At 34.2% G+C, this 111,695-nt stretch overlaps 11 protein-coding genes, 2 long non-coding RNA genes and 4 pseudogenes across 22 annotated transcripts; 8 read left to right on the top strand and 9 right to left on the bottom strand.

Annotated features, from left to right (window-relative positions):
- Positions 1-980: 980 nt before the first annotated feature.
- LOC111311362 (WUSCHEL-related homeobox 4-like) lies at positions 981-2,497 on the bottom strand. Its single transcript, XM_022910736.2, has 3 exons — positions 2,217-2,497; positions 1,448-1,729; positions 981-1,346 (listed from the first exon to the last, which is right to left on the bottom strand). The coding sequence occupies exons 1-3, from the start codon at positions 2,427-2,429 to the stop codon at positions 1,194-1,196; spliced, it is 648 nt and encodes a 215-aa protein (XP_022766471.2). The 5' UTR covers positions 2,430-2,497; the 3' UTR covers positions 981-1,193.
- Positions 2,498-15,332: 12,835 nt separating this feature from the next.
- On the top strand, positions 15,333-18,017 carry LOC149520580 (uncharacterized). Its single transcript, XR_016345978.1, has 2 exons — positions 15,333-15,587; positions 17,007-18,017. It is a non-coding gene; the product is annotated as an uncharacterized LOC149520580 (long non-coding RNA).
- A 1,107-nt stretch (positions 18,018-19,124) lies between these two features.
- On the bottom strand, positions 19,125-20,806 carry LOC111312592 (ethylene-responsive transcription factor RAP2-1 pseudogene; annotated as a pseudogene). Its single transcript, XR_016345977.1, has one exon. The product of XR_016345977.1 is annotated as an ethylene-responsive transcription factor RAP2-1 pseudogene (transcript).
- A 2,070-nt stretch (positions 20,807-22,876) lies between these two features.
- On the top strand, positions 22,877-24,770 carry LOC149520579 (uncharacterized). The gene is made up of 2 exons (XR_016345980.1): positions 22,877-24,126; positions 24,207-24,770. It is a non-coding gene; the product is annotated as an uncharacterized LOC149520579 (long non-coding RNA).
- A 1,125-nt stretch (positions 24,771-25,895) lies between these two features.
- LOC111310831 (uncharacterized) lies at positions 25,896-32,204 on the bottom strand (annotated as a pseudogene).
- LOC111312591 (uncharacterized) lies at positions 31,980-34,874 on the top strand. Its single transcript, XM_022912993.2, has 2 exons — positions 31,980-33,203; positions 34,023-34,874. Exons 1-2 carry the CDS (start codon positions 32,294-32,296, stop codon positions 34,517-34,519), a joined length of 1,407 nt encoding a protein of 468 aa, XP_022768728.2. The 5' UTR covers positions 31,980-32,293; the 3' UTR covers positions 34,520-34,874.
- A 1,513-nt stretch (positions 34,875-36,387) lies between these two features.
- Positions 36,388-39,237, top strand: LOC111311361 (scopoletin glucosyltransferase-like). Its single transcript, XM_022910735.2, has 2 exons — positions 36,388-37,135; positions 37,639-39,237. The coding sequence occupies exon 2, from the start codon at positions 37,675-37,677 to the stop codon at positions 39,235-39,237; it is 1,563 nt and encodes a 520-aa protein (XP_022766470.2). The 5' UTR covers positions 36,388-37,135; positions 37,639-37,674.
- An 8,850-nt stretch (positions 39,238-48,087) lies between these two features.
- LOC111312588 (kinesin-like protein KIN-4A) lies at positions 48,088-58,758 on the top strand. Of its 4 annotated transcripts, none has more exons than XM_089767290.1 (26): positions 48,088-48,545; positions 49,274-49,420; positions 49,501-49,650; positions 50,067-50,320; positions 50,921-51,105; positions 51,196-51,320; positions 51,890-51,926; positions 52,079-52,170; positions 52,303-52,404; positions 53,000-53,113; positions 53,239-53,332; positions 53,491-53,603; positions 53,802-53,897; positions 53,987-54,100; positions 54,198-54,314; positions 54,449-54,529; positions 54,749-54,820; positions 54,908-55,001; positions 55,222-55,253; positions 55,342-55,439; positions 55,532-55,630; positions 55,941-56,162; positions 56,282-56,444; positions 57,314-57,469; positions 57,555-57,870; positions 58,297-58,758. In XM_089767290.1, exons 1-25 carry the CDS (start codon positions 48,420-48,422, stop codon positions 57,771-57,773), a joined length of 3,102 nt encoding a protein of 1,033 aa, XP_089623416.1. In that variant the 5' UTR covers positions 48,088-48,419; the 3' UTR covers positions 57,774-57,870; positions 58,297-58,758. The 4 variants fall into 4 exon arrangements, with proteins under 4 accessions (XP_089623416.1, XP_022768724.1, XP_089623414.1 ...); XM_022912989.2 differs by having other exon boundaries at positions 58,288-58,758; XM_089767288.1 differs by having other exon boundaries at positions 53,488-53,603.
- A 221-nt stretch (positions 58,759-58,979) lies between these two features.
- Positions 58,980-61,588, bottom strand: LOC111312589 (uncharacterized). 2 transcript variants are annotated; one of them, XM_022912991.2, is made up of 3 exons: positions 61,271-61,410; positions 60,232-60,293; positions 59,167-59,732 (listed from the first exon to the last, which is right to left on the bottom strand). In XM_022912991.2, exon 3 carries the CDS (start codon positions 59,724-59,726, stop codon positions 59,367-59,369), a length of 360 nt encoding a protein of 119 aa, XP_022768726.1. In that variant the 5' UTR covers positions 59,727-59,732; positions 60,232-60,293; positions 61,271-61,410; the 3' UTR covers positions 59,167-59,366. The 2 variants fall into 2 exon arrangements, with proteins under 2 accessions (XP_022768725.1, XP_022768726.1); XM_022912990.2 differs by lacking the exon at positions 60,232-60,293 and having other exon boundaries at positions 58,980-59,732; positions 61,271-61,588.
- Positions 61,589-62,005: 417 nt separating this feature from the next.
- Positions 62,006-64,889, bottom strand: LOC111312590 (Leucine-rich repeat protein kinase family protein). The gene is made up of 2 exons (XM_022912992.2): positions 63,365-64,889; positions 62,006-62,717 (listed from the first exon to the last, which is right to left on the bottom strand). Exons 1-2 carry the CDS (start codon positions 64,755-64,757, stop codon positions 62,149-62,151), a joined length of 1,962 nt encoding a protein of 653 aa, XP_022768727.2. The 5' UTR covers positions 64,758-64,889; the 3' UTR covers positions 62,006-62,148.
- A 3,989-nt stretch (positions 64,890-68,878) lies between these two features.
- On the bottom strand, positions 68,879-71,283 carry LOC111311359 (uncharacterized protein At4g06744-like). The gene is made up of 2 exons (XM_089767282.1): positions 69,572-71,283; positions 68,879-69,159 (listed from the first exon to the last, which is right to left on the bottom strand). Exon 1 carries the CDS (start codon positions 71,028-71,030, stop codon positions 69,591-69,593), a length of 1,440 nt encoding a protein of 479 aa, XP_089623408.1. The 5' UTR covers positions 71,031-71,283; the 3' UTR covers positions 68,879-69,159; positions 69,572-69,590.
- Positions 71,284-72,441: 1,158 nt separating this feature from the next.
- LOC111311358 (uncharacterized protein At4g06744 pseudogene) lies at positions 72,442-74,142 on the bottom strand (annotated as a pseudogene). The gene has a single exon (XR_016345959.1). The product of XR_016345959.1 is annotated as an uncharacterized protein At4g06744 pseudogene (transcript).
- A 5,114-nt stretch (positions 74,143-79,256) lies between these two features.
- Positions 79,257-81,661, bottom strand: LOC111312587 (putative WRKY transcription factor 7). The gene is made up of 3 exons (XM_022912983.2): positions 80,449-81,661; positions 80,209-80,334; positions 79,257-79,859 (listed from the first exon to the last, which is right to left on the bottom strand). The coding sequence occupies exons 1-3, from the start codon at positions 81,237-81,239 to the stop codon at positions 79,697-79,699; spliced, it is 1,080 nt and encodes a 359-aa protein (XP_022768718.1). The 5' UTR covers positions 81,240-81,661; the 3' UTR covers positions 79,257-79,696.
- A 7,573-nt stretch (positions 81,662-89,234) lies between these two features.
- Positions 89,235-92,954, top strand: LOC111312585 (cysteine proteinase mucunain-like). Of its 2 annotated transcripts, XM_022912982.2 has the most exons (6): positions 89,235-89,439; positions 89,576-90,055; positions 90,989-91,224; positions 91,332-91,472; positions 91,874-92,326; positions 92,553-92,954. In XM_022912982.2, exons 2-6 carry the CDS (start codon positions 89,581-89,583, stop codon positions 92,646-92,648), a joined length of 1,401 nt encoding a protein of 466 aa, XP_022768717.2. In that variant the 5' UTR covers positions 89,235-89,439; positions 89,576-89,580; the 3' UTR covers positions 92,649-92,954. The 2 variants fall into 2 exon arrangements, with proteins under 2 accessions (XP_022768717.2, XP_089623400.1); XM_089767274.1 differs by lacking the exon at positions 89,235-89,439 and having other exon boundaries at positions 89,539-90,055.
- A 2,782-nt stretch (positions 92,955-95,736) lies between these two features.
- LOC111311357 (uncharacterized) lies at positions 95,737-97,779 on the bottom strand. 2 transcript variants are annotated; one of them, XM_022910732.2, is made up of 7 exons: positions 97,567-97,779; positions 97,356-97,409; positions 97,140-97,271; positions 96,938-97,046; positions 96,787-96,828; positions 96,623-96,679; positions 95,737-96,526 (listed from the first exon to the last, which is right to left on the bottom strand). In XM_022910732.2, exons 1-7 carry the CDS (start codon positions 97,713-97,715, stop codon positions 95,918-95,920), a joined length of 1,152 nt encoding a protein of 383 aa, XP_022766467.1. In that variant the 5' UTR covers positions 97,716-97,779; the 3' UTR covers positions 95,737-95,917. The 2 variants fall into 2 exon arrangements, with proteins under 2 accessions (XP_022766467.1, XP_089623041.1); XM_089766915.1 differs by having other exon boundaries at positions 97,356-97,429; positions 97,567-97,778.
- Positions 97,780-103,537: 5,758 nt separating this feature from the next.
- LOC111311356 (elicitor-responsive protein 3-like) lies at positions 103,538-105,548 on the top strand (annotated as a pseudogene). The gene is made up of 7 exons (XR_016345785.1): positions 103,538-104,016; positions 104,099-104,203; positions 104,316-104,442; positions 104,529-104,600; positions 104,690-104,735; positions 104,830-105,115; positions 105,262-105,548. The product of XR_016345785.1 is annotated as an elicitor-responsive protein 3-like (transcript).
- An 850-nt stretch (positions 105,549-106,398) lies between these two features.
- LOC111312584 (Mannose-P-dolichol utilization defect 1 protein) lies at positions 106,399-110,159 on the top strand. The gene is made up of 8 exons (XM_022912979.2): positions 106,399-106,660; positions 106,991-107,144; positions 107,895-107,967; positions 108,097-108,163; positions 108,408-108,467; positions 109,181-109,241; positions 109,362-109,403; positions 109,749-110,159. The coding sequence occupies exons 1-8, from the start codon at positions 106,514-106,516 to the stop codon at positions 109,850-109,852; spliced, it is 708 nt and encodes a 235-aa protein (XP_022768714.1). The 5' UTR covers positions 106,399-106,513; the 3' UTR covers positions 109,853-110,159.
- The last annotated feature ends 1,536 nt before the right edge of the window (positions 110,160-111,695 follow it).

The following is a 111,695-nucleotide window of genomic DNA, read 5'->3' as shown; positions in this document are numbered from 1 at the left end:
TCCTCGGCAACCTAATTATTTTGTTTTTACTAGTTGGATTTTATGGAAAATGATACTGATTAACTGTATCGTTCTGAAAGCATTATATATGGCCTCCAACAGTTACGTACATATAAGAAGATTGGGTTGACGATTTTTGGTCGAATTGGTGCAGTCGTTAACCCTGTTGGTGCATCAAAGACAATGACTTTTTTGCTTTCTTGGTTCTCTTCCAAAAGGTTGGGATGGATACATATCAATGTTGAATTGTTGATGGCTCGGTTTTTGGGGTGTCACTGGATAGCTTGCACCTGGAGGATTGTCCAAGGCCTAAGGGAAGGATAGAATTGAGAAACAACCAAATTGATCATAGTGAATTTGACTTATATATATTATAGTTTTCCTATGTCACAGGCTTTTGAAAAATATCAGTAATTCACTCTCGGTTTCCAAGATTTCCAAGAGAAACCCTCCATTTCCATTTGAAAATATATTCTCTGAGATACTGCAGCCATGAATTTCCCTCCCAACTCCCAAACCATGGTTGGGTATGTCATATATGGCCCACAAAGCACTATCAACTTTTGTTTTTAAATGCTTAAATAAATGCACGTCAATTAACTCACCAGTAGAGAAGTAGATAGATATAGTTGTAACTTTACAGAAGTCTTCCAAGCAACAGAATCATAACAATGATAGATCATGCATTTTGATTTACCCACGATCCACCTACTTTTGTTTCTGGCATCGAGGGGGATGAGGACAGATTTCTTATTCAATTTTGAAAAAACTTGATTAAAATATCCAAGAATTCAAGAGGGTAGGCAGGCTTAAGGTGATAAATGATAGAAGTAGGTGCGTGGACTTCAGTGTCCTAGGGTGACTGCTTTTAACCTAAAAGCTTCATTTCAACAAGTTTCTCCCCTATAGTCAAAAGGATCACACACCCAAAAACAATTCATTCACCAGCTGATCAGTGGAGAGAGATCGAATAAAGAGAGTGGCACAAACCCGCTTTGGTTTTAAGTCAGGAATAAATAAGCAGTAGAGTACAAGAAGACAACTTTGTCTTTCTTCTTTCCCGAAACAAAAGAAGAAAAAAAAAGGAAAAAGCTATAGCACATCGTCATCATCTTCATCATCAAAGCAGATCATAATGGGAACAGAGTTTTGGTTTTCTAGCAGGTTTTTTCGCTTTTTTTTTTCAAACCCTTTTATCTGCTTTCCGGGTGCAATGGGAATAGCTCCAGAGTTCTGTTTTCCTCCTCTTTACATGACGATCTGCTTTCTTCTTCCAAGTACTCAAATGACCAGCTTCTGCACTTCCTCTTATATGGACTATCATCCTCTCTTTCCATTAGTTCCACCTATAAGAAAATGCAAGATAATTTGATAAGCTTCATGTTTATAAAGGAAAAAAAAAAAGAGGGAAAACTAACCGTAATATAATTAAATCATGGGGACGTACCCTAGTATCCAAAGTTATGGTAGCAATCGGAGCTGAGATTCTCGGACAATGGCTAAGGCCAAGGCTGTTTCGCTTCTGCTTTTGTCTCTCGCGTGCTTTGTGGTTTTGGAACCAGTAGAAAACGTTTTTGCCTTCGATCTTGCCGTACTTTCCTAGCTGCGCTGTGATTTGTTCTATTTGTTGTGCATTTGGGGTTCGCATCCCACCTTTATACAGCATCTCCAAAATCCCTATCTGCTCTTGCGTTGGATTCCACCGCGTACCTCCTGGGTGCGTTTCCACCTACATGATAAAGTTTCTGGTTCACAAAGTTCTTCCAATATATTCTTTACTTGATTAAGTTTCCATTATTAATAGTGATGAAACATAGCTTAAAGCCTTAAACTCATGATTACGCTTCATCCTGAAAAGATCAGGAGATCTAAGTTATAAGTTCAAAATCTCATCCTTCTCCAGTTCTCCTCAAATTACCAAGGAAAAAAAAGGGCTGCATCAGGCCATTCCATTGTTATACATAATTAGTAAATATATATTTATTTAGCTACTCGGATGTAGCCTGTAGGTCACTGACAGGATGGTTTATTTTTAGAATAGTTTGCAAAAATAAGGTTGTTGGATGGAAACCAGGCAAGAGCTGCTGGAGTCATATTGAGCAGCCAAGTTGACAGTGATGAAAGATGGAAGGGTACATGAAATAATGTTAAAAAATTGTGAAGTAAGACATAACCGTGCAGGTACAGGCAATTAATAGAGGGGGGGTGTAGTGTACCTGAGGAGAATCTCGCTTCTCGTCAGAGGGGACAACTTTTCTAGGGCCGCTTTCGGGTCTAATGAAGCTCTTAAGGTCGAAAGAGGAGACGGTATCAGTAGAGTTGGCCTGCAGCTTAGGAGCAAGAGGGCGTAAGCGCTTGCAGCCAAGGGAGAGGGATGGTTCGTGCTCCCAGAATCCACGTGCCAACTGATGCACCTTCATGTTTCCCATGGTGAAGGAGTGAATGATAGAGAGTGGTGAATTATATAGAAGATTGAGAGAAAGCAAAAAAAACTTAAAGCAAACAAAAAATAAATAGAAGAAAGTGGGATATGAGGTGGTGCTTTGAAGAACCAAAGACCAAATGATGAGGTGAGGTTGACTTGTGACTTCCCATACTTTAAAAACCCAAAGCAAAAAAAAAAAAAAAAAGAAAAAAAGAAGAAGAAACAGAGAGAAAAAGAGAAGTGTTGAATTAGGGGAAGAGAGGGAAAAAAAAAAAAGAAGAAAAAAGTTTTGTGGGTATGAGCGTGTGGGTAAATGAGTGCGTGTAATGCAATGTTTGAGTATGTAAATGCGTGTGGGTTGGCCAGTCTAATCGGGTGGGTTTCAATTTTCTTGCTTTCATGATAAGGTGTTCTTGCTTTTCGGTGCCCTCTTCTTTTTGTTTCTCTACCGCTCTCAAAACTGTTTATCTTTTTTTTTTCCTTATTTTTTAAGCTATAAAGTGATTGTGGGAGAGGAATGAAAAAAGATTCCTCCAATCCCAAAACTTGAAAATGGAAGTCTTTCTTAGCTTTCCAAGATACGGATATGGTGAGAGATATAGAAAGGGATAGTGAAGGCCGTCGTCTCTCTATCTTTAACGGGTAGAGAATGTTGAAAAAACCAAACCAACAAAAACTCATAAATAAAAGAAAAAAATATTCTATTTTTGAGTGCATGACAAGTTAAACTCAATTTCCCAAATTCTATATTCTAATCTTCAAAAACCAACAAACCCCACTTTTGTTTTTGTGTATTTTTGGAAATATCTGTTGGGTTTAGTACCTACCATGCAACCATACATGCAATTCTTGATATATTAAAGAAATCCAAATGCTTATACGTATAAATTTGAGTGTGGTAAATAATAATTGCATGTTCCACTTTGTATGATGAGGGTTTGAATATGGAACTGGATTTTATGACCATAATCACAAGATAATTTGAAAGCAATCGACTGGGTTCAGCTATGTATAATTGATCATCGAACTTAAACCACATATGTTACAAAACTTACACGAAATTATTTACATTAAATTATTTAGGTGAAGTTTTTATTTTTAAAGTGATTTAATAAAACTTTAATAAAAAATATAATTCAATAGATTGATAAAATTCAATGTGAAAATCAATAATATGTACAAAAATATTATTAAAAATATTTTTATAATTCAAATTTGATAAATACTTATTTGGAAGTAAAAATTTTACCAATAATTTTATAGTTTTGATTTTTTATTTTAATTTTTATTTACTTATTTCTAATAAAAAATTTTACAAATTTCATTTATGAAATTTTATATAAGTTTTTTCCACCACACATGTGCTTCAATTATACAAACATTTCTCTACTAAAAAGATGATAAAAAGCATATAGGGTAAAAATTTTCTTAACTTCTCCTTTCTCTTAATTGGTTTCTAAAGGTAAAATTTTTCTTCTTAATTTGTCCTCGATTGAGCTAAGTTGTTCATGTCGTTGTCTCAAACCACTTTGATTGAGGGAAGGGTTCTTAGGGGCACCCTAATTAAGTAGGTCTCTTTTGTTTCACTATAATAAAATTATAAACTTCACCATCAAAATGTTTTAAAAAAAAAGTTGGTTAATATTTTCTATATCAGAGTCATAATAAATAACACATTTTTGCATTGTTGATTTTTTACAAATATTTTATTTTTTGAATAATTGAAATCTTTCATTCAAATATCCAAAGTTGTTACTCATTGTTATTAAGGGGTTTTCTAAATATAACATGTATAGCAAAATAAGTTGTCTTTATTATATATTGCCACAAAACTTTTCCATATTGTTAAATATAGAGTTTAATATTGTAAGGATCTTCCAAATGGAGCATTAATTTTTTACAATTGTCCTCATTTTAGAGGTTCATATGATCTAGGAGTACTACCAAAACTATAAATTAATTGCTTAAGGCTGTTTAAAAGTGAAATTAAAAAATAATGAAAGAAATATGGGTGGTGCCATTATTCGTTAGTGGTCACTCTCATGCTTTTTACAAGAAAATTTTGCTTGTTAGTTCGTGCTCGCTTAAGGCCAATTTTGCAAAGTCAATAATCATGCATACAATTCCGAATTTCCCCTTCTTTAATTTCTTTTTTCAAACTTATGGGTAATATTAACAAAAACCAAAAATAAATGCAACTTCAATAAAATCAAGCACCATAAAATGCATGTTTTGCTAACTTTTCACTGAAATTTAATAGATAAGTTTTTGTTTTTTTTTTTTTTTTTAAATTTAAGGTTGCCAAAAATGAACTCCTAAAACTAATAAGATTGAATGTTGGCATTTTATGGATAAAGTTGATAAGTATATATCATTGCACTGATTTTGCGGGGTTGAAAATAGGAAGGGCTCAAACCAATAATATTTTCTCTTGAATCGAAATATATTTTTTATAATAATTTTTCTAGAAGAAGTTAGAAAAAAAAGGCCACAAGTTAAACGTTGATAGGGAAGGAAGAAATAATTGGATTGGGAATGTCATTTTCTTAAAAAAGAAGAAAGCAGAAACTTCAAATGTGAAATGTATCCCAAAATTCTAACAAAAATTGCTGTGTTACACTGGCATGCATGTGTACTGCCATAGATACCTCTTCAATCGTCAAATAAGGATTCAACAATGGAGATTTTGTTGCCGGGCTGATGTGACCTGATCTCCTTCTCTTCCGACCTTGGACTTGCCATGCACTGCCAAGAGGATCCTGATATTTGACAAATTTGCCTGCAACTATTTCAAATGTTGATTTTGCTGAACAGCTCATTCTAAGCTCTTCACATGGCCATTTTCACCATAAATATAAACATATAGAGGAGCAAAACAAAGATGGGATGATACTATGTATTTGAATTGATTTTATCACTTGGACTCATTCTATATATCTTAATTTACTACAACTTTTTCCTTGTACCTTAGTTGTCTCGTATAAACCAAACTGCCTTGATCTTTTTACATTAATTTGAAAACTACTAAAAACTTGAACAGAAATCTTTGTCACTTGAAGAACTAATTACTTTCTGTTTGCTTCATGAATATGTTTTGGATTATCTAAGCAACAAAAACCATTAATTTGAAACCCGTGAAGGAAATTTCAGATTTTTCATTTTTTTTTTTCAATTTTTAACTATTTTGACTCAATATAATGCTAGAAGGCTTTAAAAACAGATTTGAAAATTGCTTTTTTGGTCAGATTTTTTCTAAATTTTATTTTACTAAAAGTTAAATTTTGCAGCAAGAATTGGGCTGTGTGAGATACAACAAATATAGTCAAAATTTTAAGGTCAAAATCTACCATAATCATCTTCTTTGGTAATACTCATGACTAAACATACCTGCAAGACAAGAGAAGAAACCGTTAAACCCTTTATCAATAGTTAGTAATATAATGTAAGAGTTTATGGAATTAAAAAATTTTATTATCAATATCATAACAATTTTAGGATCGCTAAATGATTTTTAAAAAGCATAAGAAGTCATTATCAATATTTTTTAATTAGGTATAATTGGTTACCTAAGAAAATTTACTTTTTTTAACAAAACTTAAAATTAATTAAAACTTATCAAAAAGATAACTGATAGGTTTGTGAAAATAATTTGGGTTTGAGAATATAATTATGCATGAAAAAAATTAAAAATAGTACCAATTAGTCATGCATTATCTTTTACTTTTGATAAAAATGGTCTTACTTTCAATAATTAATTTCTTTTATTCTTTTATTTATCATAATTTTGATTTGATTAATTTTATTCAAAAAAAAGAATTTTTTCCTTAAATAAAAAATTTTATTTTATTTTTATTTGAAAAATAAATTGGAACCTTGTTGTTAAAATTTTTCAAAATCTTTTAGTATGTTAGTAACATTATGAGAAAATTTTCACCTTAGGATTTTTTAGGAATCACCACTTAGATTTCTTTAAAATCCTATCTTTAGAGGCTTGTATTTTTAATTTTTAAAAAATTAATTAATTAATGCAAATTTTATTCCTGAAAAAACTTAATTTTTTAGTTTTATTTTATTTTTTATTTAAAAAATAATAAGTAAACGAAAATTTTTGTATTGAATATTCTTCAAAATATTTCAGTACTTTAATAACATTTTTAAAAAAATATTCTTATCTAAAGATTTTTAAGAAATCACTATTCGAATTTTTTTAATATCTTGTCATTGAAAAAGATTTTATTTTTAAAATTTTAAAAAAAATCAACACTTTTTTAAACATATATTCATTTTAAAAATTATAAAAATTAAATATACATCGATAAACAAATTAAAAACTTAACAAAAAAATATAAAAAATAAAAAATTACCTAAAAAGGTCGATCAAACCTAATCAATGATCGCAAATCTAGCCAGCGGTTTGGTCAATCAGTTTGGTGTGATTTTAGCCAATTCATCTGGTGGTTTGGAACGGTTCGGTCATTTTTTTTTTATCAATTCAACATTAATATCCAGCTGAGAAACGGTTTTGCCAGTTTAACAAATGATTTGATTGGATTTGTCCAGGGCTGATTTGCAACAGCCTAAACAGTTCAGGTGTGCGAGATCCGAATTGGGTCCACACGGATCTTTCTAATAAGAATTTTTTTTTAAAACATTTCACTTCTTCTTCTATAAAACCTTTTAACTTTCTTTAAATATTCTCCAACAGTTAGCGTAAAGTCTAGAAATCAGCCAAAAAAATCCTTAAAATTCTCTAAAAATTCTTCTCGACCTCTTCTTTCACCCTATAGGCTTAGATTTTTTTCGAAAACCTCTAAAAAAACTTAAATCTATTTCCTAACCCCATAGTTTTAAGCACCCATAAAAAGATTGTCCTGCATACCAAAAGCCATTGTTTTCGACTATGCCTTTCTCCCTTCCATAACCTTTCCCCTCATTGAAAATTCAAGCTTAAAACACCCTCAAACTCCCCAAATCGCCTACACTGAAAATCGTCATGCGATTTTTTTTTTTTTTTGAATTGTTGGTGCTGTGGTTCCCCTCCTCATTGGGTGTGTTTAATTTTTGGTTTTTGGTTATTTGTTATGTTAGAAATTTTCGTTACTAGGCTACCATTAATTAACGATTTTAATAATTTAATAAAACTAACTAATGAATTTAGTCCTAATACAAAACTCGCATGAGAATTTAATTAATTTAATATGATCATTTAAGTATAAGCTTTACACATTTTATTAAATTAGTGTAATTTGACGGTTGTATAGGCTTTTGGCCTAATATATCCTTAATAGGTTGGCTTTGAAGGTTATTTGATTAATTAAACTTAAGTCCCTTCTTCACTTTTACGAAATATGGTAACTATCCATTGAGTGTTGACGGTAAAAGAAGAGTGAAGAAAAAGACCTAATCACTTTAGGGATCATTTTACTTCTAAGAATATACAATGATTGTCCAAACAGGTTTATTGAATCTTTTTAATTAATATATGTTGTTTTAATTTTCATACAATGATTTTGGGTTAGTGCTTATATGTTGCTGTTGCTTGGATTTGTTTTTTTTTTGGGTTAGAATATTTTTTGGACTTGCAATGTGGTTGGTTGTGATTTTTTTTTTTTGGATATGTTGGTGATGATTCGCAATGGTTGTGGAGGTCGAGGTTGGCTTACTAGTGGTTTGGGGGGCCTGTGTGTTATGGTGGAAATAGTAGTGATAGGAAGTGGTAACTCACAGTAGTTTTGTAGGGTGCTGATGGATGTGCTGCTCAGCGGTTTCGAGTTGCAAAGTGGTTGTGGTTTTGATACGTGGGTGGTTCGACTATGATGGAGGCGGGGGGAAATTTTACAGAGTGTTCTTTCTAAAAATTGGCCTTCTCCTTCTATTTGAAAAGCAACGCAGTTCCAGGTTTTCTGGGATTTGGCTACTACTAGTAACGTGAGGGAAAGGAAAAACATGGGGAAGGGGAGATTGGAGTATAGGCAGATGGTGGCAGCCGGGTAGGGTGGCTGGACAGTGATGGGAGCTAGTGCCGTGCTCGGCACCAGACTCTAGTTTCTGTCTTTCTTTTCTTCTTTTATTTTTTGTAAAACTGATTAAAAATTAACAAATTTAGATTTAAAAAAAGCTTCAGGCTTAAACAATACAATTACAATAAGATTAAGTCCAAAAAGACCCAATTGAAATATTTAAATGGGATTCAATTGTGCCAGTCAAAACCCTAAACAAAAATTGATATCTACAATCAATGTATCAAAAATAAATTTAAACAATATAATACAATAGCAGTTAAAATAATGAAAATTAAGAGGTTCTTTGTTGGAGAAAAACTTACTATATATATATATATATATTCTATATAAGAGTAGTGAAATTATCAAAAACTGCCCTTAATTGGAGTAGTTTTCACACGTAACACTTAAGTTCAAGAATTATTTAATCATCATTTGCCACTCATCTTCCTGCAACATATATCAATTGGTTCTAAGTGAAGATTAATCTGGTTGTGCTATAGCATAGTCCTTCCATAGAAGCAACAGAGTGGAGGCCTCATTTGGCATGTTAAGACATAAAGTAAATAAATTTAAAGAATATTGATCAAAATCATCGGTACGTTGTAAAAAAAAAAAAAGAACAGCTTCTTTAAGGGTTTTACCGGTTAACAGTAGTTAAGGTGTCGAATGAAAAGATGCTTGGTTAAAAATGCTTCTATGATCTGCCTGATTCTTGAAAAGAGAAAGGTTACTTGGAAAAGGTTATCTATTTCGAGGTTAACTACGATTGGCCAAGGGGTCATTTCTAGCTTGACGACAATGCGTGGGATAATCATATCAGTGTTGACATTTCAGATTATGAGTTGAGCCCATTTTTTTGGCCTCACGTAAGCTTGATCCCACAACTGATTACACCGTTTCCTTCAATCACGACAAACATTATAAACAATTAGTTCTTCCCGCATTAATCTTTCCCTTCTCAGTTCTCCCCCCTACTTACATAGGCAGCCATGATTTTGTACCTAATCTTATTCTGTTTTTCAATATAAATCACATGACAAGCTGATTACTTTGCTTTTAATTTCTTGTTTGTTTACTTTTTCTTTTTCTTCTTTACGGGCAAATTAAGCTTTTCTTAAGTACTCCTCGTACGATTACTATTTATTATTGAAAGCAGCTAACAAATGTTAACTTGAGTTTTTTTTTTCTTTTGTACAAAAAATTTGTAGTGAACTAAATCTAGGGAAGCAAACCCTAAAAATATCATTATCAAGTAAATTCCAAATGTTATTGAACAAATTCTAAAATTCAAGCAATCCAAGAAAGGCTATTCAGAAATGATGAAAAGCCATTCAATCTATACAAAAATTAGTTTCGACTTGACCATGTTGAATATGATAATTCTGTTAGCAATCATATGATTTGTTAATAAAATATTAATCTGTTATTAATTTCAATAATTATGATTTAATTTTTGATAATTTTAATTATAAAAATAGCTGACAATTCTAATTTCTTTGAATAATACCTTTGCGTGAAGTTATTAATCATCTATGAGGTTCAAAAAGAAAAGAAAAATTAAATACTTTTAAATCTGCAGCTTCGAAATCAGATTCAAGATTACAAACCGAAAGCCCTGATCCCAAACTTTGTGTTATCCTTGTTAATACACACAAACTTGAATTTTCACTACTCTCTCTCATTTTTTTTTCTTTAAATAATACATACAAACATGGTGGATATATCTATTTATCCTAAAACATAGATTTCTATACTATTAATTTTTATTATATCTGTTCCTATTTGGAAATTGGAAACGTATTCTTATTAATTTCAGAAAAAACTACTAAACTTAGTTTAAAAAGGGTATCAATAACTTTAATTTAGACCCCTATGATCAAGCAGTAAAAATGGAGCAAAAATATATAGTAATATATTCTTCAACAATGATAACGAAAGACGTAAATAAGTATAAGTATGATTGCGAATCCCAGTTCTATTTTGTCTGCATATCATTAATCATGTCATTCAAATGCTCGAGGGTAAAATGAGATTACTGAATTTGTTTAGTGCAATCGGTTAAGCATCAGATAGTATGCTAAATTAATGGTTGAGAATGAATTGGTGAGGAAGTAGAAAAATGAAAGTGGGGCCTTTTGCAATGATTCAACAAAAGCAGCAATGAATCAGGTGCCTAGAATTTCACATTTTGAATCACAATCCACCGAACAAAGACCAAGCAATTGCAGGCTCCAAATGAAGAAATATTTGATTGTCTTATTCGAGAATAAGTGTTGGATGACCCAATCACCAAGTGACATCCAAGCTGATGAAAACCAAACATGTAGGACACTTGTTGTGAAATGAATGGACAGTCAAAATAGATCATGGGGAATGTCCATAGTTACAAACAATTTTTCTTCCTGAGCTATGAAAATTGGGTTTGTGTCAAGCTTTTTTTTCTTGTTGGAAATTCATAAAATGGGTGGGGATTTTATGTGTGTGTCGGTCAAAGAAAAAGAGGACTCTGTGAAGGAGAATTTTGCATGATAGGAGTGGATCCCACACAGTGGAAGAAACGGTGGGAATCCATCATTAGAAAGACAATGTCATCATTTGCACGTGTCTATGGACCACACTCACCCAATTCCATCATCATAAAAAGTTAAGGCATATCATACTCATACATTAACAAAAACATACTGTGGATTTACAAACCCTAACATACACCCCTCCTCTTCTCTGCATATGATCGAGTCCTTGACAGGGAACTAAACTCTTTACAAACTTGCATCTAATACTAAATATAAAACATTTTTGTGATTATAAAAAAAAAGGGTTTAGATGAAAGATGAAGAATTAATAAAAAGCACAAGATTAATCAAGGATTTAGCTGTTGGATTATATATTATCCAATTATGAAATTGATCGTTAATCGAGATTGCTATTATAGAGAATTGATCACATATTAAAAGATATGTTATATCTCAAATGATCGATCAGTTTCTTTAATTGGATTTTCTATACATTATGCAACGTGTTACAGTATCATCTTTATATAAAAGTTAAAAACCAAAACCTGACATTGTGCTTGTTACTTCCATTATATAATTAGTAAGGTTAGGGTCGCAAACTGAATCCCTCTTTTTCTTTTTCTTAAATTTCTTCATATTTACAACAAGAAAATTCAATGATTAAAATAATAAGAAAGACTCTAAACCTTTTTATTTTGTTTAAATAAATTTTTATATTTTTATTGTTTTGAAATAAGCTCTTAATTTTTAATTTGTATCCAAAATAAATCTTTTGTCTTTAATTTATACCTAAATAAACCCTTAATATAAATCAATTTTTTATTTGAAGTATTGAAACAAAAACTTATATAAATATAAATGAAAGCACAAAGATTAATTTAGATACAATAAAAAAAATAAAAATTTATAAATAAAATTTAATAATTCAAGAGTTTTTTTTAATATTTTAACCAAAGTTAATAATATTATCAAACTTTATGTACACGTATCTAATTAAGTTGTTTAGAGAAATCATTATGGCCTCCTTGATGGAATTTGAGTAAGACCATTTGTTTTACTAGAAGTAATAGTAGCATTATTATTGTTATATAATGATATATAATGATTCTAGATTATTACAGGCATTAATTTGTGTCAATTTTAAACAATTTGGCTCGCATATATATTTTTTTTGTAAATTAATTATTTTGCCATCATCATCATCAAGATTCTATATTAGAAGGGGAAAGGGTCGTTTAATTTTCTAATTTTTTTTAAGCATTCAACTTTACTTACCTTTTAGGCTTTTAGCCCACTGATGTTATGGGTTCTCTCAAAGCCCACTTTAAGCACTATAACCTTATGATTTTGTCCTTTTGAGTACATACTATTAACAAGGAAAAAAAAAAATCAATGCATGGGATGGTCTTACCCTTTCGTTGCTTAGACTAATTTAGCATTGCTCTTGTCCGTTGAAAAAAAATTTAAATTGAAATTTTTTTTTTTATAATGTATGTTTAGAAATTTAAGTGTTTGGTATTGGTGTGAAAAAAAATGTTATGAATAACTGAAATGTTTAAAAATATATATAATAATAAAATATTTAAAATAGAAGCATATTTTAAGAAAATTCAAATTTTGAAACCCTATATATTGATTCTGATCACTCTCTCCATAAGAAAATATAGTAGAGTACTTAAGACAATCAAACATAAAGCTAAAATTCTAGCATTTGCATAGATATCTACGTATAGGAGAGAAGAAGACTAGGAAAATTGTTTATTTTGTGCTTGGGAAGCTCATAATCGATCTAAAGGGGCGGTCCATAGCCTAATTGTAGGTAGGAGGAAAAGTCATGCAATGTGGCAACAATTGTGTCACAAAAAAATTGAAATGTAGAAGGGAAGAAGGGTCATCTTTACCCACCTTTTGCAAATGACTTTACATTTCTATACTCTTAGTTTTCGTTTTGCTTGGAAACCTTTTCAGCTTGGAAATTGATTGAAAGGGATGGATTGACACTGTTTATTTTACAGACCTGACCCTCTATATCATGCTAAATAAAGCGAACATGTGGGCAGCAGCAGAGCATCATTGTCTAGATTGAAGTATAATATTCCCAACTAGAGATTTGGATGGGGTATATATGATCTCTTTATATAAACTCATGGCTCATGACTTTATGGTTCTACAGTGTAATTCTCATTGCTTTTTCTCGAGAAAGAGTAGTGAAAGAAAGGGAAAATAAAAAATAATAGATGAGGAACATGATTGGATGGTGAGAAAATTGTCATGTCGTGTAAGGGAAAGTGGGTGCAAATATGCATGGAATGGGATTTGGATTTGGTTCCAAAGAGAGTAGTAAATGGATGACAGTCCAAGCACAATTAATTTGAATTGATGGCACTGAAAGATCCTCACTATACAAACTTTTTCCCCTTCCCCTTTTTACTTTCCTTTGCTTTTGCTTCCTCTCCCAAACCCCTTTTTCTTCTCTTACGTTTTTTAACCTCTTTGTGGAGTTTGCACAAACTCAAAAGTGTTAAAATCTTGACCTCCCACACTCTTAAAAGTCTAAACGTCTCTTTCCCATATCTTCTTTCTTCTTTTAACTTATGTGTGTGTACATATATCTATATATATATATATATATTATAAAGTTATTGCATTACTATTGTTACTACCCCTTTTTGTTTGTAGTGTTTAAAATCACTCTCCCAGTAGCATTGGTTCAAGTGCCAAAAAAAAATGTCCCCCACCCATTTCTTGTCTGAAATCTACCTGAATATGGCCCGTGAACTTCACAGCATTGATCCCATTTTCCCGCCAAACCCCATGGACAGATGGGGAAGAGAGAGAGAGACCCCAGTTTCAAGTCACAAATCAGGGGGAGAGTGGTTTTTTGCTTTTTTCAACCTTTTTTTCTTTTTGGTATTAATGGATATTGGATTTCTTTGTCTGCTGGTGGAGATATTTGAGGGTTGTGATCCTTGGTTTTTTGGTTTTGTTTGTTTTGTCTTGGTCATCCCAAGACTGACTTTTCTTCTTTGAAGTAATGAAAAAATGTAAATCTCTGAAGTTCAGTTGAGGATGAAAGTCAATAGCATAAAGAAGCTATCAATCAATAAATAAGGAAGTGGATAAGCAGTTCCTCACAAAAGGTTGTGGGGAAGAAAGAAAAAGAAAGTCTTAGTCCTAGTGATAGACTAATGTATACATTTAGTAGCAATTATCATATTCATGGTAAGCAGTTCCTCACCTGCTTTGGTAAGTGATTTTTTTTTTCTTTTTTTTATGAAAGGTAGGAGATTTATTAAATGATGGTGGCATTCCAAATACATTCTACACCATTAGGAGAGTTAATCATAAATGAGACCAAAAATCAATATTATTGTTCTTTGGTTACTAATGAACTAATAACTCGATAATATTGAAACTGATTTTAAAATTGAGATTTTTGAATTTAAATTTTAATCATAATTTAGAAAAAATATATATATTTTTAGATTTAGAATTTAGGGTTTAAGCTAATTCATCTTCCTTTCTTTGTATTGAAAAAAAAAAAAAAGGTAATTCAAGCTAATAAACTAAAGAGAATACAAATAGAAAAAGATTGAATTTTTTATATGGTTCATACAAAAGTTAACCATTTTCCATGAAAGGCAAAGGGATAATATTTGTTGTTTTGCCATGAAAAATTCCATTATTGGAAATGTTTGAGGTGCTAAGATCATTGATTTTATATATATATTTGGGCTTATATACCATAAAGAAGATGAGTGGGTTACATTTGAGTTTGAATTCAGACAAGTGAAATTGAGTAAGGAGATTAAAGTTGACTAATTATTTAGCATATCAAGATAATTAAAAAAGGCTGATAAGAATTCATATCCATTCTAAATATTTAGATGTTAGTACCATATGAAATAAACTTGCTTTATCATTTATTCATTCATTCATTCATAAATTTGAGTGACATCACTACAATTAATTATACAAAATTTGGGCAATCTTCAACATAGTATATTCCTCTATTAATCTGTAATCTATGCTTTGTTAACTTATAAGTTGTTTCATTCCATGAGTGTTTGATGTGATATACCATGTATGCCTTGATTTTAATTAAAAGAGTTTGATTTTGAACTCATGACTTGATTTAATTTAAGTTATTTATGTAATTATTTTTAGGAGTTAAAATTTAATAGAGTTGAGTTCAAATCTTAATATTTATAATAAATTTTTTATTTTGCAATATATTTTTTAAAAATTTAATTTTTTTCCCTAAATTACCTTTTTATTTTGCCCTTTTTTTTTTTTTTTTAAGAAATTCAAATGTTAACCGTCGAGTAAGCCAATCCTGCCAAATTTTAAATACAAAAATAAAAAAGCGTAAAAGGGGCGAAAGAAAGACAGGCCGAAGCGAGCAGTCAAAAAGTGTAGTTTTTGGGCTAGGCACGCAATTTTCAATCAAAAAGATCTGAAAAGGCCCAAAACTAAGAGTATTCAGATTGGATCTTCTTCTTCTGGATTGGCCTCTCAAATTTCTGTAAATGAAACCCAATCACTAGGTCATTTTCAGTAGTTGGTTACTCTTCCAGGATCGCTTGCTGTTCTTCACCAGAATCACCACCGTTCCATCGTCGCTGTTCCCGCCTCGTTGCTCCGGTTTTTCTCTAACTTCACTCCTTTACCTCACCTCTTCTTTTTCCCCTTTCGTCACGCAATTTCTTTTTCTCGTTTAATTACAGTTTAATCCACCAATTTTTGTTTTTTTTTTTTATTTCATGAACTTTCAATAATTGATTAAATCCTAATTCCTATTTCAGTTGAATGAATATTTGGATTGGGGAACATATTTTTATTATGTAGCTTAAAATTCAGCAATTTTATTTTATTTTCTTGTAATAATTGCTTTTATTGGTTTTTGTTTAAGTCATTTCTTAATTGATCATTGCTTGTATATGGAGGAAGATAATGACATGTCGAATTGCTGATGAATTATTGCTTGAGGGTTATCATTTTTTATGTTGATATTCTACTAAATTTTGAAACTTTTGTGTACTTTTTCTCTCTCTCTCTCTCTCAAAAAAAAAAAAAGAACTTATTTTTAGGTTGCTGGTGTGGGGAAAGAGGTGAAATTATGTTTAATTTTTGATAAGTTAAACTTTATTATGATAAAAAAAAGGTGAAGCAACAAACAAGAAGCAGTGATTAAACCAATTCAAACAACTAACAGAAAGATGAATAAGTTGCATCGAAAATCGTAACTAAATATCTTGTTTACTAAAGGATGAATTTGTTTAGCTGTCTATCTAAGATTTGTAAATCTTAGTGCTGATGATTTGTTGATGTTTTCTGTCTATATGGGGAGATGATTAGGACAGATAATGACTGCTGATAAATGGTGTAGTTTAATATGATAGTGTGGTCCGGTGGTCCATAAGCATACACCTTGGTAGGGACAGACGAGGTTTTGACAAAAATTTACCGCTATAGAATGAGTGTACCCAGCATGTGGCCTTTAAATGGCCTTGGTAGATTTTGATTGGGACTTGCTTTTGAACTGTATATAGCCTTTCTCTTGGTTATGACAACATTGGAAAGCTAGTAGAAGAGAAATTCCTTTCTTGATTAATCGGCTTCTCATACACGTGGTTTGATCTTGATATATTGTCCCTTACATCGACATTTCCTTGTGAAAGATTTGATGGGTTGCTACTAATATATCTACTTCAGAAGATTTATGTGTCCTTTACCCCAAATACTTCGAGATTAGGTCTGGTGAATTGCACTCTTGTTTTCTATACTCAGGTCATTGTGAACTCATTGTTTTCACTTTCAAACACAAGTAGAACCACGTTATTCCCTTCTTTTTCCTATTACAGATTGTTATTTTTTTACTGCATTAGGTCTTTTCAAAGTGCTAAATTGATGCTTGCTTTTATACCAATATTTGAAGTATTGAAAGATTGTGGGTTCACATTAGAACAATGATGTGTATAGCATGCCTGCCATTTCTATAGTTTTTTCTTGAGTAAATTTTGCCTTCACGTCATTGGTGTGATTTTTGCATTCTTCTAACAGGGAAACAAATAATCAAATGCTTCTTTTAATTGGTCTGTTATAGCCTCCCAACCCTCCCCCCCTTCGCTTTGAACTGTGTAAGTCATCCTCCTTTTATCAGATTTCTGAGTTAACCAAGAGGGAACAGGTTACATATCTCTGTCTCTAACTCTGCCTGTGGCTGTGTGTGCAGAAAAAAAGGTGAAGTGAGAGTGGGTGGAAAGAAGTAATTATTTTTTAATAAGTTTCTGATAAGAATTAAAATCTTTCTGAGACTTGATAGATGCTAGCAAACTAAGATTCTTAACTCAACTTACATAAATTCAATCAATTTGACTATTGCTGTTCTTACTCCTTCTGGCTCCTCTTCTATGACTGGTGTTCCATGATTCCGAAGTTGTCTAATATTTAAACACATTTTATCTTCATAGGTATTTTATGCAAGAATGTCATTTATCATCTGTTGATATCTCTTAAAAAGGGAGAAAAACCGAAAAACTTGAATTACTAATGGGAAAAGTGTTACATTTGTAAAAACACTATCCTGAATGGTTTGTTTTTGTTGCGTACTTTACATGTTACTATCTCCCATTACAATGTGTATAGTCCTTTTGATTGGACTGAAAGCTCATGAAACCTGACATCTCTGTTTGATTCCATTTGCTTTGTGGTGTATATCCATCCTCGTATGGTTTCTGTCATTTTCTTGAGAATGTCCTCTACTGTAAATTTTCATCTCATGCTACATTGCCACTAATCAGTTGCTGCAGCATTTCATTACGAAGAAGCAAGTATACTAGAATGCCTCGTGCATTTCAGGTGAAAGAAAATGTTTTGTACGTTTCTGTTGAACATGACAAGCTTTGACAAAAGCTGTCTTGTGCTGCATGTGGGGTGAAGCAATGTAAATTTTCCTCATGTAATTTGTTTCAATACTAACAGCAACTTATGTCTATCAACGTTGCACACTCTGTAAAACTATGAATTTTATACTAAATTTGTGTAGTCCCATTGGACCGACATAATATTTTATCCCTTTCCTTAAATATTAAACTAAACTATTTTGATATCTATTGCAAATACTGTTGAAGCTACAGTCTTCATATGAATTACAAAGCATTTTCTGTATAGCATCATATCATACAGGTGAAGAATTGTTCTTCTTATGATGTGAACATTTGTTGGTGGGGATGCACTATCTGCCTTGAGTTCATTGGTGAATAATTTTAAAAAGGGTTCTCCACTTCTTCTGGATATTGGTGGGTGAAGGGTAGCATTTGAAGTTGGTTTGTACCAGGATGACAACCTGGTTATGGTGGCGTCACATGTGTATCTTTCCTGCCTTTAGTTTAAGAGCAATTCCTACAGCAATATTATTTCAAGAGAATAGAAATAATCATGGCTCATAGAATAACCTTTTTCTTCCCCCTGGAGTACCGAAATATGTAAAGTGGCCATTGGCCCATTTTCTGGAGCCAAAACAATAATGAAAAAGTAAAAGAGAAGTATGCTAGAGACTAAACAAAGTGGGCAGGCCATACAATCGGGCAGGTTTTTTTTTTCTTTTTTCGGCCTTTACATCTTTTAAATGTTAAGGTAGGGATGACCTTATTAAAGTCTGCCCCATTTTTCTTTTGTTTGGTTTGGGGTTTCCTTTTCATTCAAAAGTCAAGATTCTGATTGGATGACAGTTGGACAAACAACAGCGGCAGATTTTCACAAATAAGAACAGATGGAAATCAGCCGTCCATCACAATTTTAAGCAACATCCAAAAAAAAAAAATAGGTTAATTTTTTTACTTATGAAAAACTTAAAAAATAAATTTATAATAAAATAATTTTATATTTTTTTAAAATTAAATGTTAAGTACTAAATTTTTTATAAAAAGAAAAGATGATTTTATAAGGATTTTATATCAATAAAAATTAAAAGAAAATAATAAATGATTCAAAGAAAAAAATATTATTGTAATTAAATAAAAATTTTAAGTAACTTTTAGTTATTTAAAGATTCTCAATATTTTATTTAAAAAAAAAAAATACTCAATATTTTTTTATTGAAAATTTTTCATTAAGTGACTTTTAGAATTAAATTATCATCATTAAAAATTAAATCAAATAAACTCTAAGTGCTTCTCGTTGAACTTAAGAAATTAAATATATAATATGTTTTTCAGTAATATTTTTATTAGTAATAATACATCTTAAATCATTCACATGTAAAGAGGAAAGACTAATATTATATAAAAAAGAAAAAAGAAAGAAAAAGAAAAAGAAAAACCCACTCACCGCTCACCTTTCATCACCTATCAACTTCCACCAAACAGACCCTTTCGTAAGCCACCACCATTCGTGACGGTGACATCCTCCCTCTCTGCTGATCCTAAGCACCACTCTCTCTCTCTTTGTGAGGTTTCTCTTTAATTTGGCTGTGTTTTTGTGGTGTCCACAAGCAAAGTCGTAAGTACACGTACTTGGTTTTCTCAAACCCAAAGATGTCTCAACCCTTATCTCCTTATCGACTTGGTTTGGTTTGAGCAACTAAAATATGGAGACACAAGAAGCTGGGAGGCCATCGCCATTGTTTTTCTTTTCCATATCTATCCTCTCTGATCTCACATCTCTCCAATTTCCAAATCTTTTTTCATCATAATTCTTATAAAATATACAGATATACATATATATAAGGAAATATATAGTATAAAATAACCAAAACAAAGGGCAAAGCTGATGAAGAAATTAGAGTAATCACTAACTCAGCTAAACTCTCGGTTTCATCACTATCCATGTTACAAGCCATAAACTAAACTTGTATTCCCAACTAAAAACATGACCTTATCAAACAGAATCAATCCATTTTTTATTGATTCTACTCTTGGGGCACTTGCTATTCGATGAGAGAATCAAAAGACATAAGAAAAAAAGGGGTGGTACCTATGAACAGTTGTTGATTTTCGATTTTTTTTTTGGGGGGGGGGGGTTTAAGATCATCATCACTTTTATATCGTTTCAATCTTCATCAGAACTTTCAGGGTACTTGTTTAAATCAGGCTTCGAGAAAACTCGACCAGGGTTTGATGATTCTGATGAAGAAGCCTGATGAACCGAGGTTTGTAAAGCGTCGACTTTGGCCCCAACCTCGGTTGCTTTCTTGCGTATGGAAGCGGCTGAGATGTCCCTAAGGTCGTCTTCTTGTAATATGAGGTCAGGGAAGTTGAGCCTGGCGGAAGGTCCACGCAAGTAGAAAACAGCGGTGTCATAGGCACGAGCAGCAGCTATAGGGGTGGTGTAAGAACCGAGCCAAATCCTAGACCTCTTGTTTGGTTCTCTGATTTCAGCAACCCACTTCCCCCACTTCCTCATCCTTATCCCTCGGAATGGTTTCTCTTTTTGCTGTTGCCTTTTCACCTTTCGCTTCTCCCCGCTTGTTGAACTTGAAGTTGAACAACAATCACCTTCCATCATACAAAAAAGAAATCCTAAAACCCAAATTAATAAGTATCCTAAAGGAACTAAACTTATAAACCCTTTTGTGACAATTTTGTCCCCTTGTTTCTTGAGACTATAACTTGTAAGCCATAACAAAAACAAGAAGAAGAAGAAAAAGAAAAGATTCTAGCTATGTTTAATCAAAGAATACCCTTTCCTTCAAAAGCTATTCTCTCTATTATATAAATAGAAAAAGGATGTATAGTTCTGGTATATATGAAGTGGCAAGAAGCATTTAGTTTCCCACTTGGCTGCTAGTCTGTCGTCTGGGCACGGCCGCCACGTTGATCTTCCTTAAAGATAAATCCAAACTTGGCCGACATAATCCATCAGCTCCATCTCTCTTTCTACGGACCCTAAAAAATATATAGGTAAAACTTTGTATACACCCTTATAATTTGCGATTTTTTATTTTTATTTTTTAATTTATTTTATATAATTTTATAATTCATTTTCGTTGTTAAAAATGATAAAAAGACTAAAAATTAAGCAAATTTTAATAAAATCATAAATTATTTTCACTTATTTTTTTTAATGTTGGTATTCTTTCTGCTAACCGAAGTGAATATTATAAATAAAAAATTTTATAAAAAATATAAATAAGAAAATTGTAAATTATAAAAAGTGTACGGAAAATTTACCCAATAACTATATAAAGTAGTAGTAATGCAATATAGACAAGCACGATCTTTTTCTGTTGGTGAGTAATGAGTATGAAAGGGTGTTTGGTAATTTCACTAAACCAAAAAACTCACGTAGCGGCTTGTAAGCATGTGACCCGCCGACGTGGTTATGCTCCCAGCACGCAAAGTAACTTCCAAGTTTATTTCTAGGTAATTTCATTTTTTTTTTTGTCTTTTTTTAATAAAATTGATTAAATAATAATTAAATTTTAAAAAATCAAATTAATTTATTATAAATTTATGTGAAAATTTTGAAAAATCTTTAATAAATTTTGATATTTTAGATGGATATTTTTGTTTAAAAGTTTAATAAAATTTTTATTATCAAATAAATATTAATCAAATTTAAATCATAAATAAAGTTTTTAATATTTTAATATTTTAATAATTTTTTATTAAACTCTATTAATTTATCAATTTAAAATTTTATTTAATTATTTTTAATAAAAATTTCATGAATTTCATAAAAAAATTTTTATCTATGTCCGAATATATTTTAAGGAAACATTAATAAATATTTAGAGTGTGGATTCAATGGTCATAAAAAAAAAAAAAACTATATATTGAACACCCAAAATAATTTAGCACTAGTTCATTAAACTCTATATATAAGCTATAAGGTTGTTAATTAATATCATTTATAAAGGAAAATTAAAAAAAAAAGAGAGAGAGAGAGAGAGAGTGAAAGAAAGCTGCTTTTTGTCTAACTGAAATAACTGGCTGTTACATTGTTGGTCATGAGGATAATAACGGGTCGAGCTTTGTAGCTAGTTAGGCAAGTGGGATCCGAGTTGAGAAGAGAAAGAAAGAAAGAAAGAGAAAATGATAACAAATCTAAGTTGGAGAAGAGAAGAGAAAGATGAGGGAAGTGGGTGGTGGATGGGTGGATGGGGATTGAGAGTGACTTTCCGTCCACGCAATGAAGATCAATACCTTCCCAAGCAGTTGAAGATTGAAACACCAAATTGATTAATTATTATTTGTGGCATTAAGTAACTATAATATCTCCTGTATGGTTCAAACTTATTGAAACTGACTTTTTTTTTTTTTTTGGTCCAACTTCAATCATCATCATCTGATTATAAATTTAGACTTTTTTTTTCCCTTGAAGATTGGTGTCATTTCCGCATTAATTCTCAGTGCTTAATGCATGATTTTCATGTTGTAGAGTTTCTTCGATGGTTCCTTGAGTTTTACTTTGTATTAAAAGGCCTACTTACCCAGTCATTTCTATTATTGATTATTACTTCAAATGTATGGTCGATGCGAAAGAATTTTTACTTAGTATCCTTTCTTCATTTCTATTTTTAGATGACACTCTAATATCAAATTAAAGAATATAGATTTGCTTGATTAAATTAAAACTTTATTCATTATTTTGGAGCTTGATTGGTTTTATATCAAATATCATCATTTTGAAAAAAAATTTTATTTTTTTTAATTTATATTTACATAAGCTTTCTCTTTTTTTTTTTTTTTTAAATGTTATCCTTTTGTTTTTAAGTTTTTTAGGGTATTTACTTTATTTGGTTTTTTAAATTAATATAGTTAAATTATTTTATTAGTATTTTCAGAGATTGAGTTTGAAGTCTGAATTTTAAATTTATTATATACTTTTTAAATATAAATTTTTTTCACACTTATTATATTGTATTATATATTTTAATTTTTTAAATATAAAATTTTATTATATATCATATAATAGATTAAATTTTACAAATATTTATATTTTTAAATATTTTTATTAATTTAACAATTGATCCGATTGATCCAATAATTTAATCAATAATCTAATGATCTAACATCTTGAATGATTTATTACTCGATTCGATTCTGATAATTATGATAAAATCGCTTTTTAATTAGCTTGAAATGAAGTATATGATAACATACATTGGGCTGCAAATTCGCACCGTCTTGAATTACAATAACAAAAACGAATTAAACTATAAGAAACAAAGAATGGAATCAGCTAGATTGGGACCAAACTCAAAATTTTCTGCTAAAGGTCGGCACCGTTAGCTTCTTCTAATTGGCTTCTACTACCCTTTTCGCCGTTGAATCTCACATAATCAAAGAGTGCTGCTGCTACCTTCATCCTTTTTAATAGATTTTATTACCAAAGATAGGATTACAGATTAAGCTTCCATATAAAACATATTTTTTAATTAAAAAGAAAATACGTAGCCACTTTTAGTCTTTCACCGAAAGGAGAATGTTTTATATATTTAGTCGGCCAACAATTTAAATACCTTTCTTTGGATGTTGCAATGCAATACTAATATGGAGAATTCTTTTTCTTTTTCTTTTTCTTTTTTTTTTGTTGCCAAATTTAATATATAATAGCAGTCCAAACAAATCTCATCAATGTAGCATTTGTATTTGTGCATCATTATCTTATAAAAAGAACAAGTGATTTGTTGAAAATTGGCTAGTTGTTTGTGTATCAACCTTTCTTATTGCTTTCAAATTATTTTAACTCTAAAAAATTATCTTATCATTCATATAATTATAGAATGTTTAATACTAGTAGCAGTTGATTTTGTTCTAAAAATCTATCAAAACAATAAATTGTGGAGTGAAAAAAAATCAATGATTTTTTTTTTTTTTTTGGGATTACTAAAAATTGAACCTTGATGATTTTGTTAAACCAATGTAAACATACTATTTCAAAATTGAATTTAATCATCTCCTATTCCTCTTCTTTCGATATTCTCTTCTGTTAATCTTAACACCCTGTAAGCCATGAATAAAAGGCATAGCCTCATAGGCTTTGTCAATAGCTCATACCAAAAAATGAAAAAATTTTCCTAATCATACCACACAAACGACATCGACCTGTCACTTGAAAATTAAAAAAGAAATAATAATAATAATAATAATAATAATAATAATAATAATATATTCAACATGACAGATGACCTTTTATTCTTTAATCTAGTAGTAGGATAACCACAATCAATCTTTAGGTATTGATCCCAATCTTATCCTTAAATTCTATTATATTAAAAACCACCCTAACAGCTTCTACTTTTTGGTTCTGATATAGAGAGCAAAGCAGAGCAGAGCAGCAACCTTTGGCAGCTGTGTTGGTCCTACAAAAAGACAGCTCTTCGGGCAAATCTGTCTAAAGACTGACTTCCATCATGGAGTTTACAAGAATAAGAACTATATTCAGAGAGGACAACCTTGATCTTGAAACAGAACCAGAGATCAATCTCAGAATAATTCAGCCTGACTGCCTGAAGAATCATGCTAGAAGACAAATCTTGACAGCCAGGTTCTTCTATTGGTAGTTGATCAGTAGAAGTCTGAGGCCTAATCCTATAGCTTCATGGTAAAGGAGGCTGGGGAGATTCCATGATAATGTCCCACTTTGCTATGATATTACACTCTATGATTGGGCACTAGACCAACCATTAAGCATGTTAATCCTTCAAAGCTCGTATTGATGCCCACAACAAAGCCGTCAAATCAAGATTATATATCAAGAATATTAGAATTAAACGTTCTTAACTTGTGCTGCTTTAAATAAAAAGTTGCTAGGTTTATTTTATGTTCTGTTTGATTTTAAGTATCGAAGGGAACGAAGCACCTAAAAAGTTTTCCAATCCCCAGTTGTTTCAACCAATCTTAACCGCATACTAATCTTATTACAGGCCTTAATCCTCTCAAAATTTATCATCCTTATGATCTCAATTGATACAATAATAGAGTCTAGACCTAATTTCTTGCTTCGATAAAATAACCATCAAGTTGTCGTCACCCCCCCCCCCCCCCCCTTACCTCTCGTCCTACGTCACCCATGATTGTAGGAACTTCTCTGAATCATTGGACCTGACCTTAATACCATCAATCGGATGGGTGAATGTTCATGATCCACTAAGCCTGAAAAGGACTTTTGCCGGTCAGGGGCATGAACTCCTGGAATTAGTGCATCAAAAGGAATTTAGAGCAATCTACTTTTCCAGGATCAATTAGGACAACGGCCTGTAAAGGCCACCAGATATCACTGAAATTCCATGATATTGAGCTGAGACAACGCAGGTTATGACAATGAATATCAAAGCGCAATTACAAAACAACTAAAAATTTTTGACAATGAAAATCAAAGCACAATTCGAAAACAATTAAAGATTTTTTACTATCGCGCTTGTATTCCTTGCTTAAAGAGCGAGTTCAAATCCCCCCTCCCCCAAAAAAAAAATAAAATTTCTAACTAGTAAGTCTTCCTGTTTCCTTTGTTCTTCTATCTTCGTAATTAAACAGTACAAAATTTTCATCCCATTAATTGCCATTTTCCCTCATTCGCTGCTTCTCATAAGACGAATTTCAGCACAAATTTACCATAAAACCTTTCTATTTATTTAACACTCCAGTTCCCCTTCCTGCTTCTCTATTGCATCTTAATGCACACTGCCAGAATTGTAGTCGACAGCTCTTTCTGCACATGACAATAGTGACAAGCACTCATGCCCCTCCAAGAACAATTAAGAGATAAATCAATCAAGAATCAACAACCTCTTATTCTCAAAACCTCTCTTTTTCATTTCTTATACCTACTAATAGCTGTATTGGTTATTCATATTTAAACATCCAAACAAACTTCAGGCTATAACTTCAAGACTTTTTAAATTTTCTATTTCAACATTAAGGTTACCACACAAGCATTTCCATTGGCCAAAGAAGGCCAGACATAAAACCAGCAATTATACAACTGCATTAGGGTAACAGAAATTTCATCTAATTAACCTAAAGAATGCTTTGTTGGTACAAGGTCATTAGATAATTAGAAGTTTTCCATATACGAATCCAAACAATTACAATAAAAATAAGTAAGCAACCATGTTCCACCACTGTCCCTTGATCAATTTCAGTACACATACACAAAAGTAGCTTCTGTACGGACATAGATAAGAGACATACTAAATTGGTGATCAAACAGAAAATAATTCTAAATGCATTGCTACGCTGCAGTTTCCCTCTTGTTAATACTATATACCATTTCAATTTTCAAGGTATCACTAGTAAACTCCACACCATCAAAAGAAAATAATACAATGACAATATTAGGCAGATATATACCACTTGCAAATCTGAATACAAAGGAGAACCACATTGAGCAAATGCCACCATTAGGATTTTAAAATGTTACTAAACAGGCAGCAAAGTCACTAAGCATAAAAATTACAATCTCTTTCCCCATTCTTCCCTGTATAATTTCCAATTTCCGACTTCCATAACTAACCAAACTTTCCTCATCAATAATAACCATATTCCTCAAAAAATTACCTCATCCTCACTATCCTCCAATAGATAAGCTTCATTGCAAACTCTCTCAATCTCCCACTCATCCTCATCTTCCTCCTTCCCTTCAGAAAACAATGAAATTTTCACACCGCCAAACCTACTCCTCCCCGCCAAGCTCATTCACCACCCCATCCAATACCCCACAATCCCACCATCAAATTCCGAAACCGAATACAACCCATAATCCTCACTCCTCCTCTTAGGCACCAAATCTTTCTCCGTAACCTCCCCCTTTTCCACCTCAATCCAAGACACCACAAACCAGCATGTCTCTCCTACAATCATAGTCCCCAAATTCGCATCCTTTGCCCTCCTCAGCATCTCCACAAAATCATTATCATCCGAAACCAAAAACAACCAATCAATCCCTCTACTCATAGAATGCTGCATTTGTCTTTTCATTGCCCAATCCGTCGCATGTGGTTTATCCTCTACTGTCTTAACATAAACCCCAGCTGTCCTTAGCTCACCCCGCAAACCATACACAATCTTCGGCATAACCAAACTCCTTACCGGTTCGTTATACTTACGATTCCCACTTAATATGCCTTTCCTTAAACCACTATCGTTTCTTATCTTTCAACGATTTCATTCTGTTTAACTTCATTTATCATTCCCTTTCGTGTAACTGCTTGAAATGTTTTTTCAAATCCAAATTTGTCTTCCATTTCCGACCTCAAACTCCACTAAAGTAAGGGTGGGATGGAGTTACGATTCCTTTGAGTTCGAGGATGTCGAGGTTTATACACTCCCGGCGTTCTTGTAGAACACACTGAGGTAAATGGATAAATACGGTGACTATTAGCATATGCTGACATGTCAATGACTTCCCCGAATTTTGGGCCACTTTTTTTAAGGCCAACGCCGCTTCGACGGCGGTCCGCGCAGTGGTTTGTTGTGAGGTTCCACAAAACATCCACTTTTTCTGTTAGGGAGCGTAAAGGAAAGGTCTGGTTTGCTGTGGAGAGGGGTCGGGTTTAGGTGAAGGGATTTTAAGAAACTGCAGAGAGGATTCGTTGCCTCGTTTGTAGGAATTGCTCCGTTTCCTCTTCTCTGTTTTTTTTTTTTTTTTTTTTTTGTTCGACTGAAGTGGGGGAGTGATGGTTTGCTGAAGAAATTCGGATAACCAATGCCGAAGGTCTAAATAGTAAATATCAACAGCCGCTGAGCTATGGGCCATTTTTTGGACCTATTAAGTTGGGATTTTAAAGCAATTTCAGATCCAAAGATGATAGTATATGGGCCTATTGCTTGGTTTTCCCAAGGATGGAAATGTGGGCCTATGTGTGTAATGAAGGAGATATTCGGTCCATCTTCGATCTCAGCTGATAAACCTCATCCGAACCCATGATGTTAATGATAATATGAAAGTAGAAAGATAGCTTGTTCAATTCTTTAAGAAAATTATTCAAGAGAGTGACAAGAGATCATAGTCGTTAAAATCGAAACTCATTATCAAGACTGAATGAATCTTAACCGTTGACAAACGTTGTCTGTTAATAAAATTCCTATTTTTAGGAACTGTTGAAATGCTCCCGTAAGGATATAATGGATCATTGTTTTCCTTTAAAGCTTCGTCTCTTTTCCAACTTTTGAACAATTTGGAACGCCATATTAACAGTATAGAAGAAAATTTTCGAGCATTTAATTTAACAATATTAAAGAAAAATTTAAGCATTTGATATATGAAGAATAATGACTCAAATCTTATAAAAAATTTGTTTAAAATTGATTATATATTATTTGATAGGTAAGTAGATTCTAAAAAAAAATGAATTATTACTAAGCAAGTTTGACTTACATAAAAAAAATTCAAAAAAGAAAAGAGATTATTGATAAGTAAATTTGTATGTTATAAATAGATAAAGTCTTGATAGAGTTTAGTTATGAAAAAAAAAAAAAAGAGTTGTAGAGTTTTAGATAGACACCACGTAGAATTAGATAAGTTTAACATTTTTATAAGTGTGAATGTTAGAATGAACTATAAGAAACTGAGAGGATTTACATAAATATGTATCTGTATATTGGAGTAGACTATAAGAGATTAAGAAGTTTCATATAAATATGGTACATAAGTGCACATAATTATATATTTGTTTGAGTTGAAAATAATTCATAGGACTAAAAGAGATTAAGAGTACCTATAAGTATTGATATAGTTAATATGATTGTATGTTTGTAATTTCTACAACTAATTGATCTTTTTTCTCATCCGTTGTCATAGGTTTTTTCGATCGAACCACGTTAAATTATTATTTTTTGTGTAATTGATAGATTATTTATTTTGTTTATGCTAATATGATTAAATTTAAGCTTTTTGCCTAACTAGTGGTAGGCAAGCCTAGAAGAGCTTGATTGAAGAGGTAAGCTCAAATTCATATTTTGAAGATTAAGAATCAGTTTATATGAAGCATGAAAGTATACAAAAAAAGATGATTGTGAAACTTTAATTGTAAGTAAAGTCAAACATATCTAGTTTGAAAATAGATAATTTGATGAAATTTAAGTCAATATGGAGATTATTGAAAATAGTGACTAAAATCTCATAAGAGATTTATTTGAGATTGACTAAATATTGTTTAATGAACAAAAATACTTATAGAAAAAGAATTCTAAGAGAAAAAAAATTTTTAATAGATAAATTTATATGCTTATAAATAGGTGAAGTCTCAATAGAATTAGTTATAAAAAAATATATTAAACAATTATATAATTTTATGGGATAAACACCTCATAAAATTAGAGGAGATTAACATCTAAGTATGTATGTTAGAGTAAACTATAAAAAATCGAAAAGATTCGTATAGATATTATATATGAGTGCACATAATTATGTGTTTATTTAGATTAAAAATAATCTATAAAATAAAAAAAATAAGAGTATCTATAATTATTAATGTAACTGATATGATTATACATTTATAATATTTTATAATTAATAAAAAATTTTTATCTATAAATAATTAATTAATTATTTAATTTTACTTTCACTTATACGATTAAATCGAAGTTTGTTAACTAACACGATGACCATGTGCTCATCGAAATTCTTGCCAAAGGAATGTTGGATTTTGTGCTGGTGCAAATTTTGGCGCAGGCTCGGACATGTCACTTTTGTTTTCCCAGGTCCCAGGTTTATCCCCCAAGCAACTGCTACTCATTCCTAGAGCACGTGACTGTCTGCAACAACATAGACAAATAAGATAGAAAAGAAGCTCTTAAATGGTTTTGCCCGGTGAATCGCGATCGTGCCAAAGAAAAAAGTTCTATTTGCTGTTGATAATCGCCATGCTCGCTTTACATTCTTTTAGACCTTTCTTTCACTTTTTCTTTTCAACTTTAATAAAAATAAAATTCTCTTTGTCATTGACAAGGCTATGGGGGGAGAGAAAGGGAAGACTGTTTGATAATTGACTTCATCAATGGTCTATTTCTAGCTTTTAGCTTCTCATTATTACTTTTTTCAATGCTGTTTTCAGATAAGTAATCTTCTTCTTCATTTTAAAATTTACATCAGTTACACACAAAAACCCAAGGCACTACGTTTTTTTGTTTAAAACAAGAAACGAAAAATGCAGAATAAGGTCTAAGCTTGTTGGTAGATATTGAATTTTGTTGGGATTAAAATCTGTGGTGATTGTTCATGTTGCCTGTCGGTTGAAAGACCTGTATTTTCTAGATATATTCATAATTTCTGAATGGTGTAAGTTCATTTTCAGCTACAGTAATTCTGATGTGATCTCCCAAACCGACCACCAATCAACCCAACATTGTTCGACTTGTGAACATTTATGAGAAACTAAAGAGTTGAAAATGAAGGGCAAATTCAGCCAATCCTTAAGCTTCAAGCATTGCCCCAAAATAGGACCAGCATCTTATCTTTGTCTAAATAAGACATGGTGCCCTCTTTCTTGTTCTGCATTTTAGAAAACGAAGTGTTTCTCTAAATCTTTATGATTTCTCTTTAATGATTCTCCCCCTTCTCCCTAGAATTATGGCAATTATCTTTGGAATTATGACCTAGACTTTTTGTCAACTATTACCAAACAGGATGATTATTGAATTGATGAATGCTTTTATGTTTTTATTCTGATACAGGGGATGAATGATGAAGAATTAAGGAACCAAAAATTTTAGTGGAGCTTCTGTAGTTGAGTTATTATTGATTTTAATTCGCTTATGTTTTTTTAAAGGGAGGTTACGGAATAAGGGAATGAATTATAAATATTTATATTTGTATTCAAAGCTATTGCATATTATTTTATTATTGTATGGATTAATTGACATTCTCTTTTTAGTTTAATAGTTAAGAGGTCAGTTGAAAGTTATGCAATGCGTTAATTTTATCCCGTCATTTTCCCTTTTCCTTGTAAGGGCATTAACCTTCTTTTGTAACAAAAAAAAAAAAAAGAATTAATTGAATTAACATCATGATTATTAATTCACTTATACCTTGGGTGGTTGTAATATTGTCATCCACTCTCAAAGTGGTAAGTGCTTGTTTAATGGTTACCCCAAAATTGATAACATTAAATGAAATTATAATTTTGTTTTCTTAAATTAAAATAGGATAACTACAAAAGGTCAACATAGATTTTTTTTTTCTTTCCTTTTAAAAAAGTCAAATGGAGGCCTCCCACTACTTTGCAGATTAAACATACTTTGGCTGGGAAAATGATAGGGAAAGCATACAAATCACAATCCCATAAGATAAGAATTTATTGCCAATATTTCTAATTAATATAGCAATAATTAAATAGATATAGGATACAAGGGTGACACTCAAGATGCCTAAAACAAATCGCTACCGTGCTTAAAAAATTTGGCCTCGAACAGAAGTCCTATACAAAAATATGAAGTCCCCACCATGGGATTAGGCTTGGCCAACACAACACAAGCAGTGTCCCCCCCCCCCCCCTCCCCCAATTGTATCCTGGAATAGGTAGCCTTTTCATTTTTCCAAGGCTAGAGTTCATGCCTAAAGAGACAAAATTTCAATGTGGAAATGTCATGTATTTTTCTTCACAACCAGAATGAGGAAAGTCAATAAACTATTTATTTCAGATACCCTTATTTAAATACATTGCATTTCATCTGAATAAAGCACATTTTTATGAATTTTCAATGTTCAAACAATCTTAATACCCTAATTTACATGAAATGATTGCTTTTTTGCATAGAATCCCATCACAGTAGATTTTCCGTGGGGATTAACCATCAGTCGACAAAAAACTTTCAACACGTACTACAATAAAAATCATGTGTCCTTTTTTCTTTGCCACTTTTCTCGAACTTTTCTTCCCCTTTGATCGAGTCTCAAAGGCTTAATTGTCTCCTAATCCAGATTTCGGATAACATATATACAGTAAAAAACAATGAAAGGGCCCTCCAATGAGAGTTTGAACCTCTGGTTTTCTAGAAGGGCTCACAATTTTACAATTTACAAACAAGGAATAAGAATCCCCTCTCTCTCCTTTGAAAAAAACTGAAATGAATTAATAAATGAGTTTTTTAGTGAAGAAGGATTCTCGGTTCACACTTATTAAAGAATGGACCATAAATAAAGAAAATGTTAATGCCCCCATATCCTCTCCTTTACTGCTTTACTGTTTGCTTGCACCATTTCTCCTGCCTTTCTTGAACCAGTCTTAGTCCACGCTTGCTTTGCCGGCTCTTTCTCCTTATAGTTTTCTTCCTCTTCCTTCATATTTATAACCCTTTTCTTCACAAAATACATTTCCAGGAAAAGAAGAGAAGCTTAATTTGTACTGAAAATAAAAATCCAGAAGCCGTAGAGAATAAGCTATATAGGCTGAGAAAAGAGAGATGCTTGAATGGATACATGCAGCGGTGGCTGCGGTAACCATCGGAATTCTTTTGATCCTTTTGGTTGTGTTTATACGTAGGTGGTGTTTTCATAAAAGCCATAAAGATATTGTTGATGAGAACAGGGCCGCTAGGACTGAAAATTTTCTAGACGGGATTGCTAGTCTTCACCAGGGGAGTCTACATCATCACCAGCTTGATTTCGATAACAAGAGAAGAGGAAATTACCATGTTTTTCGACGTGGGGTTTCTGCAAAGCCTTTGTTTAATTGGGCTGATCATCCATCTCTCATCACAGACGCTGTTGAAAATGGATGGTCTAGATTTGGCTTCACAGGGTACATGTCATCTCCATCTACAAGATCAAGCCTGTTGGGTTTATGTGCAGCTGGTGATTGTGGAAGAGGAAATGATATAGAGGTAAACTGGGAAGTATGTCAGGGATCAGCAGATTTCATGCAAAAGATTAGGCTAAATTGTGGGTCAAAGAAGGGTAATATAGGCCATCAATCTATGGCAGCAGCATCTGTTATTAGAACAGCTTTGCCTTTGCCAGGGCCTCCGTTGGGGAATTCTGCTTTCCCTCAAGAGGCCTATTTCGAGATCACGATTTTGTATTGCCGCGGAGATGATCATGACTCAAGTGGCAAGCTGAAGGATGGTGATAGGACAAAACTCATCCAAGAAAATTTAAATCCAAAAGCAAATTCAGAATCTTTAGTCCATGTTATAAGCAATCATGATATTAACAAGATTGAGGAATTAAAGCTTGCCACTAAAGATGATGGAAAAGGTGAAGCGGTAATCTTATCAGTGGGACTAACTGCAGGAGGCTCTCTTCCTTTGAAGCTTCCTGGTAGCTATCCAGGATCCATCGGCTTCAATTCGGATGGCTCTGTCTTTCTAGATGGTAACTAATTTTCATGGATACATTTTTTTTTTCTATCAAATCTCTATTTAGTTAGTACTTTTTGTGTCCTAAATTTTTATAAAATTTAATCTCTTATTTTTATATTTCAAAATTATTCTTGTATGATTTTTATACTGTATGATATTAAAAATTATGAAACATAAAAAATATTTAAAATTAAAATTTTAATATTATATGTACTAAAGTCATACTTTTTTTTTAACATAGTGAAAATCAAGGACAGATTAACCATTTGAGATGGAAGGAGTAATTACTGTCTTGGAAAATGAGTTGCTTATGTTTTAAAAGTTAAAGGAGATTAAACACACTCCACTTATAGATGAAATAGTAGTTCAGAAGTTAGTCCTGTGTTTACCAATTAAAAAGTGAATCAATCTCAGATGATATTATATTAATGAGTTAAATTAAAAGTAATTAGATCTTTAAAATAAATATTAATAAATTTATTAAATTACCAAAAATAATTTATTTTTAATTTTATTCATCATAAAATTAATTGACAGCATATAACATTTTTATATATTATCAATACATCAACCCGCCTATTAATATATCTCTCAACTGAAGAGATCCCGAAAATTAGCCTGACCTTGAAGTAAATGAAAAAAAGGCCCACTGCCACTCTTCACTGTATCTGGAATTGGTATATATGAAGCTATTGACAAAAAAGATGTATTAGTTGCTTCTAATTAATTGCTGTATTATCTGTACCAGTAAAATCTGGGTTAAGCAGTTCAACTTTCTTAGTTCTAAGTCACTTCTTTATGCAATTTTAACTCTTGCTTTATTCTATTCCAGGAATTAAACTTGTGTTTGAATCAGAGAAACAAGACTGGGGGAAAACAGAGAAGGTGATAGGTTGTGGGTTCGATCCTATGCAAAAGAAAGTGTTTTTCACGTTAGACTCGGAGCTGGTGCATGTAATAAATTGCAAGTCTGAGGAATTTGGAACTCCTCTTTATCCAACTCTCGCAGCAAACGATGATGTTTTGGTTCTTGTTAATTTTGGACAAAGTGCCTTTGCATATGCGCCAGCAAATGGACAGCGGACACCAAACCCATGCTTCATTGGCCCTCTTGTAAATTCCCCTGCTGCTGCTCTCGGATATGAAGACAGCAGAGAGCTTTTTTCAATGGGAAGAATTGATTCCCAATGGCTTAACAGATGCACAACGAAAAGCAGCCACAACAATGGGACTAATTGTCCAACAACAGAATTTGATGAGGAGTCTGAGGCTGATTTATTCGAAATCGTCTTGGATAATAATGGAAGATCCCCCAACTCAGTTTTGTAGCTACAAGACTGACAATTTTTTTTGCAACGAGTGTCTCCAAGTTGTCTCGGTTTTGGCGTTGAATGAAGTGTTTGTTGTGTAAGTGGCATAGATTTGCTGTACATGGACGCACTATAGGAGGTTGATAGGTTTTACTTGAACAGTTGAACCTCTGCAATATTTAGCAGCTTGTTCATCTTCAAAATACAGAGACAGAAACAGGTTCTATGAGGAATTGAGAGCTGAAATACTTTAATTCTCTTTAAGCTTTTACAATGTTCACCTGACCTATTGGCTTTTGCCATGTAAAGTTTTGCCTTCTCAACTATATGTAATTTACATTGTATAGAATCTATAACATTTGTTCATTTTTGGATCCTTTTGCCTATATTGGACCCTCAAACTCCTAACATGAGAGTTTCATGCACGTTTTGGTTTAGCAAAACTGAATTCAACAATCGTTTAAAAATTCAATTATCAAAATCAAGACCATCAGAAAAAGTCAAAAAGAAAGAAAAAACAGAAAAAAAAAAAAGAAAAAGGAAATAAGTAAAGCATGTGGGAAGGAAAACAAAGAAATACCCTGGGACGGAGGTGACAAAAAGATGAGATGCCAAATGCCAAACGGTACTCACCATTCAATATGCATAAATAAAGGTCTGAACATTTGTAAATTGATTCATCTAACAAAACTAGTGCCCAGATAAATTTTTATTAAAGAAGAGGTCAAGTTTCAGGATTAGATGTTTTCAGAATACAACTGTTGAGGAGCTCCCAAGTCATGGAAGCATCAAATTGATTATAATATCAACAACTTGACAGAGAAGTCTGGACATTAAAAAAAAATCCACATCCAAGGTTGCTTGCTTGCCTGGAAGAATGTCAAAACTCACCATTCAACCTATGACAGCTATACCACTTATTGTGATTGTTTGAAAATGGACTCTGAGGCAGCCCTGGGGTTTAACAACAAACAAATAAGTGCAATAGATGAGGATTTGGCGGCTGTATATTCTAAGAACATAAGATTGAATTTTCGCCTTAAACGAAGAAAAATATAAATGAAACCAAAGGATTACTTGCGCTATTCAACTTCTAGATTAAAATTTTTAAAAGGAAATAAATTAGAAAGCAAGACTAATTGTTCATGGCTATTTTGGTGCCCTCTTCTAGAATTTGAAATGTAGGACCAAAGTTTCATATATGGTTCTAAACTTGTATCAAATCTGTAAGGAGAATTTTTGTCTAAGATTTTGCTTTAGCCGATCATGAATTGAAGTTTGGAAATTTATAGTGGGGTTGACTTGAATAATAGGATTAGGAGATAAACAATGATGGTTCTTATGAGTGCTATTTCTTAACATGTGGAAACTTTTTTAACTTGTTAAAAATCAAAGAATTTTGTAAGCCATTCGCGTGATTTGATGATAAATTTTTATATTTTTAATTTTAATTATCAAATTTTAATTTTTGATAACATCAAATAAAAACAAAAAAAATAAAAAAAAAAAGAAGCAAAATTTCATCGATTGTACTTCTTTGTTGGGTCAAGCTCAAGTTTTTGCTCATTGTCCTGACGATATCTGTATGCACGAACAAGAGAAGTATATTCTTTATTCTTTTTAATTCTTCATACGTAAATTAAAGCATTTCAATCATTCTTTTCACGCAATTTTTTTCCTTTTTTTTAATTATTGATGTTTATATTATATTTTATATATATATATATATATATATATATATAAACTACTACTAATTGATAATAAATAAAATTTTAAAAACAATCCACATCGTATCCTGTTGAGATTTGCTCTATCCTGACATTTACGGGTGCTGTCTCAAAATATTCCATGCCAGTCTGGTTGGGTGCTTTACAAGCATCCATCTGTTTGTTAAAATAATGATAATAATAAAATCATTGAGTATATGTTAAGCCCTAAACGTTCCTCCACCTGCATTTCTCTTCTCAAGTCTCAACTCGTCCAACCCCAAAGGCCAAGAGCCCAAAACATTGGTTGTTTGGGCCTTCGAAGTTTGAACACTAAGAGCAAAACTGAGTCAATGAAACATCGTTGCCTTAAAGGTGTATGGGCCATTCATACTAGCCTAGGACGGAAAATTGTCCTGAGCTGGTTCTTGGAGGGGGACGCCTACCAATCCAAGACAGCAGCACTCAGCACTAGGTAGGACGACAGGGAGCTAAATTTTATCAGCTTTGATTTCCAACCTGATTAGCTACTATATTAGCCTCCCTAGAGATCAATCGAAACTGAAACATGGTTCAAGGATCTAATTAAAGCTTAAACAACTCAAAACTAAAAGATCTCCCGTGGAATCTGTCAAAAAAAAAACCTCCTGTTAACAGAAAAAGTTGAGAATTTCTAATTCTGATTCACCTGGACAAAAAAGAATGCTACGATAATATTGGTGGTAGATACCAGTCTTTCGGAGATCTTATAGCGGTTTGTCTCGATATCAGCTATGGACCATTCCATTCATTCGACGGCTGGGTCGTATTGCGTCACTACCATGTTTGGAAGCGAGAGTCCATAACATCAGCCTCCATACCATGAATCAAAAACAAAAATCTAAGAATTGGTAACTGGCAGAGACGAGGCAGTTGAGAGAAGGAAAAGGGTAAATGCCATTTTTTTTTTGAAATAGTACATGGTTTATTAATTGCATTGTATTATGATAAATACACCTACCTTCTCTTTATAAACAAGTTATGCTTATGTTATTGCCCTTAACTAGGAATGAATTGTATTAGTTCAAAAAAAAAAAAAAACACTAGGAATAAACTGTATATATCATGCAGCTGCCTTAATTGGAAAAAGGGTGGTTTCAAAGATTTTGGCAGGAACAGCGTGAGCTGATGTCGCCAACCTGGTACACCAATTCCAACAGAATTAAGCTGTCATGTTGGTTTATTCGAACCTCAATGAACCCGCAATTATGGCTTCTATAGATAAGGATGTTTTACCAGGTCCTTTGGTTTAAGATGTTATGATACCTTAATGTCAGGAAAATATCCATTTTTTTAACCTTTAACTATTAGAGTTTGACTGCACAATTCAAATCAATTGCGCATGATTACCATGGATTGAAAAGCTTTTCTTTTTCTTTTTTTTTTTTTTAAGCTTTTCAATCCGTGTCTCCCCATTTGAGAATCCACAATGGGAACAGAAGATGAAAATAAAATACATGCAATGTTTCTTCCTTACATGGCACCAGGCCACATGATGCCGATGGTAGATATGGCGAGGCGATTTGCTGCTATTGGCACCAAGGTCACCATAATCATCACAACCATGAATGCCCTTCGCATCAAAAACGCCATTGATCGAGATATTAAATCTGGCCGTCAGATTACACTAGAAATTATCTCTTTACCTAGCACTGAAGTCGGCTTACCTGAAGGATGCGAAAATATGATCTCCGTCCCAACGCCAGAAATGTCCATTAAACTCTTCCATGCCATTGAATTGCTGCAGCCACAAATTGAAAAGCTTGTCCGTGACTTCCGCCCTGACTGCATAGTCTCTGACTGTCTCTTCCCATGGAGTTTGGATGTTGCCAATGAGCTTGGCATACCAAGGATCGCCTTTAATGGTAGTGGATTCTTCAATCTTTGTGTCGCGGATAGTATTTCACGTTATGAACCTCACAAGAACATCAAATCCGAGACAGAGACATTCGTTGTTCCAGGCCTTCCAGATGAAATAATACTCACAAGATCACAACTGCCAGATATTGTTAAAGCCAGAAATAACTTCTCCGAGTTATTTGACAGGCTAAAGGAATCTGAGAGGAAGAGCTTTGGGTTGTTGATGAACAGTTTTTATGAGTTAGAGCCTGCTTATGCAGATCATTGCAGGAAAGTTTTGGGAATCAAAGCTTGGCACATTGGCCCTGTATCTCTTTTTAATAGAGACACAGATGATAAAGTTGAAAGAGGGGAAAAGGCTTCTGTTTCCAAACACCAGTGCCTCAGTTGGCTTGATTGCAGGAACTCCAAGTCCGTTCTTTACATCTGTTTTGGAAGCCTAACCAGGTTCAGCAAAAATCAAACAACAGAGATTGCTCATGCGCTCGAAGCTTCAGGCTACTCATTCATCTGGGTTGTTGGGAAAGTCTTGAAAACAAAGAATGATGATTGCAAAGATCAAGAGCAAGAATTATGGCTGCCAGAAGGATTTGAACACAAAATGAAAGAAAACGGGCAGGGATTAATTATAAGGGGGTGGGCGCCGCAGGTGTTGATACTCGAGTATCCTGCCATTGGAGGTTATTTGACACATTGTGGTTGGAACTCTATACTCGAAGGGGTTACTGCAGGTGTACCTTTGATCACATGGCCGATTTTTGCAGAACAATTCTACAATGAAAAGCTAGTGACTCAAGTGCTAAATTTGGGAGTAGCAGTGGGCAATGAGGTTTGGAAAGCATGGGCAACAGAGGATTCAACCTTAGTAAAGAGTAAGGATGATATTCTTAAGGCGATTAATGCAGTAATGGGCAATACAGAAAAGGCAACAGAGATGAGCAAAAGAGCAAAACGACTTGGAGAACTAGCAAAGAAAGCCATTGAAGAAGGCAATTCATCTTACAATGACATGATAGGTTTGATTGAGGATATCAAATTGTATAAAACAACTAACGGAGTTAGTGCCAACTGTGACGAGGGAGCAAAGATGAGCAACATACGAAAGCTTGGAGAATTTGCAAAAGAAAAATAATTAAGCCAGCAATGCATCTTACAAAGACAAGGAAGGTTTGATTGGGAATATTTTATTTTACAAAACAAAAAACGGTGTACTGTATAAACAATCAGGTTTTCCTTGTTTGACAAACACTTGTGCTTTCCCGCATAATAATTTATATTTTTCCACATAATAATTATTCCTTCAAAGGTTTAAGATCAGCTGCTATGTGGAATGTGGAAAAAGATTTCGAGCTATTAATGCTATATAAAGAAATATGTGATCTTTCAACAGCGAGCAAGTGTAAAACCACAGCATTGTAGAATGTTCTGTTTGATAAAAATTGCACTAAGATAATGAATTATCAGTTTAATACAAGCTCTGATTTCTCTCAATGTATTACCCACTACCAGAGAACACCCTAAACAAAATGATTCCTTGCTGTTGATAACCGGCTATCGTTCTGTATCCATTTTCAAGCTTGCACAGTAATGTCATGATCATCTCTCAGCGTTACCAGTATTCACTTTTTTTTTAATTGTAATTTACTTACCCACGTTGGTTAATTACAAACATGGATCTACTTTCAATCATACATACATCACTCTTTAACAAAGGGTAAAAAGAGAGACAACATCTAGTCTTCAAATTCTATCAGCATATCTCATAGTAAATCTTAGAAGTTGTTACTCTCACCAATTTACAATGTAGAGAAAATCATAGGTAACAAAAACATCTTAAACAACTGACCTTGGATACTCAAACTAGAATTGCATATCTTGGAAGAGCCTTAAGCATAAATGAAGTCAAATAGCGAAATGACATAATAGTCAATCATTTCTGGTGATCAAACATATGACAAGAGAGAAGGTGGATATTGCTGGGCTTGCTGTTGAACTCTTTTCTAGTACTCATTTGAGTTCTGCCAACATTGCAGTTGCATCAATATGGGGAAATAAAACTTTCCTTTCTTTTGTAAACGGCAAACAATTAGCTTTTCTAGGGGTATGCTAATTGCCGAGACTTAGAGCTGACATGTCCCTCAGTTTGTGCAGGATCTCTTGCATTGGGTTGATCAAGTAAATCCTGAATTTCGACTAAAATTTGCTTCACAGTAATGGCTGGTCTCCACCCTACCCTACACTTTCCTCGTTTAGGATAGACAGACACACAGTTCCAGAAGGATAGACATTAGAATGGAATAAGCCATGTGGAAACTTGCATATAGGGGGTTTGATAGGGTGTTCCTCGAAAAGTAAGAAAGAAAATTACAGGTAAAGAAAATGAATGAACTAAGCACTTAATGGAGAAAAGACCACTTCATCTATGCTGCACAATAGTTGTCAACTGATAATACTAGAAACAATTCTCAAAATCAATTTGATAAGCGGTTTTGTTTCCAAACTGTAAGCATTGCAAAAGAAAAAGGATAACATTTTGTCAGTCTCATTAACAAACGATGATAAAAGGTTAAAGGGAACTACAAAACTGAATGATAATATATCAGAATTCAGAAGTGCAAAATGCAAACAAAACATTGAAATAGAGTTCACAGCAAACACCATATTTTCAAAGAACCCTGACCGAGCTCCAAGGTCTACCATGCCTCCTTAATAACCTAGTTTCAAGAAATAGACATATGGATTAGAGATCTGGACTTGATACTAAATTATAAACAACTAAAGAAAAAACCATATTTAACTTCTTCCAGGCGACTATGTAAATTCTCATTGAATGAAAGTAAGTTGTTGATTTAGAAGAATCAAGTTGTTCCCCACTGTCTACTAAATGCCTTTGCTAGCCTTCCAATGCAAAACATATATGATACTAACTCAAGCTACGCCATTGTCTGTTCTACCGAGCAAAGTAGAAAAAGGGTAAAAATTTGTTTAGAATTAAGGGAAAACAAGGCAGAAACTGATTATACAGATTTACAACTTCGATCCGAAATCTGAACATTCTAATAACTTATTGTAGCACAGAAATTCCAGTATATACAACTCGCATACTTACAAATAAACAACATAAGAAAACAAAACCCAACAAAGAAAAAGTAAAATAAAGACCTACAATTCAGTAACCCAAAACTTCGAAGGTCCAAACTTGATAAAAAAAAAAAAAAGATATGTTTTGTAGTTTAAGTAGAGACTGACCCCCCCCCCCCTTTTTGCCGGGGATAACACAGTGCCAAATCATCAAATTCAAGACCCTTAAAAAAATCACAAAAAAAAAAAAGAAACCATAAGAAAGAAAACAGAGAGGGGATCAAAGAAAGAAACAATGACGAGAGAAGAGGAGAGGAATGTCGGTACACGGGGGGTGATTTTTGTGCCAGGCTTTTCGTTCCTCTGTGAGACGGCTACGTGCGGTGCTACCCCGACATGACGTTTCAAAAAAGAGTTAGAGAGGTATGATCTTTGCTTTGCGTCTTTCTGTCTTTCTCTACAAAATTTCGTTGTTTTTTAGGTTGATTGCGAAGATTCCAATGCCTTGTTTTTTTTTTTAAGGTTGACTTGGAACCTTCCATGTAACGTTTCCCTTTCCCTATGTAACGTCTATATGGTCATGATTTTGAACGGGCTTTATTTGTGGGCTAAAAATTTCCAGCCCAATCCTAGCACGTAAAGGGCCTAATGGCCCGATCACTGTTAGCCAGGTCTTAACCATTTTCAGCCCTTTATATCTGGGCCTATTTGAACAACCTATTCTCCATTTTTATTTCGTTTCCTTGCCGAAAATCAAATAATTTCATCTCAATCAAAACAATTTAAGTAACTTGTAAATTTTAAAAGTTTTATGGACAATATATGAAATATTATTTCTTATATATATATATATATATAGACTAGTAGTTTCTTTCACATATGAGGACGAAAGTCAATTAAACAACAAGGTTTTTGTTGGACTAAACCAAGATTTGGCATATGAATTTACCTCCTTCATCAGCTATTCCAATTTGTAGTAAATAGTCTTCTCATATTTCATTCTGGGGTCATAGCCAAAAAATAATTGATGCATCAGTGTCAGTTGAGGCTAGTTTTTATTATTATAATTATGTTTTTTTTTGGCAGAGAAACAAAGCTAAAAGTTTGGTGTTAATGGATAAGCATGAGCCTTTTCTAGTAGACAGATCAAAATTTATCTCCCCAATTAAATCATTGTGTACTAACATTATTAATTTTTCATTGGAAAATAGTGTAGTTGGAACCTAACTCATTTTCTCTCCAAGAAAAGAAGGACAAAAAACTCACAGATCAATAGAAAAGATATAGAGAAAATAGCATGGCCCTCAATTTGGCTGGAAAAACTGTCTACTTTGTAAAGACTCTTGGCAGAGCCAATCATCAATGCATTTGATTGCGATTTATGACTAGATATAACAAAGGCGGCATCTTTCTGAAGAGGAAAATTCCCCACTATATACCTCAAAGCACTAAAAAAAACCCCACAATCTAATTGCAAAAATGAAGGCATGCGCATGATTAAAGCCTAGGACCCTGCACATGTTGTGTCTCCAACACATTGAAAAAGCTTTTAATTTTATCATCAAAGGGTTTTACAATAAGAGAGCACAAGGATCTTTAGCAGCATTCTTTGGTGTTTTATTCAGGACAAAATTATGATGGGTGGACAAGAAAAAAAAAAAAACTAAAAAGAAAACGCAATTTAGATTTGGTTATTGGCTTTCTGGTTGACACTAGAGGCTGACTGTAATAATTATGCACTTTGGAATCATAACTTTTCTATGAAACCTTAGATCATGTTAAAAATGTACTTGAAATAATAAACCTAGTGCACTGATTAACAGAAACTGAGTCATTATAGTCCAAATTAGGTAAATCACTGTGTTAATGATTCTAGTAAATAAAGGGGAAGACTGAAAGAGTTTGCTAGTGAGACTGATAGAATGAGAGGAGACAAAAAGATTGGTGCCTGGATTAAAAGGAAAGGGTTGAGAATAAGGTGGGAGCATGTGGTGCAAAGCTCCACATGGGGTAGAAAGAAAGCACAGGGAAAAAAAAGGTGGCCTGGAGAGATTGCAGAAGGTTAGAACTTGGAAGAGTGGGAAATATTAAAGAATATTAATGCACTATCCGCACAGTTGCAGCTACCTGAAATTTTAGTTAAAAAAAAAAAAAAAAGCTACCTGCTTTGGATTAAAAATGAGTTAATGTTCTCCAATCATGTGATTGTCCTCATGGTCTAATGAGAATGCTCTGTTGGCTTTTGCAGTAATTTTATGCAGTTGATTAAATTGCCGAAAGCTGATTTGTTTGTTGACTGATTCAAAGTAGTTGGCTTTTTTAAAAGGTGGGAGAACTTTCATACTTGAAGCAGATTGAGTAGAAAATGAAGGTTGAAACTGGATTAGATCAATTAAGATTCTGAGGACCAGTTGGTACAGATTGTATCATTTCATATGTAGTTGGGGTAATCATTCATCATATTATTATTATAAGCAGATAATGGCAAAGAAGAATACAAGTGCAGGATTTATGTCCTTTGGCTGTTGTTAATGTCCATTGGTTGTATGACATTTTCTTCTACCCGCAAGATGGGGAACAACACTTTTGGTTTTGATGTTTCTATCTTGCTTGCTCACCTTTTTACAAGAGGAACTTTCTCTGATAATTGGAAATAGCATTCCCCTAAATCTTTTCTTTTGTACAACACTATAGGTAAAATGTTTCTAATACAACATGAATGGGCTGAATTTACAAGGTAAGTCTATTCCTGTATATTATTCGAAGTTTCCATACTTAAGTGAATGCATCAAATACATACATATGCACGTTTAATGCATGAAATAATGCACTCAATTTTTCACTTTTACTTAATTCAGCTCAATAAATCAAAAGGTATTTTCATATTCATTTTACATTATACATTAGATACAGATACATATATGAAATTACGAAACATGTACTCCTAAATGGATAATGTACCAATGTACTCCAATCAATGATTGTTGCATGAATATATTCAGCTTGTGGGCTAATGACAAGACATGTAAAGGTGCAATATATAGCAACATTTACGTACGTGTAGAGGAAGCCAAAATAATTGGTCGGACATAAAACAACAACATATGGAAACTTTGTCAATCATATTTGCTGGTAGAGTGACATAAAGTATATACAAGACAACTGCATTTCAAAGTGCTGCCTTTTATAGTCAATATGTTAAATTATTCATAACAATGACAAAGGAATATGTATTTTTGAACCCTTTTCAAGGTTTGTAAGATGGATTGATCGGTTTAAATAGAGGAAATCTCAAAGAGTAGCAAGTTTTACTCAATGTCACAACATTGTTAATTATGATTAAAAAAAACCCCTCCCAAAAAAGGACAAAAAGTTGGGATTCCTTTAGTTGCTTGGTCTGTTTCAATCTAACGGTCGAATTGTCAAAAATCCAGTGAACAATGAGTTAGGTTGAGGAAAAGGAAACTTGGGGTTAGGGTTTTTGCATCAGCTTCTTTTTTATTTTTTATTTTTCTCTTTTCCCATATTTCCGCTTGCCCATTCCTTGTGAATAAAGGAGTTCGACATGTGCCTGACCGAAGAATTGGTTCGATGACAAGTTTGCTTTAACTTACAGTCTACCACATGAATAAAAGCAAGAAAGCAAAGGGTCTGCAGTTTTCCTTTTTGAATAATGATAAATGACTTAATTGTTAGCTATATATGGGGTCATGTGTTACAACCTAATTCTATAAAAATAAAAGAACAACTAAAAATAAATTGGATTTTTCAAAAACCCTTTTCGATAAAAAATCATTGTCAACCATTTTATTACCAGTAACCGATGGGAAATATTCCCCATACTCTCTCTTTCAAGATAGGGGAATAGATATGTTGTTGGCATGATTTTTCAGCTACAACCCACTGGAGCAAGACACGACACGCTCCTTTTGGGATGGTGGGGAAATCTTATCAGTCGCTTATCATGCCCTTATTTTTTATGCATTTGATGAAAGCAAGTTTTTACTAAAAGAACCAAACGTTACAACAGAGCTAACCATGATGGTAAGAGTTCTTTAATTTTAAGAAAAAAACCTTATTATACCAAAACATAAGATTTTCAAGATTTCTTTTTTACCATCAAACATAACTCATAAGTATTTGTTGGTGCGGAGCTCTAAGATAAGGTTAAAAACCCTGAAAGCACAGAATAAAATAAAACGGTTAGGGGCAAAGGAGTATTTTTTGCGTTTGCTTTCTTATACTCAAAACAAAAATCGGTAAGATCGGTATAAGGGAGGTCGAAAGAAGAGAAAAGTAATAATGCATTAATAGACTGGGATAGATCTATAGTACTTTGATATTTTTATTTATAAACAAAAAGTAAGTGTCTATGAGATAGAGTAGTAACGTAATTAAATTGATGTAATATTGAATATGTCAAGTTGATTTGATATGTCAGATCAATCTAAAAATTTAAAATATTTTTTATTGTTGTTGATAATATCTAACAAGAAGAATGATCATAATACATTTTAAATATAAAAGTATTCCTAAGAGTATTCTTTTCACTTAAACTGAATTCAAATTGGGTTTAACAAAAGATTTTAGATTCAAATTATAGCGTTTGAACAATAATAAATTTTGACAAAAAATGTATTATGTATCTAATTAAAGAATCTTCGACTGCACCCTTTCCAGGAAGACAATCAAGATGTAGCCAAGCATGCCCTGCAATGGAACCTTCAATTCTAACGTTGCTGTCAAGCTAACTAAAGTGATGCTTATTTGGTTCAAGAAAGAAAAAAAGAAATTATTAGCCCTTAATTTGGATGCTAAATTGATAGTACTTGTTTACCTACAATTTTGTAAAATTTTTAAGTAACTTTTAACGACTCAGTGATGCAACAACCACCAGCATTTAGCTGGAATTATACCTTGTAACAAGGCTGCTTCAGCTTGTCAAAGTCGTCCAACCGTATGGCATCCTACTAATTAATTAAAGCGTAGAAAGGAGCAAGGACTTTGGTTGTTTCGTTTTTCGTTTTCAATATTGATTATAGGAACAAAGCCAAGCTGGTAGCCAGTTTCTGGTTGTTTATGGTTAAAGATGCTTCACTCTAATTTAATTCCCTTCAAAAAAAGAATGAAAATATTAAAAATAAGATAAAATCTTTGCCCAATAAAGGAAACAAAAGACTAACATACTTTAAAACTTATTAAAGAAAAAAAAAGGGTTTTACAACTTAAGTTTTAACTTTTAATTTGAAGTTCCTTGTGATACACATAATGTCAATTAATTCAAAAGAATAGATTGATAGAAACCCAATTTAGCTCAATACACTTCTTTAAGTACATATTATTTTGTGAATGTAAAGCAAATATGGAATTCAGAATCCATGCAAAAGACATAGCTAAATCTAATTGCATGAATTATATCCCACGGGCAAATCATATTTAATAAAATTTATATAATATATGAACTAAAAATCTTCCATTTTATTTTCTTTAATAAAAGTTTATATAATATATGAACTAAAAATCTTCCATTTTGTTTTTCTTTTTGGGTTGGGGATTGGAGGGTGGCACCATACTAAAATAGATATTTCTAAAGTCAAATTAATACCAATTTGAACATGCTGGGTCTTGATTTTATGTCAAAAAATGAGCTGGCTTGTTTCATTTACCAACTCCTTCAGACCATCACCTGCCAATGGAGTAAAAAAGAAAAGAAAATTGAAGGAACCTCCCCCAACTTTCCCTTTTTTGTTTCACTGAATGGTATTGCACTAAACAAGAACTTGGAACATCCCAAGTGAACACCACAAATGGCAATATCCTCCCAAACCCAGGGTAGCATTGCAAAACAAAAACACCCAAAAGAGAAGAAATGAAAGGTATGACCAGAATAAGTCTGACCAAGTGAAAGTGGCGTCCACAAAGGGTTATCACCGTAGAGACTAAAAAAGGGCCATGTGAGTGTGGGAGGCCACCAGCTGGCTATGTCTATTTTGTGGGTCTTAATTTTTTCTTTCTACTTGCTTTCTATTTCCCCTCATTTTTCCTCTCAATTTTCTTCTTCACGGGTTAGCTTCCAATATCAAAAGGAAAAAAAAAAAAACAAGAAATCTCTTTTTTTTTTTTCCTTCTTTGAAAGGGACTGGCTTTTCGTTTTTTCATGGTCAAGTTTATTTCTTTACTTAATTAAATTATTAAAACATATAAAGGAGGTGGGTGGTGACAAATTAATATATATATATATTACTGGTTTGATTCATAAGTCCTTTGCATTTATACAGTTTATAAATTACTGGGGCCTATACTCACATGCAAAAATTTAGTAAGAAAATAGTATGTGAATTGTAAGCGTATAAATATGTATGATCCAAAGTTTTTTTTTTTCAGAAATCGTATATGATTCCAAATCATGTGGATTATGTGCTGTGCCATTCCTTTTTTCTACTATATTCTGGGCACAATCATGAAATTTCAACATCATAATACATGGTTTTAGGGTCACTTATCTATCATCTTTTCTTTTTTATTTTTATTTTTTTTTTGGGTTTTGTTAGGTTAAAGATAAAAAAAAAAAAAGTTCCAAAAAAAAAAATCCATGGGTAGAACTGTAAAAATAGGAAAAAACAAAAGTCATGAAGAAGGGTGGTGAGGAACAGAGGAACAGGGGAAACAGAGGTGTGCTGTAAGGAAAAAGGGTAAAAAGGGAAAGACTGTTGTAAAAGTTTATTTGTTTTTTTGCCCGACGATTTTGTAGTGAAGGCTAAGGAAAATGATAGTGGTTGCTGTCATTGCAGTTAACTTGCTGCTTTGTATTCTTATATGCCACCCCACAGCCTCTAATTCCTCAATTACCCTTCCCTCTTTTACATTTTCTTTCTCTCTCTTTTTCTTTCTTCTTTTTCTTACAATTCCCAACTGCAACAACAGCAACCCATTGTCTGGAACTCACTCAGTTTTTTTTCCTTTATTAGTTGTGTTTTTTTTTTCCTTTATTAGTTGTTGCATCACTTTCTTTGTCCAAAAATATCTGTATTTTCAGACAATGAGAACGGTTTTTATAAGGAAAAAGGAAAATAAAGATTTGATCTTTTAACTCTTTAACATAAAACTAAAACAAACTCTTACAAAAAAAAATTCACTTTCTCTTTTTTGGGTTTTTCTTCCTTTTCTTTTCTTTCTTTCTCTTTGTGTTTGGAAATTGTGGAACTTTTTTTTTTTTTTTTCTGGCTGCTTCCTATGGAAGCTGCTGCAGCTTCTGAGGATTGCTGTGTTAAGGTTGCGGTTCATGTAAGGCCGCTTATCGGTGATGAGAAGCTTCAAGGTTGTAAAGATTGTGTTACTGTCATCCCAGGAAAGCCTCAGGTACTATCACTTTAGAGAATGCCGGTGTCCACTGTTAAGTGCTCGTTCAATGGATGATTTCTTGGAAGTGTATTTGTTTTCTGAGTATGGAGTTGTGGGTTAATTTTAAGTATATGGAGATCTGGATCTCTGGATGCTTGAATGGTTGATCAGTGAGAATTCACTGTCTGATTTTGGATCAGAATTTTGTCATCGTTTACTATTTCTATAATTGGGATGCTTGTGAATTGGATTCTTTTACCATGGAAGTTAAAAATATGTAGAATTAAGCTGAATTCAGTTAGTTTCTATGATGGTTCTGTTGATTGCTATTTCCATTTTCAGAGTATGTGTTTACGCTTCTGTTATAGTAGTAAGTTATGAATACTTTAAGGTTTAAAGTATGGTTCTTTTCATCAATTCTTAGGTTGAATTAGTTGGTACTAGATTTTAATTGCTGTTAAACTTTTGTTTAGTTGAAGTAATCCATTTTAAAAGAAGGAGAAACCAAATTAGAAAACTAAAAAGAGCTTTTATTTTTTGGTTGGTAAGACCTGGAATAGCCTGTTTCAGTCAGATAAGACCATGTTGAATTCTTCTGCTAATTTCTTGGACTAAAACTGGCCTGAATTTTTGTAAATTCTAATGTCTTTGCCCTATGGAACATTTTCTTTTCCTTCTAAATAGATATGTAGATTTTTTCTTTGTTTTTGGTTATGAAGTACATGTTGGTTTTCACTATGCTGCAGGTACAAATTGGGACACATTCCTTTACATTTGATCACGTCTATGGGAGCACTGGTTCTCCTTCTTCTTCAATGTTTGAGGAATGCATCGTTCCACTTGTTGATGGCTTATTCCAAGGATATAATGCTACTGTTCTTGCTTATGGTCAGGTATAGCTGAATCTCCCACAAGACACTGCTAAATATTGCAGTTTCATTTTCTTGTGAGTGACGTTTCAAAAAATTTGCAGACTGGATCAGGTAAAACATATACTATGGGCACAGGCTTCAAAGATGGTTACCAAACAGGAATCATTCCTCAAGTAATGAATGCTTTGTTCAGCAAGATTGAAAGTCTAAAACATCAAGTCGAATTTCAATTGCATGTGTCCTTCATTGAGGTTTGTTAAGGAACCAAGCATTTCTTTTTGTTGTTCTAATTTCCAGTTATGCTATTAACCCTGTACTCGGTTGGTCACTATGTTTTGCAAACTTAATTTTGTGAATGTATCTCCTGTAGGACCTGTTCTCATACAAGCTTTTCCTTTCTGGTCTTTAGGTTTCTTCTTTTGGGTTATGGTGAAATTACTCTTAAGCATTAAATGCATGAATATCAAACACCATTTGGGAAAACTGTAAAATGTTTTCCAAATAATTCTAATTCCCTGACGGAATATCCATTTTATGAATATATCTTCTGGTTTTTGTTATCCTGAATTCTCTTTTGCATGAATATAAAAATCAAACCTGGCTTGAGTGTCCCTTCCTAATTTATAGTTCTGACATATGTAATTTTTATTTAATTTTGATGTGAAAGATTCTGAAAGAAGAAGTGCGAGATTTGCTGGATCCTGCTTCTTTGAACAAATCAGATACTGCAAGCACGAATACAGGGAAAGTAAATGTCCCTGGAAAACCACCAATACAGATTCGTGAATCATCAAATGGTGTGATTACGCTGGCAGGATCTACCGAAGTTAGTGTCAGTACATTAAAAGAAATGGCTGCTTGCCTAGAACAGGGATCATTGAGTAGGGCAACAGGGAGTACAAACATGAACAACCAGTCAAGGTTAATTCATGTTCTATTCTCGTTAAATTAATATTCTGTAGTATTTACATGCCTTCATTTCTTCAAAACTGTGGAGCAGATATTATCTGATGGTTCTTTATTCTTTAAATATGGAAAACCAGTATCTGTCTGTGATCATTATTTGTTAAACACTTAAACCTGAAAGTTATTGATTGATGGCAGTGCTAAGACAATGTCTTTAACTTAGTTTATGAGGTAATATTGCTGGTGCTGCTGGAAGTTTTTCCATGAAAATCTCTAACCTTATACATACTCTGAAACAAGGCTTATTATAAATTAATTTTTCTGAAGTTTTTTATTTGTTGTGTCTAGTTACTACTCTTTTAAAAGAAATAAAAAACCTGAATATGTTGTAAGGTTCTGGGTTTCCGGGGCATCTGTTGTTGATATATCCCAGTCATGTGTACGAAGCAATGCTTTCTTGACTAGTTTTAGCTTTACCTTTCTCTTGGTTTTAAATGCTTTGCTAAATACAAAATTTTGAAAATTTATTTGTGTACCAACCTTTCAGGTAATATATGCAACAGTAATAATTTTGCTATAATGACATTTTTTGCTTTCTGTTATGTGGTTGTATAGTCGCTCACATGCAATCTTCACCATCACCTTGGAGCAAATGCACAAACTCAATCCTATTTCTGGAGATGGAAGTGCTAATGACATTATGAGTGAAGAATATCTTTGTGCCAAGTTACATTTGGTAGATCTTGCTGGATCAGAGCGAGCAAAAAGAACAGGTTCTGATGGTATGCGTTTTAAAGAAGGTTAGTGGCACGGCTTATCGTTTTCTTTGTTTTATGAAAGTATTCTTCTCCATCCAAACAAAATAATTGTCATATTCATCATCTAAACAGGAGTTCATATCAACAAGGGCCTACTTGCACTTGGTAATGTCATCAGTGCACTTGGTGATGAAAAAAAGCGCAAAGAAGGTGTTCACGTTCCGTATCGAGATAGTAAACTTACTCGGCTCTTGCAGGTATGACTAGTTTAAGAGGTCTGTAACTCCCATGTTGCTAGACCTTATTTATCTTTTATTATTGTACAGAAAAACGGTAAGAAAGTGAAATTGAAATGTTTATTTTGTTGAAAATAGTATTTTTAGGCTTAAAAATCAATTCTTAGATCTGCCTAAAGCTTGAATGTGTTGGAAAATTGGATACATTCAGCATTTTAGAAAATATTTGAAGATTAAAAGTCCTATTCAAGAGAAGAGATATACAATTACTCCTTAGTCTTTAATATATTGTAAATTTTGGTGCCTCTTTTTCATCTCAAAGCTCAACTAAGACTAGCTACTGAGACAAAGTTATCTCTCCAATTGGCCAAAGGATTGTTCCTGCATTTAGTTGTTTGATCTTAGTTATGCCATGGTTTAACGTATTTACCTGTGTGGCATATAAATTGGCTAGGGGATAATGAAATCTATTTGGAAGATTATAAATGGTTTAAGAATATACATCATCCTTTTTTAGATTTCAATATCTTTATTTTCTCTCACTTTGTTGTCTATTAAGTGATAAAAAACATGATAATTTCTTTGAGCAGGATTCACTTGGTGGCAACAGCAGAACTGTCATGATAGGTAACGCCATTTCTTCTAATTATTTAACCTGCTCAGCTGTTTCATATTTTATAATTGATACATTCATGTCCTAATCTCCCCCACTTTTGTGCATTAATTGGCATTTTGAATTTTAAAACATTTTTTTCCTTAATTAATTTCTTTCGGATCAGCCTGCATTAGTCCTGCTGACATCAATGCTGAGGAAATCCTTAATACTTTAAAGTATGCAAATCGTGCTCGCAATATCCAAAACAAGCCTGTTGTAAGTTCAAGAGAATAATTATCCTTATTTCAAAAGTTTCCTCTTTGTTTTCCCCCCTTTGCCTGGTCAGATATAGGCAAAATTTAAGGTTGTTTCTATACAGAATTTCATTCTTGTTTTGACTTTAAATAGGTTAACCGAGATCCGATGTCCAATGAGATGCTAAAGATGCGGCAACAATTAGAGTATCTGCAGGCAGAACTTTGTGCCCGCGGAGGTTCTGACGAAGTACAGGTACTATTGTACTCTTAGGCTATATTCGGTGCATAGGATGATGGATAGGATAGCATGATAATCATCCTACACCATACTTGGTTTGTATTTAAAGAGAGAGTAAGGATTGAAAGGAAGATTAACCATCCTCTTGGCTTATGATGATTCAAACCTCCCAAAGTAGAGAGGATTTTTTTTAATCCATGGAATTGAACTTAAATGTTCTATTATATCCTTAAAAATTACATCAATAATTTAAATTGTATAAAATTTGAGTAAGAATAATTTTGACCAATAAATAGATTATCTTATCCTAATCCTTGCACACATCAAACACAAAATAGGATGACATTATTTAATCTAATTTTATTCATGATATCATCTTATCCTATCCTTTCATAATCGTTTACACCAAATACACCATTAACTACTTAAATAAACTTTATAATCGATTTTTAATCCTTTCTTAGGGACAAATTATATTGGGATCTTAAGTTAGTAACACTTGTTAAATGTCTTATAGACTGCATTGTATTTCTTAACTAACTTATTTATTCACTGAGATAACTTGTATAGGACTAGTCGCACAAGTTTTTTAATAGGACTTATTTTGTAGGTTCTCAAAGAAAGGATTGCTTGGCTTGAAGCTGCTAATGACAATCTTTGCCGAGAACTTCACGAGTACCGTAACAGATGCCCCATTGTAGAGCAACGTGAAACAGATGCTCAAGTATGTTAAGGAAACCCTTATTGAGTTCATCTGAACTTTGAAATTTCTTGGTTGATTTACATGCAAGTTTTTATCATGGATATTGTGGTTTCAAATTTATATGAATGCAAAACTTATTATTTCAGGATGGCAGTCCTTGTTCTGTCAAGAGTGATGTGCTGAAGAGGAACTTGCACAGTATAGAGTCATCCGACTATCAAATGGGTGAAACCATGATAGGTACAGACTTTCCTTATCTATGCAAGATGTATAGCATTCTTCTTTATCAGTAATACCAGCTCAACTGGTTTATTATAATAGTCATTATATCCATGGTCTCCAATTTATATTTTTCTCAAGGTGTTTTCTTGACTTGAATATGATGGCCATTTTAGCAGGTGATTCCAGAGAAATTGATGAAGAAGCAGATAAAGAGTGGGAGCACACACTTCTACAAAATACTATGGACAAAGAGTTGCATGAGTTAAATAGACGTTTAGAGGAGAAAGAGGTATAATTTTTATGTCTTCAACACTTTGCAATATCGTTCATCAGTTCTTATTCAGAAGTCATTTTCGTAGGGGTCTATACCTTTGATAATTAGATAGTGTGTCTGTTGCAGCTTCTATTATTAGCACAGTTGGCACCTTTTCCAACACTAGCTAATTGCTATATATATTGTTTATGTTCATCTTTTATTTATGAGCAGTCTGAGATGAAACTTTTTGGAGGCGACACAGTTGCACTCAAGCAGCATTTTGGGAAGAAAATTCAGGAATTAGAGGACGAGAAAAGAGCTGTGCAGGTTTAAAAACACTTATTTCAATTCTCACAGCATTACTAGAAGAAAAGTTGTGCCTGATAACATTTGTTAACCTCTTGTTTTCACTTCAGCAAGAGAGGGATCGCTTATTGGCTGAAATTGAAAGTCTTTCTGCTGGTTCTGATGGACAAACACAAAAAGTGCAAGACATCCATGCTCAGAAACTAAAATCCCTTGAAGCACAGGTGACAAAAAGTTTCAGCTGAAATTGCATTTATTATTGGATTGAAAAAAAGCACTGATGATGATTTGATTTAAATTGTAAAAACTTATTTGCACCAGATTCTGGATCTGAAGAAAAAGCAAGAGAACCAGGTTCAACTTTTAAAGCAGAAACAGAAGAGTGATGAAGCAGCAAAACGGCTGCAAGATGAAATTCAATTCATAAAGGCACAAAAGGTTAAATCTTATTTTTGTCCTTGTATCTTTCATGTCTTTCTTATCAATTATATCGTATGATCTGCTAAACCTTCCCACCTCAATTCCCCTTGCCCTTTTGTTATTTTCTTCTCTTGCTGGTTCTGTGGTTGTAGGTTCAGTTGCTACATAGGATAAAACAAGAGGCAGAACAATTCCGTCAGTGGAAAGCCTCTCGAGAAAAGGAACTGTTGCAGGTGCCTTGCTTCTTTTCTTTCTAGTTTCTATCAAATTAAGCAATTTATGATAACACGTCGGATTATTAACTATTATGCTCTTGTGTTACATTGTGATATTACATGAGAACATAGATAATCACTTATTGCAGGAATGATATCTTGGATGCATCACTTGTATTTGCATCTATTGTTTGTATTATATACTTAACTGGGTTAATAATATGCATGCACAAGCAGTTAAGGAAAGAGGGCAGGAGAAATGAGTATGAAAGGCATAAGCTGCAAGCTTTAAATCAACGCCAGAAACTGGTAAGCATATTTTTGTTTCTCATAGGAGATGAGTGCCTACCCTGATTTGTTTGAAGGGAAATAATTTGCAGCTATTCTTGCTTTCAGGTTCTCCAAAGAAAAACAGAAGAGGCGGCCATGGCCACCAAGAGGCTAAAAGAGTTGCTTGAAGCTCGTAAATCTTCTGTCCGTGATAACTCGGGTACACTTTCTTTTTAAGGATGCTGTTGTTGGACAATTCATGTCTTGTATAAAATAATGCCCTTCGTAGAGGCATAGACAATTCACCTGTATAGAGTAGCTTCTGGTTTATATTTGGAATGACATATGCCAGAGTAGCTTCTAGTTTCTTTTTAAGGTATTCATATCCATGCCCAGTGTCCTTTTATTTGTCCAAAATTCTAATGTTTGGTATCTCCCAGCAATTGCCAATGGAAATGGAACAAATGGGCAGGTGATGATCTCTGTCTTTTCTGGTTCTTTTTTGGTTTGATTTCAATATCCACATGTTTAAGATCAATTAACTTAAGTTCCTTCTGTAGACCAATGAGAAAGCATTACAACGTTGGCTAGACCATGAGTTAGAAGTCATGGTGAATGTGCATGAAGTTCGCTTTGAATATGAGAAGCAAAGACAAGTGTATGTAACAATATCATATTTGTATAATAAAACTGATGTGGGTTATATAAACCATTCTTATATCACTTTCACTTATTATGCAAAATCTCCAGGAGAGCTGCACTGGCAGAAGAGTTGGCTGTCTTGAAGCAAGTAGACGAGTGTGCTTCGAAGGGGCTGAGCCCTCCAAGAGGAAAGAATGGATTTGCCAGGTATCAATTGTCCAAAAGCATTTTACTTTATTACCGACAATTTACTCCTCATAACCTCTCATCATATGGGTTCTATGGTCTGGTATCAGTGAAGAAAATTGCAGAAAGCAAATTTAGTGTATAGCCAACATTTGTATACAACATGTTTATAGCCTTTTCCTCTCCCACATTCATGGCTCATCCGTGGTCTGACCCAGCATGAGTGAGTTTGAGAGATTAGTTAAATGCGGCTGTAGATATGATACTTTTTCCTCCATAGAAGTGCTCCAACCTATCCTAACATTCCTCAATGTGTTCTACCACTGTACAGGGCATCCTCCATGTCACCAAATGCAAGAGTAGCTAGAATATCTTCACTTGAGAATATGCTCAGCATATCATCTAATTCACTGGTAGCAATGGCTTCACAACTTTCGGAGGCAGAAGAGCGGGAGCGTGCCTTCACTAACCGTGGACGTTGGAATCAGTTGCGCTCCATGGGAGATGCAAAGAACTTGCTTCAATATATGTTCAATTCTCTAGGAGATGCAAGGTGTTTTCTCTCGCCTAGTGATATATGTATATTTACTTAGGTAGTTTGACAAGAAAAAATGAGAAAAAATAAACTATGGTTCAAAAAGTCTCTAAGCAGTGCTTATATGTTATCAACAGCTGCCAATTATGGGAAAAAGACATGGAAATCAAGGAAATGAAAGAACAACTTAAAGAACTTGTAGGTCTGTTGCGGCAGAGTGAGCTACAAAGAAAAGAAGTGGAGAATGAGCTAAAACCAAGAGAGCAAGCTGTTGCCATTGCATTGGCTACATCAGCTACGGTTAGTTTTATGCAAACTTTATTCAGGTTTTAAACATCTGAGGCCTTATTTAGGTTTTCATCTAAGGCATACTATAACATTCTAAACTTATTGAAGGCATTCAACTAATCAACTAATGATTCTAAAGCTGTTTTTACATCAACACATAGATGAAGTTGAACTTTGTTCACACATATAACATCCAAAAGAGTTTTTTTTTTTTTTTTTTGCACAACGTCCAAAAGCAGTTCAGTAAGACTGATTTGGTCAAATGACTTCTAACTTCTAAGCATCTGATGGAATTTTAACCTTACAACTACTTCTTGAATTTGCCTTTTTGGAGATCTTTAATAGCTCCAAAGAATGATGCTGATAAGAAACTATGAATAAACTCCATTTTTCTAAAAGGAGCAACCTGACCAAAACCACATTTGGTGTTAGACTACAGAATGTGAAACCCCTTTTTCTTTTCAAACCAAAATCCATTGTGACAGCTGCATAGAGAATCTCTTACTGTTTGCTTGAATGACAAACTTTCCTCTTCAAATGTCCTCATAGTGGGGATCCTACTAATCTTGGTTACAATTGAATTCACATTGCTTGTCCTTGTAAAATTCCAAACCTCTTTTCGGCTGAATAGCAGGTGCTGCAACCTGTATTGCAACAAGGAATCTCTAGAAAAGAATTCCAACTAAAGTAAGATTATCTTTTGCAGCAAGTTAAATAGAATTTTAAGGTCACTTGTACAGAGGATCATCTAGTTGTTGCCACTGTTGTCATAACAAGATCTAGTTACTGATGTTATTAGTTTTTTGGCCTTCAAGTGAATTGTCTGTATCAACATCATTGCTACCCTTAGCACTGCTTTTGACAATAGTGTCCATTAGCAGGGGAACTCACCAAATTCATTGAAACACATTGCTGATGATATGAACGGTTCATTATCTCCAATGTCTGTGCCAGCGCAGAAACAACTGAAATATAGCCCAGGTATTGTTAATGGTCCAGCCAGAGAGTCAGCTGCATTCATAGATCAAACACGAAAGGTAACTTCATTCTCCAACTTTAATCATAGTGCTGCAATCTGCTTTCATGCTTGGCTAAGAAAAGTTGGATTTGCTGCTTGTGCAGATGGTACCGCTTGGGCAATTACCAATGAAAAAGTTAGTAGCTATTGGACAAGCTGGCAATGGCAAACTGTGGAGGTGGAAAAGAAGCCATCACCAATGGTTCGTACAATTCAAATGGAAATGGCAGAAGCCATGGAGACTTTCAGAATGGATTAGACACAGTGATGAAACAATAATAAGGGCAAGGCCTCGTTCACAAGCCCTGCCACATAGAGTCTGATATTTGATGGTCACCAGATTATATTGGCCATATTAATCTTCGATTATATGTATGTTCCTAGCCCAAGGTGCTGGGCAGAGCCTAGAAAAGAGTGCAGGTAATTTATTCTGCCTTATTATTTTATGCTGACATTACCTGTGATCAGTGCTATTGGATGCCCTCACTACAATTTCTTTTTACTAGCATGATTTCTCAATCGTTGAGGACGTTATATATTTGCAAACTATTGACAGTATCTCTGATTTGTAAATCTCGACTTGGAAAATTGAGTTTTGACTGTACTTCAAAGAACAATTTCCAAAGAAAATTGATGAGCTGCTAAGGATATGAACTCAAAATTAACTGCTTGTCTACAGGGTAGCCTAGTCTAACACAAAACGTCCCACAGGGAGTAAATAGCTTATGAGAATCATGATCTGCTTGGTTGAACCATATTTTTATCTTACAATGGAATTGACTTGGCAAAACCTTGTTGGCCACACATCAATGAACCTTATATTATCTTTTTTCTTAGTTGATGCAGTGTGCTAGAACTAGCTGTTGGAACCTGCATATGCCGTGTTGGTTTAGTTTTGAAAATATCAAAAGTATAGGTTTGTAATCTTCAAATTTTTTGCTGTGATTCCTGCATTGGAGCATCTTGTAAAGAAGTGTTGATGCTGTCGATGGCATGCCAAATGCGTTGAAGACATTAGCATGAGATGGTTCCAGTGGTGATGCTTTAGGAAAAAGTATATTGGATCACGCTTGAGCTGTCTATAAGGTTTTGGTGTATTTTCCATCAATAACACACTTCGAGGGAAGAAATTGTTCCCAAGTCAAATAGAAATTTGTATGAAAGGTGCAGTCTAATTGTAATTTTTTTCTTAGTTTTTCATTTTTTACCCAATTTGTAATTTCTTAGTTCATATGTTTCAGCGTGTGTAAGCTTGTTATTGAAAGATTGAACTGTGTAGCATACAAGGAAAATTCTTTAGCTCTTTTATCCCTCTCTGGATACTGGTTCAAGAATACTAAAGGCTGAACGCTTAAGGCATGTATGGAGATTCCTCCTCACAATCAAGAAAAGGAAAGCATCCAACCAACAACACAAGTTGAGACTTCTGTCGTGCAGAAGCAATGACAACAAACTGACTTAATTGGGAAACCCCAGCGACTCCATTATGAGGAAATTAGGAGGCATAACGGATAAATTTTAAATAAAAGTTCATAAAAGCCTCCACTTGAGGATATGTGGAAAGATTTAATAGAAGAAAAGTAACATTTCCCAAACTTTGGTACAATAAGACATGATTACAATGACTTGACTACATCATTGTTCACTCAAGCACGTTTTAACTCGCATTGTTCTGTAATAAAAACTTCATTACTGGAGTCATAGAGGAGTGCAGTATTCAAACTCTCAGCAAGGAACCAGGTTTGCTTCACTTTTGATTGACGAATTGGCTTGCTACTAATTGTCAACGGTACACCAACAACATTTGTGCCCATATCAACAATGCAGACAGAGTAATAAGAGAAGTACGAGTCTCATGTTCATGCATTCGAAGAAGTCTATAAAGTGAGCAAATTTACATTCCATGTATCAGCACATCACATATTGCCACACCAGTATGCATAGTGCTCTTCTTTGCGATCATTACTAACAAGACCCCCGCACTGTAAACAGATAAAGCTACTTCCATCAGAGAATGCATCCAATACAATTTGCATTCTGCCTGTTTCAGCAAGAATAGAAGTCCCATGAGCATCTGGTGCAACTGATGGACCATTAGGGTAGCATGGTAGTGATTCAGCTTTTGAAGGCTGGGCTTCAGCTATTGCACACTCAGCAAACAAAGAAGCCAGCTGATCAACTGCAGTGTTTTCTTGCATTCTAGTTCTGTACACTTCACGAGCACGGTACAACGATTGAAATACAGCTTCATCACCACCTCTGGTTCTCATGGCCATCACGACCTGTTCCATCACAGATAAGCAGAGATTAAAAGGAGAAACAGGCAAGTTCATGATGCTTGTCTAAAAGTAAGGCGAAGTGTGATAACCTTTCTGCCACTGTCTCCACAGTTCAAAAGAGAATCAATTATAACTCAAACTGAGGCATAGCAAAAAAGATATGCCAGGCATACATACTTTGCCTAAAAATATGACAGGAAGAATTGATTCACGATAAAATGACTGAAGGACACTTAATTTCAGGTCAAATTTTGAAACGACATAGCCCTAAAAGATAAGTGTTATTTAATCAGATGTGGCTCTAGAGAGGATTAAATGCTGAAAAATCATTAGTTTAGTTGACCCAAGTTAAACTAGTAGTGTGTGTATTAACTTGAGCTATCACTGGCTGCCTAACAAGGGCAAGGGTACTTTTGTCCTCCTTGTATCAACAAACAGCAATGAACAAAGAAGCATATTTTAGTTTGATCCACGATGGCCAACTCAGATGCCAGGTATTTACCACCAGTACTTGTTAACTTGGTAGTAGCTTTAAGGGCCAACTCAGATGCAGTCTTCAGAAGCCTACAGTGAGAAGTGGTGGGAACAATGTTTAATTAACAATAGAAACTCAAGTTAATGAAAAATAGTAGGCTATTAAAGCTAATACATTTGAAAAGGGACAATTCACAACCGTTATTCAGAAGAAGGAGAGATCCAAATTAGTAGCATCCATTAATCCAAATAGTTGTTAGTTTCAAAGAGAGAGTAATGAAAGTTTAAAGAAGCACCTGCGTCACAACTAATCATTTAGAAGCAACAAAATAATCAAGTCCACATTTCCAAGAGAAAGGTTGAAGGAACAAGATTCCCAACCCCATTGTACAAGAAAGAATAAAAGCTTCTTAGATGAATAATAACATGCTAAATTGCAGTGCAGTGACACCCTTTTTTTTTTTTTGTTTTTCCTGTCATCCCAGTTTTCATCATCTCTCAGAAAAAGAAAACGAACAAGAACAAAAGCCAAATAAATATTATTGATTCCTTTCCATTCAAAAACTAAGATGCTTCACCATTCATTTATTCTTAGGCTGGATCACTATTTGGGGTTCTAAAACTAAATCTCAAGATATAAAAGCATTTGTTTTCAACATCAAATTTCCATTTTTCTAACATGCTTTTCTGAAAAATCAACTTCTATGGCCCTCACTCCTAACTACAGTAATACCCTTCACTCTGTAGATATATTCATAGTAACGCAATGTGATTTTTTTTCATATATCTATAGCTATAAAGTGCTAAAGATGTATCTTAAATTATTACCATCCGGGAAAAGTTTGATTGCCAGAACAAGAAAAGACATTCTGCCCCGGAGGGATTTCAGTATTCAAAGCAATTAAAAGCCAACACATTGAAGATTACAACAATGTTTCAAGAAGCTAAAGAAACAACTTCCTGTATAGCAAATACTAACGAAACTCGCTAAACAGTAATAACCCAAAATAATAATAAAATACTATTAACCATTCAAGAAGAAACTGAAAAGGTTTTATGATGATTACCGCTTGAAGAGCCTGAGAAGGCTTGCCTTCATCGATAAGGTTACGAGCCATTGTGAGCAGGTCTTTACCGACATCGTTTTGTCCTTGTTGCTGTGGCGTGGTGACTGTGGCAGAGGTGCCCTCCGACTCCATCATATCGGCGTCCATACGGTCCATGGCATCTGGTACTTTGCTTTCCCGTTCTCCGTTGATAAAATGTATATCCTGATTATCAGTTGGGAGATTCGGTTTTTCTTTTTTATTTTAATTTCTTGGTCGAACAGAGGATTCTAGCAAATTCTGGCATGATATTTTCTACTTCTTTTCATTTTCCCCCACAAACATGATATACGTGGACTGCGCTTTTAACCCACCGTTGGGCTTCTTCTATTGGGCCCACCTTTCGTGGTTTTCAATAATTTCTGGGCTCAGTCGTAGGCCTGAGTTGGGCTATCCTATTTTTAAAACTCAACGGAAAGCGGAATAATTGGAGTTTTAAGCTTTGACAATGGGCACCACCAGGCAGCCTAGCTTGAAAACGAATTGGCGGAGGCAGTCACAGTGAGGTATAGAACTATACACCCGGTGAACTACTAACATTAAATTGAAAATTTTGACTATGATGACCAGTCATAAGCCATTAACATCAGCTGCAACTTGGTATCGTGATATAAAGTTCTTGTATATTGGCAGAGAAGAAACGTGGACATCAAGGCACAGGAAGTTTTTGTTGGGGCCAAGAATACGAAACAACATAAATAATGTCCGAAAAGAGCGGGAAAAGGTGGCAACAGCTGCAATTGCATTTGTTATATCATGCAGTATAAATATATATTTTTCTCTATGCATAAGATATTCAAACTATCATCCTACAATCATATACTAACACCACAAATTCATTAAGATATCCCAGAATGTGGGTCCAATTCACCATCTTCCGTTGACACAGCTTCTTTAATCCCCTGCAACATCTTCAATACTTGCCACATTGTGGGCCTTTGTTCAGGAGAGCTCAAACTACAAGCAATGGCCACTTCAAGAAGCATCCCTAGCCTCTCATCATCCCCTCCATCATCTTCCCTACTAGACCTAAGCCAATGCATCATCTCATCTGGTGCAAAAAACGGGTGATGAGAAGGAGGTTTTCCTGTCAGAAGCTCTAACAACAAAACCCCAAATGCATAGACATCGGATTTAGATGTTGTCTGGTGATTTGAATTGCGAGTTTCTGGAGGTTTACACGCTATAGTATCGGGGTCGTGTTCAGGTGCGGAAGTGACGATGGCTGCCAGGCAGTAGTCGGATATACACGCTTCAAAGTCTGGGCCAAGAAGGACGTTAGAGGACTTGAGATTGCCATGGACAAGCCTCCATGCTTGGTGGATGTAGGAGAGTCCTTGTGCTACGTCCTCTGCTATTTTCAAGCACGAGGTCCAGTGGAGTGGCTTAGCCCTTGTTGATTTCGATCCTGCACATGCAATTTGGAGTAAACAATTTGAGGCAATTCTCTAATCACATAATCCCATGTTTTTTTCCGCATAAAAATCCAACTCAATCAAAAATCAAGTGGGTCCCCATTTAAAACTAGCCAGTTGGACTTGAGACAGTCAAGACTCTAGACTCTGATATGGGACTGTGTCGTGGGTCCTACAAATGTTAACATGGGACCCATCAACATCATCCTAATCCCATCCGACGATCATGTAGCAGTGCTTCACTTCGAGTGAAGCCTAATCTGATGGGATTAGGCTCGCAAGCCAAAAAGGTTAGTCCATTAGAAAAAGTGCTTTATTATTAAATTAACACTAATGAATAGATATCAAAATCATATCAATTTCCCATGTATTCAGTAGCAGTTAGATTCTTGGTGTTTGTAGAGAACTTAGATGCATCCAAATCAAACTGATCAGGGTATTATTTACATCTATGCTTTAGGAAAATCGATTATTAAGATTAAGAAAAACATTTTCCTTGGTCAATGTACACATGCCATTCCCTGATTGAGTAGCAACCCGAGTTAACACCGAGTGAAATCGCACCTTAACTCACTAACAGGCAACAGAAAAAACATGGAAATGATTCAAACAAATGAAGAAAATGAAAGCAAGAACTTGCCGTGAATGAGGGAGAAAAGACTGCCATTGGGTTGATAATCATAGATAAGAAGCCTCTCTTCTTTGGCCTGGAAATAAGCCCTGAGAGGCACCAAATTGGGATGCTTTAAACCACCAACTGATTCCATGTGCTGCTCAAATGTTTCTTTTGTTGTGCCTGCTAATTTCCCAGCATCAAGCCTCTTGACCGTCACGATCAGACGATTATCAAGCACTGCCTTATACGTGGTTCCCATGGTTCCCCTCCCAAGCAACTCAGCTGACGCTCTCATCAGCTGGTCCAGCGTATACAAATGCGCCTCACCCGCACAGAATGTCAAGTTCCCACTCTTGGAATCTTGCATTCCTTGCACTCTCTTCACTTTCTCTTCTAACTCGTTCTCTTGCTCCATTTGAATCACCGCCGCAGCTTGTGCTGTAGCCGCCGCATCATCAGATTCAGTTTCAGCCGTCGATTGCTTTTTGTCTTTCTGTTTCCTTAACGCCATAACAAAGCAGAGAAGTGAACCAACGAGAACAAAGAACCCAGTAGAAAACCCTATAATAACCGCAGTTCTCTTGTGCTTCTTTGAACTTGGTTGAGCCAACTCCACTCCATGAACTTCTGCACTTTGACCAAGAGTCACCGTAGGCGGCGGCCCCACCACAGCAGCTGTGGGACCAAAAAAGTGGGGCCTTGGATGACATTCTTTGTGAATAATCTCTCCGCAAAGACCAGGATTCCATGAAAAAGATGAGAAACCAAATCGTAGCAATGTTGGTGTCACTGGAATTGCACCAGTAAGATTGTTCCCTGAAATGTTAAAGGTTTTAAGGGAAGACTGGTTCAATGAAGGAATCGTTCCGTTAAACCGGTTCGAGTCTAGCCTTAGGTAATATAACCGGTCTAGAGAAGCTAACGAGCTTGGTATAGGGTCACTGAGATTGTTGTAGGACAGATCAAGGGTTCTAATTCTGTGAAGGGAAAGAATTGAACGAGGGAAGGAACCTGTGAAGAAGTTACGATCAAGGAAGAGGGTTTTGAGGTTGATAAGGCCTGAGAGATCAGGAATTGGACCGGTGAGGGAGTCGTTTTGGAGACTCAAGACTCGTAGCTGGTCAAGGTGGGACAATGTGTTGGGAGCAAAAATGCCACCAAGATCTAGATCTTCTATAATGAGACGTACCACTTTTTGCTGGTAACATGTGACTCCTTGCCAATCACAAAAGTGAAAGCTTGCATTTTGAGAGAAGCCAAGATGGTTTCTCAAATCTGCTTTATACTGAAAACCCAGAAGAGCTGTAGCATCAGGCGATGGCGAAAGCTTTGCAGCTTCTGGAGTAGCAACTATACTACATAATATTAGCAAAATGGAGAACCTTTGTAGAAGGGAGGGTTGTCTTCTCTCTAGCATTGCTTGGTAAACTTCTCAGCTCTCTCTCTCTCTCTCTCTCTCTCTCACACACACACACACACACACACACACCCTTTTTTTCTCTATATCTCGCTCACTATGTCTTTGTTCAAAAGCAACAAGGAGTCCGTCTCAATCCCCTGATAGGGTTGCTGAGAGAAAGAGAGAGAAGAGAATGTGATGGCGATAGGAGCAAGCAGTACCTGACAAAGCATGTAATAACTAGGGGAGCAGCTGTCGGACTGCAAGCTCAGAATCACGTGAAGGCAACGGAAAGAACAGCAACAGGGGACATGGGCTGAAAAAGCTGGCTTGGGACTCTAATTTCTTAATTTTTTCTGTACGGTTAATATACTACCCTGTTTATTTGGTTGTTGGCAATGCATCAACCCACCCCCACAACCATTTCTTTCCCTTAATCTACGACTGCCACTCCGCGTACAAGTACAAGTATTTCCTTTCTTGTTCTATCTTAGGGAAATAATTAAGCCTGTCATTGTGTATTTATCGGGTTAACTTTTTGATGGTGCCAAGCTGCCACGCGAATTCACAATTTGGTAATCTTTCTGATGCGATTGATCGAGTTTTTGAAGATCTATAAAGGCCTTGGTTGAATGTGGGCCGGGGTTTGTGATCTTTGGGTATTCATGGCTGTATGGTTACACTGTCACGTTCTTAATGTAGTCTTGACCTTAATGCATTGCCTCTTAACGAAGAAAGGTACCTTTAACAACCATCCTGATTATACTTATGAGGCTACTTTATTCAAATTAGCACATGTAATCCCACGAAAACTACACAAAAGCTAATCATTAATGTTTGTGAGACACTTTGACTATTAATCAAGCCTAGATTTAGTTAATGTTCACATGATGTAACAGATTAACACTGTTAACACAATTAGATTATGGTCGCTATAAGATATTGTAACCTTGTTTTCTATTCACGGACAAGACTAAAAACTGTAAAATTAATTTCTCCGTTACAGCTTAAAATGATTCAAATTGGAGCAGCATATTTAATTTGTCCTCTAATCCACAAATTTCAACTTTTCCGGTATGGTTAGGGGTAACATTAAGGTGGGACAGTCACTCTAAATTAGTTTCTGCGGTTAGTGGAAAGGTGTACAGCCCAAATAAATGCAGTTGCTGACTGAACCCAATTTAAGTACAACATAAAAGGGCCCAAGCCCATGCTTCTTCTCGTACGTTTCCTACTTACGCTCTCCCTTGTCTATAAGGTCACTTGGGCCCTTGACTCAAAGAAATAAGGTAATTCTATATCATCTCTTGGCCGGCCTATTTCAATAATCGAATGGTGCAATGCTCACTTCTCTGTAGGCATATGGATTGCCGAAGGGTAGGGCATGCCTGCAAATTGTGAAATTGGAAGCCTTTATTTATTTTTAATCTTTTAACAGATTGTTCAAGATAAATAAAACAAACTCAAATTATTTTCTGATTTCTACCCGTCTCCTTCTCGGCATCTCTCCCAAGCATCAGTAATGGAGTTGATTGGTACTCATTAAACCACCAGCTGCATATAGCCTACTTAATGCCAAGGTACTCTTGCTGGTTGACAAATTACTGCTAGACAGTAAATAGTTGATTGTATTCATACTGGACGTCTTAAGGAAGTCAACCTACCATTTATATTGTAATTACTAAAGCTTCAGCTAGAAATAGCACAAGTTTATTGAAACATAATGTCAAAAACCTAGTTAAAAAATGTGGAGGGAGCACGATCGAATTCCCGGAAACTGCCATTAATGCAATCCGATCACCGTATTCCTGCAGAATTTCAAAGCTTTATTTCGCATCTATACTATATGGCTCATAAATCTCATCTTTATAGTCAAGTAAAGTTTAGCAATGGAGACCAATTTCAATCCGTGTGTAATTCTAAGGGCTGCAGGTACGACTTAATGATGATCCAACTAAGTACGGCTACACAATAAATGCATTTGTTTTCAAAGAAGAAAACAATCTAAGAAACCAGCGTACAGAAAGGTCACAATCTGCAATGGTAAATGCAATCAACAGCTGCATCTGTAAGGCGAAAGAAATATATATATATATATATATATATGGTCCTTACCTTATTAATAATAGCTACTGTAGTTCAGTCCAAAATGGAAAAGAAAAAAATTTTCTGTCTTTTAATGCCAAACATGATGCTAAAAAATACGGGCACATGTCATTTTTCCAAGGTAAAACGTAAGAAAAGACAAAATGCATGCGTAAATTTAATTTATCAGGGGAAAGAGAAAAGACGAGAAATTTTGCTGCTGGAGTGGCTAATAGTCAGGGCCCAGGACAACTGTCATTTGGGTCTAGATACACTAGGTCCATGTCCACGATTTCAGCTCTCTAGCCCAAATGACCCCATAAATTTGGATGGGGTGTTAAGGTTAGTTGATATAAAATTTTACCTTTTGGGGGGAATCGATTAAGACCCAGCCTAATGCCTCCGTGGTCGCCAACCACTCTTGGGTTCAAACAAGTACTTGGCTTTATTTGATAGCTACAAGGCTTTCACACATCATTACATCAATAATGGTTACTTTTTCTTTTTATAATCCTGTCATATTGATTCTGAATATAGATTAAATTGCATTGTCGATGACTGCTGGAACTGGTAGATGATGACTCATGTCAAGCTTCCTTCAACGATGCTCTGGTCGCATTCACTACCACACGGACCACCAACATGATATACTTCACCAGTTCACACCTTCACGGTCTTCTGTTTTCTTTGATGCGAAAGGGGGTATCCAGCAGACCGTTTTAATTTGCTTTGCACTTGCCGGATTGATAACCTGACCTATATTTAGTGCAAAGCAAAATAAACTCAAGAATAATAGTTTGCTTCCTTTTTTCAGGAAATTAGGAATGCAGTTTTGTAACCAAAGAGTGGTTAAAAGAGTAAAGCGATGTAGTTTTGTGCCCAAGAAGAACGCTAAGGCTTGACACAACATCAAAATTGGCTCAATTTAATTCCTGAAGGTAGGTTTTATCCATTTGAGCTCACAATTTTGCTTTGAACAACACTATATTCTTGCTGCTTCACCTACTCTTTTCAATCATTCAATGTATCTTATGTAGAATTTAGCTAGCATTTTAAGAAAGTGAATGAAAATGATGAATAAGTACGTCGTAGTGAAATTGATGCAAATTTTGCTTCAATCATAAATTTGGTTGAAAAATTTTATTATTATTCTTTTTCAAAGACAAAGAGATAAATTAGAAAGTTCGATAGCAAATATGGCATTAATTGAAAAACCTTGAGGCATGCGGTCTATTATACTTAATCACATTTTTAAGAAGAACCTAGTGAAGATAATGTAATATGATCAAAGCCCAATAAAAGAGGGCGTAAGTGGGCAATGATCTGGATCACCCATAACTTTTCATAAAAGGAATAAGCCGATCAAACAACATAAGCTTATTGGAAAATACTACAAAATGGGATGGAGAGATAAAACTGCCACCCCAGCTTCCAATGCATGATTCTTAATTTTAATCATGAAACACAAAGAAAACTCCCACTGAAGTTTCAGCAGCTCTCCATTAACACTTGAAACATTATAAAACCCATGACGGCGACCAGTGACAAAGCTGCCTGATCTTCATGATGTATTTTTTAATCATGTTGTAGTCTTTAATGGGTCACTTTTTGAGCTGGACCACATCGTGTGCGTTAGGAACTTGTAATGCTGTGGGTTAGTTGAGATTTGTTTCTTCTCCACAAGATTTATGGCTTACAAAAAACTTGGTTGAGTAGGCGAACCGGTTAATTTGCAAACAAAAAGTGTGTAGTGGCAAGCGTGTCGGCACTAGACATTAAGAAGAAAGAGATATGCCCCATTCCCATGCCTGAATGGACAAATTCTGGGGCCAGACTCTTTTTAAAAGCAACTTTTCTCCATGTTATTGGCGATTCCCAATTGTGTCATGTGGTGTTTTTTCTGCTTTGAAAAGATTCATAGTACACATTTGGCTGGATTATGCAATAATACATGGTTCCAAAGTTGTTTTCCTGGTAATTTGCTTAGGAATAGTTCCTTAGTTGTCTACAACTACTAGTTTTGTAACTATCTTCATCTTTCACAGCCAGGAAAATTTAACTAATTTTTATTTCTTTTGCCAGGAGAATTACATTTTGAAATGCATAACTCTAGAATTATGATGTTATATGTACATGTATGAATCAGAATATTAGAACTAAGGTAATCACAGAGGCTCTGGCCTAAGAAAACATGCTTAGTTCATGTTGATGGCATTCCTCTTCTAGCAGCAGCTTTCCATTTCCGATTTGTTTCTCACAAGCAACATAGAGCATGAGGGACAGGCCACCAGTTAATAGTAAAAACTGGAATGCTGGCAGTTTATTGTCCTGGTACCTGCAAATTAGTAGCCAAGTTTTCTGCGTTACTTCTTTCACGGTTGGTAACACTGAACATTTTGCACTCTAAGTATTAACCCACATGATTTCAGTCTTCAGTACATGTACCAATTGCTTAATTTTTCAAAGGAAATATATATAAATCATACAAATATTTTCCAAGTCAACTTATTGATAATCTTTCCTTCATTTAACAGTCTTCAGCAAGTGGTCACTAAAAAAGCAAAAGTGAAAAAGAAAAACCTGTCAAATGGAAATGATACTAGAATTCTTTAAGTTTCATAAGACCATATCTTATATTCTCATTAATTATATAGAACTGAAAGAATAATATTTCACAAGCATTCATACAATTGTGTCACAACCTCAGAAAAGATAAGAACAAAAACAAAAGCCCACGGCTCACTTACTTGATTAGTCTAAAGAAGATTAAGGTGAAGGAGCGATTTCGGGAATTGAAGAACTATATGGAAAATGGTTACAGGGGATGTAAGTGTAAGGCCACGTGCGAGGACACAACCTTGGATGGGCAAAGAAATTTGCACAATCCTCTACTGATCTCTGAAATGGAAGATCAGGAATGCAGTTGTTCCTTACATCAAGCACTCCTCTCTCAATCAAAATTCTACACAGGGGCCCAACATGTATAAAATAATTGTCGGACAATGATAAATTCACCAATTTTCCAATCTCGCATACCCCCTCAGGCACCATTCCAAACAGAAGGTTACCAGCAAAGTTTAGTTGCTCCAAATTCTCCAAGCAAGCTAAAGAGAAAGGTAAATGACCAGTCAACTGATTGTTACCGGCATCAAAAACTACAGCCTCCTTTAGCAAACCTATCTCATAAGGTATACAACCTGTTAGCTGGTCGTTTAAGAGCAGAACCTCAGCTAAAGATGAAAACGCTTTGAAAATGCCTCTTGGAAGCGGACCATTGAATTTGTTGTTGGCCAAGGTGAGATAAAAAATATGAGTGTTGCCAATATTATCAGGCAGCTGCATCATGAAATTGTTGTTGTTGATAAAGAGAGCATCAAGGTTCTGAATAAATATTTGAGCAGGAACTGACCCAGTAAAGAAGTTGAAGCGAATGTCCAAGAATGTTAAACCACTTATGCCTAGAACAGCTGTTGGAAATGGACCTGAAAATTGGTTGTTACTTATATCAAGCTCGTAAAGATAACGAAGCTTGGCGATGTTTGGCGAAAGTGTACCAGCAAAGTTGTTGGAATTTGCATGGAAAAGTGCAATATCAGGTAGCTGCTCAAGAAAACCATCTAGTGTAGGGGCAGACAGCTGAAATCCATTGAAGTCAATAGAAGCAACAGCTATGGCAGACTTGTTATCAGGTGGATTATCACAGTAGAACCCTTTGTAACTGCATATATCTGAACCCAGCCAAGTTTTGGTGATGCCAAGAGGATCTGAGGTGATTATAGACTTAAATTTTTGGATTACCGGATACACTACAGCCAGCCTTTGGTCAGCAAACACCAAAACTGCCCTTTTGGAAGGAAGTGCTGGCAGAGTTGCTAAATGGGTTCTTGGCAGAGGACAATTGAGTTTGAATGGAAGAGTATGATGTTCATCGTTGCAGCCCTTACTCATGTCGCTATCTTTGCTGCCGCTGCCAATACCAATTGTAAATTCTAGGGCTTTTCTACTGGAATCTTGAGCTGTAGTGTAGGAAATGAGACAAACTAAGAGGATGTAGGAGATGGTGCTCGTTGTTGCTACGTTACACCTATCTGCTACTTTTTTTGTGCTAGAAATGAAACCCATGGCACAGAAGTGGGCAACTAAGGTGAAGGTTGACAATAACGATAGAAATGAGAAGCTATAGGTCATAAGTAGAGATTGCCACATTAAGAATCGTCCGCCATCTGGAACTACTCTTAGGGTCTATTTTTATTTCTATTGCTCTTTTCCACCCACCCAAAGTGCATTTCTTGATAGTGGAATTTTTTTTTTTTTTTCTGTTTTGTAAGGAAGAAGAAAAGTTGTTCTGAAGCATGCTATTGCATCTTTGACCTCACTTATCACAATAGTGAGAGGTGTTGTAATTTGTAAACATAGAGCAGTCCAATTTGGCTTTTCCCAATAAAAATAAACTTTTATTAACCTCCAAAGATAAGGCAGACCCAGAACTCTTTAAAACAAAATTTTCAGAAAAATAGACAAGATTAACAACAAAAAAATTGGGGAGTATGATCGGAGTCAAGCATAGAGAGTGTATATTGTCCATTCTGTTTATTTATAGAAAGTGCATGATCTCAAAATCTCATCAAATCGTTAATCTTAAATTCTTAATCTTGTAGCAAAATTGAATTCCAGCCCCCTTGAAAATGGTAGATGTATCTTATCCTTAGCCATGGTCTCACAAATATTCCAGTGACTTAGCCGGGTAGTGGATTCCAATGGAAATCTTGTTCGGACAGCTGCCACAATATTGGCTCCCAGCTAGCATCATCATTCAATTTTTTATTTTTTTTTTGCAGTATGATTGATGGGAGAAAAGACTTAAGAAATGAAAAAGGTACATGGAAGAAAATGACTTCTTTTCTCTCACAATAGATGAAGGGTTTAGAAGAGGTATTTAAGCAAAAAACAAAAAAAACAATCAGTTTTCTGTTTGAAATTGTCTTTATGTTCTTTTTCATAATAACATCTCATACAGAAAAAGTCTGTTATTTCTTCCTCACTTTCTTGCTTTCTAGACAATCAAAATACCATTAGTAATCAACAAAGAGGACTGTTATTGTTCATTGAAAATCCCTTAAAAACTGTTACAGCATAGAAGTTACTAGTGATTCCTTTCCCAGTTCCCAACATTGAATCATTACTAGCACTCAAGTTAAATGAAAAGATGTCACACTAAGACAATAAATATTGAAAATGATGACGAGTTCTCGCACAAAAGCGATGTGGAGTGGCAGCCGGAATGGATTGTTTCCCTGATATTAATTAGATCATCGTAGCCAAGCCCACTGTCAAAACTATCATAGTCAGTTCAACAAGTTGGCCCATTCATTTTCTTTGGGTGTTGGCCCATTCGAAATGCTTACCTTTCTTGTACAAAATGATGCCATTTATTTATTTTTTTTCTAAAATGGGAAAGTATGATAGTGACCATAAAACTTAAAAGAAATCCACTGCTATACAACATCCATGGAACACCAATTTCCTGCACAATACTTAGTTAACTACAGAGATCACTTTCAACAAAAAAGGAGAAAGAAAACCAAATAAAAAAAAAAAGATACAAAGACAATGACAATGACAATGACAGAAAAGATCGGTTCCCTGCAGTCATAATCCCCTGTAATTTAACCACAGTACATAATCATCGCTTAAAACAAGCATAAACTAGTAATTAATACTAATACAAAAGTACAAACATATGATAAAAGACGCCTGCATTATCATATCTTATTCTGATTAGAATAATGCACACATGCAGCCCAGCAAGTGAATTTAGACAGTCCAATTTCTTTAATGTGGAGGCTTCACAAGCGCATTATAGCTTTTGGGAGCTGGCGGCACTTCATCTTCTTGAGAAACGGTTCGGGTTCTCAATGAAGCCGCCGGTAGCCTACATGGAATGATATTGAACGTGCTCTCCCGTGCACAAGTCCTAGGTCTTGAAAAGAAACTTGCACAATCGGCTGCTGATCTTTGGAATGGAAGCCCCATTATACAATTCCTGTTGACGTTAAGCCTCCTTAACCTGATTAACCTTCTGCATTGTGGGCCTACTTGCGTGAAGTAATTATTTGACAAAGTGAAATTGAATGCATTTGGAAGCCTACATAGAACCTCTGGTACTGGCCCGTAGAATTTGTTATGAGCCATGTTAAGCAGCTGCAACTTTGCCAAGCAACCAAATGACTGTGGAATTGGACCTGTTAACCGATTGGATCCAACATCGAACACCGTCGATCTGTTTAAATACCCAATTTCAAAAGGCAGGCAACCAGATAGCTTGTTGCCTAAGAGCAGGACCTCAGTCATGGTGTCCGAGGCTGCACCTATGCTTCGCGGGATCGTACCGGTGAAGTTGTTGTTTGCAAGCGTAAGATAAAGTGCTGGTGTGTTGCCAAAATTGGTAGGGATTGTTTGAGAAAACACATTGTTGTTGATGAAAAGTACATCAGTGTCGAAATTGAACAAACTACGAGGGACAGAACCCAGGTAGTTGTTGAAACGAAGATCAACAAAGGATAAGTTTGTGGCACCAAGAACGTTTGACGGGAATCCTCCCATGAATTTGTTGTTACTCAAGTCGATTTCATAAAAGTAACGTAACCCTCTGAGGCCTCGATTGATGACCCCACTAAAGTTGTTTGAATTGGCATGAAAGATAGCAATGTCAGGCAAATTTGCAATGAAACGATAAAAATTCAAGTTACCACGAAACCTCGCGCCATTGAAATCAATACCTGCTAGTCCAGTTATGTTCCTGTCTGGCACAGTGTCACATAAGAACCCTTTGAAGAGACAATAGTTGTTGCCAACCCAAGTTCCGGTGTAGTTTTGCGGGTCAAAGGTAATGTTTCTTTTAAGTTCTTGAGTAATGGCAAGAATCCTGGCTCGATTGGCTAGGGGACCTGGATTGTTAATTGGTTGGCGAGGCAAGAGATTAAGTGAAGGATTGTATAGCGGTGGACGTGGACGAACATAAGAAACGGTTCTAGTAGGGCGTGGCGGTGGTGAGATTGTAGGGCATGTTGGAGGGCGGGGGCAAGTTTGGGCGACCCCAAATCGGAAGAAATATGTATTCAAGAAAAGGAAAGCGGAAAAGAGAAGGTGTGGAAGCATGATTTGCTTGCTATCTAGCTATGCTTCTCAATTTGTTCCTCAGGAAAAGGAGCGCACCGTGGATTGTGGCTGAAAGCTAACAGGAGGATGACTACTTATAACGTAGCTTTTCATGTTTCAACTTCTAGTCAAACATTTTGGAGCTCAATTTCAGAATGCATGACACACATTTCATAAAAGCAATAATAGGATAATAAATATATGTCATTTTTATATTCAGGATCCTTTTGAATATGACTAATTAGTTCAATAACAAAATTCTAATGTAACCAATGTTATCTTTGTCTATTTGAATTAACATGAGCAAGCAGACATTTCTCATCTATTCATTTTGGATTGTGTGTAAATTTGGGGGGTAAAATGTCCAAAACTAGTTCAGGAATTAAATGGTAATTAGACCCCTTTTTTTTCCTTTTAGGATTTCAGTCTCTTTTTGGGTACAGACTTCCATTCTTTTTTGTGTATGACTCTAGCAGCCTCGTGATTCTTGTTCTTCTTGCATGAAGCAAAGAATTTATTTTATCTATTGATCGACCATTGCTTTGATTGTTCGTGGAAATACAGTTTATGTGTACTTTATATATCAATAATTGATGGTGGGTTGTCTTGGTACAATAATGTAAAATGGCAGAGACAACTTTCGATAAAGAAAGGTAAGAAAAGCAAATATTGAGAATGAAACAACAAAAGAAAGATGACACAAAGATTAGTTTATTTAGTAAATAAAGAATGAGAATAACCTTTTTTCCTTGGTTGGTGGAGCCGGGGCACTCTGTAGTTTAGTAGGATTTAGGAAGTAAAAGAATCCCACCGACACCAAGGAGAAATTGCTTGATCAGCTATGTTAATTTGATAATTCTGTTTACATCTGATTGGTTTTTTTCCAATTTAAAGTAGTGGTCCAAAAAGAATATGGCAGATTGTTTAGGAAAAGGAGCTGATATGGGCTGAAATATTTCTGCACTCTGCTACATATATAAATATATTATATTTACATCCCACTTTTTCTGAAGTGCATGGAGTATTAGAGACTGTTCCTTTCGTGTTACACGTGCAGATGTGCATATAGCTATTGAAAGCTTAAGAAATTAGCAAAGGGTAACTTAAAACTTCTATTGGCAAATTGTTGATGCCAATAATTTTTCGATAATCAAGTAAATCTCCAAGTCAGAGAGAAAAAAAGGATGAATGAGAAAATTGTAGACTCAGATAGAGTAGACTAAGATGATTAGCTTTAGCCCCCGGTCTTATCGGAACTTTGCTACAACTCTGTACCTTGCACGGTTACGATGCATTTTACAATATGTAAGAAATCTAATTTGAGCTATATAAAGCATGCACATAAATGAGCTTGTACTTTTCTTTCTTACAAGCAATAGAACCCAAATCTTACAATTTTGTTTGCTTCTTAAAATCAGCTAAATGGCTAACAATTAGTGAGCAGTGAGCAAGCCTGCAGCAGAACTTCATGTCTAAGTCGTCGCTCGAGTCAAGAGACTAAGTTGGCCCACATTATCTGGAAATTAATGCCAGTTGTCGAAAAAGGGTCCTCGCACTTGACTAAAGGGTCTTTCTTTGGACAAAAATAAAAGCTAATGGGGGCCACTAGCTAAGTCTCTTTATTCTTTCCACTTTTTTTTTTTTTTTTTTTCATAAAAAGTTCTTTGGTTCTTGACTCTTAATCAATTTGTTATAGTCAATAAACGACCCAAAAATAAATCAATTGGAATTTGGAGGAAAAAAAAAAAGCAAGGGTGTGGAACTTGATTATTGCTCTTACTAATGGAAATTAGTTGGCGGATAAGATTGGCAAGGATCTCATTTCACTTGTAAAACCTTCACCTTCTCCTTTCTCTTCAACATCTTTTTAGGTTGTCTCGTTTTTAGAATTCAAGTATCAATGACTCAGGTTTATCTTCAATTAATAATTTGGATGTTCCTGTTGAACTTATTTAATTAGTCATTTAAAGCCTAGAATGAAGGATATTTGAGAAAAAGAAAGATGCCTCCTAAACTTTCACCCAATTCTTCGATAGCAACAATGGTTCAGACTTTCTTCTCTCAAAGGCTTAACCTAATCCTTATTTCTTTGATAACAACAATGGCTAAGAATTTTACTGTCGAGGGCTTCAAAAATTTTTATATTTCCGTACGCAATTATAATTTTTTATTTTATTAATTTTATTTATATTCAAAATTATCAAAAATTAAAAGCTCAACTACTCCTTAATGTAAGACTTTGTTAAAATCATTATGGCAATATCTGTGATTTTCCTTAAGTTCCTTGAAAGATATTTTATGGTTGGTCACCTTGGTAGTCTTCTTCAAGGATTAAAAAAAAAAACTTGAATTGTACATAAAGAAGACAAAATCTATTGGATTAAAAGTCAATTACAGTTGTTATGAATGCACTTCCTGTTCTTCTTCATCTACGGGTAATTGGAAAATTTTTCCGACATCAAGAAGATGCTGAATATATCGAAATGACATCCACTCACACACATAATTGAAGCACATGCAATTTGGACTCTCGAGCTTAAGATCATCGGTTTTCCTCCAGTTTTTTTATTATTTTACGTACTATATATGTTTCATACTACGAAAGCATCAGTCACGTCAGATTATTACACACAGATAAAGAAAAAAAAGAACAAAAGAGCTTCGGCCCATCCTGTGTCACTAGGGCCTAGGCTCACCGACAAGCCATACCCGAGGCTTGCATTCGACTAATTAAATTATTATACTTAAAACGAGCACAATTTGATTTAAAAATGGGATGGTAAAATGTCAATTTACTAACTTAGGTGAAAAGGCCTTTGATTGTGCCAAACTTCAACAATGTTTCTGGCATTTGAATATTTAATTTACTTTTATTCTTTAAAAAATACTAACACTAATACAATCATGAAAAGATCATGCTTGTTTTATTGTTCAACAAGCTATCTAATGAAATTTGATTGAATTAGTAAAAATTAATTATTTTATTTATAATATTTAAATTTAATTTTTACTATTAACAATCTTCTTAATAAATGATTACAAATTCAATATAAATTCTTATCGAGATCAGCAATGTATCTGACCTTAGAATGGAGTAACTCCATCACCCGAACCTTTTTATAATAAAAAATGCTAGGCTGCTAGCTCAAGGAGGAAGGTGATTGCACACAAATAAATATATTCTTACCGATGAACCTTCTATTTTGATCCAGCAGGCGTCGCTTATAAAATCCGGATATGGTTCAAAAGTAATAGGCTAGATGTCTAGGCCTGTTAACTACTAAACTGGTGGGGAAATGGACCCTACTAAACTGGATAACTCATGCCCTGAGCCCTGATCTATATGAATGAATCTTGGAGTGGTAATGGCCGGCTCCATAACAATACACCAAACTCCAAAGGCCGATGATGGAGTGGGCTCTTTGTTGAGCTGAAGGTATCGACCCATCGAGGGCTTGCCAGGTTGATGATATTGAGATTTCTGATTGGATCAGGATCACTTGAGATTATCATTTTCAAATCTAATTTCTTCTTTTTTTTTTGGGGACATTAACTCTACTCAATTTGATGAATGTATTTACAACGAAAAGGTTGGAAACTCATGGGAACATTGTACTTAGCTGCAACGTCTCTTTACTTTAGTTAACACATTACAACTCGGTTTGAAAACGTGACGCTCTTTCTTCAGGGTTAAGAAATAGTTTACGTGCAAGTGATAACTTAACAGAAATCAAAGTGCTTTGGTTTGTAGCACATTACTCTTTTATTTAATTCTTGGTTTCAAAGTAAAGTTTTGTCTTTGAGATTCATCCTTTCCCTTTCCTACTATGAAGAAAGGTTTGATTGACCAAATTCAATCATCAATGCTTGAACAACAAGACATGAAGAGAGATAAAAGCATGAAAAACTAGCATTTTGTCTGGAGTTGCCTGCACAATTATAAGACAACCTGCAACAAGGATGATTTAAATGTCTGAAAACTGAATTGAATTCCAAATGTGTTTGAAACTTTAAATTTGAAGAACTCTACGTTGAGTTTTAAAATGAACTCTTCACCATAATATTCATAATTGACAATCTAACAGCTCAATTGTAATGGCAAATTAACTAAGCATTAGTTTAACAGCTCAAAACTTTGATTTTGAACTTAATCTGTTGCTTTTAGTTTTTGTTGATGAATAATGCAGATTTTAGGTAAGAAAAGGAAGGTTGACTTGAAACGGGTTAAATCAATCATTCAATCCTCTCAAAACGAGAAAGTAGTATCAAAACATCTTGTTAAAAGTGAACATGACCAACTTTGAGAAAAGGTTTCCTGTTTAGTTTAGACGATGGCAAAGAAGCCTCCTAAGTGAAGAAAACTAAACATGGTAAATACTTACACAGCCATAAATGAAGAAATTCAAAAGCACATCTTTTTTTTAATTGACACTATCAAAATTTGAATTTTAATTAATGGAATTAAAATAGCATCACAATGTTAATGCTGACCAAGCCCATTTCACAAAAGTAAAAAATTTCCAAAGAGGAGGCCATATTCATCCAAGGATTAGTTGGAATACTGAAACTTTGATCCTTCTTGCAGTATAAGTAAATTAAATGGTGCGACTTTTCTTTTGGAGAAAAATGATAGAATCGAAATTCAAATACAACGAAAAGCAGAAAAAGATTAGTAGCAAGATTACAGTTCAAGTTTGACCAAAACAAAGCAACGTCAAACCGTAAAATAGAAAAACAAGAAAATAAGAAATGCTATTCTAAAATCTCGGTTTGAGATACTTGGGAAAAGCAAAGAAAATAGACATCAGATGGTGAAAGTGAAAGAAAGGAAAAAAAAAAAGTGTGGGCACAATATATCAACACACCAGACCGGCCAGTTTGGCTTACTATTATTGTCCAATTTGAAATGGGGCTGTCACAAGAACCATTAGCAGTATACCATTACCACCCACCTCCCCTTAAAACAATCTACATTCCCTACCACTATTCCAAGAATCCGACCAAAATCCATGATTGCATCCTCTGTCCACAAAGTCACAGAATTGGAGTTGGAAACAATCACAAGCTGGCAAAAGAACCACCGCACAGTTTTCTTTTTTTTTCTTTTCTTTCTTTATCACACTGCCAGAGTCAACCTTCATAAACAAGACACCATCCTTTGTTAAAAAGAAATGAAAAAAAAATTTTCTTATCTTTTCATTGACTGCAACACCCATTTGCCTTCAAATATAAAATAATGGACGAAGGATCAGAATTCAGAGATTTAGTGGACACTGGAACAAATTAAAGTGAGAGCATCTTCAGCAAGATCCACCACCATATTGTATATATATGAAAGGGAAAAAAATTCTGGTAATTGAGTATAAGAACATTAACAAATAGAAAGATGAAAAGAAAAACCCCCACTACTCGAATCATTCAACTCCCACCAAATCCACAATCTCCTACCCTATGCCTTTTTTTTTTTTCTTTTTTTTTTGTCCGAACAAACTCTTGCCCCAAAACCGAAAACAAGGAATCCTATATTGTCATTTTAAACAGCTAACGTACCCACTAATCAATCTTCTTGTTTTGTTGGAGTCATAGCCCTGGCTCTAAGTTGACTATCCAAAGTCTGATCAACCCTACAGATAGCATGATCTTTGAAGATTTGCCCTGACGGGTCTGATTCAATTTTGATGACCATTTCTGGGCCATTGAATGAGGTGGTGGGACTAAGATGACTCCAGGACCAAAGCTGCTGGGGCATCCGTGATGTTGTGGCTATGATTGTGTTCTCCTTCATACGTTACAATCAGCATCCTTGGATCGTCTAGAGCTCGCTCTACATGTTTCCTTGCAGGGCAGCCTCTGACGCTGCTACACTTGTAATAGCCCCTGAAATAGCCCAAAGAAACGGGTTAGGGAAACTAAGGGACTGAGTTAAGTGGACTCATACACCTAACAAATGGGCTAACTCAGTAGGCAATTCAATGTGCAATACAAATAAAGTCAATGACAATTAAATCGCCAACCAACAATATGACAATTGCATTTGAAAACTAAAACATTCAATGCTAACATGAATTATTATTTGGAGGCTTTTGGTCAATCCAGAAACGGGTGAACAACTAGTAAAGAGCCCACGACAAAAACAAGGTAACTTGAACGTGAAAGGTAAAAAAATTGAAAACCAAAAATGATTTTCGATTGATTAAAGAGTGCAAAAAAGAAAAAAATTACACACCTTGGATGAGGAGAACCCTTGATTGGTTTCTGGCCATATTTTCTCCAGGAATAATCATCAGGAGGAATATCAGCCATCTTGTTGCTAATAGCTGGAACCCTAATGATTGTCTTCACTCTTGATTTCCTACATAATAAAAATTCAATCAAAAGGTTGAACTTCAGGACCAAATCAATTAAACCATCCAAATTAAATTAAATGAAGGAAATTGTACGTATAACCAAAGAGAAGAAAACCAACCTTTTCTTGGAGCAGTGGCAACGGCCAGAGGATGATCCACACTTGAGAGCAGCATCATCCATGGAATTGCACTTCCTTTTCAAAGAGGAATATAAAGGAGGTTTACCAGAGGAAGGGACGTGGGAAGGACTAGTAAATTGTAAGCCAGAAGTGAAAGATGGCTGCATGCTATCGGTATCCCCTGTCAATGAAGTCATAAAAGAATTCCCAGCTGACAAAGGAGGCGAAGATGAGAAGTTGATAGTACTAGGAGCTTCATTTCTCTCCATAAGACCAGCCTTTGCCACCAAAAGAGGACTGATTTTACTCTGGTGGTGATTATGAGGCAAAGGAGGCAACCTATGACCTGGGTTAGGACAAAAAGGCTTAAAAGCAGACACCTGATCTTTGGTTACTTGAACGGAACAATTCCCTGACTCTTGAATCTTCTGCCGAGATTGCTGTGAATCTAGTTGCTGTCGTTTCTCTTCTTGTTGGAGAGGAATGGGAGGGGCATGTCTAAATCGAGCATGGCCAGTTCTGGGTCGATCCAGCAAAGAAATAACCTTCTTGAAGGAATTAACAGTCTTATCTGTAACAGCTTGGATTTCTAAAGCTGGCTCTGAACCTGACGGGGAAGAAGTATTAAAAGAAGCATCTTGATTGTAAACCTGATGACTTTTAGACATCAATCTTATCAAATCTTCAACTCCTTGAATCCCAGCAGTTGCAGCTTCTATCAAAGCAGTTTCCTCCATTTTCCCAGCAAAACTATTACCACCGTCATATCCCGTCATCAATTTCACCGCCATCTATGTTCATCCAAGAAGAACCCCAAGTCCCCCAACGCCCACAATTTTGATAACTCAAAGCAGAAACAGTTTTATAGAAAAAACTTGACTTAGAATAAGAGGGAAAATCAATTGAAATAATGATGAAAAAGAAAAGCAAAAAAGAAAAAGCAAAGAAAGAAGGTGAAAGATGATTATGATAAAAGGAGAGAAGCGAAGGATTCGAGTCAAACTGATGCCTGTTCAATGCAAGGCATTGGGTCACCGACCTGTCGCGTCAGTTACATATTAGCGTCAAACTCACCTTCTAATCAAATCTTTCCACGTGTTCAAACATTTGTCAGCACATTGACCAGCTCTCTTTTCAAAAACTGGGGCTCCGTGGCAACGGGATTAACCAGTTTAGAAGACCGTTTTGAAATGATGAAAAAAACAAGAGGCACAAAGTCAAAAGGTCGTGATTAGCCGTTAGATTGATAGCTGGGTAAATTTGGCAACGGGTGGGGGGTTTGTGGGTTGGAGACAGTGAGGTAGAGACGTAGAGTTGACCTTTTAACCGCTTTTTTTGCAATAATAAAATAAAATAAATAAGTCATTGTGGGACCCCATAAGAAGAAACCTCATCTCTTTTACCGGAAACCGGAAGCTTCGTCAAAGTGTCGTCCCACAAGTCACAGGGGATTCTTTCTTCAATAGAAATGAGAGTGGCCCCCACAGGGCACAGCCGTTTGATTTAATTAAAATAATAATAGTTATAACATTTTGTTTTGTACCGTTCGATTGGTCCCTTCGTCATCGTTTGTTATGATATCATCCCGTTGAAATTCTGATCAGTCTTAAAGGCTTAGACCCTATGACTTTAGCTTCGTTCATCACAGCTGGACGTTAAAAAAAACATATCCTTTTCGAAAAAATTTTTTTTAAAAAAAAACATTGCTAATAAATCTGAAAAATGAAATTTCAAAAAGTTCCATGCATAAAAGAATTTCAAAAATGACTGCAAATGTTCATACCAATCTAATTTCAAACTGATTTTGTTACATTCAAATGTTAATGTTTCAATTTAGTAGTCAATTCAATTTTATTGGTGATATTATTCTTTTTCTTTTTCCATTGAAAGAATGAAAATCAGCGTAGTCGTACATAATACAGACAATAGAATAGACAATGGAGACAATGAGAACTGCTAATCCGTCAATTATCTACTTAAACAAAACAAGGGGTATTGTCAATCCATCTCTGCTCAATATCCCAACCAATGAAGATAGGAATGCTTAAACCAACCCAATCTGATGTATTTATAATAATTATTAAATGCAAATGTGATGTATTTATTAGTAAAACTAATTCCATTAAGGCAATAACGTGTGAAATTAAAATCAATACTTCAATATGCTCAACTTTGCTCCATTTCCTTATAATCTTCTTAAATCAATTAGGAGTATCTTAAATGGTGGGTTAATTAACAAATTTTTTATTTTGCATTCAATAGGAACTAGTTCATATCTATTTAATGAAATTTTTTAGAAAGAAAGTGGCCGTTCAAGGATAAAAATAAAATAAAATATAAATTCGAGAAAATATATTTTTTATTATTTAAAAAGGTAGTAAAGTTTTTTGATTCTACTACTAATGTAAGGGTGAATAATGGAGGTTACATGAATAAAGATTTTTACGAATCGATTGTAAATATATTCAATTTTTATTTATTTATAAGTGTTTATTAAATTTAATAAATAATTTTAAATGGTATTTTAATATTTGTTTATTAAATAAATAAAATACAAGCATATGTCTATTTAGTTGGTTTATATATATGAATAAACTTATTTAAAATTTGTTTGTTTATATTCATTTACTATTTACTTATGATAAAACTAATAAAATTATATTTTTATCTTTTATCTTAATTTTATTTTAAGATTCATTTATATTCATTAAGATTTATTTATTTAAATTTATTTGATTATAAAATGTATTTGTTTATATATGTTCATGAACATATTTATTTAATATTTTTAAAAATTTTATTTAATTTAATCGAATTTAATATGAACCAAATACAAATATCTTATCATTTAAATGAATTAAACTCGAATGAATAAGATAATTTTCTTACCAAACACGAATCTAACCTGGACACTTATAAAAATAAATAAATAAACAATAAACATACATATGTTCATTTATATTTAATTTGTTTATAACCTTAGTGACTAATACATTCTTCATTTAACTCTATAGTTTAAATTTAATGATTTTAAATTTAATATGAAACAAAATAAAAATTAATTAAAATAAGTTAAACAAATGTTAGATTTATTTGAAAGCATATTATTTGTCATTAGATAAAATAGTAAAAATTTTTCTATTTTTAAATAATTAAAAGAATCTTTTTCTTATAGATTTTGATATTTAAATTACAAATTTGTTAAAATTTATTTTAAAAAATAATTGTGAAAATTAATTGAATTATTAACTACATGCAATAAATATAATTTGAATAATAAATATGATTTTTTTTAAACATAACAAAATAACAAGTAAAAAAAAAAATTGTTCAATGTAAAAATAGATTAGTCGATCTTTTTTCCTTTTACCATTTTTAATGCCGAAATTGATAGCACTTGAGTTAAAAAGAAGTGGACGATTTGTAACAAAAGTCCACATTATTTTTCATAAAGAAATCGAAATTATTTACTTTAAATGTTAATTTATAATTGAAATGTGAATGCGATGGCCCGATTACATATAAAATCACAATCAAAATTACAACATAAGAAACGTGTTTTTTCTTCTTCACAATTTAATAACAATATATGCTTTTCTAACATGTTTGAACGACACGGTACCAAAAAAACGTGTCTCAACAACGAGAAAAGGAACTAACATTGGAATTTGGCAATAATGAAAGAAAGACGCGGCTGTCTGATTTGATGAATTATTGCAGAATTTCTTTTGAAAAGCAACACTTGGTTTCGGCCTTTGGGTGCCCGAAAGATCAAAGGGAAACTGTAAAGTGTAGAACTCTCGCCAAGAACTTGCACCCACCAAACAAGGCGGCCCAAATTCGAGACAGCCGAAGGGACCCATTCAGAAATGAAGAAGCATCCAAATTTCTCAAAATCGCCCGAAAAAAAAATTAAATAAAAAACAATAAAACCGGCCCAATGTTGTTGGGTGAGGTTAGAAAGGTAATTAAGCTTCTAGCCCATGGCCTTTGATCCACCAAATTGGTGGGCCGATGACCTAGAAATCTTCGTTGTCAATATGGCACGTTTGGATATTTGTCAGCTTGACTTGGAGTTTTAGGATGCACAATTGAATTGCCAAATTGCACGGGAAAAAACTTCAACATTAACTGGTAGTTGTGATTAACAAAGTAGAAGATATATAACCAACAAAATTCAGCAGAAAAAGTAGGAAAAAAAAAATGAGGGAGAGAAATTATAAATTATTATTTGGTGAGGATTCAACAATGAATGTCGGCTTAAAAGACGTAAGGGAGATGGATTCTTTCGGACAATGACAAAGGATTAGATTCCAGGGAAGACTAAAGATGGATTCTCTGCAGTATAGACAGTCGTTTTAGTTTTGTTTACGTTGTTATCCTCCAATTCCGCCCATCATCATGCCACTGTCTATGTACAAATTATACAAGTCGCTATAGAAGTGAAATCCTTGAAACTAGTACAATTGTTCTTTGATCCCTCCATTGCAAAGGGGGCCACAGCTATAGCCCGTACTCAAAACGAACTGAAATAATAATATCAAGAGAAACTGCAATTGGCTGGCTAAAAATCATAGACTTTGGAGGCTTGCGTTGCGTATTACACCTAACATTACACCTGGTTTTTTTGGAATATTCAAGTTGCTTCATTACTCTGCATCATGGGCCTGTTATGGGCACTTAAATGAGGGCGGCGATAAAATGTATCTTTTCCTTAAATACAAGAGATTCATTTCTCCATCCCCATTATTTTTTTTTTTTGAGCTTTTAGGATTTGGAATCCCTTCGTCTGATTGGACCACCTGCTTCGAATCTTTCTGCTTTCCTCTTTGTCAATGTCTTATCTTTCACCCTTTTTTTTTTTTTTTAAATTTATATTATTAAGATTGGAAAGAGAAAGTTTTCTTATTTGTTGCTTATACATCATAAAATGTGAGATGGAGATTTCATATTTTATTCAAATGGCCTTATCAATCCTTCCCCTCAATTCTAGTTTTAAATTATACATATATTATTACTCCTTCTGTTCTAATTTGTTTGAACAGTATTAATTTTCACGAGGTTTAAAAAAATTTTTAACTTTAATGTTATTAATATTAAAATTAATTTTTTTTATAAAATTAAAGTTTCATGACTTTTAATGTCAAAAAATAAAAAATAATCATAACAAATAATTTTAAAATATAAAAAATATATAAAATTTTAGATGTTAAAAAAGTAACATAATTTTGGGATATCTTAAAAAAAATAAACAAAGAAAATATAATAGAGAAATATTATGAACTAATAACTTTTGGACAATAGGTGTATGAATATTAAGATCTATTACTTTTTACCCTTTTAACATTTATAAATTTGAAGATTGAAAATTATTGATGTGATTATTGGTTTAATTGTAATAATTCATATTTTAATTAATTAATTAACTTTTGAATTTATGTAATAATTACATGTCCTATAAAAATATAAATACTTTATATAAATTTGGTAAGATAAATAAGATAATTCTTTTTATTTCTCGACTCTCAACATGTACTTATATCTTTTATAATTTTCATGTCGTAAAGTTAGAAGTCATTAACTATTGAGTATGTGATGGAACCTTTTTTTTTTTTCCTTTTCTTGCATTGCAATCAACATGCTACCTTCAAATATTCAAGGAATCAAAAGTCAACTGTAATTTATCCATTTTTCAAAACTATCATAGAAATTTGACTAGTGATTGCTTTGCCATGCATAATTATTGTTTTAGACATTTAAAGCTTAGAAAGGAAGTTATCTATGAAAAGGGTATCCAAAGAGACTTAGCTTATCCAAAGTTTTTTTTTTTGTATGAGATTTTTTCAGTATACGGTAATTATTTTAAATTTTAATTAATTCATAATTAAATTTGATTAAATCTCACTAGATAAGTAAAATTTGAAACTCAGATTTTATTTAAAGGAAACTAAATTTTTTACTACTCAAATTAATAAATATTGTAAAATAATTTTTTAAATTTTTTTATAAAAAAGTTATAATTTAAGATAAAAAATGTAAATATTAAAATTTAAAACTCGTATTTACTAAATACAAATTTTAAAAATGATTGTATAGATTAACTAATATAAATTTTAGATTTTTTTCTTTTATAAATGTGGCATTTGAATATAATTATGTATTAGTAAATAACAGCAATATCTTTCTATTTCATATGAAAGATCTTTTTTCTCTGCCAAATATACCCAAAGTTTTTAAACAAATATCCTTAATGGCCCCACTAAGTCATCACATAATAAAATTATCTTTTTCACTACTTGAAAACAAATTTTCAATCACATTTTCCTTAATTCTCCTACCAACCACGCACTAACAAACCAAGAACAACGTTTGATAAGTAAAACCATTTATACGATACACCTTAAAGCAAATAAATCATACCAACCACTAGCTACTAACAAATTTAAGTGGCATTTGGTATAAAATAATTATCTAAAAAATCGTGAAGATTACCTATAATGATTATATTATTATATTTGATAAGTATTTAATAGTTTTAAATCATTGAAAATAATTAAATTATATCTTATAAAATAATTTATTTTTCATCCAAAAATAATCTAATGTTGCTATATTTCATTATCAATTTATTGTCCAAAAAGTCATACATAGAAAAGGTCCCATTTTAATTTGCATGTATCTGAATCAATATTACAGATTCAACATTTATAAAAGAATAAATCCTATGGCCCATAACCTTTTTGGGGTCAATGTCGATATTGTTTTATTTTTCTGTATTCAAAATTTCAAATACCTAAAAGTGATAATCCATCAAGTTACAACAGCCCTTTGTCTTTGATGACTTTAATATTTTGCCTTTGACTGAATCACATATAGTATTCGATAGGAAATTAAATCAAGTTGGAATTTTTTAATTTATTCTTTAAAGTAATCAACAAAAATAATATATATGGTAGGTTTTTTTTTTTTTTTTTTTAAGTAATTATATATTGAAGAAAACTTATCTTATCTCTATCAATATTAACATGTGCACTTTGGATTTAGAGCAAGTTGTCGATTGAGCCAAAAATAATGTCGCTATCATGTTTCTCAAATTCTTGGAGAAAAAGAAAACTATAGGCTTTAATATTAAATATATATATATATATATATCTTGTTTGCTGCCCTTTTATTACGGTTGCTGTTAGTGTCAATGAGGTTTATTTATTTTATTTTATTTTTTCAAGATAAGAAAGAAATCATAAAATTTTGAAGTTTTAAATTTAAATTTTATTATTTATAGTTTTAATTGTTTAATTATATTTTTATGATATTAATTATGTTTAAATTTATTAATTAATTATTTAATTTATTATATAAATATAATATTTAATCGTAATTATAACTTAAAAAAAATACTGTTGGTCTTGGTATTAGTTAGCACTAATTGGCAACAATCATTCAGCTCCAACGAACAAATCGATAATTCTAATATATTAATAATCCAAAATGTTTCACATGTGAAGTTGCAAGTGGGGGAGAGATCTGTGGGCGTCTTTTCTCGCCCATAACTCAGTAATATTATTGTTTAAAATTATTGTGTGCCATGAGAAAATATGATCCCATTGGTCAAAAGTTTTTTTTTTTTTCTTGAACTGAAAGGTTTTGATACGGTGCATTTATTATTGTTTAGGTATGTTTAGTTCTTATTTCTTACGTAATTACGTGTTGGACTTAGAAGGGAAAATAAAATAAAAATGATGATGGAGAAGAAATAAATAAAAAACATTTTAAATCGAAAAGAATATGAAAAATGAAAATAAATTTTCTTATCAACTTTGAAGATAATTTTATAGGTAAAATATTGTAACTGTAATTATAATAATTTTAAATATTAAATAAAAATTTACATTTTGAATTTGTCAAGGTAAAAGAGTGGACTGGTACTTGTTTAAATCAGATGGTTAATTAGAAATAATGAATTTTTCTTGAAGTCCTTCCCTTTATACAGATTCAATGAATCCAGACAATGTTTAAAAAAAAAAAAAGAATCCGGACAATGAAACAATGTCTTAATCCTTGGGTTAGAATTTTAATTTTCCCTTTAAACAATATCCAAAATGCATTTGACCTTCGCATCCAAAATCCAAATACAACCAAAAAGATAAATAAGGAACAAGTTGGCAGAAGATTAAAGATATTAAACTAAGGTCAAGAATTGAACTAAAAAAGTTAAAAAATATGATTAATAAAATTTTATGAGATAACAAAAATTTTAAATTTAAATTTTATCAATGATCATTTGTTAAAATTATTTTAAATATATTATCTATAATAATTTATTATAAAATATAAAATATAATATATTTTACTTTAATTTAAAAAATTAAATAATTTATTTACTTCATTTTTTAAAAATGAAAAACATATATTTATTCATAAAAATATCTTTATGATATTTCCGTTGAACTTGTTTAACGAAAGAAAATGAGAATCCGTGAGCAACTCAAATAGTTGGCTCTGATCAAATATTGAAAGAGAAATGTGATGAGGGGGCGAAATTATTGATGCAAATGCGAAACTCATTCCTCCAACTTTCCGCTGGGTCCTACACCAAGACAGATGCCCCGGTCCCAGTCTCCCACTCACCTGAGAAAAAAACACTGATAATTTCCGAGTCCAAACTACGTGGCCAATCCTGATTCACTCCCTTAAACAAAGTTGCAAATCAATTTAGTTTACCATGCCAATCACACCTTGGTAGAAATATGTTTTAACTGCGGTCAATGGAAGCAGCTGTCTGAATTATTACATGGGTTATGATTCCCGTGGGCTGCTGTCTTTTGCTTTCTTTCCTCAACCGATCACATCTCATCCACATGCTTATTGGCTGTGCTGTTCTCCCTTGTCAGCTTCCTTTTATCTTCAAAATTTTTCGATATAATCTACTAGAATAAATAAAAATAATAGTTGTACCCAGTTATTAATTTTCCATTTTTATTTCTTCGCCAGGTAGTAATATACTGAATTTACCTAATTTCGTATTGGGGTAGTTTTTTTTTTTTTTTTTTTTCTTTATAAACCCATCGTCGCTGCCCTTCCTTCTCCCCCACACATTAAAAATACTATTCCTTTTCTCCTTTTTCAGACAATATGGATTCACAGCGATCAACTATGGCGATGCTTTTGCTGATGATGTTCACTTTAGCATCATCTCTCGACATGTCGATCATATCCTACGATGAAGCCCATCTTGACAAGTCAAAGTCCAGTTGGAGAACAGACGACGAGGTTATGGCCATGTACGAGGAGTGGCTTGTAAAGCATGGAAAAGCGTACAACGGTTTGGGAGAGAAAGAGAGGAGATTTGAGATTTTTAAGGATAATCTTAGGTTTATCGATGAACATAACGCGGATGAGAGCCACAGTTTTAAGGTTGGTTTGAACCGTTTTGCCGATCTGACCAACGAGGAGTACCGCTCCATGTACTTGGGAATTAAGAAACCCAACAGGAAGGTTTCCAAGAGGAGTGATCGATACGCGCTACTTCTCGGTGAGGAGTTGCCCGATTCCGTTGATTGGAGGGAAAAGGGGGCTGTTGTTGCGGTCAAAGATCAGGGAAGTTGCGGTAAGGTTTTTTAACCCTCTATTGATTATTGTCTTCTGATCTTAAGTTTATTTGGGTCAATGTTTCTCTCAGTACCTTTCTTTGATGGATGTTTGTCTTGTCTGGTTGAAGAGTAGTAATACTAATTCTAGTTATCTGCTTTAATTGCTTTTGTCTTTTATTTGTCAAATGGTAATTATCTGAGCCAATTATATTTGATCGGAAGATTCTGTCCATATGAACAAGAAACCGTTCCGGAACTATGGCTTTTCTTTGTTCCTGTCAAATGGAATTATGGCTTTTCTGTTCTTCTATTTTTTTCACATACCCTGGGAGTGTGTGGCAATTTTGGGCCAACTGTGAAAACTGAAAAAGGTATGATGAAACAAATTTTCTTGGATCTTCAAGGACAAAGAAAACATATCAGAGGATTTCAGGGAAGGATCCTGGGCTCTGTCCTGATCTGAGGGAATCTTTGCTTGAGTGGGTTTGGTTTGGGGCGAATAAGTCATGAATCATGACATGCTTTGGAGTTTCATGAATTCTGGTTTTTGTAGTTTGGTTAGATGGACCACTCAAACACTGACACGATTAATCAGAAATTTTTTTTGTAAATTACTATAAAGTACCTTGGATGGTGCCGCAGCTCATCAGTCGACATGCTGAGTTGATGTGTCAATATTCGAATTGGCTGCTTTTGGTGTGGTAAGGATTAAGGTGCCTGGCACGAAGGTTCAGGGCTTACTCCACTGTGAAAATTGAAATCATGGGAGAGCACACGTGTTAAGGGATGTCGGCTGGACGTTTGTAGTTTGTACATTAATACTGCTTAATGAATTAATAGAATCCAATAAATTCTAAATTAGAGGAATAAGAATTGTTTTCATATTATATTAAATTGTTCTTAAATGTTTTGATAAGATGATTTTACTGACTATTCAATGTTAAATCTAGGGAGTTGCTGGGCCTTCTCAACTATTGCTGGGGTGGAAGGGATAAACCAAATTGTTACAGGCGAACTCATTTCACTCTCTGAGCAGGAGTTGGTGGATTGTGATACATCCTACAATGAAGGATGCAATGGGGGTCTCATGGATGATGCCTTTGAGTTCATTATAAAAAATGGTGGCATTGACACCGAAGAAGATTACCCTTACACCGGTAGTGATGGCAGATGTGACCCCTACCGGGTAGGTATTTAGTTTCAAGTTCAAAAGGGAACAAAGATAGAATTTTATCCTGAACAATAGGAGAGAATTTCTTTTCCTTACTAACTCTGGTGTTTTATGACCTGCAGAAAAATGCCAATGTTGTTTCAATTGATGGATATGAAGATGTTCCCCCAAATGATGAGAAAGCATTGAAAAAGGCAGTTGCAAATCAACCAGTGAGCGTTGCCATTGAAGCAGGAGGCAGGAGTTTCCAGTTATATCAATCAGTAAGATTCTGCTTCCATCAAAATTACTAGTTTTTGTGAGACCATAAGTTTAGATTGACTATGATACTGGGATCACATATGATTATATGCTTAATGGAACCGGGAAATGATCTTGTGGAGTTGATGTTGCTATATGTCGTCAACTTGTCCCTTCTTTATTTACAACCTTTTCCATAGAAAGAAAGGATTATATTATTGGTAAAATCACATAGGCGTTCAGAATTCAATGAAATCTTTTGAAACTGACAAAATTAGTTCTCCATGGGTTGAATGCTTTGTTGCTAATTACTCTTACTCTCGTATCAAGTCTGAACACCATTTAGTAAATGCCATCTTTGATCATGAAGCAATAATGTCTTCTAAATTTGGAGTTAGAATAATGTACGTCTACTGTTCTTCAGGGTGTATTTGATGGAAGATGTGGGACACAACTAGACCATGGTGTGACTGCTGTTGGATATGGTACAGAAAATGGTAAAGACTATTGGATTGTAAAGAACTCATGGGGCAGCAGCTGGGGAGAGGAAGGCTATATCAGGATGGCAAGAAATGTGGCCAATACCGTAACCGGCAAATGTGGAATTGCATTGGAGGCCTCTTATCCCATCAAAACGGGTCAAAATCCCCCCAATCCTGGTCCCTCTCCTCCATCTCCTGTAAAGCCTCCTACTGTTTGTGATAGTTATTACACCTGTCCCGAGAGCAATACCTGCTGCTGTGTCTACGAGTACTCTAACTACTGCTTTGCTTGGGGATGCTGCCCACTTGAGGCTGCCACTTGTTGTGAAGACCACTACAGCTGCTGCCCGCATGACTACCCTGTCTGCAACATAAATGAAGGCACCTGCTTGATGGTATGATTAAAAGACGATATTGCATTGCTATATTCTTGATTATGCTAGTGACATTGGTTTTGTTACCCCCCTATTTTTATTGTTAGCATACGCATGATCATTTGTTTATTTCATCAAAAATTTTTTTTTTACTTCCCTCACACTGCAAGTGATGTATCTTTTCCTTTCTTCTTATTTCTCTGGAAGTTACTAACGTTCTGGTTGCTTGCTTGAATTCGTTTTGCAGAGCAAGGGTAATCCACTGGCAGTGAAGGCACTGAAGCGCACTCCTGCTAAACCTTTCTGGGCACATGGAAGTGTAGGCAAAAAGAACAGTGCTTAAGTAGAAGCCTGGTATTTTATGCAGTAGATGATGCTACAGGGAGGATGAAAGAAGCTTGACAGTGCTTAATATTCTCCCCGGTTTTATCATACTGCAGTCCTCGTTTCTTTCATTCTCATACCCACAGATGGATGCTTTATAAAAGTTACTCAGATGGCAGTTATATATATAGCTTCCTTATTATCCATGTTTCATTTTGGAAACAAGCAGAACATTGTTAATTTCTATTGTACTCTGTATATCATGTCATCATTTGGCAATGACTTCTAAAAATTGATTAATCTATCCTGCTTTAAAGTTGCTTCATATGAATTGAATAAATTTTCTTTCTGCTAATTTGACTAGTTTTGCATGATTTTAAAGTAGAAGTTGAAGATATTGTATGAATGGATAAGCTAGGATAATTATAGGCCAGCTATGATAAAGTGCCTCCAATCATGCTCGAAAGCATATTACTCTGCTCAAGCTGGTTTATTTCATTCAATTAATTGCTTCTTTAATGCTGGTGTCTTGATGATATCAGCAGATGACATTAGTTTCTCTGGTTTTCACTTAAGTGGCCAGTAATCATTATAATTGCGCTTGAATGTACTTATGTATGAGCAATGCCACCCATGTGGTGATAAATTCTTGCAATTTATTCAGCAAATTTTGACAGTGAGGTGAAAAATCATAAGTTCAGAAGTTATTTTGAATACCCTCGGAAGCCTTAAATCTGATTGGTATTGATGACAAGCAAAATCTGGGTCAATTCCAGATTTTAGTCTGCCATAAATGGCTACTTCATAAAACAATAAATTAAGGAAATAATTGTTCAATGTCCACCAAGGATGTTTTGGTGTGCTTGCTAGAAGAATTGCTCGATTATATTAAAATGTTTACAGCTACTTTATTCTCCTGCATCCCAAATACCCAACTTTTGGATCGAAAGTATTAGAGGAAACTTCAGTATCCATTTTTGAACTGTCCCTCAGCTTGAAATATGATTAAGATTTGGCATAACTCTTTAACTCAAAAATAATGAGGATTTGTAACCTTTACCCAGAAAAAAATGAGGAACCTAGCTGGAATATTTACTTTACTGCATTTTAGTCACAGGCAAATTTCTTTGCAAATAGTTCCAACTTCTCTTGTGCTTGAGTGTAGTACCCATAAACATGACATAGCTGAGAGCTAACAGAGTAACAGGTCAAAGCACATCTCCCTCATCACATCAGACACTTGGAGCTTCATTTTTATTTTTTTCTAAACTTGACAATGCAAGCTTCAAAAAGCCGGTATTGTACTGATTGATATACATCTTTTGCAAACTCAGAAAAGATGGGTACGGACATTATTAACATTCAATTTCAACAAACGTCCTGATAAAAGAACAAAATCAAATGTCAACCAACATAAAACTCAAGCACTTTAGTTTTGAGAATCATGGGGGAGATGTTTTGTCATGAATAGTGTAAACCAATGGTTAAGATGTAGCCAAGTGTTATCATCTTATGCCTCCAATCAACTTGGTGTACGAACGAGACCTTTTCCAGGCTCATGGCGGCTCGAGGAGTCTGGACATGGCCTAGGTGCAGCCTATTGGGCCAGTGTTTAGACATCTTGGGTTCTAAGCATAATAAGAGGCAAACCGAAAAAAAGGTAAGGGGGAGAATTTTTGTAACCTTTGCGGATTTGCCTAGTTACAATAAGCAGAGAGACACCTTGTTTTGTTCGGGTGCATGAAAGGGATAAAACTTATCTATAACAATTAATTAATGAGGAATAGGGCCTTGAGGGCATTTCAATCCTGCTTTGCCTATCTATCAATACTCTCAAAAATGGGTACCTAGCTAACTAGTAATTAGTAGTCCAAGATCATGGCCATAGTTCTTTTTATTTTGATCAGACAAAAAAAGAAGAAGAAAACTTACTAGTCTAACTAACTCAACTTTCAGAAGTTTAAGACTCTTGCAAGATATCTGGTCTTTAGAGTTTGTTTAGCATTATTTTTGCGATTGAAAAAAATTTAAATTTAAAAAAATATATGTTTAAAAAGTATGATTAAAAACTGTAAAAAAAGTTGTGAATAATTGAAATATCTTAAAAAATAAATATAAAATATTAAAATATTAAAAACATATAGATAATAAAATAATTTTTTATTTCAAACGTACTTTTTCATTGTAAAAGCACATTTCGAAGAAATTTTTGTTTGAGTTGAAAAATCAAGCTTTTAAATTCAAAAGCTTTTTTTTTTTTTTTTTTTTTTTTGTAGTTTAACATTATCATTCAAAAGCAGTTTTTGAATACAAAACCAAACGAGGCCTTAAACGGTGTCACATTCAGTTAGGGCCGCTGTCAAATTGTAAACTGTAAGTAGGGGAGGCAACCTGTGAAAGTCTTTCTGGACTCAAAATAATGGTGTTGTAGACTAATGTTACTATCTTGCCTGCTAACAAAAGGGACCCTTCGCCCAAATGCCATGTCTCACAACATAAATCACAAGTCATTTTCTTAGATTTACAGTAAGGGCCCAAAATATTGAATAGTTGCGGGTTGGGGACCATCCACTATGTGGGGGGGAGGGAGGGGAGGGAAGGGGGCCCGATACCAAATGTCCTAAACAACTCAATCCCCACCCCAAGCTCAATTATCCATCGTCATTCCTGATTTTCATTTGGTTTTCCAGGGGACCATGGCCGGTAAGGACAAGGGTAGACCATTGAGGCTGAACCCCACCCCTGCCCCTATGGAGAAGTTGCCTTCGGCAATTGGCATAACCCGTAATATCTGTCTTGTGATTATGAAAGCAGAAACAGCTACAATCAACGGTGTAGGTTGGCAATTTTATTAAGTTATAAGCTCGCATTTTTGTTCTGTTTAATGCTTTAAGCTCTTTCATATCACAACCTTGCTTTTCATTCCTCTCATTTTTTTCCCCACCCAATCAAATACGATAAATGGTCTCATTCTGCATGGATAAATACTATTATCATTAGTTTCATCACCCCATCAACTGCACCTTTGCTGGTGTAAGGCCTGCTTTTAGTATTAAACTAACGAGAAAAGCATGTTGAAAGGCATTGGTCAGTTGATGAGTCAAATATACAATATAAGCAGCCAGCTACTTATATTTTATTTAATAATTCTAATATTTTTATAGACAAAACAAAAGGGTGCAAAAAAAAAAAAAAAACTAACTCTGATATTGCTAAAGCAAGCAAATCATATCTTTTGATAATAAATACAGTTGATTATCCTAATTAGTTAAGATTCAGAGTGCCTCATCAGTCTCTGAGAGGTCCAAATCCTAGTTGTACTACTGCACCATCTTGTACCACTAGATTAGCTTTTACAGGGCTTGGCTTTTCCTCTTGAGCAGCTTCCAACAGACTTGAAGGTTCTGCTTTTGTCACAGCAATTTGAACTTCACTTAATGAGCCTCCGTTATCAGTCTTCACCGTCGGGCTTGTATTATTGGTATTGTTGATTAGAGCTATGTCAGGAGCTTCAATAGAGTTATAAGATGGGATGACAGAGGGTAACTTGGATAATAAAGCTCCAAAACTGCAAGACATAGTAGGAAAAAGGGGTGGAATTGACCGAAAAGGTGATCCTATAATACCATTTTGTGGGCTGTTCCAACCCAAGTTGATGGATTTGATCGGAGAATCCTCAGGTCTTTCATCGATCAATCTTTTTATTCCAATTAACTGGCGTTTGTCATCAAGACAGAACGTGGTTTCATTGTTTTCAAGTACCTGGTTATTTGGTTTAAGGACGTATGGATGTTGGATTGGCAAGTATGGTCTTTGAATGGCAAAGAGACCAGGAATACTCTGGAGATAGCTGAATTTCCTCTGTATGCTGATCACCAGATTGAGATCTTCCACAATCTGAAAATCCATTATTCATCGACTGACTTAAAGCCAAAAGTTTTTTTTTTTTTTTTAACAAGAAGAAAGAAAAGGAAAAGAGAGAGCGAGAGAGACCTTGTCAAATGAACCAAGTTGAATGATGCCTTCTCTGACAGAAATGATGGCAATTGTCTGTAAATCAAGAGAAACTGTGATGAATATTTTTAATGGGCTATTGCAGGGCCGGCGGTTACAGTTGGAATTCTCTTTTAATATTTTTACTTTGTGTAGCTACCAACCTGAATGCCTGAATTGAACTGAAACTCCCACGCTCTTGGTTGCTGCTTATAGGATCACAAAACCAGAAAATCAGGTTACAAGAAAAAATACATTCACTTATGCATTGAATTCTGTTGAGGATAAAATATGCTTCTGTACAGATTATCTTACAGGCTCAATAGACATATTCCATGAGGAGATGAAGCTAGGATCATTGTCATTTGAGATTTCTTTATATACCCATTTGTGACTGTTATCTGCTGCAATTTTCCCTACTAATCTGCAAACAAAGGCCATTAACTTCACCATTAAGCTCTTCAAATCATCACTTTATTTCTGCAAGGAATTCAGCTATAATCAAAGGAATTCTCACCCTTCTCCATAGTTATAGACTTCATGCGACATTTTGAAGAAAATATCAGCTCCAAACCTCCCCTTTACATAACCACTTCCAGCACGCTCACATTCATGGAAGTCACAAAACCCATCTTCCCAGACAAGAATCCTAAAACAAAAAGCCATCAGGTCAGGAGCTTACAATTTGAACAAAGTGAAACATTGTTTTGCCACAAAAATTTAATCGAATTACCAGTTCCTTTTGTTTCCTTTGGAACGATCAAGAGCACTCCCTCCATAATCCCACCTGCAAGAGAGCAATTTGATCTACAGACATTAAGTGGACCTTACATTAGACAAATTCATAATCACTTGGGTTTAACATTAAGATTTTGCTGAACCAATCTAGGTTGTTGGCCTTGACATCTACTAATATGCTTTCATTTTTTTTTTCTTTATCTTACTTTGGTGGTGGATAATTTCGAGGCAGTATCCTCCAAAAAACAGCATAAACCCATTTTGAAGAAGTAGAAGAATCTGAACATGAACACAGGCTCCGTAGTGTGTGCTGCAGGAGGCAGTTAAGCATGGGAAGTCCAGCTTCCATTGTCATTCACAAACTAGAGCAAGAAACAGCGAGAGATAAAGAGCGCTGCCACTGGACAAAGAGTCCTAGTTTAAAGTCGCACATATAAAGGCAAGAGCAAGAAAGGCATAGCCACATTCCAACCGCTGACAATTCAGTGGAAGCAACACGCTCCAATTAAAATTGTTTTTCATGGAGGGACCAACTCATTTATGGTTGATTCAAAAGTTAGAAAAACAAGCGATTTAAGTTCAACACCCCAATTAAATTGTTGGCGAGTTTGATGCACTCTCCCTGTTAAGGACTTGGGGATGACATTTATTGAGCAGACAGTTTCCCCACAGAAGCTTCTTTAATTTTGTGTCTTTCCTTAAGAGAGCAGAATGGACAAATATGAAACAGCATGAAACAGTTGGTTTTAATAATTTTGTTTGATTAGGATAGATAATGTGAGAGTTTTGATGGGATTATCTCACCATGCAAACTATAGTGTCTCACTTGCATTTGAGCAGCCAAATGTGTGCAATTGATAATAAGAGGCCAATAGGGTGCATGGAAATTGAGGTTTTCTTTCTTTCTTCCTTTCCCCAGAATCAAACACTAACTTACATTTTTTTAATTTTATTTAGGACCTCTTTGTTCAAGTGAATACCAGCTGATAACTGAGGTTACAAAATGGCCATCAGACAGTCAAATGGAGATTCTGATTCTTGCCTTCAATACAAAGAAAAAAGATACCCATTGTGTTCTTGAAGAATTTGAATTGGCTAGATGACTTCGAGTTCATGTGAAAAATGCTCTCTTCCAAATACATGAGATAAGAATATGCCCACAGTAACTAATATTTTGATTCTGAAAACTGAAAATGTTGTTCATAGCTATGAATTATAATAGCAATTCTCTATCATTTTCAAAATAATAGGGGGAATTTTTATTTTTTATTTTTAAAAGAAAAATCCACGTTCAAAAAGAAAGTGAATGTTATGTTACTGACAACAAGACACTTTTAACATTTGTTCTTATAAATTGATATTTTCTTGTTAAAGTTAGCAATTAAAATTAAAAATTTAACATTCTAATGACAAACCACATAGCAAATTAATATTTTTTTTTTAGTAAAAGGCATTTCATCATTATGTATATTCTTAGTGGAGAAATTTGATACTTAATAGTAATTGCTAAAAACCCAAAAAAGAAAGGGAAAATGTTTATTTAATTATTAAAGCCAAATTTTTTTACCCAGAAATTAGAGCAACAATTAAGTCTGAATCTATTTAAAGCTCTAAGAAAGTGATGGTGCAACACGCGTTCTCAAGCGTCATTTTACTTTTGTTCTAACAAATTTGATGTCAATATATATGTTTGTCTATTGTTGTAGTTGCAGTGGTCCTGAAAAGCTGATGGATGGGTCTTATGAATCGATTTTATGCCAAGTTATAGAATTATTGACCTATCAGCTTTCTAATCTTATAGCTGGCTAAGTTAAATTGTCATGAATCTTAGTCTGGCCAAATTACTCCCTGGGGATAAGAATTTTATAGCTCTTCAAGAAAAATCAATGTACTCCAATGTCATAACTACAGTATTTCTTATGTTTCAAGAGGGGGAAAGGTTTCAGGCTTTATCTTCAAGGTCATCCAAAAGGGCATCTTCAGAGACCATATCTTGATAAATATTACAGAGTTTCAATGTTAGGATGCTTTGGTCAAGCTGAAAAAGGAAGCTAAAGTGGGTTGCAATCTTGGGGTAAAATCATGCTGGTCCTGGTGCCCATCAATATAACTAGAAAAGCAGTCAAGAAACCACTTTATCTGCCCAAGCTACTGACAGAGTGAGCGGTCCAAGGATGATAAATTTATCTGGTTGATTCAATATATCAATTCTATAGCAGTGTATTGAAGAAATACATTTTCTTAAACTCTGGCTAATTACAGATGATCTAAAACTAAACTTTGGCAAATTCTAACGTCTTAAAGTAAAAAAGAAAAAGAAAGCTGATGAAATCTTATTTATAGTACTTTCAGTAAAAAGAGAATGAGGTCCTTTTGCCATCCTTTTAATTTACTGAGTCTGAAAATGCAGCAGCATACTTCATGAACAAGATCAATACGCCCTACCCGCCTTTTCCATGTTATGGTGTTGCCCATCAACTTGTTAACTGGATTCCATTTACACAGCAGCACTCCCTTCAAGTAGATACTGCAGACTCCTCTGTTAAATTTGCATGAAATGTTTTGGTTTTAGTAAGATTTTTGGTATCTTCTAAAGCGTTCTAGTAACTTTTGTGATAGTTTTGGTAACTTTTGAAGTGTTTTAGTTACTTTTGTAATATTTTTAATAATTTTTGAGTTGTTTTTTGTAACCTTTAAATTATTTTTGGTAACTTTTGAAGTATTTTTGATGACTTTTCTAATATTTTTGGTAACTTTTATTATATTTTTTGTAATCTAAGAAAGCAATTTTGGTAACCGACATTGTTTTGTAACTTTTGAAGCGTTTTTGGTAACATCTGTAATTTTTTTTATAACCTTTAAAGCAATTTTTTTGTAATATTTGTAATAATTTTGGTAATGTTTAAAGCGTTTTGGTAATTTCCGTAGGATTTTTGGAAACATTGAAGAATTTTTTATTATCTTTATAATATTTTTGGTAAGCTTTGTAAACTTTTGAAACCTTTTTTTTTTTTAACCTTTGTAAATTTTTGGTAATTTTTGAATTTTTTTTTATAACATTTGCTGTATTTTTGGTAAGCTTTGAAACGTTTATGATAACCTTAGTAGGATTTTTGGTAACTTGTATAATATTTTTGTATAACCTTTTGAGCATTTTGGAAACATTTGTAATAATTTTGGTAATATTCGAAACATTTTGGTTTTTGTAAGATTTTTGGTAGTCTCTGAAGCGTATTTGGTAATCTTTAGTATTTTTGGTAATTTTTATAATATTATTTTGTAACTTTCGAGCATTTTTAGTAATCTTTATAAATTTTAATAAAATTTGAAGTAATATTGTAACATTTGAAGCATTTGGGTAATCTTTGAAGTATTTTTGGTAATCTTTGAAGCTTCTTTGAAACCTTTATAAGATTTTTGGTAACTTTTGTAACATTTTTTGTAATTAAGAAAGCTTTTTTTTTTTTTTTGTAATTTTTATGAGATTTTTGTTAACCTTTGACAGCTTAAATGTAAATGGATATCTAACTATGATAAATACAATTTAGTCTGTCAAATGTAAATATAAACTACAGAAATAAGTTGCCATTTGAAGGAGTAACCCAAATCAGGAGTTAACAATGTAATTTATAGATAGCTGCTGCAGCCCCCAATTGTTGAAGGTAAGAGTTAGCAATTCAAAGTAACATGACAGAATGCAGTCAATGGTTTCTTGAGAATTTGATACAATAATTGCAGAAGATATTGGACCAAGTTGAATGCCGGGATGGGGAAGCTGGCATGCATGGTGGGGGCAGGTAAAAAGATTGACAGCTACAATTAGAAAGGCAGAAGAGCATCCCAACTCTTTCTAAAAGGACATCCAGTCCAGGGCATGGCCCGCTTCCACCCTTACAATAATCACTTTTCCTTGCCTTTCCCTTATCTCTTATGACTGAACGGTCTAACCACCACCTCACATTGGTGCAAACCACATAGCTCAATCTCATCAAAAATACGAGTTCATGAAAATTTTTATCAGCTAACCTCTTTTGCTATGATCCTATGCAGCTTTGCATCCTACATTGACCTGAAATGTTAAGTCTGCTCATTTTCCACTTTAATGAAGTTTTTTATTGGCTTAACATCACTAATAAGTAATAAACACCAAAATTAAAGGTACAACAGGTTTTAGGGGTGCCAGCAGGGATATAGGAGGATACCAGTAATGATTTCAGTTGCAAACTAAAGGTTGAAGGCTACTGTCCATATTTTATTATGGCCTCAGAAATGTATGGATGAGGACTCAGGTTTCTATTAATGATACTCAAATCTGCAAAATAATTACAGATTTAAGGCAAGTTTTCCAAAATCATGAAAGCTTAAATTCCAACTTAGGCCCACTTCTGCATATATGATCAAATGGAGCCAAAATCAAAAACTCACAAGCACCAGACAAATTTTTGTTTGTACCCAATGCTAAACAGCATCTTTTGGCACCTGCAGAGGCGACAATACATTAAGGAAGAAACTTAGAATTAAATGCTGGGGAAGTTCCAAATCTACAATGTTTTACAGAGTCTTTCAATTTATCAAGAACAAACTCAATTACTCAAGCTGGGCCTAGAATGCTTAACTTTCTTCCACACACAGCTGTTTTTTTAAAAACAACTACCCAAGCCGCGGGCCTCGAAAAGCTTTTATAAAAATCCAAAAAGGAGGGGTTTTTCTTGTCAGGGAAGATCCAAGTAGAAATAAATGCCCCGTCGCATAGTTAGGAAAGCTGATCATCTCATGGAGTAATTCCATTGAAAAAAGTAATAAAACTTACAAAAAAAAAAGAAAGTAATAGCATGGAACATCTCGACATTAAATGGTTTAACCTAACTGGAGCCTCCCTGTTTGGTTTGGGTCGTTAGTGAGAGCCACTTCCTCTCCAATATACAGCTCAAAACAGAGAAAGAACCGCAAATGACTTAAAACTATACATGAAGGATGCAATTATAACAGCTACTATAGTACTTTTAAAAATATCACAAAGGGAAGACAAGAGTATTAAATGATATGCTTTAGAACGATGTTGATTCAGGAACTTGCTTTCAGAGGAGAAGGAAGAGAAATGGTGTACCTAAAATTTATAAATGTGCATTACATGTCACATCATTGTTAACATCAGCTAGTAAATGTACATAACAGGGCTGCCCGAGGTCAAATCCAATGAAAATTTCTGTACAAAATAGGCGCTTGTTGTCTGGTTGAGATTATGGAACATGGCCAATAAGATCAATGTTTAATTCATTCTGTCAACCTGAAAATCCAGCAGCCGTAGTCTGCATGGCCATGGATAGATTGCCCAAGTCCAACAAAAAAATTGCATATGATTAAGACACGTTACTTTTCTATTAGATTATACTATCGTGATGGTAGAAACAGCTTTTATAAGATTATAAGAAAAGAAATTATTGTTACTACTTAATAATTAGGTTATACTTATTCCATCTTTGTTCCCTCTTCACCAAACACAGTGAAAGATTTCCCCACCCTAAGCCCTCGGAAATCTGCTGAGGAGCGAAAGCAAAGTTTTGGGCTTCCTAGTTTTACTTAGCCCAGACTAGAATGGCCGAAGTCCAATGAAGTCACTTCCTGGCTTCATCGGTTAAACTTGGGTCAAGTGGCAACTCTTGGCCCAGACCTGGCTTTGTGTTTCATGCGGGTCGGTCCACTTATGGGTGAGTAAACCGTTGGAGCATCAGCATGCCCTTGCAGTGCGGCTAAAAAGGAGTGTTTGCGGCTCGTTGGTAACTCTTGAAATTAAAGCTCATAAGTGTATTATTTTACTTGCACATAAGTGAGCTTATTACAACCATGAATGTCGTCTATCAGCTAGATTTGGTACGATAACATAATAGTAGTTACTTAGAATTGGCAGATGAGCGATCAGCAAGCTCCTATTGGTAGTTGAGACAAATCCCTTTCCCTCCTGGAAAAAGCCCTTTCCCTGCCCGATGAGGCCAATGTGATTTGAAATGGTCATGTCTCATGAGGATAAAGGTATTAACGCGTACGAACATCAATGAAGTCAAAAGTCAACACCAGAATGGGCAAAGAAAACTGAGTTGGCATGTTGACAATGTGGCCATTGACTTTCCTGGATTGGAATGATTTTACTCGAAATGCTTCATTGTCAACGTTGGAGGAAGATAACAAGCAATGAAACCCCCTTTCTTCCCTACTAATTCCCCTCATCTCGAAACCGTAGCCTTCGACTTTCCCCACATTGCCCTCGCAGTAGGATTTAGTCTTAAATGACTTTATTTGTGAACGCTACATGGAGAGAACCAACGGAGCCTCAATTCCTCCCTGTTAGTTAAATTAAATCCATAATTCGATATAGTTTATAGAGTGTACACCCTACAGTCTTTGGCAAGTTGATGGCTTTCCGCAATAAATAATTCAAAGCGCCTCATGATTGATACAGCTCCCTGTATGACTAACACAGTTCCGTCAACTCTTACCCAAGGGAGATTATTTCTTCCATCCCTATAAATACTAGTGGTAGTTGTTTTACTTTTTATATGTTTCATAGCAAGACACAGCTTTTTATTGAGGATACCGTTGCGCACTTACATTATTCATGTCGATCTCTGGAATTCAAGGCCTGCCTTTAGAGGTTACAGGTACGATACATATGATGCAGCTTGTTCCTAATTGCCATGGCTATCTTCTTACTCATATCCCTAGCTGAGTTTAACTTTGCAGTTGTTGGATGTTACAACTTGGAGGACAAGGAATGGATATCAAGACAGGACCCTTATGTTTGTGTTGAATATGGAAGTGCCAGGTGCCGAACCAAAACCTGCACAGGTAATCTGTCTCTCCTAGCATTTAATTTGCTATAATATGACAGAAAACTGAAGATTATGTTTTAAGTAAAGCCCCTGAATTAACAAATATCATATCCAACTATATTTGTTAGATGGAGGGAAGAATCCTACCTTCCAAGAGAAGTTCATTTTCACACTTATTGAAGGCCTCAGGGAGTTGAATGTAGTGGTTTGGAACAGCAACACTCTCGTTGCTGATGATCTTATTGGCAGTGGAAGGTAAATCCCACTATGTTGATTTAATTTAAAGGAATAAACTTCTTTGAATTCGCTAGTTTAACTGAGTTGTTCTTACTTATGTTAAGGATTCAACTCCACAAAGCCCTTTCCCAAGGTTTTGACGATTGCACCTGGCCACTTCAAAGCAAAACTGGCAGGTTGGTTAAATAGAAGCTTGTATAATCTTTCATAACCATGACCCTGCGGTTTTTAAATTTACATCTCTGATATATTTCTTTCGGTACAGGCATTCAGGAGAAGTACGACTTATATTGCACTACTCCAACGCCACAGTAAGTTACCAAGTTTCATATATTTGCAAATCCCTACTTTAGGATATATACATAAATATAAACCTGACCAAGTAATCATGGTTTTAAATTGTAGCAACCTCAAAAATGCAAGACAAAGCTAGCTCCATCAGTTCCAGAATATGCACCATCTGCCCCCTTCACCCAGGTCTCACCATATGGTCACCCATCAGCAGCACCTCCAGCTCCTTACCTGATTACGATGCCATATGCAGCCCCATCTCCTTAAAAGTCATATCCTACTAGTATAGCAACATATCAGCCCCCTCCTTACGCTGGCTATCCTCCACAGGCCCTTCCTGCAGGTTATCCTCCACAAACATACCCACCTCCCCCTCAGGCCTCAACTTATTATCCACCAGGTACATTTGTCTTCTCTCACATTTTTTATGCATCCTATAAATTCCTAGAAGTCAAAATTTCCAGATTTTGAAACTCATCCCATTGTTATTCTCCAAATTTCCACGTTTGTGAGTTGCTTTATCTGAATTTCTGATTCTTGCAGCAGCTCCAACTGGAATCTATCCTCCACCACCCTATTGAGCTCTTCGTCACTAATGTCATGCAAGCAGAAAAAACACTACATCAATAGAAGATAACAGAATTCATGCTTTGAGCCACAAATGGCTTTATAATTATTCTAATCTATGCGGAAAATCCATTGCATTAGATGAATATATTTCCCTTTTTTGATCTGTATTTCGAGCATCTGTAAGTTTTTATTGAAAGTTTGGTTTCTTGTAATTTACTACTGCTCTGCAATTCTAGACAATAAAAAAGTGGTTTTCTCTCAAGTTGGTGGTATTTGTATTCAGCTTCCTGGTTTTCTCTTACCTTGCAAATTATTTTGTATTTTGACAAATAAGTCGATAAAGTATTATAGTTTAGAACGCTGTTGACCAATTAGTTACGTGAGATCAATGGTGAACGAACAATTTTGTCTATGATTTGCATCTTTGACTGAAATTGGCCTTAGCTAAATGACCATTGGCATTGCATAACATTTAAGACTGGTCAGCATATCTATAAGCAATATCGCCAAAGTGATTATGGACTTCCCTTGAATGTTCTTGGCCATAAGCCTTTGCATTAGCACATTTAATGTTTAATGTTTGGACGAGAAAAACTGATTTTTATTGGGTTATAAAATAACTTACACAAATACAATAATGGGTTTAAGGCCCATGATATATGGCCACAAATAGGCCCAATCTACTAAAATTTTAAAAAAAAGAAATACATAATAAAATTTTAAAAAATTATCAAATACATAATGATAAAATTTTTAGATTTTATGAGTGAATTTAACAGGACGACACATATTTTTTAGAATATATTTAAAATAAAAAATTAATTAAAAATATAAATAAAATTTATATATCAGTCTTTTAATACTTTTATAAAATTAAAAATTTATTTTAACAATGTATCTAATGAAATCTTTATTCAAAAATAATAATAATAAATAAATAATGAACTACCATCTTATAAATGTCATTGGATTGGCTCATTGATTGTCATTTTACTTTGCCGATTGGGCTAAGGCATAGGCATTATTCTACTTGGTAATTACTGTTCTTTAATTTCTTTAATTAAAACAATTACTCTAATTTTTTTTTTCTCCAACCAAATAAATTGAATATTGAAGCACTTTAAAAAAAAAAAAATCTGTTGGTTTTCACCGCTCTGTTTCCATATTAATTGAAAACGAGGTCTTTATTAAATTCATACACGAAACAAAGAGAAGAAGAAGAAGAAGAATGGATTACCTAGGAATCGATTTTAGCTGCGCAATTGGATCTCTAAAAAGCGGGAATCTCCCCCCAAAGGACTGTTTGCTTGCTCTCATTTCCAAGCTCCTCGGCTACGCCATCGTCGCCGCTTCTACCACCGTCAAACTCCCTCAGGTCTTTATCCCAACTCCTTTACTTTACCAAACCCTTATTTCACTTACTTGGCCTTTTGGGTTTTTTAGTTTCTTTTCAAAGATTAAAATTTTTTTTATCAATTAATTCTTCCACACTGATGCCTAAATATCTCATTCCAAGGTTTTCGGTTGGGATAATTTAGTTGCCAAGTAAAGCAATGATTTTTTTAAAAAAATTTTAGAAATGAGATCTATTAATGAAGTTTTATTTAATTTCTCTACTGAGATCAATTAATGTCTTTTCTTATAAATTTGTTGTATGATGTTTTCAACTATGTAATAATGCTATTATTGTTTGTAACCATTGCAGATATTAAAAATTTTGAAACATAGAAGTGTTAGAGGGCTTAGCGTTGTAGCCTTTGAGCTTGAAGTAGTTGGTTATACCATTGCTTTGGCATATTGCCTTCACAAAGGACTGCCCTTTTCAGCTTATGGAGAATTGGCATTTCTTTTGATCCAGGGTAGGTGGAGCAGGGTTTTTTTAGTTTTTCATTGATTTTCCATGTTTCTGAGAAGTTCTTTCTTGTGTCGTACAAGAATAGTAGAAATTATGCTGACCTTTGCAAAAAGATACTGGGAGTAGGAGTGCATGTTTGTTATTGACTGTCGTTTGATATGCCATTGATCCATTCCTTAGGATATTGTTTTAGTCAGACTTGTTATGCAGTAGGCATCCAAATCTTGGGACTAAACTGTTTATAGGTTGGAGTTTGGACCATAAGCAGGATAAGAACAAGCATTGAATTTTTGACTGAACCAATATTTTAGAGATTTAAGCTAATGACAACTTGGTTTGTTTTGTGTAATATGCATATTAATATCTTTCAAGCACTAACCAGTTTCGTGTTTAATCTTCTCCTTTCCTATTTCTTCTGCTGCTGTGTGTCATATGGTGCATGTACACACATGGATGGGTCTATATGTGTATGCATGTGTGTGTGGTTGTATATTTTGTGGGTAAATTAGAAGAAGTAGAATTGAGAAATTATAGACTATGCATATGTGATAATTGAAACCAACCAGTATAGTTCCAGAACTGGTTAAGCCTTCTAGTTCTGAATATGATGCAAACTTCATATCTTCACAAAGCATGTAAGCTGTTCATCTTTTGGTTGGTTTAGTTTTTCCACCTTCATACAATTATTATTTTATATTTTGGAAAACTGATATTGCATCCGTCAATATTTGACCTGATTTTTCATCTGTTACAGCGCTAATCTTGGTTGCTATAATTTACTACTTTTCACAACCTGTGGGCATTTCAACATGGACCAGGGCGCTACTGTATCCTGCTTGCTTTCTCTGTTATATTTTCCATTTCTCTTCCTTTTTTTTTTTTGGAGTTTCTTTTTTGCTTATGACCTGCAGGAATGAAGAACATAAATATGTTTCCTTAACATGATGATGTTTCAGATATTGTGCTGTAGCACCAACGGTCTTATCTGGTCAGATTGACCCTATTCTTTTTGAAGCTCTATATGTGAGTAGCAACTTTTGCTTTCCATACTGTATTTAGAAAACATTGTGGGCTAATATTCGGAAGCTCTATACTGTCTTGCTTACATTCCTCTGTGTTCTTTTACCTTGTTTCTCTCATCAACTTATGGTGTGGGGATAATATTACTAACAGATATCTGTGTCCTAATATTCAGAAGCTTTAATTTTGCAATTATAGAGCTTCTGTATGGTTAACGCTATTTTGATGTGGACATGACCTGCTACAGGCGTCCCAGCATGCAATATTTTTCTTTGCCAGGGTACCTCAAATATGGAAGAACTTTTCCGTAAGTATAACTTCCATATTGAATTTGTATTCTGCTCTTAAATTATATAACTTATTAACCAACATTTTGGTTTTTGAAATTGCTACAGTTTCTGCAATTTCTTTATTAATTTAATGGAAGGAAGTTGTAAACCTTTCTCAGATATATGTTTTACAACCATTCATGGATCCCTATAGGACTTTGATTCTTGTGTTTCCTGTTTTGACATGTGCATCCATGTGTGCCCACTGGAGGGGGATGGTATTTCATAATCCTTAAATGCTGTAAAAGTTATAACATGTAAAGACTCATAGTTTCTAGCTTTGTTTTTGCCTACAAGTGATTTACTGCTCTTATGTTGAAAACATAGTGTAGGATTGTAGGAAACCATCAACACTCGATATTTGTAGCACGGTTCCATTATCAAGTGGTGAAGATTACTTTGATAAAAGGAGACCACAGCATATTTATGATCAGACCAATTAAAATTAAAAAAAAAAAAGTCTTTGTTCTTTGGTAGATTCAGTAACTTCTATAACTCAATTGATCTATCTAGTAAACTGCTAATTTATGCAACTAATATATACCTAAATGTGGGTCAGTTTCCACACAATATAATGACTTATTGTGTTTTTTTGCTTACTGTCATATTGCATGTCCCACTTCTGTGAATTTTTTACTTATAGACAATCTATATCTATATTGCTGTTAATGAACAATTATTTTTTGAGCAGAACAAAAGCACTGGGGAGCTCAGCTTCTTAACATGCTTAATGAATACTGCTGGCTCCCTTGGTAAGTCCATGTTGTTAATAGCACTTCTGGACAATCAATGTTTGTAGGGCCATAGAGGTGGTTATATTCTGTTGCAATGACAAGGAAGAAGCTAAATTCATTTCATGTTTTCTATTGCAGTTAGAGTGTTTACCGGTGTCCAGGAGAAAGCACCAACAAGTGGTATCCTTTTTCTAAAATTTGTTATATACTTATTTATTAAAAAATTTCCATGACTTCTAATAGCTTCTATTCTCTGGTTCTCTTTAGAAGCAATCTATTTCCTTCCAAAGCATTTTCTCTTCATTTTTCTCTGAAAACAGAAGATAGATTACAACACTTCCGAAATTCTTTTACAATCTAAACTCATAACTACAGATGCTACATTATGAAAAACTGCACGTTAACTGTTGTTCTCTGAACCGTTTCTATTTCCCTTTGAGCTTTTATAAGCCAGATTTTTGCTTATTTATTGTATATATATGCCTATTTATTTTTGCTTATTTGTTGTCCTTGAATCCTTTGAAGTTGTTATGGGCTCTGTACTTGGTGTCCTGACAAATGGCACAATCCTGAGTCAAATTATCATATATCGAAAGCCACAAGTCAAGAAGGAGAAGAAAGTAAAGTAAAAGGACACCATTTTATAGTTAGACTATGGTTCAGATGTTGCAGTAGGTGAGCAAGTGTTGCAACGCCAAGCTATTTATCCTTCCATCATATGATCATTGGATCTATTAAAGTTTCAATAGATGTTACAAAGCATGCAATTGCTATCAACTTATTGTTGACACCATGGATTTGATAGCCTTTAAGATAATTTGGTTTAGATATTAGTGAATTCATTTAACAGCTTTTTTATTTTTAAATGAGACTCTTCCTCTTTAATCAGCTTCTGTTTATGCAATATTCGGCTTGAATGAATCATGTTGCTATTAATCGGGCGTTTAGGCTTGGCCATGGTTGGTATATCTTTTTTATATTGAATACTTTATTTCTATGAACATTCGCGAGTAATATCTTTATTCTTCTTCTCGCACTAATCATTTGAATATTTGAAACTGCGTTAAAAAGTAGATCTAGTAAATGGTAAGATTTATATTGTAGTCTTCGCTCCTCTAGAGTCAGATCCCATTTTCCAGTGCATTAAATTCATGGCTTGATTCAAGTCAGAGCCTGAGAAATAAAGTGTGCACATGCCTTGTATTTGCTAGTAAGGTAGTGGTCAATGCATAAACCACAAGGAAAACAATTTTTCAGGCTGTAATGTAGAATTTTGTGATGAATTGAAGGCCACGTAAGAAGTGTCCTATGGAGCTTCATGGTTGTTGCTGATCTTGTTGTTCAATTTTCTGTTTGATCACGCAAATGGGAACCCTTGGATGATAGAATAGAAAGTTGACGGTCAACTATACAGTCGACGGTAGCCTTGTCAAGTAATTTCATCTTTTTATAGGATTCTAAAACGAAGAGGGCGATGGTACACAGCGGTCCACACCCATTTTTTATGCTTTCCAACCTCGCTAGGATAATATGCATGAAGCAATGCTTTTTTCAGCTTGAAGAGATTGCCTCCATGAATTTCAAAAGTCATGTCATGAACAGAACAAAACCGAGAGTGGGTTCCGGGGGAAACAAAGCATTGCCATTTGCTAAAGGGGAATAGCTGGCTCAGATCCAATCTAAACCAAGAGACATTAAAAAAAAAAGTTAGAAAGTAAAGAGAAAAAGGTACACAATTCATAGAAAATGGGTAGACAAGCCACCAATCCAAGTGGGATATTGTAAAGCTTCAATGACGATTGCAAGCGTGAAAGGCAATGGTAGAAAAAGCGTGAATTCTGTGACTAGATGACGCTTTTTGAAATGTTAGGAATTGGACAATGGCCTCGAAGTTTCCATCAAATTGCATTATTCTATATATATCATAATCATCCAACCCCAATGTCAAGTTTTGGATAAATTAGGACAAACACGCACTGCAAATGTGTAATTTAACTAGTAATGGACCAATTACTTTCAAAAGCAATGCCATCAATCTCCAGCAATTTGAGGGCAGTTTCAAATTTTGTTCTCGACGTGGCCGGCGGGAATATGAGCGATGACATGAGACTTTCAGCACCAGAGGCAGTGGCCTCCAATTGAAACTGGTCCAAAGCCCTGATACCCAAGTTTTGAATTTTGTTTGTTTTAACCATCAGATATAAATTCAAAAGCCAACAACTCATGATTTGGAATTATGAGGTGGTGAGCATGCTTGGACCATCAAATGTGGAAAATGCCCTTCTAGTACTATGACAACATTTTCTTGAACACTCAATCCTCTGTTCAAATTAACGTACTCACACCATTGGAGTTTGACCCGGAACTTCTAACGTTCTAACAATTTTTTACCAATTCGTGCCCAAGTAAAGCACATTCTTCACCTTGACAATACCCTAACGATTAAACAAACAAATTGAAGCTTCTACACCA

The sequence above is a fragment of the Durio zibethinus genome, chromosome 1, assembly GCF_047325235.1.
Source record: "Durio zibethinus cultivar Kanyao isolate XHJ-2024 chromosome 1, ASM4732523v1, whole genome shotgun sequence".
Lineage (NCBI taxonomy): Eukaryota > Viridiplantae > Streptophyta > Magnoliopsida > Malvales > Malvaceae > Durio > Durio zibethinus.
Note: the sequence above shows the minus strand (reverse complement) of the source record. Positions and strands in the feature narration are given on the sequence as shown.

What these genes read in the sequence shown, in the direction of transcription:
- LOC111311362 (XM_022910736.2), bottom strand. Translation starts at nt 2,429, where the DNA reads ATGGGAAACATGAAGGTGCATCAGTTGGCACGTGGATTCTGGGAGCAC. An exon ending in AGAAGCGAGATTCTCCTCAG is followed by an intron (nt 1,730 to 2,216) that starts GTACACTACACC and finishes TTTATCATGTAG; the next exon opens with GTGGAAACGCACCCAGGAGG. An exon ending in CCATAACTTTGGATACTAGG is followed by an intron (nt 1,347 to 1,447) that starts GTACGTCCCCAT and finishes ATTTTCTTATAG; the next exon opens with GTGGAACTAATGGAAAGAGA.
- LOC111312591 (XM_022912993.2), top strand. Translation starts at nt 32,294, where the DNA reads ATGCTTGAATGGATACATGCAGCGGTGGCTGCGGTAACCATCGGAATT. An exon ending in TGGCTCTGTCTTTCTAGATG is followed by an intron (nt 33,204 to 34,022) that starts GTAACTAATTTT and finishes ATTCTATTCCAG; the next exon opens with GAATTAAACTTGTGTTTGAA.
- LOC111311361 (XM_022910735.2), top strand. Translation starts at nt 37,675, where the DNA reads ATGGGAACAGAAGATGAAAATAAAATACATGCAATGTTTCTTCCTTAC.
- LOC111312588 (XM_089767288.1), top strand. Translation starts at nt 48,420, where the DNA reads ATGGAAGCTGCTGCAGCTTCTGAGGATTGCTGTGTTAAGGTTGCGGTT. An exon ending in TGCATGTGTCCTTCATTGAG is followed by an intron (nt 49,651 to 50,066) that starts GTTTGTTAAGGA and finishes TTGATGTGAAAG; the next exon opens with ATTCTGAAAGAAGAAGTGCG. An exon ending in ACGAGAAAAGAGCTGTGCAG is followed by an intron (nt 53,898 to 53,986) that starts GTTTAAAAACAC and finishes TTTTCACTTCAG; the next exon opens with CAAGAGAGGGATCGCTTATT.
- LOC111312589 (XM_022912990.2), bottom strand. Translation starts at nt 61,426, where the DNA reads ATGGACCGTATGGACGCCGATATGATGGAGTCGGAGGGCACCTCTGCC. An exon ending in CTTCTCAGGCTCTTCAAGCG is followed by an intron (nt 59,733 to 61,270) that starts GTAATCATCATA and finishes GTGATGGAACAG; the next exon opens with GTCGTGATGGCCATGAGAAC.
- LOC111312590 (XM_022912992.2), bottom strand. Translation starts at nt 64,757, where the DNA reads ATGCTAGAGAGAAGACAACCCTCCCTTCTACAAAGGTTCTCCATTTTG. An exon ending in TCTTTTCTCCCTCATTCACG is followed by an intron (nt 62,718 to 63,364) that starts GCAAGTTCTTGC and finishes TTGCATGTGCAG; the next exon opens with GATCGAAATCAACAAGGGCT.
- LOC111311359 (XM_089767282.1), bottom strand. Translation starts at nt 71,030, where the DNA reads ATGTGGCAATCTCTACTTATGACCTATAGCTTCTCATTTCTATCGTTA.
- LOC111312587 (XM_022912983.2), bottom strand. Translation starts at nt 81,239, where the DNA reads ATGGCGGTGAAATTGATGACGGGATATGACGGTGGTAATAGTTTTGCT. An exon ending in TGCCACTGCTCCAAGAAAAG is followed by an intron (nt 80,335 to 80,448) that starts GTTGGTTTTCTT and finishes TTTATTATGTAG; the next exon opens with GAAATCAAGAGTGAAGACAA. An exon ending in AAGGGTTCTCCTCATCCAAG is followed by an intron (nt 79,860 to 80,208) that starts GTGTGTAATTTT and finishes GGGCTATTTCAG; the next exon opens with GGGCTATTACAAGTGTAGCA.
- LOC111312585 (XM_022912982.2), top strand. Translation starts at nt 89,581, where the DNA reads ATGGATTCACAGCGATCAACTATGGCGATGCTTTTGCTGATGATGTTC. An exon ending in GCAGATGTGACCCCTACCGG is followed by an intron (nt 91,225 to 91,331) that starts GTAGGTATTTAG and finishes TATGACCTGCAG; the next exon opens with AAAAATGCCAATGTTGTTTC. An exon ending in GTTTCCAGTTATATCAATCA is followed by an intron (nt 91,473 to 91,873) that starts GTAAGATTCTGC and finishes ACTGTTCTTCAG; the next exon opens with GGTGTATTTGATGGAAGATG.
- LOC111311357 (XM_022910732.2), bottom strand. Translation starts at nt 97,715, where the DNA reads ATGACAATGGAAGCTGGACTTCCCATGCTTAACTGCCTCCTGCAGCAC. An exon ending in AAAGGAAACAAAAGGAACTG is followed by an intron (nt 97,272 to 97,355) that starts GTAATTCGATTA and finishes TTTTTGTTTTAG; the next exon opens with GATTCTTGTCTGGGAAGATG. An exon ending in GGAATATGTCTATTGAGCCT is followed by an intron (nt 96,829 to 96,937) that starts GTAAGATAATCT and finishes TCCTATAAGCAG; the next exon opens with CAACCAAGAGCGTGGGAGTT.
- LOC111312584 (XM_022912979.2), top strand. Translation starts at nt 106,514, where the DNA reads ATGGATTACCTAGGAATCGATTTTAGCTGCGCAATTGGATCTCTAAAA. An exon ending in GGCATTTCTTTTGATCCAGG is followed by an intron (nt 107,145 to 107,894) that starts GTAGGTGGAGCA and finishes CATCTGTTACAG; the next exon opens with CGCTAATCTTGGTTGCTATA. An exon ending in ACATGGACCAGGGCGCTACT is followed by an intron (nt 107,968 to 108,096) that starts GTATCCTGCTTG and finishes ATGATGTTTCAG; the next exon opens with ATATTGTGCTGTAGCACCAA.